The following is a 140,845-nucleotide window of genomic DNA, read 5'->3' on the forward strand; positions in this document are numbered from 1 at the left end:
ATTCCAGTCCAAGAAAGTCACCGGTGCACAACTCAGGAACAGAGTGACCATGGAAGTGGGGCCACCATAGGGAACTGCCATAGGGGCAGAGTCACCACCCCAGCAGGTGCCCTGGCAGGCCTGGAGGTCAGAGCCTCAAGTCAAAAAAGATTATTTTCCAGCCTTAAGGTTTTAGACTTGCTTGGGACTCATTACCCCTCTTTCCTATTTTTCCCTTTTGCAATGGGAATGTCTATCCTATGCCTGTCCCACCATTGTATTTTGGAAGCACATGTTTGATTTTACAGGCTCACAGCTGGATAGCAATTTGCCTCAGGAAGAATTGTACCTTGAGTCTCATCTATATGTGACTTAGGTGATATTTAGATAAAACTTTGGACTTACCTTGTTTTAGCATCAACTTTAAAATGTAAGACTTTTTGGGCTCGTGGAATGAAATGAATGTATTTTGCATGTGAGAAGGACATGAATTTTGGGGGGCCCAAGAGCAGAATATTATGGTCTGAATATTTGTGTACAATGTATGTTGAAATCCCAATCTCCAAGGTGATATTAGGAGATAGAGCCTTTAAGGGAGGTGATCCTGTCATGAGATGGAGCCCTCATGAATGGAATGAGTGCCCTTATAAAAGAAGCCCAAGAGAGCTGGCATGCCCTGTCCACCATGTGAGGACACACTGAAAAGGCACCATCTATGAAGCCCGAAACAGGCCCTCACCAGACAACAGATCTGCTGGTGCCTTGATCTTGGACTTCCTAGCCTCCAGAACCTTAAGAAATAAATTTGTTGTTTATAAGTTACCTAAGTCAACGGTATTCTGTCACAGCAGTGCAAACAGACTAAGACAGTCGCCCACAGGATTCCCTCTCTCTCCACTGGATACTGTGGAGGGCTCTGAGGCCCCCAGAGATGGCTGAGCCACAACAAGGAAGGACCCAGGCCCCAAATGACTACAGAGGACCCCCCACCACCAACTCACCCTGGACTGTGCCATGGATGAAGAACAAACCTTTGGGGGTCGTCTGAATCAGCTATCAGCCTACCATAACCAACAAACACTCTCCTCAGGGACACAGGCCAGTGGGTGGAAGGGAAGTGACAACATCACGGTGATCTCCTGATGGGGCAAGGACAGAACCAGAATTTTCCAACTACAGCCTTAGAAGGGGGGATGGGCAACCACAACCACACACCTGGGCAGCACCAATTCCCAAAAAACTTTATTGTTTCAAGTGGCAAAATGTCATTGGTCTCTGTGGAGCGTGTGGCAGGGCAGAGGGAGACCTGGGGTGGGGCTGGGGCAAGGCCCCACCCATTACAAAAATCAAAGGCTTTTATAAAAAATGCTATAAATCGGTATCAAAAGAAAACCCAAGGGAGGCTGGAGGAGGAAGCAGAGGGAGGAGGGAAGAGAGCAAGGCAGGAACCAAACCCTGCGACCACGAGTGAGGGAATCCAGGCCGGGAGGGAAGGCGTGGGGGAAAGTTGGTGACACAAAGTGCATAAATGTGCCTCCCCAGATGTTCCTCAGAGGTGGACGGAGGCAGAGGCTGCAGCCCGGGGCATGGTGGGCTCCAGCCGACTCCTCGCCCAAAGACCCCACAGGAACGGGCACTGCCTGAGACTGCCAGATGGGAAGGACCTGCAACGGGGAGACGGTGGAGACTTCAGCTTCCTCTCTGCCACACCCACCCTGGTTCCCCCAGCTGTACCCCATTGTGAGAAAGGTCCCTTATGGGACCTGGAGCCTGGTGAGTGCCCCCAGGGATCCCAGACCAGAAGAGCTGGCTGACCACACTCAGACCAGCTACAGGGCATGAAGGACTGTCCCTGAGCCCAAGAAGGCAGGCTGGACAGAAGCAGCCCTTCTCTTCCATCCCAGGCCAGACAACACCCTGCCCTGTGGACAAAATCTAGGGGGAGCCAAGTCTCTGGTGCTCGGCTCACCTGCCCCAGTCTAGCCTTGGACAGAAAGGGGGGTGGGGTGGGGAGCTCAGGGCTAGAAGGGGCCTCCCGAGTCCTCCAGGGACTGCTCACACCTGAAGCCCAGGCTGGATCCAAGCCTGGTAACCTGCCCTCACCTGTCATTTCTCAGACCTTCTTCTTCTTCAGCTTCAGGGCCTGCAGCCAGTTGGGCGATGATCCTTCTGACCTAGAATGCAGACAGCAAAGGTGCAGAAGGCAAACTTTAGGGAAACTGAACTAAATAAGGAAAAGTGATAGGGACAGAACCCACCCCTCACCCCCTCCAACCAGAAGAGGCAGCCTGGGGCCTGGCTGCAGGGCCCAGAACTCTACACCCAACTTAATATAGCTAATTTGGGGCATGTCAACATGATCTCTGAGCCTGTTTTCCTCTTCTGTAAAGTGGGATTTCCCTTTTCAGGCTAAAACGGTGAGGTCAGTGGATGCCCAGAGCTTAGGTCACCTACCCTGAGGACTTCTCTGGCTTGGGAGGTAACGTGACGGGCTTCCCTAGCCCTGGGACCTTGCAAGACTTGGAGCGCTGGACTGTGGACTCCTTCTGGCTGGACTTGCTATCCGCCGGCTCCCCCTCCTCAGCCGAGCGGTTCCGGGAGCGCAGCTTGGCCTGAGAGACAAGTCCAGACCCAGACACATGTAGGAGAGGCAGGCAGAAGGATTCACAGAGGGCTAGGCCTTCTCCCAAGAGCATGCAGGCCCCAGGATCCGGCACAGACCCTTCTGTGGTCCTTTTACTCCAAAAAATCACTTAAAGATGGGCTTCCCTCAGAGTTGAGCCATGCCTTGCACACAGTAGGTACTCAAAGAGATTCTGCTGGGCTGAATTCAAACACACTGGGCTGGACACAGCCAGTGGTGACCTCCTTCTGCCTGCAATGCCTCTGCACCACCCCAGCCCCCAAGCAAGCTCCTACGCCTGCCTCAAGGCTAAGATCAAAAGCCTACAAGAGGCCTGCCCCAATCCACCCTCCCACGCCCCACCACCTCCTGTTGGGAAATAACTCCTTCCTCCCTAAACAGGCCCAGCCCTGTGCCTCCCCAGTGACACCCAAACTGCTCCCTCCACTCAAGCTAATAACAGGCATGGCTCGTGCCCCCACTACCCCTGAGGTTCTGGGACAAGAACACGCCCTGTTCCTCCTTCTGTACCACCTGGCACACAGCACAGGGTCCAGCAGGGCACAAAGGGATGTTCTGGGGGCCCTCACTAGAGAGCAGAATAAGAGAAGAAATGGGAGAGGGGGGTCGGGGGAATGAATAGACGGATGGACATGAAAGGCCAGATATGTCTGCTGAAAGATCAGACGGTACCTTCAGGGCTGATGGGCTCAGGCCAGGGAAGAGGTTGACCTTCAGCCCCTTGGTGCCCAAGGACATCCGTGTCCGGCGGCTCTGAGGCTCCTCCAACACCTCCTCATCTGAAGATGGCACTCGAGAAGCCCGTGGCTCTGCAAAGGCCCAGGGAGGGGGCTCAGACGTGGCAGCACCCTCAGACCCCTCCAACCCTGCACAACTGGAGCTTTCCACCCCAGACACTGACAGAGACATCATCAAATGACGCATCAGTCCTACCCGTAGAGTCCTGGAACAGGCGTGCGTCTGAGTCTGCTGCCTCTGACAGGCCCAGGGTACCCCCAGGCCGAATGGCTGGGGCCCGGTGCCCACGCTTGCGCCCCAGGCTGGCACGGCTCCGATACATGGCACTGTCGAGGATCTCAGTGTCCTGCTCGGGACAATGGCAACACCACTGACATTGTCACCCCATGATCCTGCCTCATCCCACAGGAGCCCCTCGACAGCAGCTGGCCATGGGCTGATCCCTCCCACAGCCAGAATATCCCATTCACAGGTCGCACCCACAACCCACTTTCTGCCTCCCAGACTGAAGCTCCTCAGGCAAGCCCCAGGAGCGGGGCTCTGGCTCTGTTACTCACACCACCCACACCTGCTGTCCTGGGCTCAGCCTCCACTGACCTCGATGAAGGAGAAGTCTTGACTGGGGGAGCTGGAGGGCGGGATTTGGGAGGGCTGCTGAGAAGTCCAGGCTGGCCCCTGCTCATCCTGCCCAGGCCCAGCAGGGCCCCAGGTGCCATCCACCTCATCTGTCCGGCTGGCTTCACCATCAGGTTGTGGCCTCCAGGAGGGCAGAGGGTCCCTGCCAGGCTCCAGAGGCTCCCCTTGGTCAGCACCTGCTGGGGCTCCTTCCTCCTCCAACAGGCCCCTGAGGCCGGAGGCCGCTGACTCCCTACAGGCCACAGCCCTGGAGCTGCTGGCTGTCAGCATCTCCTCCAGGAGGTCCTGGGAGCCAGAGGGCGGCAAGCGGGCCAGGCACCCGCCAGGGCTGCAAAGGGGGTGGACCAGAGAGCAAGGTCACCCACAAGGCCCCATCTCCCTCCCCCAAAGCCCACTTCACAGGATTCTCTACCCCCATCCCCCCTTCCATGCTCGTCCCAGACTCCTTCAACAAGGACACGGTCAGGGCCTGCAGCAACACAGCACACAGCTGGGCCAGCCAGGCAGGTTCAAATACTTGATCTGCCACTCACTGCCTGAGACTTTGACTGAGTCCTTTCACCCATAAGCTCCTCAAGTTCTTCTAACTGTACAGAGTTGCTAGGGAATGAAACACGAATCTAAAGCACTCAGCACAGGGCCTGGCACTCAGTGTGGCCCTATAAACAAGAGCAGCTATTGCTGCCTCTGTGGCTGTTGTAGATGCCGTCAATGGGGTCCCTCCCAGCGGCACCTGCTTGGGTGGTCACACTCCTTGAAATGAGCCAGGTACTGGCCCATCGGCCTGTGCAGCCTCGTGTCCTCCACAGCCCCTACGTCATACCTCTTTACTCCCCAGTCTCACAGATCAGCCAGGGATGCCTAGAATACAGCCAGCCCTCTCACACTGCTGTCTCTGAACAAGCTGTTCCCTCGCCTAGAGAGCTCCCCCCACCCACCACTGTCCCCTCCCTCACTGTCCCCTCAGTTCAGTTTCTCTTCCGAAGCTGTCTCTCTCCCTCCACCATGGGCCGCCTCGGCCCCACAAGCCAGGGGCTCCAACCTGCCCCAGCCCCTGCTTCAGTTCTGCGATCCTTTGTCTCCAGTGCCTGTCTGAACTTCTCAAGGGCAAAGACAGGGTCCTTTTTGCCTTTGTGCCCCCAACACCTGGCCAGGAGCAGAACTAGGCAAATGTCTGCAGAGTGAACGAGAGGCTGGGGCACCTTGGACCTCAGCACAGCCAGGCACCTTCTGCCTGTTATCCCCTCAAAACCTGACACAGACTCAGAATCCACATCTCACCACACACCTCACACGATGTCCAGCTGCCACTCCCTAAAAGACACAGACACACTCACACACTCATCACACATATTTGGGCAGGGAGCGCACGCACCATTCATCTGTCCCTCCCTCCAGACACACACCTACCACCCAGCCCAGAGCCACACCCAGCACAGGAGCGGAGGTGTGGGAAAGGCTGGCAGGCAGTGCCCGGAAGCCAGGCTGTGGGCTCCTCACGGACTGCAAGGGGAGGAGAGTGAGGCAGGTGAGTCAATGCCAACAGGACGAGGGGGCAGAGAGGGAGAGGACTGTGTCAGTCTGTCCTTCCACCAGTGGCTGACATATGGAAATTAACGCAGGCTAGGGAGGGTGGAGGTGGTGGCAGCAGCACAGTAAGGCAGCAGAATCGGGAATTGGAGGCAGCGTTGGGTGGAGGCCAAAGCCAGGTCACCCTGACAGCTAGCTTAGGATCAGAGAGGTGCTAGAGGGAAGGGCGCCAGTACCCCACCCAGCCTGAAGAGGCCCTGCCCCAAGCCTCTCCCTGGGGTGGGGCCGGAGGAGGCTGAAGGCAGGCCCCACGAGCTCAGAGGATGTGAAACACCCAACGGGTGGATGGAAAGATCCACTTCCAGAGGGAAGCTGGCCTTCAGCCAGAGGACAGTGGCAGGAGCCCAGCAGGCGTGGGGGGTGGCCATGAGGAGTGGAAAGAGGGGACTGGGGAGAGCCCTGGAGAACGCAGTATGCATGGACCCCACCACCTTTCTAAACCCCACTCACCCCTCAACCCATCCCAGGAGAAGCTTTCCTGTCCGAGTGCCCAGAACACCTACAACTTGAGCCCCTCCTGGCAGGGAAGCAGGAGAGGGGGTGGTTAGGAACGGGGTGCTGAGCCCTGCCCCTGCAGCACAGATCTAGGCTCTATCCCCTGCTATGCCTGTGGCCTTGGCCACAGGTTACTTGCCCACTCTGACCCTCAGTTTCTTCATCTGTAAAATGAGAATATTAATAGTACCTAAACACTGCTGGGTTTGTTGGCAGAAATATGTGCCTAGCACATAGTTAGTTAGCATTTGATAAACGTAACAAATTATTAGGATATTCATCATCCTCCTCAACACAGGTGCCAGGCCTGCGAGTCCAGGTCTCATCTTATATGGTCTATACCCTTCACCAGATCTAGACTTCAGAGGATCCTGAAGACTCTGTCCAACCCCACCTCCACCCAAACTATGGTGCAAACTATGTGGGATGGGTCTGCAAGAAGTTAGCTTCCCAGTGGTCCAGGATCTGAGACCTGAAATGAGGGAGGGTCAGGGCTGGAGCTGGAACAATATTTCTAAAGGGCAGCAGCTGGCCTTGACAACAGAGAGACAGGGAGGGCACCCAGAGAGGACCGCAAGGCTGGGGCCTGAGGGAACAGGGAGGTAGCCTCCATCACAAGCTGTGGGAACTTGTGCAAGTCACACAGCCTCTCTGGGCCTCAGTTTCCCCACGCATGAGGAAGCTGGACTCAATGATCTCTGAGGGTCCTCGTGGATTCTATGAATACCCCAAAATGGCTCAGAGGCTTCTGCATTGCTAGGGTCCAGGGGGAGGGGCAGGAGATGACTAAGCAGCCAGAGAGAGGAAGGGACAGTACCCAGCTCCCAGGGAGACCCAGGAGCACCACTCCCACCAGGACTAGGTGGCCCTAGACCCACAGGAAGGGCCTGGGCTCTTCCCACATTTTCCCTATACCCCTCCAACCTCCATCCAATGATTACCATCAGGGATACCTTTGTCCAACATGTGGGCAATGACTAAAATGTTCCCAAGGGCCTCACTTTGTGGACATCTCATATCCAAATTTAAAAAACAGATACAAATACAAGTAACTAAAATTCTTTCAGTGACTACCATATGCCAGCAGGTGTATATTTATCACTTTCTGTGTATCAGCTTCTAACCCTCACAAAAACTTTCTTGAGTACCATGAGTAAATTACTCCCAATTTACAGATGAGAAAGTGGAGGCCTGGAGAAGAGAAGAAACTTGCCAACGGGCATAGAAGTGGTGAAAGAATCAGAACCCAAACCTGGCAGACAGTCCCAAAGCCAGACCCCTCTGAGCTCTTCTCAAGAGCCTCTTTTTACAAAGGGAACCTCCAAAATTTTCCTTAAAGAGAATCCTTCCACAGTGCAGAACTTCCCTACATCAGATGCTCAGAACACTAGCTCCTTGGACATTAGTCCAATATGTCTGGGAAACATTGCATTACTCGTGTTGAAGATTCAAATATATGCAAATATACACATTAAGCCTCCTCCACAGCCATGGAGTACACAGCACCTTCTGAATATATTTATGGCCCGGTATTCTTTAGGACACATTTTGGAAAAGGCTGCCCAAAAGCATGACGTTCAAACGAGCCCCTCCAAAGCAACTGTCTCCTTTCAGCGCTGGAGGAGACACCTTTTCTGTCACACACAATGAGCTTCACCACTATGGCATCACAGCTAAATCCTGAACTCGGTAACATCAACACTGACCAGACTGTTTCCATAAAAACATTTAAAGGCGCGATGGAGACCGAAGCTCAGAGAGCTGAGTGCTTCCCCGCTTCTCTGCCACTACACTCCTGTTCCCCTAACCCGGTCCCACGACAGTCGCTCCCCGCCCCAGCCTGCTGGCAGCCTCCTCCATCCGAAACAAAGGGAAAGATACTATCACTTTCCCCTTCTCAAGAGTCACCCAAGTTGTCCCAAGGAGAAGGGAAAGGTGGACAGCTGTGGGTCCCAATCCTTGATAGCCTAAGAGTCTCGAATGCGGTAGCCACACCTGAAAGCAGTTAATACAAACAAGTCGGAAACACCTATTGCTAACTCTGTGACCTTAACTGGGTTGCACCGCTTCCCAACCTGCCGACTGGGGAGGATAAAAATCCTTTCCTGATTCACAGGGCAGCTGTGAAGATACATGATGCAAGATGTGCAGCTCAGCACCAGCAAGAGAAATCGAGAGCAGAGCCCCCCCTCTCCCCTGCACCAGGAATGTGAAAGCTGGAACTCTGGGTTTCCCAAGTCTAACAAGTCTAACTGTTGGAAACTGAGGCTCCAACTCGTCCAGGAATTCATGCAAGTCAAAGGAACCTCCGACTTCCAGTCCTGTGTACCCACCCGCTCCCCTGCAGTCTTCACCCCTGTGCTCCCCCATCCCCCACTCAGCAGCCTGAGTCCCAGAGAGCCCCCCTCAACTCCCCTGAGCATATCTTCCCAGCCCCAGGCTCTGCCCACCTTCCTCTCTCCCGCCTTCTCTATCCCGAACGCCTCTCCCCACTCCCCCTCTACCATTCCCCAAACCCTGAGCAGCCTCTCTAGCCCTTTCTGGTCCCTCCTGCTCTGCTCCCACTACCATCAGCCCCCACCCACTACCACCTCCCCCTTCCCTGCCCCACATTCCCAATGAGATGCTCCCACTCCAGGGCTGGAAAAGGTAAAATGTTCTGCACACTAAAGAGATCAGATAAATCAATAAAGGCAAATCTCAGTGGATGGAAATGTTAACAATATAGGGGCCGACCCCATGGCGCACTCAGGAGAGTCCAGCGCTGGGAGCACAGCGGCGCTTCCGCCGCGGGTTTGGATCCTACATAGGAATGGCCGGTGCACTCACTGGCTGAGCGCGGTGCGGACGACACCAAGCCAAGGGTTGCGATCGCCTTACCGGTCACAAAAGAGACAAAAAAAAAAAAAATAGATGCAATGCCTTTTTAGCACCCTTTCCAATTGCAAAATCACCTCAGTTGGTTTTAGGACATCCAAGAGACAGGTTGTAGCTAGCTGACTTATAAAACTACCAGTCTGTTCCTTTGGAAAGTTCTCTTTCAGCAACTTTGCACGTGGAGGCCAAGGTTGTGGGGCCAGAGTCAGGTCCCAACAGCCTTCAGGTTCTTAAACTCTTGCTCCTCCGGGCTCTAGGACACGGCAAGCAAGAAGCACCAAGTTCCTAACTCCTTTAAGAACCAATGAGTGCCACCGTTCACTCCACTACTGGCTGTAGCAACCCAGGCCAAGACAACACGGAGTCCCCTTCCTACACCTGTGAAAGCATCTGTGGTCCCTAGCCCAAGAGCACCTGTGGCCTCACAAGAGTGGAACCCAGCAGAAACCATCCAAGATGGGACATGCACCGTTTCCACCTACAGTCACAATTCACAATCACCAAGAAAGCCCAAAACATGAGTTCCTGAAAAAGAGTAACACCTCAACATTACATTCATCCTTCAAAAAAGGAACTCACCTGCATGTCTGTCATATTACAATTTTTAAAAAAAGTAGAAAACTCACAGTCCAAAACGTCTCAATTTTCCAGACGCTAAAAGTCCTTGGAAAATGCTGCTTCTTCCCTCCCAAAAAAGGTTCTAGTTTTTCAGACAGCTGTCACACCTTCCCTCCCACACCAGGATGGGGCTCCCTTACCTGGCTCCAAGGTCTGGGACTTCTCCCGTCTCCATTCCAGGGTCTTCATGGGTCTCCAAGGAAGGCAAGGAGCAGTCTTCACCCTGGGTCTCTGGCCCACTTGTCTCGCCAACCCCCAGCTCCCTGGCGTCCAAGGGGTCTCTGGCCTCCAGGCCAGGGGACAGGCTGCCACTGTTCCTGAGGCCAGGCTCCAGGTGCTGGCCCACCTCTCCTACCCCACGCTCCCTAGCTTCACTTGGGGCCCCAGAGGGCTCCACGTTCCGGAGTCCCAAGTCCTGAGCCCAGTCCATCTGCCCCACACCACATCCCCGTGGCTCCCGAGAGCCTCCAGACTCAAGGTCACAGGACACCTCCAAATTCCTCAGACCCAGAGTGTTGCTCCAGTCCATCTGGCCCACCCCAAGCTCTCTGGGCTCTCCTGGGCTGCAGCCCGCCCCTGGGGCCATGTTTCTCAGCCCGAGATCAGGTGTCCAGTCAGCTTGTCCAACTCCACGCTCCCTTGATTTCAGGAACTCTCCGGCCTCCACACCTGACCAGTCAGTCTGCCCCACGCCTCTCTCTCTGGCCTGGCTGTAGCCTCCTACCTCCCCCACCCCAGTCAAATCTCTGCTCCTCACCCCAACATCAGAAGTCCAGTCCTTCTCCCCGACTGCGATCCCCCTGGGATCTTCAGACTCTCTACTTTCCAAACGGCTGGCCAGGTCCATGTCTCTCAGGCCTAGGTTGTCTGACCAGCCCATCTGTCCCACAGCATTCTCCCTGGCCTCACTTGAGCCCCCAGAACTCACACAGCCAGACACTTCCAAGTTCCTGAGACCCAGCTGGTCAGTCCAGTCCACAGGCCCAGCTGTGGTCTTCACAGGAGGCACAAAGTGACCTCCTCCCATCTTGCCGGAAGGGCTCAGGCCAGCACCACTCGTTCTGTCATTGCCAATGATGCCAAACTGATAGCTCCTCTCGCTGGCCTCGATGCAGAAGTCCCCACTCCAGTCTGGCTGCCCCAGGCTAAAGGCTGCCTCCGACTGGGGGGCAACACCAAGGCTAAAGTCACCAGCCCAGCCTCGCTTCCCCACCTCCCCATCTTGCACATCAGCATCGCCAGGGCTCTGACCCCCTTCCTGCTGTCTCTCCTGCAGCCCTCCAACCTCCTGGCTGGCCTCACTGCCTTGCCAGGTGCTCTGGTCTCTCTGCCCACGTGCCCCATCCTGCAACTGGGGGGTGCTGGGACGAAACAATCCCCCCGATTCTCTCTCTTCTGGCCGGCCTGCATCCCTGCTGGCCTCACCAAGGCTGTCTTCACCACTTGGAATCTTCTTCTCAAACTCCTTGTCCTGCTGCTGGGCTTCCTCGGGACTGAACCTGGAGCTCAGGGCTCTTGTTCCGAAGCTTCTGTCCTGCGTGCTGAGGGCCCTGGAGCTGCTACTGCTGCTGTAGTCCCTCATCCAAGCACTCCTCTCAAATTCCTGGTCCTGCTGATCTGCACCAAGGTTACAGTAGGTGCCAAGCAAAGAATCTCTCTTCTCAAACTCCCGATCCTGCTCATCGGCATCCTGGCTGCTGTACCTGCCAAGGTGGTCCTTCTTCCCTAATTCCTGGACCTGTTCATCAGCATCCTGGCTGGCATAGGCACCCAGAGAATCTCTCTTCCCAAATTCCCAGTCCTGAAAGCTTGCATCCCGACTGCTGTAAGTGCCCAGTGAATCTCTCTTGTTGAATTCCTGGTCCTGGAGTTCTGCATCCCGGCTGGAGTAAGTGCCCTGGGAATCCCGCTTTCTGAACTCCCAGTCCTGACTGTCTGCCTCCTGGCTCCACTGGGTGCTGAACTGGGCTGGCTTTCCAACCACCCGGTCCTGGGCAATGAGCCCCCCCAGGGCAGACACTTCACTCTGGGTTTGGCTGCTGCTGACCTCCATCTCCTCCTGGCCAATGCCACACCTGCTGGCCCACTCCCTGGTGCTCCCTTCTCCAGTTCCTTGCCCATACTTGCTGGTCCAGTCCCTCTCTCCAAGGCTTGGGTCTCCTCTAATGCTCGCACCCCCAAGGCCATAGTCCTGAGATGCACCTTGGGACCAGCTGGAAGGACTGAAATTGCTGGGATGTGGGTCTGCTGCAATCCCAAATTCACTTTGCAGGTCTTTTTGGGCCCAGCCAAGGAGTCCCTGGGAATCAGAAAAGAAAAAAAAAAAAAAAGACAAAGAAACAATGCTTAGAGTCGATTGGGGTGGGAGTCAATACTGAATGAGAATCAGTGCTACCTAGTATCTGAGAGCCCCACTTTGGCAACAGAAAGCCAGGATTTGGATGCCAGCTGTGTAACACTGAGAAAATCACTTAACTACTCTGGGCCTCAGGGCCCTCATCCTTAAATGGGGATAATTCCTACTGCATGGGGCTGATGTGAGAGGATTAAACAAGATCATTTAAACCGAGTATTCAGCACAGCTCCTGGCACACAATGGGCCCTCAATTGATGGTCCCATGGTCATGTTTACAACCCTTGGGCAACTCCTGGCTAACCACCAGGAGAAATCCTACCAGGAGAAATCCTACCAGGAGAAATCCTACCAGAAGAAATCCTACCAGGAGAAATCCAAGACCGGTCTTCACATGGGTGGGGGGAGTGCACTTTCAACTAAGCAAGGTCAAGACTCAAAGCCCCTCCACAACCCCCTTTGCAAGGCAAGATTCTAAGAGCAACCAGAGCCCTCTAGCTCCACAAGAGCACCCAGGCCCTGCTTCCCTAAGGAAAGCACCTTCTTCCTAGCACAACGGCCCGCCCAGGAAGATGGGAGGGGCAGCCTCTGAAGCAGGCAAAAATCCCAGCCAGGGCTCCCTGCACCCCCCACCCTCTCTCCCTGACTCACCCCTGCGGGCGGGTGGGCCCCAGGCCCAGGGCCTCGGAGCCGACCGGCCTCATCCCGAAGCGCCGCGTTGGCCAGCAGCCGCTCCAAGACAGACATGCTGGCCTCCCTGTCCCCAGGCTGGGCCATGGCCCCTGCCCCCACCCGCCGTGGAGCTGCTGGCTGCTACAGCCAGCAGCACAGGGCTGGGCCGCTCCCCGCGCCGGGACCTGTCCGACCACTCTGGCTCCCGCTGGCCCTGGCCGGGCTCCCTCCGGAGCAGCTGCAGCTCTGGCAGCCCCGCCCAGGAGACAGTTGAGTCACCCACATCCCAGGACAGACACACCTACTGCAGGAGTCAGCTTGGTCTTAACCTCTTCCTGCTCCTCCTCCTCCTCTGCCCCAGGGCCCCCTGGCTCCTCCTTCCCTCCAGCCCCGCCCCTACCAGCCCAGGCCAGGCTTGGAAAACAAATTTCAAAAGCCACCTGGACCCCAGCCCTTAAGTTCAGAGGCAGCCTGGTAGGAGAAAGAGCACTGAGCCGGAAACTGGCGCCCTGGCCCAGGCCCAGCCACCAACTCGCTGGGTAACTCCGCACAAGGCTCTGCCTCCCCTGGGCCTCAGGGGCCTATCTACAAAGCAGGTCTTGCACTCAATGGTAATAACGTGTCTAAAAGCCAACACTTGCTAAGCACTGATGACGAGCCAGCCACTATTCTTAGTACTTTACACACGCTATAACTCACTTTATCCTCACCATCACCCTCTAAGATAGAGCTCATCATTGTTATCTGCATTTTACAGATGCGGAAACTGAGGCAGAGGACAGAAAAGTCACTTGTTCAAGGTCACAGAGCAGAGGCAGGAGATGGACCCAGGCAGTCTGGTTCCAGAGCCCACGCTCCAAATGGCTATAGTGTTTCGCCTTGCACGACATCCCTTATAATAATGGACTCGACACTCAGTGCACACCACACATGGCACTGAGCAATAATACAACTCTAAGAGGCAACTGCCATTATTAGGAAAGGACTCTGAAGCTTAGACCAATTAATTTGCAAGACCAATCAACTAGTGAATGCTGGAGTCCGGACATGAACTCACATTAAACACTAAGCTCCATCCATACAGTGCTGCCAGTTTTGCTGGACAGTAGACCTGGGAGGTGCAGGTCTGTGGCTGCCTTGTTCACTACTGTATCCCAACTTCCTGACACATAAAATCCACAATGAAAGAATAAAGCCTACCCAAGCCCTGACCTCCATCCCCCAAACCCCCACCCTCCCTGAGCCCCTGTCCTCACCTCGGAGCAGGTACTTGGAGACTGTGAATCCTTCAGCTCAGATCCAGCTCCCCGCCTTGCACTGCCAGCGCTGGGCGGTGGCGAAGCCAAGAGGTCATCTAGCCAGCGAGAGCTGCTTTCAGGGCCCACAGGCTCAAGGGACACCCTACAGGAGTCTTGAGCCTCTGCCCTGGGTTCGGTGGTCTCGGCCCGGGCTAAGGTCACAGCCTCCTCCCTGGCAGGCAACGCCTGCCCAGGGTCAGGGGCATCAACAAAGAGGACACAGGGCTGATCAGGAGATGCTGGCTGCTGCTGCCCCAAGACTGGCTCCAGGATGGGCAGGGCTGCCTCCCTTGTGGCGAGAGGAAGGGAGGACTCCAGTCCAGCCAGGGGCTCCCGCTCTTCACACCTCTCCTCTGCCTGCAGTAAGGGTGATCCAGGTGGGCCCCCAGTTGTAGGCAGGGGATCAAGGGAAACAGCTGGGGACCGAGGCTGACTCTCCCCATCACCCTTTTGGGTTGAGGAGGTACCTGGATCATCCCCCTGCACCCAGGAACTAGGCTTTCCTGTACCCCCTGGAGCTGACCCAGCCACTTGTCCCTGCTGGGACACACCTTCCTCCCTGCTAGCCACAGCCCAGGTGCCAGCCTCAGCAGCCTCAGCGGCCTCACTGGCTTCAGTGATGGGGGAGGGGGGTGGGGAGTCCAGTCGCCACACGCCCAGGCCTGAGGGCCGCGTGGGAAAGGTCCATTCAAAGGACTGTGACAAGCTCCAGTTGGATTCTGTCCCACTTTCAAATGGATGATCCAGGGCCGACTGGGTCCCCTGGGTTTGGGGCAGGGCAGCCAGCGAGCCCCCTAGCTTCTCCTGGTCCTGGCCAGGTGGCTGGAGCACACCTTCAGAGAATCGGCGCTGAGCCAGGCTGATGGAACGGAGGTCTGCGTTACCCTTGGCCACTACTGCCACCTCCTCCTCCCCAGATGGAAATGTCTGAGTGAGATCCAGCAACTCACCCCCCTCAATCAGGGGCCGGGGCGAGGTGGCCGGGGGCTGCTCTGGGCTGTGGCACCTCAAGACCTCCTCAAGGGGAGGACTGCTGGCTCTGGGGGCCTCTGGGGCTCCCTCAGCAGGGAGCCCCAGGCTAGGAGGATAACAGGGGCCTTCATCAGGCAGGGTTGCACTTGGGGATGTTGGAGTCACAGGGAGGCAGGGAGAAGCCTCCGAAGCTGCAAGACTCTGGGCTTCTGGAAGCTGAGTGTGGTGGGGAGAGTGCTCTCCCGGTGAGTGAGGACAGGAAGACACAGGGACTGGGCCAGGGACATCAGCAGGGAGGCCTGGGCTGGCAGAGCCTCCATTCTCTGAGGTGGGGCCTGGACTTGAGGGGACCCAGGGCTTGAAAACCTGCAAGAGAAAGAGCAACAGCCATTACTCGCCTCTCAGCCGTGTGGGGGAGGCCCCTCCAGGTAAGGGGTTTGGCTCACAAGGGGACTCTAAGCCCAGTGCAGCTGCAGACCAATTCCCAGCAGTAGCTATGGGGAGGTGGGGGGTGCAGGGGGGCACTCCCCACCCCACTCTGTGTATCCACAGGTCCTAGCCTACCCAAGGAAGCACGAAGGCCGTGGGGTTCAGGCAAAGGACACTGGGGCCAGGTGAAAAGCACCTGGCCTGGAGACACCCCAGCTCTGCCTCTTAAAGGCTGTATGCCCGCCCTCCCTCCCCGGTGGTGGGCACTTGGTCTCTCTGAGCCTCAGCTTCCCCACTGTATGCTGGGTCTGATGACAACAATGTCCATCTCACAGTTAGGTAAGAGTTAAATACGATTTGTGCACTGGCCTCTAGGTACAGGACTTACAGGAGAATGGCTGCTGTGGGATGAGGCAGAGGAAAGAGGCAGGGGGGACACCAAGCCTCACCGCTCCACTCTGCCTCTCCCCAGACAATGAAGTGAGTCTGGCTCTATCTGACCTTGGCCCTCCCAGAGGTCACACTTCCCTTGTGGCCCTCCCCAACACCGCTGTGCTCCCACATCATCTCCTGCTAGGTCTGGGCCTTTTTATTCCCTCCATCCTCCCTCCTCTCTACGACATTCTACTTTCATGCCCTTAAACTATCCCAGCTACACCAGCCCCGTTACAAACCCCTCATTCCTGGAAAATTGTAGCTCTGGATCTCTGCAACCCTCTCCAGCACTACTGTGATGATCTGTGGTGATTTTGATAGCAGATCAACCCTTCCAGCCTCTTGGCTCCCTGTTCCTGAGTCTCCTCTTTCCCGATGTCATACCCTAGACCTCACCCTCACCAGTAACTGCAACCCCTGCCTAATCTCAGTTTCAAGTGTCCCACTCACCTGTCCCCACCTCCTATGTGTCCAGCCGCTCTATCTCCCCATCTCCCTCACTCTTCAACCCCTCTGGGAAGCACAGTCCATTAACCCTACTTTCTTCTCACAGTCCCCCATGCCCCTCCTACCCTCACTTCACTTTTTACCACCATTAAAGTCACTTCTTACACAACCTTCAAATCCCTGGTTCTCTTCATCCTGTTTAACCTGTTTAAATACAGCTCTCCACCAACCCTACCCCAGCACCTGCACAGCTGGATGAGGCTGGAGAAAAACACGCAACCATCCTGGCTGGTCTCCCTTCAGATTCACCACTGACCTCAAACTGGTCCTGGAGCTGCCCAGAATCCTACCACAATCCCCGCCTTCCATTCAGTCCCTGACTCTCCTCAAACCTCCGACACCTCCTCCCCATCCTCCCTCAGCTGATGGCCTTGCTTCCTGTCCCGAGAACACAGAAGTCACTAGCAGAGAACACCCACACCTGCACCCTCACGCCACCCGCTACCTGCATGAGCCCAAGCTCTCTGCCTCCCTCTACAATCCTCTGCTGTCCCTGCTTGTGGCTAAGGCCAACAGCCCACTCTCTCCTGCCTCATTGATTTTTTCCCTCTCTACTGGAACATTTCCATAAGCACACAAACTGCTCTATATTCCTTCTGTCTTAAAAACACAAACAAAATAAATTTTTTTTAAAAAAATCACTCTTGGGCCGGCCCGTGGCTCACTCGGTAGAGTGCGGTGCTGATAACACCAAGGCCACGGGTTCGGATCCTATATAGGGATGGCCGGTTTGCTCACTGGCTGAGCGTGGTGCTGACAACACCAAGCCAAGGGTTGAGATCCCCTTACCGGTCATCTTTTAAAAAAAAAAATAAAAAATAAAAAATAAAAAATAAAAAAATCACTCTTGAGCCCACATCTCTCTCTAGTTACCAGCTATTTTCTTAGAAGCACTGTATACATTCACTACCTACAGTTCCTCTCTTCCCATTCTCTCCTGAACCCACTCGACAGGATTCTTCCTTCACCTTGCCACCTACCTACTCGTTAAGGTCACCTTAACCACCTTAACTCGTTAAGGTCACATTTAGCCGCCCTGTAGCTAAATCCAGTTCTCGGAGCTCACCTTACTTGACCTGTCTGTGGGGTCTGACAGCTGCCGACGTCCTCCTCCAGGCCTGGAGGCTGTCTTCCTTTGGCCGGGCTCCTTTTTCCCTCCCGCACCTTCACCCACTCTCTCGGTGATCTCAGCCAGTCTTAACTACCATCTCCACACTGACAATTCCCCAAGTTCTCCTCTCTAACTCGCTCACTTCCCCCTGGAAGCCAGACTCAAATAGCCAACTGCCTGCTCAACGTTTCCACTTGGATGTCTAAAAGGCATCTCAAACTCAACAAATCCAGAAGCAAACTCCTCATGTCTTCCCTGATCCTGCCTTGCCCTCAGAAGCCCCCATCTCAGTAAATGGTAACCTCATCCTTCTGGTCGCTCAAGCCAAAAGCCCTCAAGTCATCCTTGGTCCTGCACTTTCTCCCCTCACATCAATCTATCCCCAAATCCTGTCCAGTTTGCCTTCAAATCCTACCCAAAATCAACCACTTCTCACCATCTCCAGCACTGGTTTGCTCCAGAGGCCAAGCCCTGAATTATCTCTCACCTGGATTGTCCCAATAGCCCCTATCTGGTCCCTGCTGCTGCTCTTACCTCTCTGCAACCAATTCTTAACCCAGCGGGCAAAGTGACTTTAGAACTAAGTCAACACAGGTCACTCTTCTCCTCCAAACTCCTCAATGGTTTCTTCCCCTCACTCAAGCCAAAGTCCTTAAAGTGGCCTGCGAGGCTCGGCACAATCCACCTCCATCACTGTGATCCAAACAGCCTGCCTTCCTCGCCAAGAAGGCACCAAGGCCTCTGTATTTACAGTGCCCTCTGCCAAGAATGCTGTTCCCCAAACATCCACACAGTTCACACCCCGACCTTCGCAGTGGGGGCTTCCTTAACTGCCCTTGTCCCGGTACCTCGACCTTTACAGCCCTCCCGGGCACTTGTCGGATACACTACATATCTGCTGGTTTACAGGATGTCAGTGTTTGTGTCTGCCTCCCCGCATTAGAAGGTGGGCGTCCTGAGAGCAGGGACGGTGTACGTTGTTCTCTGCTATTTTCCCAGCACCCAGCTCATAGGATGTGCTTAGTAAACAAGTACTGGACGGACAAATGAATGGAGCAAGGTCTCCATCACAGGGCAGATGGGTGAGCGTCTGGCTAGCAAGGGCTCTATGAGCAAAAAGGGGCACCCTTTAATACATGACTCAGGAAAGCAGGCTGACTGTCCCCCAAGCGCACTGTGGGAGAGAATAAGGGGTGTAACAGAAAATCTCCAAGAAAAGGACTCTTCCTTCTTCTGAACTCAGAGAAGGCAGCCCAGCCGGGCAGTGCTGGAGGCAGACACTTAACCTCTGTGAGCCCTGGTGTTCTCTCTCACGTGGGACTCACAGGGCCTACCAGCCAAAGTTATCACAAAGATTAAGTAAGTTAACATTCCTGGGACATGCCCAGCACAGAGTAGGGCAGGTGTTAATCAGTGGCAGGTGTTATAGATATTATAATTACCGTTTATAAAGAGCAGCCTCATGGGCTGAACCACACTTAGCCACCTTAGTGATCGAGAACACTGGCCTGGGAGTGAAGAAATCTGGGTCCTGGAGCCAGCCCTTGAGCAAGTCACTCCCTCCATGGGCCTCGGTTCCTCCATCTGGACTACAACGGGGGTGGAACAGGTAATCTCGGGGGACCCTTCCAGTTCTAAAATATTGTGATCCTGATTTGTAAGAGGAGGATAACTCACATCAATAGGTGGCTCAGAGCTGGCCGGCTGAGCCAGGTCCCCGTTGAAGGCCAAGTCGGAAGGGGGAATCCTGTGAGGGAGAAAGACAGGGAATGGAGGCAGAGCATGTGAAAGCCTATCACAGAATGGAGAAGGGCAGAGAATTTCCCTAAGCAACTTTAACAGTGCCCAAAGGTTACACACTCCCAAGCATTTACTCCTCAGCCCTGCCTGGAAGCTCAACAGAGAAAGTGCCCCCAGGAGATAGTGCCTATGCCCTACCTGCACATCAAGGGTTAAATTCCCCTAGTCACTTTAGGGAAAGCAACCTGTATGCCCGGACCCTTCAATGGTTCCCAAAAAGATAACTCCTCCTTCTGCTAGCCCATAAGGGGTTAAAGTTCTCCTCCAGCCAGGAAGAGTGCAGCTGGTCCAGTCTGTCCTGCCAATACTTCTTGAAGGGTTGCAGGGGGGAGGGGAAGGGGGAAGTGTGATTTTCCAAGGTTGAAGTTGTTCCTCTTAAGCTCTGCTTGGAGCAAGGGAGGAGAGGAGGATGGAGAGCAGAACCCAGCCTGGGCAGCAGCGTGACCTCACAGTGCCCTGGTCTGAGACATGCAGTGGGTTAACTCCGGGGCCAAGCCTTCAGGCACTTCCAGGTGAGAGAAAGGTAAGGCAGCAGGGCAAGGGCCTCCAGCTTCCACTGGGTCCAGACCACAGCAGCCCTTCCCTTCTTGGCAGGAGGAGGGGGAAGGAAGCCTCTGGGCCTGCAGAGCTCCCAGCCAAGGACTCAGGGGCAAGCCATGCCTCAAGCTGGCTCTCCCTGCCCTGAGGGTGGCCTCTGGGCAGCTGATGGCTCACCAGATCTCTCAGTCTCTTCCTCCAATGTCCTGTGCTCCCCACCCCAAGGAGAACCTCTGGCCAGTCTTCCTTTACACTAGTGCCAACTGTGAAAAAGTGGATGATATGCAAATGACTCCAACCAGCAGTAATCTCTGTGCAGACACTAGGTGGCCTGGCATCAAGATGTGTTCCTCCCCAGGCGGAGACTGCACCCTATTCATCCGACACACACACCCACCCCAGGGCCCAACACACTGCTCTGCCCGCAGTAAGAGCTAACAATTAAGAGCACAGGCTTTGGAATCAAAGAGACCTGAATTCAAATGCCATCTCTGTCTCTTACTTGTGAGGGACTATTGGAAGCTACTTTTCAACCTGTTTCCCCATCTCTAAAGTGGAACAAATATTCCCTTCACCAAACAGGAAGGCTACAGATTCAATGAGGCAAAGTTTGGTGCCCAGCTCTCCATATATAGAAACAAAAAATAAACTTCTATGCGGTACATTTGAACTCTGCTATAAACAGTCATCAGCTCCGTAAGGAGAACTACAACATTTAAAAGCATACAGTAACGATAACATCTGCTAGGTGAATGCTTTATGACTCAAACCGGGGTCTGCCCATGCTCACAGCACCCAACAAACCTAAAGGTGAAGGTCATAACCCCAGATGGGGCCACTCCCTTGGACCCCAGCCCCCAACTTCCAGGCTACAATGAAACACACAACCTCCCACCCCTCACCTCTCCTCACGGGTCTTGCTGTGCTCTTCCTGACACTCTGTGGGTGAGTGTGCTGGCCCCTCCTGAGACCATCCCCTGCAGAGGGTCCTGCCATCCTCATTCCTGGGACCAGTGGCCACGCCATAGGTCCTGGGGCCATATCGTGAGCTGCCATCATGGTTAAAGGTGAGGCGGGAGCCCCAGAGGCGGTCAGGGCTGGCAGGGACCTCCTTCCGTGGTTGCTCCATCTTGGCCAGGATCTCTTCCACTGTAGTGGCTGCAAAGCGCTCTGAGGCTGGGCGGAAGGGGGCAGGTGCCTTCCGCACACCCCCCGGAGCGGCACATCGGGCTGGGGGAGTCAAAGGGGGTAGCTCCTCTTTCCCAGCCTCTTTTCCAGTCTCTTGGGTAGTTTCTCCTCCAGCAGGGGTCTCAGCTGTAGGCCTTGGTGCAAAGGGAAGGGGACGCTTGCTGCCACCGTAGGGCTGGGGTCCTGCCAGCATGTTCATCTTCCGAGCAGAAGGCAGTTCAGCCAGGGGACCCCGGGGGGGCCGAGGCCCAACAGGCACCAGCAGGCTGGGCTTGGCAGGCAGGGCTGGCTTGGCAGGCAGGGCTCGAGGTTTGGGCTTGACGGGGGGTTTGGCCCGAGGGTCACCTACCAAAAGGAAAGGGTTGGAGGAGGAGGTGCTGTCAGAAGAACCAAGAAGCAGAACTTGTGTTTCCCACCTCATCTCCTACCCTCCAGTTTCAGGAGGTTCACATCCTTCTAAGCACAAGTCAAATGGTACCTCTTCCATGAAGCCCTCCTTGATTTTCTGCACACATCCCTGAAGCATCTTCTCCCTTCTCCAAACTTTCAAAATGTTTAGCCAATTCCCCTTTTAAGCTAAAGATATTTAAGGGCTCAACTGGCACCTTATTGCTCTTTGTACCCTATTTCACACCTAGCACAAGTTCTTACCAAACAAATGAATGAGCAAATGAGCCAATAAACGAATGCCTGCCTGCCCACATCAAACAGTCGGCCTGCCGTCTCTCCAATCTAGTCCTTCTCCCTCATGTCACACTTCACTATTTCATCCACAGCCACCTTTACACCCCAGCTCAGCTTCTCCACCCGGCCTCCCTGCTGCCCCCTCCCCCAACACACTCCCAGGCCACCTCCCCACTGGTGTGTGATCAGGAATGCAAACTTACTATTGACCTAAACCAAACAAAAGTAAATCTGCTACAGGGAAAAAAAAAAAAAAAATACTAGAAACCTACCTTCTACAGAAAGCATTCCAATGCCAAATAAAAGACCTTGGAATTACTCATGGCCACAACCCTTCTAATAGAATAATGTATCAGCCACTCATTCAACTAAGTATAAGAAAAGAATCTAGACAGGGAGCCAGGAGACCTGTAGGTGCACTCCATTTCTCTCCCTGGGCCTCAGTTTCCCCCTCTGCCACGCATGAGGCTCAATCCACATCATCTTGAAGTTTCTGTCTGTTTCAACGGTTCTGAAGGGTCTCAACAGGACCTGAGAACCTTCCAAACTCATCCTGCACTTCCTCAGTACCCCTCCCCTCCCTCACTCTCACCTCAACAGAATCATTGCTCAATCATCCCTCAAGACAGAATGGGGGTGCAGCCTCTGCCCTTCCCACCTCCTTTCAGCCCCTGCTCCACCCTGCACCCATCAGTACCTGGCTCAGAGCCAGCGGGTGCCAGCTCCTCCTCCATCTCCCGGGGTGGTGGGGAAGCCATGGCAGTGCTTTCCCTGAGAGTAGACACTTTCATCACATGCAGCAGACCCTGAGAATTGGGAAGCAAAGACGCATGAGCTGGGGTGGTTGAAGACCCAGGAAAAGAGAGAGAGGGAAATAGAGTTGGGCGTTGGCAGCAGGCTTAGGCTAGCCAAGAGAAGTCTCCTATTTCTAGCAGAGGCAGAGTGTGGGACAGGAAGAAGGAACTTCAGGAGAGGGGTAGGGGTCAGTCAAGGGAGGTCCCCAGCAGCCAGATCCTCAACTCTTCCCAGATCCTCTCCAACTCTTGTCTCCTAACCCAAAGTCCTCGAGCTTCAGGGAGCCACCCACTACTCCCTCCTCTGACCACCTCTCCAAGACACCCTACTCACGGTTCCTAAGGCGTCCCTTGGGTCAGGAGGCCCCACTGGAGGTGTCTACTCAGGGCAGAGCAAGAGGGCTGCAAAGTCTGAAGTCTCTCTGTGAATCACCTCATGGGAGACGGGAAAAACCCGCTCCTCCCCAACCTGGGGCTCCGCCCCACCGCCTGCCTTCCCTTCCCGATCACCCTCCTTCCCTCCTTTCCTCCTTCCCTCCCTCCCGAAGCTGGGAGTGGTTCCCTCTCCCCCCCTCTCCTCGTTCTCCTTCTACATCCCTGCCCCGCTCCCGCCTTCCTCAGAGCTGTCTCATCCAAACACGGAAAAATAAGGAATAAAAAGTAAACATCTGGAATACATTTTTTTCTTTAATTTCTCAATCGCTTTGGCTTCAGCTTGGAATTTGATGAGGTAAAGCCAGGGCCTAGTCCTGTTGCCATAGCAATGGCCTCCCACTGGATTTCCAGAGCCTCGCCAAGAGGTAGGAGGAGCTGGCCCAGGCCTGGGCTGGGAGAACGGGACAGGGCTTGAGAACATCCGGGGGGTGGGGTAACCTGGGGGAAAATTCCCTGGGGTTCCCCCTTCCAGGACAGTCAGAGTTGGTCAGCCACAGCCTACAAAGAGGGGATATGTGGGGATCACTCACCAGCCTAGGGTTGGTCTGAAGTTGTTTTGAGGGGGGCAGAAGAAGAAATTAAACCAAGTGACACAGCCCAATGGTAGAGAACAAAATGGGTATCCTCCTCTAAGCCTGTAGCAGGAGCTTCGGGGTCTGATATACCGAGATTCAAATGCTGGGTTGGGTCTACCACTTTCTATCTCAGTAACTTCTCTAAGCCTCAGTTTCCCTATCTGAAAAATGGGTTTTTTTTACTGAGACTCTTGAAAGGCTTAAGATAATATAAACTCACACTAACTGCTTAGGACGATGCCTACTGCATAATAAGTTTCCAATAAATTCCAGCCATTATTAGTGTGATTCCATTCAGTGTCACCAATGAGCTAAGACCCTGGTAACCACCTCCTCCTCTCTCCAGACCCCAGGCTGCCAGCATTCCCAGACTATTCTTTCACTCCCCCAGGCCCATCATGTCACCTGTTCGTCAGACACTCCACCACCTCCTCAGTTCCCATCCTGGCTCCTAAAGCATCCTGCCACCCACAAGACCACCCCAGGCTGAAGAGCCTGAGGGACAGAGCCCTAAGCCCCTTGTTCAAAAGCAAGAGGGATGTTTCCTATCACCTGATGTGCAAAGAGCCAGTGAGGACAACTCGACCCTCTCCAACCTGCAACGGGCATTGCCTCCCTTAAAGTCACCCACTCCAGCTGGTCTGGAAAGACTGTGCCAAATTCTAAGGGACCTCTGGTGCCCAACCTTTGCAAGACCCATACCCCCTTCCCTATCTTTGACCCTGCCCCAGCTTGATTCAAAGACAGGAGAGGGTATGAAGACAGTAGAGAAACCCAGTTCTGTCAACCCGTTGGTCAGCCAACTACCACGGAGGGCTGCCCCCTATAGGTGGACAAATAAATGTGCAGGGCCAGGCGGGGGGGGGGGGGGGGGGCGCATATAAAAGAAAAAACTAAATTAAAAAACACAAGATTGTTGCCTTGCCCTTGAACAGTATTACAAGGGACATGGTGGGGGTGGTTAGAATTGAAGACCAATTGGCCCAGGACCGAAAAATCCTTCCACCTGGGTGCCTGATGGGCACCTCTGTGGTGGGAATGGCTGCAGCAATAAAGGCAGGCTCAGAGTCTACTACTGGGGAGGTGGCCGCAGCAGCTCGGAGGCCCCGGCCAGAAGCCCTAAGTGACCAAGGCGGAAACCGGTAGCTAAAGAATCGCAGCGGCTCTTAGCACTCCCCACCCGCAGGAGTCTGGGGGAGACGAGCTGACCCCTAGGAGCAAAGGCCTCCAGAAGGGCTGAGGAGGGGCTGAGCAGCTTTAGACTGGGTCAGTGGCTCAAGCGGGATCGCCCCTATGGACCCTGGGATCTCTGGCCGGATCCGGGGCCAGACAGGTCGGCAGGGACAGCATGCAAACTGCTGGAAGAGGGAGGACCAACGGGAAGACGGAACAGCCTGGGGCAAGGGGCTGTCTGGTGGGGCCCAGTGGGGAGCTCTGGACACAGAAGGGACGGCGGCAGCAGAAGAGGAGGAGAAGAGGGTGGAGATGGAGGAGGCGGAGGAGGAGGCAGAAAGCGGAGGACCCGTGCGCGGGATGCGAAGCAGCCGGCGAACAGACGGCCGACTGGAGACGAGGACCGGGTGGGGGCAGACTGGGGTGGCTGGGGGCGTGCCGAGGGAGCCGGGGAGGGGGCAAGCGCAGGACCGCGGGAAAGGGAAGACAAGGGTCCCTCCAGCAGCTCTGCCCGCCCCCGGCCCCGCCCCAAGCCCTCGCCCCCTCCCCCCTTTCTTCTAGCTCTGCCAGCACCAGCTCCAGACCGTGCGCCCTCCGCCCCCGCACACGCGCGTCAGCTCCCTCGTGTCCCCCGCGTTCCCCGCACCCCCGGCCCCTGCAAACTTTCCCGGTGACCCCCACCCCCACCCCCTCACCCCGCGGTCCCGGCTGGAAAGCGCCCACTCCTTCCACGCCCCTCCCCCGCCCCAACCCCGGACCCCGCCCCCTCTTTCCCGCCCCCGCGCACTCACGCGCTCCCCCGGGATCGGCTCCGCTCGGTTTGGCGCCCCGACGACAGTCCTTGCCGCTGATGCCGTGGACGCCGCCGCCGCCGCCGCCGCCGTCACCGCGGGACCGAGCCGAAGCGAGCCCCGGCAGGGCCCCGCCCCTAGCCCCGCCCAGGCCCACGCCCCCGGAGCGCTTCATGAATATTCATGAGCCGGTGGAGCCCGGGAGTAGGAAGCCCGTGCAGCATTCGTCCCACCGTATGCAAACAGGCGCTGCCCCGTACTCAATTATTCATGAGTCTTGCAAATGACGAGCCCGCCCAAGGCTCGGACCTGGACGAAACTGACGCAATTCGGCAGCTAGGAGCGCCCCTGTAAAAGGGCCACCGAGACGACTGCCTAGAGAGGGGACAGGGCGGCCCTTCCTCAGGCCCAGCCGCCTGAACAGACTGCAGCACCATAGAGCCACGCCGGCAAGAAGGTAACCGTTGGCGGACTGGGGAGGCTTCCTGTTGCAACCACCTGAGTCCTCCTGAGGACGTCCGCAACGTGGCCACAGCACGTGTATACTCAGATTTACAGCCTCCGTGAGAGGTCTGGCAGCGCTGCTTTCCTCGTTAGTGCTCTTTATTTACCTCCTTTCAGGCCCCTTTCTCTGATACAGGTTTTTACCAACCCTAAAATTTGTTATCCTCCTTCCATAGGAAAAAAAGCTTCACACGTACTCCATACCTTTCCTGCACCCCCATGACCCAACACACACCCGGGAGAGTATATCACTCATCCTGCCCAACTCTCCAAGCTCAGGTTTCCACTTCCCCGGTTTCAGGGAGAATAGTCAATGCTGATTCCATTATCTGAAGCCTTGGAAGACCCTTGACTCGTAGGTGATTAAGAATGGAGCCAAGAGCTGCCTCCCCTTGGCTCGGCTAATGGAGCAGAACTGTGAGAGAGACTTCCTAATCAGATCAGCTCTCGTTTTAAGCTCTCAGGTGGCCCAGCCGGCAGAAGAGGGTGAAAACCGATGCTTGTCCAGTCGGGAACAGAACAGGATGTACCTGGAGACTTGCTTCCCAGCTGGCCAGGAGGGCCCTGCCCAGTCAGGAAGGAATGGTAAACACCTCCGGGAAAAGTAAGATCAATACAGTAGGGCTAAAAAGAAGGCATAAGACATGGTTTCCAAAGTCAGTTCCCTTTATTAAATGTTGATTTTTCACAGACCAGAAATACAAAATAAAGGTAGAAATAGGCCCCAGTTAGGAGCTACAAGCCTGACCTCACATGACCCCTGCTGCAGCAACTTGACCAAGACAAGAAGCAGCTATATCCCTAATGTCGGGAAAGTAGGATGAGGACTTGAATCCTACACTGCCCTGCCTCCCACCCAGTCTCTCCCCAAATAACAAAAGGCCATCCTTGTGAAGCTGCAGAGTTAAGATGCCTCCCCCACTGTCCCAGTGAAGTGCAAACCACCAGGACAGCTTGTTCAGATGGCACAGAATCCAAGGACTACAAGTCATATAAGGAGAAACTGGTACCAAAACATGGGCGGGAAGCCTAGGCGTGTGACAAGGCAAGCACAAGAAGAATCTTCCTCCTCTCTACTCATCAGATCCTGATGCCGAGTCCTCTGAGCTGGGGGGAGTACTGGCTAGTTCCTCTTCTTCAGAGTCCTGAAAGCCAAAGGTCTCTTAAGAGGAAAGGTGTAGAGTCCTGGTTGCCCTCCCAGCCACTTTTCAGTGGAGAAAGGCCCCCAATTCCCTACCACCCTTCCTACAACTCCACTCCAACTCGTTACTCTTATAGACCAACCACAACCCCTGGCCCAGGAACACAACCCCACAGACACACCCATCACCCTTCCCAGCCCCAAGCCCCCACATTCCTGCCGCACCTCACTCCGTCTCCTTTTCTTTTTGCTCTTGTTCTCTCCTGAAGAGCTCTCATCACTGGACACAAACTCCTTGCTCTTGAAGCTCTCACTTAGCTGCCTTGGTGACAACTTGGATGATGAGCTCCTAGAGGGCGTTGATTTCTTTTCCATCTTTACCTTTACTTTCTTCTTCTTCTTTGATTTGTCCCTGTATCAGCGAGAGGGGAAAGGAACTAGGCCTTCAGGTTCCCCACCTTCAGCACCGAAGCCCAACTTCTCCAAGCTTGAACAAGGCCTCTCCCAATCCCAGCCAAGCTGCCCATTTCCCTCTATAAATAAAGTCAGCAGTGTCAGTGCCTCAAGGGAAAGTATCCTAAGTGAATATGCCAGAAGAATCAGGGGCCACTGGCTAAAGCAACCCCATATGCAAAAAAACTTATTTGATATTTCTTGCTTAGCTTTAAAAATTCATGTGAATTTTATATTATGCTCCATAATAATCATTTTTTTTAATCACCCTATACCTTCAAATAAAATGGACCCTCCAGGAAAATGGGCCATGTTTATCCAGTGATCTGAATTCCCTATCACATCACCCATACTTGGGCAATGGCTTACCCAGATTTGAGAAGCACTGCTCTACTCAAAAAGCATATCTACTATCTTTAACACCCCAATTCCCAATTTTGACCTGCAAAAAAAAAAAAAAAAAAAAATCTACCAAAAAAGTAGTTATTGGGCCATACTGTTCCTAATACTCACCTCTTAGAAGACTCGCCTCGGCCCCCTTCATATTCTTTCATGGCTTTTTCATATTCCCTCCTGGCATCTTCAGCCTTGCGATCCCACTCCTGTCTCACACACAGAAAAAACAGAGCAAAGATTAAGACTTCTTCCCTGATGCAGGTGAAATCTACACAATAAAGTTCCACCAATGGCTCACCTTGCCCCTCTACCAGTAACAAGACTCCCCACCCCAACAAAGCCCCGCTCGCCAGCCTTGGACATTCACCACCCCTTCCTTCTGCTGCTCCTCACCTCTTTCTTCTCTTTGGACATTCCCTTCCAGATCTCGCCTGCCTTCTTGGAAAGATCCGTGATGCTGATGCCAGGATGATCTGACTTGATCTTCTCTCGGCTGGCATTAAGCCACAGCATGTATGCAGACATGGGTCTCTTGGGGGCATTGGGGTCTCTACCCTTCTTCACCTGCATAAAACAGAACCCAAATTCCTTCAGCCATCTATTCCCCACAGACCCCTCACATTCTCCCCAAGAAAATATTTGCATGACCTAATGAGGAAAAAATGGAAAAAGACTAAAAAGCATTAGACTAGACTGAGAACTCCTTAAGGGCAGAGATCCCCTCCTCAACCCATTGCCTAGCTCACTAGGGTTCCCCTTTCCTCTGGGCTCCTGGGACAGAAGAAGCCTGTCTCCTAATTCACACCTTCTATAAGCTAATTACCTCAGGACCAGAGAGAAAAACTTCCAAGAAAATACCTGCTGTGGGTTAAATTGTGTCCCCCAAAGTCCATGTATTAGAAACTTGACCCCCACTGTGACAGTATTAAGAGGGTGGGAAATCCTACTATGGCAACTGAAAGGTGGGGCCTTGAAGAGGTGATCAGATTGTGATGACTATGCCCTTAGTAAATAGATTAATAAACTGATGGCTTAAGGGTGTCATGGGCGTGGTTCTGCTGGCTTTAAAAGGAGAGTGCATGAGTCTCTCTGCTCTGCCATCCACCACGTGATACCAAGTCACTGAATAGAGTCACCAACAAAAACAAAGTCCCCACTAGAAATGTTCTCTGGACTTTGGACCTCCCAGCCTCTGAAACTAGAAGCAATGAATATGGTTTCTTTACAAATTACTCAGTTTCAGGTATTTTTGTTAATAGCAAGGGAAATGGACTAATACAATACTCCTCAAGGCCATAATCATGGGCTACCAAAAGCATCTCCAGGAAGACCAATCAACAGGTCCTACTGGGTGGTGGACAGGAGAAGGTAGTGAGAATGGATTCCTCCCCCACAACACCCACCCATCCAGGAGTCTGTACCTCCACAGGCTTCTTGCGGCTCTTGCGATCCTTGGCCATCCTGGCCTTTTTGAGCTGTTTCCGCTTCTTCTCATCACGGTCACTGTCACCCTCATTACTGGAGGAGCTGGCAGAGGCGTTGCTGTCAAACCTGCCAGAGAGTGGGGCTTAGACTCAGGGAGGAAGAACAGGACCCCATGGCCTCAGGACAGGAGGAAAACAAATCCAAAGATAACTTTGCACCCAGAAAGGGGCATGGAAGGAAGACTAAAGGACAGCCTCCACCACCAATCCCCCCTCCATACCCAGCCACAGCAATGAGTTATGTGTTGAATCAATCCACGAAAAACAAATGAACCAACGGGTTCGGCTGCTCTCCTTGGTCATGGCCAAACCCAGGTCCTGCTCCATCCCCATGCCCCCAAGGATAGAAACACTGTCTCATTCTTGCCCAGAACATGCCCCAGTCCACTTCACCACTTCCTCTGGGTCAATCACCCTACTCTACCCTATAGTCTTTTCTGATAGAGACAATTAGTTGCTATCAGAAGTGAGGAAACCTAATTTCTGTCCAACCTGGTGCACACCCATGTAATTGGCAGTCCTGTAGGATACACGTGAAGCTCCTCAAAGAGTGCAACTACCTCATGCTTGTACACTGTTGACCAGTTTTCAAGGCACTTTCACAAGCATTTGCTCACGAACCTTTATAAGCATGTGACAAGCAGAACTAGCGGCATCCGGTTGAGTGCTTCCGGTTTTTTGTTTTGATTTGCTGCTCAATATTCGTTCCCAATCCTTCTGGATTAAGAGAAACCCAATTTTCTGCTGGGAACAATCTTACTCCCACTCAGGAGGGACTCACCCCCACCTGCAGGCTGTAAAGGTGGGCACATGGCCTCATTCTGTCCCTGCATATCCTAATCACCCAGGCTCAGGAAAGGGCAGGTAACCACGCTGTTCACTGAAAAAAGAGGCACTTCTGGGTGTTAAATCAATAGGATTAAACCTGCCCCGAGTTTCTGAGGGTCATTTAGCACCGCATGGAGCAAACCTATCTAAAAATAAGGAAACCAGAAGCAAGAAATAGAATGATTCCACACAACTTTTGAGTACTTGGATCCAATAGTGAATGAAGCCAATTCTATCCCCAGACTCTCCAGTTACCAGAACTTACAAAATTCCCATTTATGCTAAAGTCAGTTTGAGTCACATTTCTGACACTGGCAATCAGGACTCTTAACCAACTCTGCAGGGGGTACCAATGCCATTTACAGGTGAGCAAACAGATTCAAGGACTTACCCAAGGACTCCCAGCAAGTGCGTGGGCAAGCACGGGCTCTCATTCCCCTTCTCTCCCCACTACACTTTTCTGGCTTCAAAACATGCCTCGCATTCATAAAGCCCCTGACAATTTTCATGTATCACCTCATTGGAGGGTCAAATCCCACCCTGGGACAGTGGCTAATGCTGGAACATGAGAAATGTCCAGAAATCATCTGGTCCCTTAAGCTAACAGGCTATCCTCATCCCCATGAGACACAACCAAAACTCACTCTTCTGCCACATCTTCCTCCTCTTCACCTGGGTTGAATGACTCATCTGAAAAAGGACACAGAATACATCAGCTTCTGCCCCTATGGAAATCCCAACCCCTTACCCACACACCGAGCTCTGACCCCCGGGTGAGTCCAGCCCAGGACTCAGGAAGGAAAGTCTGGCTGCCCTCGTGCCCAGCACTGAGGCTAGCCCACCAGTTTCTTCTCCTGAGTCATCACTGCTGTCGTTGGCATTCTCTTCCCGGATCTTGCCCTCCTCTTTCATCCTCTCCAAGTAGGCATCATGCTGATCTTCATCAGAGTCAACATAGTCATCGTAGCTTGGGTTCATGCCCTAGCCAGGGAAGAAACCAAACTGAGGGCCAAGTCGTCCTCAAGCCAGAATCCCTGCACTCAAAAGCACTCCCCCATGCCTGTAAATTCAGAGCAACAGCTCCCAGAAGACCCTGGGGCTGGACTGTCCACACACAGCCAATGTGCAGGGCCTATGCCCAGGTACTGCCAGCCAACTAGGTTAGTCCAAGCCCCTCCCTCTCCCGGCTCCACTCCTGAGGCACTGCATAGACTGAGCTAAGCTCATGCGGAGGAAACCTGCACCAGGAGGGGGAAAGGGTCACACGCACCTCTTTTTTCTATAAGGGTAAGAAGAGAAGAGAGTGAAAAAGAAGCTGGAAAAATCTCTGCCCCTTTCTCCCCATACAGAAAGAACAGGAGAGGCTCATTCTTCCCACACAGAGGTACCTCTTTCAATCCTCGGTTTTTGATGTTGAGCTTTTTTACGTTGACAAAATCAAACAGCTTCCCATACTCCTCCCTGTGAGGGGAGATGCACCATGTTACCAGACAGGTCGGGCCACTGCAGGGGTGGACTAAAGATGTTCTAATACCCATGGGCCAGGGTAGACTGTGGGGCTTAGAGCTCTTGACCACACTATCCAACCCAACAGCTCAGAGATCCCCAGAGGACAGCAATAAGGAAGAGTCAGGCATTAGTCTTGAAAAAGGAACCTGCACGGATCTGAAGAATTCTGGGGAAGAAAAGCCAGGGGGAATGGGTACCTCTTTACCAAGTATGCACAGACCAGGCTAAGAATGTTGGGGGAGGGAATGTTTTCACCCTCTTACTGGACTGTATTTCATACTTCACTGGGTTATTATGACAATTAAACATAAAGTCGTTTGTAAAAGGTTTTATGCCACAGTGAGCACTCAATAAACAACTGCTGTGCTCTTGGGCACAAAGCTCATTCCAAGAAAGAAAGAGACAGCATTTCCATTACAGGGAAACGAAGGAGAAAAATGGCTAGTACCAAACACACGCAGCTTTCATAATATGGAAAATAACCTTTTTTAAGAACTGAAAGAAAGTAATGGGGAGGCTTCCAATGTCTGACCATTCCCGGAAGAAGGATCAAATCCCAGTGAAGTGAAAGAAAAATTCTGCTCAAAGTTTGAAAAGTCAGAGTCACAGGCTTGGAGAGGGCCCCAGGCCATGCCAGGCTTCCTGGATGCTGGGTCAGAACAAGAAAGCCCAGGAAGTGACTAGTGGAAGCTTTTACCTCTCAATGCTGCTGAAGGTGTACTGAGTGCCCTGCTTGGTCTCAATTTCAAAGTCAAAGGAGCGAGTGGTGGTGGTGCCACGGGCAAAGTTGACAAAGGAGATCTCATCGAAGCGGATGTGCACGGGTGGCTTGTGAACATAGATGAAGCCCCGCTCCAGTGGGTACAGCAGTCCCGAGCTTGCCTTGTAGGAGCAGGTAATGCACTGGGCCCCCGAGTGCCTGACAGAGGGTACAGGGAGCCTGCTCAGTGCCAACCTCAGCAGAGCCAAAGGGCACATCTAACAGCAGCGACACATTTGTGCTCAGGCCTTCAACCAAGTAAAATCCACTAAGCTGCTCTGATGGAGGTACTGACACCCATCATGGCCCAAAGTCCCATCCAGGCCTCTAACAGGCTGCATTCCCCTCTCAAGAGGGGTTTACCAAAGAGTCACAACATATCACATCCAGACTGGCCCGGACCCCAGGCCTGTACTCTCACCCTTGGAAGTTGCCTGGGACTGTGATCTTGCGGTTCACCAGTGCTTTCATGACCCGGCTGACCATCTCATAGAGCGATCCTGACATGTTCTTGGTAAGCCGCCCCTCAAAGCGCTTCTCCACCTCTTCCCTACAAACAGAACAAGATGAGATCATAAGCCCCTGCATTCTAATGGCACACCTGTCTCCTGCCTGGATAGTGGCGGAAAACGAGTCCACGTAGATACTCACTCATTCATGTTGAGAGTCAAGGAGATGTCCTCGTCCTTGGAGAAGAGGAGGATCAGGAAGTGGTAACGGGTCTGGCCCTGCTTGATAGGGGGATCCAGGCTGATCTGGTAAGAAAGAGCAGACAAGGGTAAGCGCCAGTTGATGCTCCACAAGGACTTGTGATTAACCAGTCTAGAACTCTGAAAACCAGGATTATCCACCACCCCACATCTCACTCCCCCACCCCCGTGGTTTCTGCTTACCACAAAGAACATCTGGCGCTGATCCTTGTGGGGCAGCAAAAAGAGACGCAGTACCGTGGTGTAGGGGATCTTGTAGTCAAAGGTCTTGCCATGTAGATGCAGAAAGGTGGGGTAGATCCGAATGTCGTAACGACCGCGGGGAGTCAGACATTGCAGCTCCCGGAAGATGCAGATGGCATCTCCAGTAGCCTGGATTACATCCGCCTTTGACAGCACATTCTGGGCAAAGGCCTGCAAAAGCACACACTGGTAATCAGGCAGCAGGCCCCTGCTCCCAGGCCAGCCAAGGCCTGCTCAGCAACACTTGCTCCGAAGGCGACCAGGGGAGGCCTCACCTCAACTGGGTCCACACCATCCTCCTGGGTGGGAGGGACGTAGAAGCGCACCTCCATGAGAGAGACCTCTGCGTCATCATTCTGGTGGAATTCCAGTGTCACCTCATTTTTGCCTGTGGTGCACTGGGACACATTGCTGAGGGGTATTTCAAAGACCGGCTGGTCACCAATGTCAAAGGAAAGCAACTGCCCTGTGAGGAAAGAGCTTATCAAGCCACAGGCTCCTCCCCTGGAGTCTGCATAAACAATGTTTCTACCAAACTGTAAGTTCCATGAGGACAGTGTACTGGGTCTATTTTGTTCACATTGTACCCCCAATACCAGGAGTAGTGCCTGATACACTGTAGGTGGTCAATAAATACGTGATGAACATATGAACTAATAGGAAACCAGAGACAGTAGCAGAGGGAAGAGACCAAAACAAGTTAAAGGCTGAAACCCTTCATCCCACCTTGTCCCCCAAACCTTAATCTTCCCAAGAACTCACCACCGAACTTCACTGTCCCCCAGTTCCAGCCCTTCACACACAAGTCCTTCTCCATTAGTTCAAGTCGATAGTGAGTTTTGAAGAAATCAGAGAGTTTCTCAAACTCCTATAGGTGGGGGGAGAAAGCGCAATCCCAGTAAACCCTGGTGGCCTTAACACAGTCTTGAATGGACCGGGATTATCTATTTCTGAGACACTCTTTCTCAGAATCCATGCTGACTGAGCATCTCAACTCTAAAACCATTTAACAGATTGTTGAAAGAGGCTGCTTCTGAGAACTGGATCTCAGGCTAGGGAAGGAGTAAAGTAAGAAAAAATGTTGCTGGTTATAGTCCTGACAGTGCTATCTGACCTTATGTACTTTGTACAGGTACTGCTCTAACGAAAGTGGAAATTAATATCAAGTAAAGTCTTTCACTCGAATGGTTCAAAATGAAAAAACAAAACCCAAACTAAAGCACCAAGCTAAGAAGCTGAAGCTGGATAAAAGCAACAGGTCGAAACCGCCATCTAAACCAAGAGAGTAAAAATCTTCTGGAGTCAAGGCACAAAGAAACTCACGAGACTGACACTCAAAGCTGAACACTGACTGCTTAAGGGCCTCAATGGCCCTGCTCTAAGGAACCCGAACTGGCAATTACATGGTTGTTAGAGGAAAGAACCCCAACTCTTTCTAGAAGATAAAAAATAAGATGGTGCACTAAAAAGGGGGCTATGGCAACAGGAGTCTCACCGATTCTCGGAAGCCATCATACTTGTAGACATGGCCATTCTTCGTGAGCAGTTTAAGTCCATGGCCCAGAGCTACGCGGCGCCAGATGCCTTCTGTCAACTCCCCAGCCTGGATGTTGTCCACTTTGCCCGTCTTGCTATTCTTGAAGATGATGCCCTGGCGGCTCAACCTCAGCCGACCATCATTCTGTCAAAAAAGCAGGCCCAGATGCACGGGTACAGTACACAGTGTGTACTGGGTACGGTTCAACCCAGCACCCATTCTGGTTGTTAGTGGGCTGGGCAGATTATCAATGCAGAAGCAACAGATGAGGAGATGAGGGCCAGTAAGAAAAGACAAGTGGCCAAGAAGTCTGGATTCTAAACCCAGCTCTGGCATCCAGAACGTCTGCAGGTCCTCAGTTTCCTCATTTGGAACATAGGGATTTGGGTACTGAACAGGATATACGGTCCCTTCAAACTCTTGGGACTCTCTCGCAGTCCTGTACTGACTTTTGTTGGGGGAAACACCAGGCACACATTATACTGAACTTTCCCTTTCCAAAGTAGTAACATCATCAAAGTAAGCTCTTGTTAATGGGCAAAAACTCTACCCTCCTTCCCTCACTCCACCTGTACTAAAAGCCCAAGCCCTTCTCACCATGGAGCCTTTCACCTCCTGATACACGTCGTTGAACTCCAGTGTCTCTGCCATCTTGACCGGCCCGTGTTGGTCTAGGCACAGAGCCCTAGGCTGCACAAGGGAAACCGAATAAACTGGGAGCTGGGCCCCAACTCCTGGGTGGCTGTACAGATGTTCAGTAGGTTGGGAATCTGAATTCAAGAAGGAGTCAGATAAGCATGAAGACAACACCGCACTCTGCTCAGGATGGAGCTAGGTGGCAACCCCTGGCTGCTCCTGAGATGTCTCACGATCTCCTCTGCCTGGGAACGCACAAGCACGCTCTGCAGTGCTCCAGGGGACGGGCCCAGGCCCGGCTGGAGACCCGGGCCTGGCGTAGCGCTTACACCCTAACCAGACACCCGCTCTGGGAGCTGCACCAGGAGCCATGGCAACGACCAGCGGAGTCCCAGGGCCTGGCCGGAGCCCGCACCTCGCTCGACCCACGCCCCGACTCAGTTCAGAGTGCAGGGTTCCCCTCCAGCCCTCCCACCACGCCGCGGCCCCAGACCCACGGTTCTCCCCTCTCCCTACAATGGATTCGCCCGCTCCCCGCTGATTCGAACGCGGAACGGCCCATCTCGAAAGCTCAGCGGGGGAGCGGGACCCGTGTCCTCCTGGGGCTGGGGACGGCGACCACACACCTCCTCAAGCTGCAACCTCGCGACGGCCCGGGCGCGGGCGGTGGGCGCGTAGGGGGACGCGGGGGACGGGGCGGGGACGCGGGAGATGGGGGCACGCCGGGGAAGCTTTTCCCGCGTGCGCGGCCCCGCGGCCCGCCACCGGAAGCCTCACACAGACCGTAGAGAAGAGAAGCTGGCTAGAGAGACGCGTGCCCGGCCCACCGAGGAGACTGTCACATAGAGCGTCGGCCACTGTGGAGGACCTGAGGGACGGGCGGGTAGTAGCGGTCGAGTCCCTCCCGGACGGAGCCTGACTAGAAAATGGGAGTGTGCAAGGCCCTCTGGAAAGTCACAGACCCTTCTTCAGTGGAGACTCGATTCTCAAGGGAAATGGTGCAGTTTTATTTCATCGGACTTTCTACAGGGGTGTGTGTTGGTGTGCGTGGTAAGAATGCGTGTCCCCCTCTCCTGCAAAATAGTTTGTGGCGTGGGAAGGAGTCTGTGAGACAAGAAGAGAAATATTTAAAGAGTTGTGGAGAGAAATAACCCCTCCCACTGGCTGCAAGACAAAGCTGGTGTTTGGTGTCACTGACTGTACTGCTCTCTAGCTGTACCCTGCCAAGTGGGATTGGAGACTTTTTGAAATGGGTTCCCTGCCTACACCCAAAATCTTCACATCCATAACCGCAATTGATGGCTCCTTAGAAGAGGCTAGCAAATGGTACTATCGAGTTCGAGTGCTGGTGTCAGATTCACCTCGGAGCCAGAACTGATTTGAAACCACATGATCCCGGAATTGTGGAAGCCAAGCCCCTTCATATAGTGCCAGGGTGCGTCTTGCAAATTCAGAGTCCAGACCTGAAAGAGATGTTTGAATTTATCTGCTCCAACCTCCTTTTGCAGATGGGAAAACTGAGGCCCAAAGAGAAGTTGCCCAGGGTCTCAGTGAGTTGGCAGCAAAGCTGGAGACGAACCCTGATCTCCTTAACACCAGTCCCATTCTCTTCTGTTATGATCATAGTGACTCTGTGTTCAGAATGATGATTCATAAAATGTGTGCCGAATAAAGACATTAGAGCAGAAACTTTAAACTCAAGATTTTCCTGATAATCGTTACACCGGCTTGCTAACTCAATTCTGGGAAAGAGAGACAATAGAAATGCATTATTGCCCCCCTGAACTCATGTCTTTAACCTCCAAGTAGTGGCTATTCTGGTACTATGTAGCAATATAAATTTAATTGGATTTAATAAATATGTATTGAGGACCTATTATTAATCCAGTACACTTCTAGAATTTAAGGAAACTAGTGAACAAGATGAAAATAGCCCCAGACTTTCAGGAGGACATAATCTAACTAATAATTCATATAACTAAACTGACAATAAAAAAAAAAGTGATAACTGCTATGCTACAGGTAGAGCTTCAGCCAATGCCAACTGGAGTTAGAAATACGTAACTCTTTATTCACCCCCTCCCAGGAGACCTAGGGGGTCAAAGGACCCCCTCTCCCTGACCCACGCTATCGGAGGCAACTCAGGAAGGATTGCAGAGTTAGGCAGACACTCGGGAGTGAAGGGGGTAGTGAGCTCAGGCAGGCTATTAGGGACTGGGGGATGGGGCTTTGCAAGGGGCTTTAGAGAGAGCATGAAGCAGCTGGTGAGCTGGAACGAGGATGCAGCATAAAAGAATGAAACAGAACCGGTAACAGAGTGCAGATAAAACATGAGTCCCAGAGGGCCCTGGCCAGCTGCATCCCAGGCAATCAGGAGCCCAGGATTGGAGACCCCACCCCTGCTGTGACATCACAGGGGAGTAGGGTGGAGACGAATAAAAAGGGGGGTGCTCCCTCCCTGGCCCTGGACTCTTGGCAGCCAGAGTGTCAAGAGTAGAGAGAGCCTGGGCACTGCGCTAGGGTTGCCTGGCTTAAAGGAACAGGCTACCCATCCGTGCAGCCCCTCTAAGCTGCCCCCTTCAGGCTTTGAACTCTGTCTTCCTATCCTGAAGACCTCTCTCTCCTGAGGCTGCCATTAGGCCCCTTCTGAGTGGCACCTGAGCACTCTCTCAGCATGAACTGCATATCAGACTTCTTCACCTACGAGACCACCAAGTCGGTGGTTGTGAAGAGCTGGACCATTGGGATCATCAACCGAGTAGTTCAGCTTCTGATCATCTCCTACTTTGTGGGGTGAGTCTGTGGCCCTTCAGGTCCTAGGAAGGGAGGGCTGCCCCATGTCCTGTCATCCCCCTCCTCCCCTCAGTGCTATCCCCCAGCTTCCTGAGCTTCTCTTCCCTTGGGGGAAACACTGTCTTCTGTGAAGCCACATCTTAAGGACTGGCTTCTGCCACCCCCACCCAGGATCTAGCCCCCAGATGAAATCTTTTTCCCAGTAAATCCCCCGGAGTTGGAGAGTGGTTTCTAGACACACGCTCTGAGGAGTGGGGTCCTTGCCCTGGCACTGCCCTCTACCAGGAGAGGTCCCAGGTGATCCATCTCCACTCTCCCTTCTCCCATCCTACCCCGCTTTTTCCCATTCCCCTCAGTCAACTCCTCAGGGTCTCAAAAAGACAATGGAGTACAGGAAGGGGGAAGGGAGGGCACTGAAATAGGAGAGGTGGTGACAGGTCGATCAGGTTGATGCGGGGTGGGAAGGAGAGAACTGGATCTGCTTTAGAATGAGGAATTCCCTCCTGGCACGGCAAGATGGTTCAAGAGCTTGGAAAGGGATGAAGCCCTTGCTCTTGGAGGGTAGCCCAAAGGTGGGAAATGCCGCTTGAGGTGGGAGAAACATAGGCACAAATAATACACTAGGGAAGAGTTGCTGGGGAGAAAAGTAGCTTTTCTGGACATAGTGCAGAGTCCCTCCCCAAGAATCCAGAAACGCTCCCCTTTGTCAAAAAGCAGAAATCCCCTACCTCCACCTGACCATGTCATATAACCCATGCTGGGAGTTGCTTAAGAGCCAGCAAGGTCCAAACCCCTCCTGTCAGCCCCCACCTCTTGGAGGCACACACCTATACACGCACACACACACAAAGGACCATGGAGCAGAAAATGGCTGGGGGGAAATGCAGGTTCTGTCCTTCCTGGGGTCATTTCCACACACTGATGGGCACCAGGAAATACAGGCAGACGGCTTGAGGTTTCCTTTCCTGGTGCACGGGTCTCTAGTCTCAGGTGGTTCCTTGAGATGATGGGTTTGTGTGAGAGAGCAAGCCACTTACTGATCAACATGAGTTCATTCAAGCAAGTCAAAGGAGATGTCCTGTGTGCATGTGGGCTGGGGCTGCACAAGAGTAGGCCTGCTTGCCTGAAAGGTTGGAGCAGTGTGGGTGGGAGTTGGGTAGATGCAATCTTTAAGCCACTTTTTTGCTCTGCATGCTTGTCAAGAGCCAGTATGCAGATATGGTAACAAGGCTGTATATCCAGTGCTCTTTGTGGGGATATTAGAGAAGAGATTCAAGCTTTGGGGTATGACTAAATGGCCTTGAAGTTCCCTTCCAACATTGAGGCTTTGTGAGACATAATGTTTGCAAATGTCCTATGTCTGCATCTCCAGAGCTTGGCTCAAAGTTAGTTCCTAAATGTTGCATGTTCACATGTCTATTCAATGCTGTGATTGTTGATGGCCACAAAAATAGCATGTTGGTCGAGGTGAGTGCAAAAGCTGGCTCAGCACATTCCTGGCCTAGCCTGGCCTTGTTGGCTGAAGGTGGGAAATTAATGGAAGATAGAGATAGCCAGCTCCTGTACCAGCCCACCCAGCCCCCATTGTCCTTGTCTCTCCCTCATGATCAGATCAGATCCTCTAGTCCTCGAGGCTGGAGCCCAGTCTGCTGGAGCAAACATAAGAGGCTCTTTGGCGTCTTGATATCCAGTCCCATCCATCTACCAGCCTGACAGCTCCCCACGGAACAGCGCCTTCCAGTTACATCAGCGCACGCTACAGCCCAGCCCCCTGGCCTGGGCCCCATCTCTGTGTACACTAACCCATGTGCTATTGTGACTTCGTGAATCCATTGTCATTAATTTAGCAAAAATGTGTGGAGCATCTCTGCATGCCAGGCATTGTGCACTGAGGATAGAATGTCAGGCAAAAGCAGACAGGGTCCTCGCCTTTGTGGAGCTCACCGTATGAGTGAAGAGATGGACTTTAGTCCAATTGTCTCCACATGCAATTGTAAAATTTCAGCTGTGGCTCAGAGGGGCATGGTGCAAAGAGACCTGATACTCTGAAGGTGTTAGACCTGGTCAGGGAACCAAGGAAGGTTTTCTGGAGCCACATTCTGAAAGACAAGTAAGAGCAACCTAGGTGAAAGAAGGGTAGGCAGAGAAACCCGCCTCTGCAAAGGGAGAGAGCCTGGCAAATGGGCAGAGAAGAAGGTGGATGTGGCTGGAGGTAAGGCAGCGGAGGTGAGGCTGGTGCAAGATGGATGGGAACACAGACAGAGGCCAGACCTCAGACATCCTCAGCAAGCTTTCGATTTCACAGGAGAGGAATGAACGGGAATCGACTGAAACATTTTAACGTTTGTGTGTGTGTGTGTGTGTGTGTGTGTGTGTGTGTGTGTGTGTGTGTGTGTGTGTGTGATTCTGAGACTAGGAGAGACAGACATGATGAGATCCAAGTCAGGAAGGTCACCCTGGCTGATAAGCCAAGGGATTGGAGGGAGTAGGATCAGATGCAGGAAAACCTGTTACGAGGCGAGGCGTATGGTCACACAGAGAGAGATGACTGTGGCTTGGACTCAGTCGCATTTAAAAGGATTTTTAATGCTGTGGTGTTAACATTTAACTAACACCTGAATCTCTGCCCTATTATACCGGATAGACAGGATTCACAGCCTTATCCAGAACATGTGTATGGGGGGCAGTCATTTCTTATGCATTCACAGCCAGACACCCCTAATCTCTGCTCAGGCTTGTCTGTAGTTGGCACCACTCCAGCACCGATTTCCTTTACCCACCTCAAGTGCACAGAGAGGCCAGGATTTACCTGATTTTCTCACATCTTTTCTGGGCCAGGTGGTAATCCCCAGTCTTCTCTATGGGGTGGGACTTCCTAAGAGCCAATCCCCTTTCTGGACCCTACGGAGACCTGGGGAGGAAGTAGAAGGAAATCTCTGGGACCTGAATCCCTGCAAGCAAGCACTGGCTGGTGCTTGGCCTGAAGTGGACTTCTGGAGCCTTCCTCAGGAAGCTGTCTCCCTGCAAACCAGCGAGGAGTGTATTTCGCAGCCCTTCAATGCCCCATTTCTCAGAAGGGCTGCTGGTGGTTGAGGTGCGTCTGAGCCAGTCACAGGCTGGCTCCCCTTGCCCACTTCCTCCCCCATGCAAAGCCCAATCCACAAACTTACCACCTGCCCAGATGCCCCCTCTGGTTTATCACACTCAGCCTCATTTCAAACCTTATGCAGAAGTTCAATACGTAAAGCAGTTAGAAGGGAGGAGCTGCTCTGGTTTGAAGAGAAGGGCCTGGAACGCCACCTTCTTGGCCCCTCACCACATCCTATCAGCCCAGGGTAGCACCCTGAGATACCATGTCAGCACCCTAGGTGACAAAGATGGTGGGAAGACCTTTTGGGATCCCCCAGGTCCAGAGAGAGGAGTGACTGTCTCTTCTGCCTGCTTCTCCCCTCCCCAGCCCATGATGGGAGCTGTGGGATGTGGAGAACCTGGTTAGAAGCCTAGCCCTGACACCAGCTAGGAGTGGGGCCTTGGATGAGTTACTTTACATCTCTAAGTCTCCGTCCCTGTATTTGGAAGATGGGTTAAGGAATACCTCCTCCCAAGGAGCTATGGGGAGGGGGTAACGTATGTCAATTGCCTTGCCCGGGATGGTGACTCAGTAAGAGAAAGTAAATAGTATTTTTTCATAGACTCCCCATCATGCCTCCCCTTCCTTCTGCCTGCCTCACACCTTCCTAAGAGACCCCTCTCCTGCGACACACACAACACACGCTCTTCACACCCACTCCCTGGCTTCCTCCTTGACTCCCTGGGGGCAGATGGGAGGGTGCTGGGACGCTACTCTGGACTCCTTCCTGCACATTCCACCTGCCAAGGAGCTGCCACCCGCCTTCCGCTCTATAAATAATAAACTAGGAGTGCAAGAAAAAAAAATAAATCACAGCAGCAGAGTAAATGCCAAGAACTGAAGGCTCGGTCCTGCCCCATCTCCTAAGCTCTGGCCTCTAGTGACAGACTCACCCCTCTGTTCTGGAAATGAAGCATCCCCTTATTTCAAGCTGCCCTGATGACGTCTTCAGCCCCGCGGGGCCACTGAAATTCTTCTGCTTGTTATTTAACTCAGAGAGAAATTTCTAACGTGGCCTCTCCTCCCTGCCAGGTACAAGAAGGAGGCTTGAAGGCGGAGGAGAAGGAGGGAGATTGGTTAGTTGTTCCTCCGAGTCCTGGGCCCCTTGTCTAGAGACTTTCCTAAGCTAAGAGATGCTGTCCCTGGTGATGGAGTAGGGACCAGCAGGGCAAGCACCAAGGCCCAGTCCAGGGTCATCCAGCTATGCCCTGGACCTGAGCTGGGACACAGCTGGAGACACTATCGTGAGGTGGTCATGGGTGGTCTGGGGCAGACTACCTGATTTGGAACCCACATACCAGTTGTGTGACTTTGGGCAGGTTAGCACACAGTTTTGCTTTCCTCGTTTTCTCATTTGAGCCTCAGTTTCCTCGTTTATGACATGAAGGTAATAACAAAGCTGTCTCATGGGTAAGGATTCTTTGAAAATTCAACTTAGCATGCTATGTTGTTTATATGATAATAATAATCTGAACTCTGTTTCTCATCCACAAAAGTTCTTGGACTTTAAGAACAGGAGGAGGGGGCCTCAGAAGACCATTTTCTTAGATCAGCACTGAGAAATGTTTCTGTTCTGTGGCCAGGAACACTCGGGCTCCAGATGGGTGTGTTTAGATGGTGGCTTGCATTCTGGTGCATGGACAGCTGTGGCAATGGCCATCTTAGCTGGGAGCAGAGAGCCTGGGCCCGTGACCTCACTGCCTTCACTCTGGATGGCCCCAGGCCATGAGCCACCCGGTGCTTATTTGGATAACTTCACCGTTTCCTGTAACAGCAATACTCCTTTCGCTTCTGCTAGGACATAACATGGCAGATAAGATTCCTAGGCAAGGCATACTTCCTTGTGAGATCTTAATGAAACCCCTCCTCTCCCAGAAAAAGAAAAGTGCTAGCGGGTAAAGCAAACAGCACCACAGACTTTGCATAGGGGCATGGTGTTCCTAAGAGCGTTCTACAAGCATGCGGAGAACTCTTCACGGTGCTAATCAAGACGTAACCTGCTATAAGGCAGCAAGAATAAAACAAATAACAGATGTGGTGTCATTTGCCAGTGCTGTCTGTGACTCCACCCTTCCTCTCCCACTCAGGAAAGTTCAGAATTCAAGTGAGTGACACGGTAAAAAAATGATAAATATGTGAGGTGGTGGATATGTTCATTAGCTTGACATAAGCATTCCACAATGTATGCATATACTAAAACATTCACGTTGTATCCCATAAACATATGCAATTATTACTTGTCAGTTAAAAATAAAAATTAAAAAAAAAAAAAAAGAATTCAAGTGAGTGAGAGAAGCTCCGTTTTGGAGATAACTCCAAACCCTCTCACTGAAAGTTGAATGAGGAGCCACTTGTAAACATCAGCCTGTGTCTGCAGTAAACATCACTGTGGTTCCCAACCTACAAGTGACTGTGACTCCTGGCATGTTCTGGGAGCTGCTCTTTTTTGTATCTTCTAACAGTGGGGCACCCCAGAAGACATCCCATCCAAAGTCCCCCCAAGGAAGGAGTCTCCCCTCAGCAAACCTGGAAGGCGAGCATCAGGCTCTCCTGAGTCTTGCCAGGTGTGTGGCGCTCACCACCTCCCACAGCAGCAGCTCGTTCACAGACCACTTTCTGGTGGTTAGAAAGCTCCTGGGCTCAAAGTCCTCACCCGCCTCCTTATATACTGCTCGATCAGCCCACGTACTGCCTCTGCAGTTTCCCAGCCTGGGACTCCCACAGCTTTGTCTTCTCTGGGCTATACGGTCTCAAGTCCTTCCACTCACTTTCATCTGATGTGGTTTTCCACCCTTGGGCCACCCTGGTTAGATGCAGAACATAACCCTAACCCAGCATTTTCCACAAGTGCACTCCCTGATTCCTTGATATGTCACCAGTATTTCTCCAAACTGGCTTCCATGGTCAAGTAAGATTGGGAGACAGTGAGGTTAACAATATGTAACAGATGTATTTGTTTATTTGTTTGTTTATATTGCATATTTCTCTCCCGTGGAGAGATGGGTATGCTCGGCATTTTCCAAACATATTTGATGAGGTTTTCTCACCTATAGAATGGGGACAGTAACAGCTTCTACCTCCCAGTGTGCCACCAGGAGCAAATGGAAGGCTGGAAGGGTGGTATTATGTGAGGCCGGGAGTAGTGGCTTGAGCCTTGAGGGTTTCAAATGGAAAGGCAGCCACCTTAAAGGAATGCAGAAGAAAGAGTTGTCAGCAAGTGTTTGCAGGCCTTTCTTGCTGCTGGAGAAGATTGTGACAGTCTGCAGAGGCAGGTAGGGATGGACGAAGGGAAGTGGGGACTGCCTCACCCACGTGGTCCCATAATGGCTTAAAACTGCAGTGAAAGACTAGAACAGAGAAATGAACACTGGGTGGCAGCACAATGCAAGGAATAAGATGAGAGGCTTCTCTCCACACCCCACACCCCTGCCAACCTAATTCCAATTACCTGCCAGGTACAGGCTCAGGTGATGCCCCTCCCTTTCTCCTCTGTCCTTTTCATCTGACACTTGGACAGATGGAGACTGCCAAGCACTCAGCTCCCAAGGGCCTTCATTGATTTGTTTACTGAGCATCTACTGTGTGCCAGGCACTTGGGATACAGCCATGAGCAAAGATGGGATGCACAAGACCAGAGGACTGGAATCCTCTGCCCCTTCTCTCTCCTGGGTGCCTGCCAGAGAGGTGGCCTCCATCATCAGCAGGGAATGACTTTAAGCCATGCATTCTCAATGGGGCAATGTGGTCTCCAAGGGGATGAAAATTAGCTATTGGGGGTGGAGGGGTTAAAAAACCCACTCTTTTTAAGCACAAAGCACAAATAGGATTCTTGAGAGGGGATGGGGATAAAGGGGAAAAAGGTGGAAACAGTACTTCACCCTCTGGCACGGGCCTTCCCACTGCCAGGCACACCAGTGCCATCCCAATGTCGGCAGGAGGGAGACTTCTCACAGCCTCTATCTACTGGGCCTATGAACTCTCTCTCCATTCCTGCTCTCCTGCCCCAGGTGGGTTTTCTTGCACGAGAAGGCATACCAGGTGCGGGACACGGCCATTGAGTCCTCGGTGGTCACCAAGGTCAAGGGCTTTGGACGCTATGCCAACAGAGTCATGGACGTGTCTGATTACGTGACACCACCTCAGGTATGGTCCCCCTACCCCAGGATGGTGTGTGGGTGCCCAGACCTGGGCAAGTTGGAGGGGAGGGGGCAGGGCAAGGAGCATGGTTATGGAATTCCCAAACCAGAATCTGTGGTATCAATGATCCAGAGACCCTTTTCCCCAGCAGCTGACGGATGTGGGGGGAACTTGGGCCTTGTCCCCCGAGTACAGTGCTGGCCACCAGGAAAGCTAGTTCTCCAGGCTCTGCCACAACTTGCACTGCTACCAAGGGCAACACACAAAGGGAGCGAGAGAGTTGGAAAGATCTGGGTTGGGATCCCAGCTCTGCCCTTACTTTATTCACGCTGCAACCTTGGCCAAATCACTTAGCCTGAGCCTCCTCAGAACATCAGTGTCGGTCTGCAGAGCCTCACAGATTGGGACTGTTGCACTTTTTTCTCTCTCTCCTTGTCCTCTCAAGGGCACCTCTGTCTTCGTCATCATCACCAAGATGATCGTTACTGAAAACCAGATGCAAGGATCCTGTCCAGAGGTGAAAGGAGGGAGGGAGGCTGGATGGAGCAGGAGCAGGGTCGGGCCAGGGCAGGCATGGGTGAGAGCAGAGGCCCAAACTCTGGCCTTGGAGCTGTGACCCATCTCCTCCGCTCTCCAGAGCCTGCGGGCTGTGGGAAGCAGGGGTCCCTGGGCCAGCTCAGGGTCCTTCACCCCCCTGTGGACTTGTCTCCCCACAGAACGAGGAGAAGTACCGCTGTGTATCCGACAGCGAGTGTGGGCCTGAGCGCCTCCCTGGTGGGGGTGAGTTTCAGCCCCTTCCCCACCCCTCACAGCCCAGAGTGTTAGCACAACCCTGGGGGGCAGCAAATCTCTTAGAACAAGAGCCCACCCTAGGAGAGAGGGCAGAGGGAGCAGCGATCGGCCCACCCCGTGGACCTCTGCTGGCGTTTCTAGATGCGCACTGGGTGCCGGACCCAGTGGGGCTGCGAAGGTGCCCGGCCCCTGCCCTCAGAGGAGCTCCCAGTCTAGGGAGGGTGGTGACAGACAGAGGTGCATAGTGGCAAATGCCAATGAGGAGGAACCAAGGACTGTGGGGCCCAGGGGAAGGAGAGAGATGGGTTCTGGGTGGGTGGCCCCAAAAGGCTACCTTGAGCTGGCGACATTTGGGACAGGCCCTAAAGATTAAGATTTGGCAGGAGAGACAGGGCTGCCAAAGGGGTATTCCAGGCGGAAGGAAGAGCTGCAGCAGAGGCTCGGAGGCAAGGAAGGAAGAGCATGGAAAATGAGGGCTTCTCCGAATGGCTGGGCTTGGAGCATGTGATGGGAGGGCTGTCACCTCCCTTTGGCTTGGTCTGGGGCTCAGGAAGAGAGGAGGGAGAAAGTGCTACAGGACAAATGTGCCACAGGTCCACAGGTTGGCTCCCTTTGCTCTGCCTGTCCTTTCCCTCCACCTGCCAGGTCCCTGGGGGTGTGGGTGGGGGTTCTCCAAGAGGAGAAGGGGGAAGGGGAAGGGCAAAGGACAGGGGCTACCCAGCATTGTGGCTCCACCCTCCCAGGGATCCTCACTGGCCGCTGCGTGAACTACAGCTCTGCGCTCCGAACCTGCGAGATCCAGGGCTGGTGCCCCACCGAGGTGGACACGGTGGAAATGTAAGGACCTGAGCCCGACGGGAGGAGAGAGGACCCCAGCCCAGTTCCCCCTTGCCAGTGTGGGAGCTCTACATCTCTGAGTTTGGGGAGGGTCTCATGGCTCCTCCCAGCAGTGTCCCTTCCTGGAGTGGGGAAGTGGCCTCAGGATATCATCTTCCCCGGCCCATCTCACCTGACCCCTCCCCTCCCTCTGACCCTCACACCAAGAAGGGCCTCCCCCTGCCAGCTCTCAGAGGGCCCGTCATCTATAAGAGGTCTCCCTTTGGGAGATGTCCACCAGGAAAGGTGGCCCCTGGGTGAAGACCTGTTTCCCCCTCTTCTTCCTGAGAAGCTAAAGCCACCTGTTCTCACCCACAGGCCAGTCATGATGGAGGCTGAGAACTTCACCATTTTCATCAAGAACAGCATCCGCTTCCCCCTGTTCAACTTTGAGAAGTGAGTCCCTGCTTCCTCCCTAAAACCAAGATGCAGTGTCCCCAACCGCACCCTGCCACGTCTTTCACAGGAGACTGGAGGTGCCCCATTTCCATGTTCTCCCCACTTTCTCTCCATCCACCCATCTCCCTGGGACTCATATTCACAGCCTCCCAGTGGGCCTTGACCACTGAATAGCGGGTGGACTTTGGGGCCAATTTCTCTGCCATCTTCCTACCTCTGGGGCTCAGAGCCCAAATGAGAGTTTTGCTTAGGGCAGGAGAGGAACAACTTAAACCTGGCCCTGGGACTTAGATACCTCCAAAGGTTGGAGCCAGAGGGGCTCATCTATTTCTCTTTCCCCACATCAAGCCATGCGTGATACCCCTTTTCTCTTGGTCAGTTCAACCCCCCTTGATTGACTCATTCATTCACAGCTACTTGTTGGGCTTGGGCCATGTGCAAAGCTCGACGCCAGGCATTACGGAGGTGCACAGCTTAACAGGAGTGCCTCTGATTAGACAGGGACACACGTAACCCTAACGCAATACAGGGTGATGGGGGTTCCAGGGAAGATGCAGAGAAAGATGGGAGAGAGATGGAGGTTCCAGAGATAAGGGCTCAGATCCCCCTGCCTGGGCAAGGAGGGCCCCACGGCTCTGGAAGTTTGTGGGTGACCATCTTCACCTTAACCTGGGCCTTGCATCTCTCTTCTTCTCCTCCCTAGGGGAAACCTCCTTCCCAACCTGACGGCCAGGGACATGAAGACATGTCGCTTCCATCCTGATAAGGCCCCCTTCTGCCCCATCTTGCGGGTGGGTGACGTGGTCAAGTTTGCGGGGCAGGATTTTGCCAAACTGGCCAGAACGGTGAGGACCTAGCCATTCTTCTATGACCTTGAACCCAGACCTCAGGGCCCTTGGGCAGGTGGTTGGGACACTGGGAAGAAGGAACTGCCGTGACACAGCGCCACCTGGCGGAAGCATCCCAGGCCTGCAACTGGCCGTGTGCCTGAATCTCCTCTGTCCACCTCAGTCCTGGATGGTCTTGCCTCTCCCCCATGTTTCCTCCCAGCCTGAGTTTCCCATTCCTGACTTCACACTCCACCTCTGGGAGAGGACTTAGATCTCTGGAAAGGGCCACACAATAGGAAAGTGGATCCGTGGCCACTTTCTCTCTCCTGTGTTGTAGCTAAGGAACCCGAAGATTCCAAAAGTAGGGTTTAGAGGCTCAAAGGTTTTCATTCTACCTATAGAACTTCTTGACTGAGCAAGGTGTGACAAGTCACCTCTTTCCCCCTGCCTTTGTCTTCCACCCAAAGAATACACAAAAACAAAAAACCTTTTGTTACAAACCCCTCCTCACTCTCCCCCTGCTGAGTACAGGGGTTGGACAGCTGTGGGAGAGCTCACACCTGGCCCCTCTCTTCAGGGCGGAGTTCTGGGCATTAAGATCGGCTGGGTGTGCGACTTGGACAAGGCCTGGGACCAGTGCATCCCGAAATACTCCTTCACTCGGCTCGATAGCGTTTCTGAGAAGAGCAGTGTCTCCCCAGGCTACAACTTCAGGTAATCCGCCAGTCTCCTGCGACATCAGGAGAAGGCAAAGACTGTTCTAAAGAACCTCAGCTTCATTTGTTTGGGAAGAAAAGATCCCACACCTGCTCCCACCCCCTCCCACCCCCATCAGATTTCAGCTCAAAATCAGAAAGGACTCTCTTTTTGGTTTTTTGAGGTTTTTTTCTTTTTAAGTGATAGACTTTTTATAGCAGTTTTAGGTCTATAGAAAAGTTGAGCAAAACATACAGGCAGTTCACATACCCCCCCACCCCACCCCCCACACACACATATACACAGTTTCTCCTGTTATTAACATCTTACATTAATCGGATACATCTGTTACAATTATGAAACAATATTGATATATTATTATTAACTAAGTTTTACATTTGGGTTTCGTCTTTATGTTGTACTGTTCTGTGGATTTTGCACAATGTGTAATGTCATGTATTCACCAATATAGCATCACAGAAAAGTTTCACTGCCTTAAGTATCCTCTTTGTTCCACCTATTCGTCCCGCCCCTGAAACCCTGGCAACCACAGATCTTTTTTTAATTATTATTACCTCAAACATTTATCATTTTTTTGTGTTGGAAGCTTTCAAAATCCTCTCTTCTAGCTAACTGAAAGTACACAAAAAATTGATTATAGTTACTCCACAGTCCAATCGAGCACTAGATCTTATTCCTCCTTTCTAGCTGTCATTTTGTATCTCTTAACCAAGCTCTCCCTATCGCCTCTCCGTGCCACCCTTCTCAGCTCTGGTAACCACCATTCTATTCTCCACTTCTATGCAATCAAATTTCTTAGCTTCCACATATGAGTAAGAACATGCGGTATTTCTCTTTCTGTTCCTGGTTTACCTCACTTAACATAATGTCCTCCAAGTTCAACCATGTTGCCTTGAATGACAGGACTTTACTCTTTTTTATAGCTGAATAGTATTCCATTGCGTATTATGCCACATTTTCTTTATCCATTTATAGTTGATGGACACAGAGAAACTTCCACACTGTTTTCCATAATGGCTATACTAATTTACATTCCCACCAACAGTGTGTAAGAATTCCCCTTTCTTCACATCCTTGTCAGCATTTGTTATTTTCGTTTTGGTAAATATACACTTTGGTATTTTTAACCAGGGTGAGATGGTATCTCTCTGTGGTTTTGATTTGCATTTCCCTGACAGTTAATGATACTGAGCACTTTTTTCATATACCTCTTGGCCATTCGTATGTCTTCTTTTGAGAAAAGTCTATTCAGCTCATTTGCCCATTTTTTAATTGGATTTCATTTGTTTATTTGTTTGTTTGTTTGTTTATTGCTATTGAGTTGTTTACGTTTCTTATATATTCTGGATATTAATCCCTTGTCAGATGCACAGCGTGCAAATATTGTTTCCCATTCTGCAGGTTGCCTCTTTACTCTGTTGACTGGTGTTTGTTTCGTTTTGTTTTTGCCTATTTGCCTGTTTTGTTCATTTGTCTATTTTTGCTTTTGTTGCCCATGCTTTTAAAGTCTTATTCACGAAACCTTTGCCAAGACCAATGTCATGAACTGTTTCCGCTATGTCTTCTTTTAGTAGTTTTATAGTTTGGGGTCTTATAGTTATGTCTTTAATCCATTGTGAGTTGATTTTTGTACATGGTGAGAGATAGGGGTCTAGTTTACTTCTTCTACATATGGATATCTAGTTTTCCCAGCACCATTTATTGATGATTCTGTTCTTTCCCCAATGTATGTTCTTGGTCCCTTTGTTGACAATCAGATTGCTGTAAATATGTGGATGTATTTCTGGGTCTGCTATTCTGTTCCATTGGTCTATGTATTTGGTTTTATAGTAGCATCATGTTGTTTTGGTTCTATAACTTTGTAGTATATTTTGAAGTCAGGTAGTGTGATGCCTCTAGCTTTGTTTGTTTTGCTCATGATTGCTTTGGCTATTCAGGATCTTTTGTGGTTCCATATGAATTTTAGGGTTGTTTTTTCTATTTATGTAAAGAATGCCATTGGTATTTTGATAGGGATTGCACTGAATCTGTAATTGCTTTGGGTAGTGTGGACATTTTGACAATATTAATTCTTCCACTCCATGAATGTGGCATGCCTTTCAATTTTTGTGTGTCCTTTTAATTTTTTTCTTCAGGGTTCTGTAGTTTTCATTGTAGAGATCTTTCACTTCCTTGGTTAAATTTATTCCTAGGTATTTTATATATTTTGTAGCTATTGTAAATGGGATCACTTTCTTGAATTTTTTCAGCTTGCTTCTTCATTGGTTTATAGAAGTGCTACTGATTTTCATACGCTGATTTTTTATCTGCAACTTTATTAAGCTTATCAGTTCTAAGAGATTTTTGGTGGTGCTTTTAGGGTTTTCTCTATATAAGACAATGTCATCTGCAAACAGGGACAGTTTGACTTTCTCTTTTCCAATTTATATACCCTTTATTTCTTTCTCTTGCCTAATTGCTCTGGTTAGAATTTCCAGTACTATGTTGAATAAGACTGAAGAGAGTGGGCATCCTTGTTTTGTTCCAGTTCTTAGAGAAAAAGCTATCAGCTTTTCTTTGTTTAGTATGATATTAGCTGTGCATTTGTCATATATAGCCTTTATTATGTTGAGGTACATTCCTTCTATGCCTAATTTGTTTGGGATTTTTATTATGAAGCGATGTTGATTTTTATCAAATGCATCTTCTGCATCAATTACAATGATCATATGGGTTTTACCCTTTATTCTATTGATGAGATGTGTTTATTGATTTGCATATGTTGAATCATCATCCCTGCATACCTGGGATAAATCCCACTTGATCATGATGAATGATCTTTTTAATGTGCTGCTGGATTCAGTTTGCTAGTATTTTGTTAAGAATTTTTGCATCTAAGGTCATCAGGGATATTAGCCTCTAGTTTTCTTTTTTGTTGTGTCCTGTCTGGTTTTGGTATCAGGCTAATGCTGGCCTCATAGAATGAGTTTGGAAGAATTCCTTCCTGTTCAATTTTCTGGAAGAATTTGAGAAAAATAGCTATTAATTCTTCCTTAAATGTTTGGTAGATTTCATCAGGTTCTGCGCTTTTCTTCCTTTTTTTTTTTTTTTTTTTTGTTTTGTTTTGTTTTGTTTTGTTTTTTGTTTTTGTTCATTTGTTTGTTTTTGCAGCTGGCCAGTATGGGGATCCGAACCCATGACCTTGGTTTTATAAGGCTGCACCATAAACTGAGCTAAGTGGCCAGCCCTGGGCTTTTCTTTAACATGAAACTTGTTATTATTGATTCAATCTTGTATTCATAACTGGGCTGTTCAGATTTTCTATTTCTTTTTGGTTCAGTCTTGACAGATTGGATTTGTCCAGGAATTTATCCATTTCCTCTAGATTTTCCAATTTGTTGGCATACAGTTATTCATAATAATCTCTAATGATCATTGTATTTCTGTGGTATCATTTGTAATGTTTCCTTTTTCTTTTCTGATTTTATTTGAATCCTCTCTCTCTCCCTCTCCCTCTCTTTCTCTTTATGTTTAGTCTAGCTGATGGTTCGTCAGTTTCGTTTATCTTTTTAAAAGCCAAAATTTCATGTTGTTGGTCTCAAAAGATTCAAAAGGTCTCAAAGTAGGTTTTTTTAGTCTCCATTTTATTTATTTATGTTCCGATCTTTATTATTTCTTCCCTTCTATTAACTTGGGGGTTGGCTTGTTCTTTCTTTTCCAGTCCCTTGATATGCATCATTAGGTTGTTTATGTGAAATCTTTCTACTTTTTCGATGTAGGCATTTACTGCTATAAAATTCCATCTTAGTACTACTTTGGCTGTGTATTAGTCCATTTCTCTCACTTGTAACTGAATACCTGAAACTGGATAATATATAAAGAAATGAAATTTCTTTCAGTTTCAGAGGCTGGGAAGTTCAAAGTCCAAGGAACACATCTGGCGAGGGCCTTCTTCTGGGGGGGAACTCTCTACAGGGTCCCGTGGCAACCAGGATTATCACATGGCAAGAATGGGCTGAGCAACAGAAAGAGTGAACCTTCTCACTTGCTCTTCTTTTAAAGCCACCAGAACCACACCCATTACTCCATAAATGGATCAATCCGTTCACTGGGGCATGGTCCTCAGATCCAATTATCTCTCCAAGGCCCCACCTTTCAAATACCATAATTGGATTTCCCACCCTCCTAACACTGTTGCAATGGAGGTCAAGTTTCCAACATATGAACTTTTGGGGGACACATTTAGCCTACAGCAGGGTATCCCATAGGTTTTGGTATGTTGCATTTCTGTTTTCATTTGTTTTGAGAAATTCTTTAATTTTCTTAGTTTCTTCATTGACCCATTGGTCATTCAGAAGCATGTTGGTTTTGGATTGTTTATTGGTTTGTGTCTTTTGTTTACTAAGTCCAACTGAACAGAAGAAGCATGTTATTTAATCTCCATGTATTTATACCATTTTGAAAGTCCCTCTCAGTATTGATTTTTAGTTTTATTCCATTGTGGTCACAGACGATATTTGATATCATTTCAGTTTTGTTTTGTTTTTTTAATTTGTTGAGGCTTATTTTGTGGCCTAATATGTGACCAATCCTGGAGAATGTTCCATGTGCTGATGAGAAGAATGTATATTCTGCAGCTGTTGGATAAAAGGTACTATAAATGTCTCTTAGGCCCATTTTGTTTATACTGCATTTAAGTCCAGTGTTTCTTTGCTGATTTTCTGTCTAGATGATCTGTCAATGCTGAGAGTGGGGTGTTGAATTTCCCAACTATTATAGTCTTGGAGTCTATCTTTCCCTTTACATCTAATAATATTTGCTTTATATACCTGGGTGCTCCAATGTTGGGTGCATGTATCTTTACGATTGTTATATATTATTGTTGATTGAGCCCTTTATCATTATTTAATGTCCTTCTTTGTCTATTACAGCTCTATTACTTAAAGTCTGTTTTATCTGATATATGTGTGTGTGTGTGTGTGTGTGTGTGTGTGTGTGTATGTGTGTGTGTGTAGCTATTCCCACTTGCTTTTGGTTTTCATTTGCATGGAATATGTTTTTCCATCCCTTCACTCTCAGTCTATGTGTGTCTTTATAGGCAAAATGAGTTGCTTGTAGGCAGCATATAGTTGGGTCTTGGTTTTTATCTATTCAGCTAGTCTATAACTTTTAATCAGAGAATTTAGTTCATTTACATTTAAGGTTATTATTGATAAGTGAGGACTTACTCCTGTCATTTTGTTGGTTGTTTTCTGGTTGTTTTGTTTATCCTTTGTTTCTTTCTTCCTCTCTTATTATTTATCATTGCAGCTTGGTGGTTTTCTGTAGTGATAAGGTTTGATTCCTTTTTCTTTCCCATTTGTGTATCTTCTTTACCATTGAGTTTTGTACTTTTGTGTGTTTTTATGATGGTGGTTATCATCCTTTTGCTTGCAGATATAGGACTCCCTTGAGCATATTTTGTAAGACCAGTTTAGTGGTGATGAATTCCCTCAGTTTTTGTTTTTCTGGAAAAGACTTTATTTATCCTTAATTCCTGAAGGATAGCTTTGCTGGATATAGTATTCTCAGGTGGGAGTTTTTTTCTTTTAGCACTTTGAATATATCATCCCATTCTTTCCTGGCCCACAAGGTTTCTGCCAAGAAATCTGCTATTAGTCTAATGGGGATTTTCTTATATGTGACCTGATGCTTTTCTCTTGTTTTTAGAATTCTCTTTGTCTTTGACTTTTGACAATTTGACAATAATGTGCCTCAGAGAAGACATTTTTGGGTTGAATCTATTTGGGATCTTTGAAATTCCTGGACTTGTATATCCATATCTCTCCCAAGACTTGGGAAGCTTTCAGCTATTATTTCATTATTATTTCTATACCTTTTTCCAACTCTTCCCTTTCTGGCATTCCCATAATGCAAATATTTGTTCACTTAATGGGTGTCTCATAATTCTTGTAGTTATTCTTCACTCTTTTTTATTCTTTCCCACCCCCCACTCCCAAGCTGGATAATTTCAAATGACCTATTTTCAAGTTCAGAGATTCTTCTGCTTGCTCTAGTCTGCTGTTGAAGCTCTCTGTTTTGTATTTCATTCTCTAAATTCTTCAGCTGCAGAATTTCTGTTTGGGGGATTTTTTGTTTGTTTTACTATATCTATCTCTGTTAAATTTCTCATTTGTGTCATGAATTGTTGTCCTGGTTTCATTGAATTGTTTAGCTATATTCTCATGTATCTCATTGAGTTTTCTTAAGATCATTATTTTGAATTTTTTTCTCAACAGTCTGTAGATTTTTTTCTTCGGTATCTGTCACTAGAGTGTTATTGTGTTCTTTTGGTGGTATATTTCCTTGTTTTTTCATGTTTCTTGGGTCTCTGTGTTGATGTCTATGCATCTGGTAAAACAATCACCTCTCCCAAACTTTACAGAGTGGCTATTATAGAAAGAGTCTTTCACATGCAGATGGGTCTTAGTGTGTTGGAAGGGTATAGTGATTCTGGTTCCATGTAGATGCAGAGGCATAGTCGCTGATCAGCTTCTTCAGCTGCAATCAACATCACTGATAACTGTGGGTGCCTCAGTGACCTAGACCATAGAAGTTGTAGGTTGTTAAGGTCTTCAATGGCAAGGGCTATTTTCATCTATCCCACAATGAGAAGACTTTGATGAGGGGATCCCTTGTGATATCAGGTCTGACATGATCTACAAGCAACTACAGCAGCACTGGGTTCAAGGTAGAGGTGCTCAGAGTGGCTGTAGAGCCAGGGATCTAGGCTCAAGGTCTTGTGAACCTATGGTAGCAAGTAAGTCTTAGGGTGCAGGTTCACTCTCTGCAACAGGGTAGAGGTAGATTGCCCACAGAGCCAGGGTCTGTGTCTCTGAGGTACTCCCAGGCAGCTCAGGCCCACTGGGCCAGGTTGTAGCTTTGACTGTAACCCTAGGGGGCAGGGAACAGCACTGGCCTGACTCTGGGGGAGAATGGGGTGCTCTGGAGGTTTAGGTTCAGAGAGCAGGGTACAGCTGCCATTTGGGAACCAGAGATATTGGGGTTCAGTGGTCACTCAGGTCCCAGAGTGTTAGGCATTGTGTAGTGGCAACTCTAGACCCTGGAACAGTGGGACTTGGCACTATCCCAGTCTGTGAAGCCAGGTGCAGTGGCAGCAAGCACCCAGGATGGTGGGGCACAACTGTCACTTGGGCCTTGGGTGACTTGGAGCAGCACAGGGCTGACTGTACTCCCCAGGGAAAGGGGTGTCTCAACAGCTCAGTCTCTAGGGGGCTAGTTCAGCTTCGGGAAAGCAGTCTACTAGAGTTGGTTTGGTGTGTAGGACAGGGTGTCTCAGCTCAGCCATGCTGTTTCCCTAGGTTGCAGGATACTACATCAGCTCAACCCTCAGATGAGGAGTTGCTCAGTATGGTCAAACAGCTTCTTGACCAAGGCACCAATTTTCCAGGGGGCAATGCTCTGCTTCAGCTAAGGCCTGAGAGGGTAAAGCACAGCAATGACTGGGAGGGGTAGTTGGAGATTCCCCCAGAGGGAGTGCACAGCTTCAGCTCAAGCCAGAGGGGGAGGGGCATAGCTGCAAATGGGAGGGGTGGTTGGAGTGGTTCCCTCAGGATAAGGTGTAACAGCTGCTTGCAAGTTGGCTAGGGGATGTCAGGCCACTAGGCAGAGGTGGTTCAAAAATGGCTCAGTGCCTGAGATGAGAGGGTGTTACTCACCTCCAGGGCAAGACAGACTCCAGAAGTAGTTCCAATTCCAAGATGATGTAGCTGAGTAGCTGTTTAGCCAACAGAGGGCAGGGCACAGTGTTGGCTCATGCGGGGTGAGCACACATGTGAGGACTGCAGGCAGCTCTCTCAGCTGGGTTTAGTGCCTGCTGAGAACTGCAGGGGTCCCTAGGGTTGAGGACTGTAGGTGTCCAAGGTGTTGATGGGGGCTTCTGGGGTCCTCTCACTTACCTTTTCCCCCCAGGGGGAAGTTCCTCCTGGTTCTCTGCTGAGCCTGGTTGGGGGACGGGGTTCAGGAAGGACTTTCTAACAGTAAGTCACTTGGTGACAAATGGGCTGTCCTGTGATTTAATGGGCTCCCATCACTGGAAGAGGGATCATGTCAAAGATTCTTGTACCAGGTTGGTAGTTACACCAGACAGGCAAGGTCTCCTGAAAATGGGATTCTGTGATTCTTTGCCTGTTCTTAGGTCTGGCCCTGAAACTATAACATGCCTAAGTAACTCCCAGATAACCCCACTTCCTGTCTGTGACTGAATTTTCTAAGGTTTCTCTTTCCACAAAGTAAGGTTGATAACTGGTATCATTTTACAAGATGGCAATTTCATAGTACTGTCTATAACCAGGAACTTTCATGAGTCACAAACAATTACAATTGTTACTAGTTCTTCCTCAATGCCCTTCCAAACAAGAACTCAAGCCAGTCTTTAAATATCACTTATATTCTCAATGGCCTTGAGACTTACAGGATCTTTTGTTTGTTCTTTCATTTTGAAGTAAGGGGAAGAGAGGAACCAGAGGATAAACTATTCAGAACTAGCTGAAAGCCCATGAACAAGCCGGAGACCTTCTCTTATTCCAATTTCCCCACCTATAAAATAATGATAGTATCATTTTTATCTTGAGGATACTGTTAGCCAATCCATGAAAAGCTTCAGTTCTCTGTTTTACCTTAATCTTTTTCTTTGTCATTCATGTCATTCGGTTATTGATTCATCCACTAAACATTTACTGATTTTCTACTATGTGCTCGGGACCCTACTATATTACCCCAAGTCAGCAGTTCTCAAAGTGTGGTCCACAAGATCAACGCTACTTTCTTTTTTTAAGTTTTATTTTATTTTATTTTATTTTTATTTATTTATTTTTTTCAAAGATGACCGGTAAGGGGATCTGAACCCTTGACTTGGTGTTGTCAGCACCACGTTCTCCCAAGTGAGCTAACCGGCCATCCCTATATGGGATCCGAACCCATGGCCTTGGTGTTATCAGCACCACACTCTCCCAAATGAGCCATGGGCCAGCCCTTTATTTTATTTTTCATTGACAAATAATAACTGTACATATTTATGGGGCACAATGTGATGTTTCAATACATGTATACATTGTGGATTACTCTTAATTTTTGAAGATCCCAAAGTCTCTGGCAGGGCCCTGACTAAGTACATAGTGTTATACAGTAAACAGGATAAATAGACTAAATAGGCAGTGATCAGGAAACAAATATACATAAGAATATATTTCAGTTATATATTCAAATAATTGTGACTCAAATTTCCTTTGATGTAGTGTTATTCTCCAATATAATGACATATACAAGCCAAAACAAAACATTTCACCTTTTTTTCACCTTAATTTGTAACTTTAGAAAAAAAAAATCACCCACACCATTAAGCTTTATATTTAATAGTTTAAAATATATATGTATATACTCTGGAAAGAATTTTTAAAAATTGAAAGTGCTTTCATAATCAACTCCAAACTTTAAAAAACCATAGGAAACAACACATATTTTAAAGTAGGTTAAAAATACTGTTTGGCTCACTGGCAGAAATTGGCATATTTATTCAGTCAGTACATCACACTGAAATCAATACAAAGGATATTTGTATGCTGGCTTTAAATAGTAACATATTAATAAAATTCTCATGATCTAAAATGCAAGTTTTCATCTTCCTATCTTCTCTCTGGCCATTGGGAATTCTTCAATCCTCCAAACACCTCATTTGGCAGGAAAGCTTATGAAGAATAAAACTGTTATGAAGACCCCAGCTCCTGGGGTCGTACAATTTTAGAAAAGCATCTTTCAATTAAAGAATTGGTTTGGAGCTCTTTATCTCCAGTTTATTGTGCCATGGGTCCCATCCCTTTCTCCCTCCCTGCCCGCCTACACACTGCAGGACGCAAGATAGACCTAGTCTGAAATAATCTTGTGTTATATTTGGGGAGACAGGACAAAGGACCTCTAAGGACCCTGCCAGCATAACTCTCAGGGGCCTAAGGGAAGCCGTCTGTGAGGTGTGGGTCTTCTTAGGAACCCAGGTAACTGACTCCCTCACCGAAGCCCTCCAGGCAAGAGTACAAAGGGGACGAATTGGCTCAATTTGACCCTTGTGATTTAAAAAGATTTCCAGAGGGCCCAAGGAATATCACTGATATAGGAGAATATCTGCTATCCATGGCAGGCAGAGAGCTCTGCCCATGCCCCCTCAAACACCTCCACCTGGGTGCCCACCCACCACCCACATGCTGCCTTCAAGCTAGCACCCATAGACACCCAAGACTAAGCTAAGAGCCTATGTGTGGGAGGCTACAAGGCCACCTTTCTGAAAGCCAGGTTCAGCACAGGACTCTGCAACAGTGCAGTTTTTACAATACAGTAAAGTTTGTGCAGCTCTTTAGAATCTCACAAAGCAACTTAGTTGTAGGAAGAATACTAGTTACCCCATGTGCAAAGTGTTTTGTGCACTGTGGTTCATTGTTCCTCAGGCACCCTATAGGGTAGGTGCTACAGTCCCCCCACTTTACACATTAGAAAACAGAGGCTCAAAGAGTTAAAAAGTTTTCCAAGGTCACAGAGCAAGTAAACGAGGAAACCTGGACACAAACATTTTCTTGGATGATCTCCATCCCAGCCAGGAAGGCTAGGGACATTCGTACTTGTTAATCCTCAGAAAAACATGCCTATGTGGTTGATACTTTTGTCCCCACTTAAAAACAAAGAATCTGAGTTCCAGGGAGGCTAAAAGACTAGCAGACACTAGAGGCACAATTCATACCCTGGTCTTTTGTCTCTCAAACAAATTAATTTGCCTCTTCCTTCATCAGAGGCCAGATTTTTCAATGTTCTGCTGTTGCCATTTGCTCTAGAGGGAATGGAATTATTCAGCCAAGATTCTGCCTTGTTTCAATCTGCAAATTCAGACATCCAGAGGCAGCTAGAGACTTGCATTTCCATCACTAATTGCTTCTGCAGCTCCTTTCCAAATGCCACCCTCTGCCCCGTCCCCCTACTTTTTGCATCTCTTTGCCTGCAGACTCAGAGATTTCAAGAATTTATAGCTGCTGTAGACCCCTTGGAGACACTCGGACTGAGGTGGTCATTTTGCAGACCAGGAAGCAGAAGTGCTAAAAGGGAAGTGACTTGCCCAAGGTCACAGGTGTATCTTAGAGTAGCCTTAGAGGTCATTTGATCCCAACTCCTAATCAATCTCTCTGAGACACAGCCCTAGAAAATGGGCTTCTTCACAAGGTGGCCTGTCCATTATCAGGTGGCTCCAGTCGTTGGAAAGGTGACCTCAAATTGAGCCAAAATGTGGCTCCCTTCAACACCTACCCTGTGTACTTGGTGCTGTTCACCTAAGTTCATCTTTATTTTTTTAATCTCTGAGGTTTTCTGATCTTTTCCTACAGGAAATTTGGTGGAAAGATTTTATTTTTACTCCTGGGTCTATTCCACATGGCTAAAGACTCCAGGGGGCGCTTTAACTTAGTATTTTTATGAAGCATCTTTCTAAGCACATTGAGAGTAGTTTGTGGGGTCATCCGGATTCGCAGTGGACAAAGTGCAACATTTCTAAAAATAAGAACTGGCAAAAGTCGCCAATTTAATGGCGCACAGGTGAAAGTCACCCCCAGTGGCAGTGGGTGGCGCCCTGTAGCTTAGACAAGGAGCTCTTTGCCATGGGCCGGGTTCCTGCAGCCCACATGGGCCCTTGATTCACTGGGGCAGGATTTTAAGCAGAGCACTACATTCCCCAAAGTGCTGGGAGCAGGCGGTGTTGCGTGAGAGAGTGCACGTGCGTGAGTGTGCATGCACATGTTGGTTTGTGAGAGAGTGGGTGCGCATATTAGTGGGTGAATGTGTGAGGCTGAGAGTGTCAGTATGTGAATGTGTGTGTGCCTATGAGTGCATGTGTGAGTGAATGTGTGTGTGAGCGCATAGACACTGACGGTGCAATGACAGATTAAAAATACTGTATCTGCCAGGGTCCCAGCAGGAAACAGATGGCACATTCAAATTGGGTAATTTGAGGAGAGTTTAATAAAGGGACTGTTTTGAAGGTGTGGGCAAAGTATGGGGAAATTACAAAGGGTAGCGCAGTGCCTGGGGTCAGTTAACAGGTCACTCACTGGTAACCACCCAGGTCTGAAGGGGCCAGGGGAGAAAACAGTTGCTGGAACCTGGAGGCAGGCAGAGCTGGAAGGATTGGGCAGCCTGGCAGGAGGTGACTGCTGCGTCCCACCAGAAGCCAGAGCTGAGCCAAAGAGACCCAATGAGGCAGCCCAGGGAAGGGCGGAAGGGAGGAGCATGGTCAGAGGGGCATCTGCTGAGATGTCTAGCACAGGTCCTGACAACTTTCATTTGTGAAATCACACAGCCCTCCATTAACTGTATGCCCCTGATGAAAACAAAGAAAAATGCACGAATTCACAGACATGAGCAATTTTCCAGGCAAATTCTTTTTTTTTTTTTAAGGACTCTTTATTTCTGTAAATAAGATATAAATGTACTATCAGAGTAATAAATCCAAGCAATACCAATCTATACAGAGTAATGACACGGGAACTCCCCTTCACTGCTCCAGTTCTGCTCCTCTTGCAGGAAGTTAACATCCTTGACAGTGTGGTGAGTTTCCTTCTAGTCCTTTTTCTATGCATTTGTTTACGTAGCATAAAATTCCAGGACTTTGAGGACTTCTAAAAGCATATTCCTGGACCTCAGATCACAAGCTCCTACAGTTAAGCTTGTAAACCCATTTTACACCTATTTTTGACAGAATTCACAGCTTACCACACCATCCCACCCCATCAAGGCAGGCTCAGATTTTGAGACTTGCCTAAGACTGCACAAACTAATTAAGAGGCTCATGAGGACTCAAACCCAGAGACCTGATCTATATCCATTGCTTCTAGCACAGCTTCTACCATCACATGGCTTGCAAAATAATAATAATAATAATAATAATAGTAATGATAGCTGTAAGAGATATACCTGGTGGTGATTGCTGGAGTGATGGGAGAAAAGCTAAATGGTGCATTTAGCAATGACTGATTCCTTGTTTCTCCTCTGAGAGTTCCTAAGACAGCTTTGCTACTAAAAAGCAACGCAGTTTTGGATTTCCTCTCTTGGTGTCTGGGACAAAAAAACACTTGTTCAGCTGTTAGATGTTCCTCGTGCAGTAGGTGTTTCTAGTGATCGTTCCGTGTTGGAAATGTACCCACAGCAGCTTTCATGAAGCTCTGAGATTTGGCGCCTGTTCCGCTTTCCTGCCAAAACGTGCAGATCAGCAAGATCTTAGGCCAATTGACAGAGACGGAATCGAAGCGCACCCTTGGCTTCGATCACTCTCTCTACAATCTGGATTTGTCTCCTTCCAAAAGCTATAGGATATGTGTTAAAAGCAGCTATCACCATCACTTCCACAGAAACACTTGTAGGCCCTCTTCAGTGATGCATATTTGCTTGAATTCTTCAGAATCCATTTTCTTCTTCAGGTTTCAGTGGGAGATGAGACAATTAGAACAACCCTGGATTTATATAGCCCTTTATGAAGTCCATGTCTATCCTGTCCTCACAGCCACCAGTACTATTGGTAGGAAATACTAACTAACACTCATCAAGCACTTGCCAGTGAGCCAGAGACTTAAGAGCCCCGTGTGGATTATCTCACGGACATTGAAGAGAGAGCATTTTACAGCTGGAAACCCGAGGCTCAGAGGTTTTATCTACCTGCCCCAGTCCACACAGCTCATACTGCTGACGCCGGAATTCAAAATCCGAGCAGCCTGGCTCCAGAGCCTGTGCTTGCAATCACAAGTATCCTGGTAGGACCAGTATGGTTACCCCCATTTTACAGATGAGGAAACTGAGGCCTCCCAGGAGCAGACAACTAGGAACCCAGCTGTCGGGGATATCTTCTGTCTTGACATCCATTGATTTTTCCTCGCCTCATTAATTAAAGATAAATTAACAGTAACATGTTTTATAAAATGATCAACAACAAACCACTTTTTAAAGTCTGCCTCTGTGGTTGATGAGTGAACAGCTTCCGGCTGCTCTCTGTGGGGAGGAGTTCTAGCCAGCTCTGCGGATATTGCTCCACCCACCCTCGATGCAATGAGCCTGCCAGGAGATATTTTCCTATCAGTACAAAATCAACTGTAAAAGTGTATTTCAGCTGGCAAAAGTACTTCCCACCAGGCAAAGCTTTGTTGAGAACACCACCTTTTTCACTTAGAAACCCAAATTCCAGGCCCAAGTTTTCCCTTGCAAGTCAAACCCAGATCCCGCAAGTTTGTTGCTGTTTTCCCTGCTGCTGTAACAGTTACGTGTCCCTGCTTTAGGAAGGAATTTCCACCACTCTATGGGAGGATAGATTGTTTCTAAACAGATGTCTGGGAGCTTCCAGGGGATTTGTACATCGTGATAAAAACCCTTCTCCATTCAGCAAACGTTTATTGACTGCTGACGGCTGCAAATGTCAGCTCAGCATGGAGAAGCACTTCTATCAGTTGGAGCTCTCCAAAGCTAGAATTGGGCTGCTCCTACAGGTAGTGAGTTTCCTTGCACTGGAAGTAGTCAGACACCAGCAGGAAAATCCCTTGTGGGTAATGTGGGGAAGACTTTGAAGGTCTGTTTCAACTTCCAGATTATATCATGTGCTGGGCTTTGCGGCTGATACAGAGATAAACAAGACCAATTTCTATGTTCAAGGGAGCTTTAACCTAGCGGGAATGATAAATCTGAACCCAAGTAAGAAAAATGTTCCTACAAACAATATTTTGTTCTGGGACAAGCCGAGAATAATCAAGATGAAGCAATGTTAAGCAGAGAGAGGCCAGGCTGTGGGTCAGGAAATCTGTAGGCTACGATTCAGGCCTTGTCACAAACGCTCTATGTGATTTTCAGCAAGTGTCATCCCCTCCATGGACCTCAATTTCCTCCTCTGTAAAATGGGCTGGTTAAAGGTCTTTGAGGCCCTTTCAAGCTCTAAAAGTCTGAATCAACACGTGTGGGTGTCTGGGGAAGGGTTTTAGAAGCTTGCACTGCTGATGCATGCACTATTATTTATAGACCTATCACATTGGGATGGAGCTGCAACCCTGCCCTGCAGAAGCACATCTGAAAATGATTTATTATGGTAATTGACATTTATACTTACTCATTCTTTATCTATTGCTGCTAATGGCACAAGGGAGCACGCATGTGCAGATACACATGCGTGCGCGCGCAGACACACACACACACACACACACACACACACACACCCCAAACGTCTCATCAGGCCTCAGAATTGTTCGATTTGGTCCTGTGTCGGGAGTGTCCTGTCTAATCACAGAAACTTACATAACAGGAAACAATATGGAAGCCAAAGCATTCAGAGACAAAGTAGGGTCTAGATCTTCAGCCACAGCAGGAGGAATGAGAGGCTGGTATTGAGTTGGGGTCCCTGGCAGGAGCAGCAGTCACAGAGCAACACAGACACAAGTAAAACCAGGGCCAGGTAGGGAAGCAGTGAGCAGAATAGATACCCCCACCTCTCCCCTGCTATCCCGCTGATCCCCTGTTGGTGCCTTCTACTGACCAAACTTCCCAGAAACCAGAAGGGAAGGGAGCCAGGGATTGCAGCCTATAGAGGTCAGCCTGCAGGGCTCCAAGACCAGAGCCTGGGTCTAGGGGCAAATGGACAGAAGTCAGCAGTGGCCCCAAGTATCATCCCCACTTTCCTGCAAGTATCTGGGCTCAGGTGGCGCTTCCAGCTGGGCCCATCAGAGAGGCCTCCTGACCTTGAAAAATCCAGCCTGCCTGAGCCTTTAGGGCTTCTCTCCCCTTCCCCAGCTCAGTGCTGGCAGGTGTCTGGGCTCTGTTCTCTGCTCTGATATTTTTCACATCACATAGTCACAGCCATGCTGTGCTTTCCTCCACAGCCGAGGTGTTTTCCCAGGCACCAGCTTAACAAGCACCCTACCCACGGAGGCTGCAAGGAGCTCTCCTTTTTGGCTCCTCTCTTAGGGAAGCAGCAGGGGTAGGGAAGGGCTTTAGATTCAAGCAGCCCGAGTCCAGATCCCAGCTGTGTCCCTCGCAGGCCAAGCAGCCTGAGAAGAGTAGCTGTGCTTTTCTCCAGCCTGTAAAATCGGGACAGTGTTGCCTGATGATCAATAGATAGTACTAATTGAAAGCTGTGTGCCAGGTACTGTCCTCAGCTTTCACACCCAGTAGCTCATTTAGTCCTCTCAACAACCCTACAGCTATGTCTATTATCTCCATTTTACAGATGGGAAAACTGAGGTTCAGAGAGATAAAGTGATTTGCCCAGGTCATATAAACTAATTCAACTGGCAAAGCCAGGATTCAGGCCCAGGACTGTCTCATTTCAAAGTCCCTAAGCCACCATCTACCATACTGAGCTGTTGTTGTGATGCCTAAATGAAATAATAGGTGTGGAAGCCTCTAGCCTAATGCTTAGCAGGAGTATATTATGTCCCTAGTCTTTTCTCCATTTCCCCTCCATAGGGGCTGGTTCCTACCAAGAGCGCCTACTTCCCACCTTGCCAGCTGCCAGATCTAAATGGTTTCTGATTGGGAGAGAAACAGCCTGTGGTTACCACCTTCTACTAGCTCCATGTGCAGAATCAGGAGAATTTGGAGAAGCCCGAGTCAGCAGGAGAAAACCCTGAAGCCAACATCACTAAACTCAGCCTTTGAGATGTCAGGAATCTCAGAAATTCATTTGTTCTTCCAGCAAACATTTACCCAACCTTTTACTGTGGGCACTAGGCCCTTAGGCAAACAGAGACAGTGAGATATGGCTCATCGTTCAAAGTCCAAATTATCAACCACAATTTAGTACATCAGATATACCTACCTAGACGGCAGAGGCCTGTATCCTGGTGGAGATAGGAAAGGCAGCCCAGAGGGATTTCATATCCTCAGCTCTACACCAGCTCTCTGGAGGAAAAGAAACAAAACTCTGATTTGTAGTGTTTGCTGATTTTCATGGTGTAAATTCTCCACCATGGTCAATTTCAAGCTACACGTCTGAAGTCCCTAAAAGTGGAATTGGGAAGGGGTGAGAGCACAATTGGCCCTGCCAGACAGGCAAGGCAGACACAGCCACTGCCACTTCCATCCCTCCCCACTCTCCAGCCCACCAGCGATTTTCCAGCTCCTTCAAAAACATCATGTCCTTTCCCAGGAGAGGGTTTGTGGTTCCCTCAGCCAGGAAAGCCGCCCCCACCTCTGGCATTCTTCCCTTTTAACTCCCCAACCTTTAGTGTCACTTTCACATGAAGCCATGCCTCACCCCCAGCCTAGGTCAAATGTCTTTGCTAACTGTGCTCTTAGAATGGTGCTCCTCTCCTTCCCAGCCCTTCCTTACATCCAATTTTAGCTATTTATGGGGATTGTGTGATTGACTGGTATTTCTCTCCCTCTCATGAGAACAGAGCTTGCCAATATTTCAGCAGTGCCTAGCCTAGTGCCTGGCATGGAGTAGGTGTGCTCTAAATATTTGCTGAGTATTGAAAGGAGGAGAGGCCACCTGAGCTGGGCTCTACTGGATGAATAGGAGTTCGCAATGTGGAAAAGCGGAGAAGCAGGGAACAGCATGCGCAAATGCTTAGAAGCCAGTGTCCATGGAGTATGTTCAGGAAATACAAGAAGGCAGGTAGTGTGCACAGGCTGGAACTGGAGGTGCACGGTGGGGAGTGGAACCTGCAGACAGAGCGAGGAAGGGGGACTAGGCTTGATTGAGAGGGGCCAATGTGTTGAATCATGATGTCATTCTGACCAACCCCGTTTCCCAGCCAAGAAAACCAAAGCTAGAGAGGCAAGAATTCCAAGATTTGGGAGAAATCAACAGCTGGCATGGTGTAGCTTGGCCCTTCCTTTTTTCAGACAAGGAAGGCGGGGTTCTTTCTTCCCACACCCCACAGCTCTCCTGTGCTTCCTGTTCTTCTCCCAGCCTGTGACTCTGGATACTGAGACCCACCTAGCAAATCCAAAAGGGCCCCCAGCTAGAGAACTGAAAGAAATTAGTCAGGACCTAATAGAAATCAGGCAACAAAAAGAACAGTCTAGAATGCTGGCTAAGAGTGCGGCCCCTGCAGCTGCACTGCCCGGGTTTGAAACCCAGCTCCACTCGCTAACTCTTGGTTTGTGACCTTAGACCAGTTCCTTAACCTCTCTGATCCTGATCCCTCAGCTGTAAAACGGGAATAGCAATAGGATTTAATTTCACGGTGGTTGTAGGTATTCAATGAGTTAATAAGTAAAGCACTTAGCACAGTGTCGGGCACATGGTATGCACTCAATATATCTTGGCCGTTATTACTGCTAATATAAGGGTACTTTGAAAAGTTCATGCAAAGATTCATGGTATCTTTTAATTCTATTTTTCCACAAATTTTTTGAAGTACCTTATATTGTTATCCCCAGGAATCAGAAGAGTATAATGGTTAAGGTAAATGTGATATTATTTCATTTTATCCTGCTTCTAGGATAAGGAAGAAAAGGGAATGTGTTAAGCACTTCCTATGTATGGGCACTCTCTCATTTCATCTCCTTACAGCTCTTTGTCCTCCCATTTTTCAGTTGAGATAAAAAGTTCAGAGAGGTTGAGTGACTTCTCCAGGGTCAAGAAGCTACTTAGTAGGGCTGGCTGGTTAGCTCAGTTGGTTAGAGCACAGCGTTATAATATCCAAGATCGAGGGTTCAGATCCCCATACCAGCCACCAAGAAAAAGTGAAGCTAGTTAATGATAGCCATAGCACCACGTTCGGATCTCTTGGGAACCTCTTGGAGGGTTTATTCCTGGACTGTGCATCATGGGAACTTTCCCTCCTTCTGTCTAATCCTAAATAACTCCCCAAATTGAACTCAGTCTTTGTCCTTTGGCAAATTACTTTTTCGTGAGCCTCAGTCTTCTCAGCTATCAAATCATGGGAGTTTGTAACAGTCAGGTATTGCTAGTTGCTGTAGCAAACAGTCGTATCCCCTCAATGGCTTCACACAAAGGTTTATTTCTTGCTCATGGCACAATACACTATGGCTTGGTGGGAGTGGAGAGCTTCATGCAGTCATTTGGGGATCTCGGCTCCTGCTATCTTGACTCAGTTTCCCCTAGGGCCTCCGCATGCTCCCCTGACTCCTGAGCAGCTGGCCATCAAGTGAAGAAAGGGAAGATGTAGAAGTTACACTGCTCTGAACCACCTCGGCCCTGAGGTAACAAACCGCCCTTTCATTCACATTCCATTGATAAGGACAGGGGTCCCCAGCTAGAGGCAAAGGACTGGGAAATGTGGTCCAACTGTGTGCCCAGCGAGAAGATAACCCACACCCTGGTGACCACTGAGCTGTCTCTGCCATGGGGGTGGACCAGATTCTATGATCCCCGCCAGCCACACTGGAGTGCAGAAGTCAGGACTCCTGGGTCCTTCCTCTGTCTGCAGACCAGGCCCTTTCTCCCTGTACTCTCTTCCTCCTCCCTGCCCCCTGGGAAGGGAACCAGTCCCTGCCAAGTCTCCTCTGAGGGTGGGTGGTTGATGAGATAATGATTTTACCATGCTTATTGCCTCTTGGAAAGCAGGTGCTGGAGAAAAACCAAGTCCACTTTGATTTTTCTCCCTGTTCCCTTCACATTCCTTCCCAGGATAAATTTAGCCAGCTTTTGCTTTGAAAGGCAGTGCCCAGTGACTTTTTGTTCTCCGTGTCGATGTTAGAGCATTTTTCACGGTTGCAGTCTTGGGCCAGGAATGAAGACTTCATGACTACAGTCCCAACCTCTGCCCTGCCCCAAACATCTGTGACCCACCCTCTCACCCCTGCCCAGCCCACATGATCATCAGCTGCCACATCTTTGAGACGAAGACCTTGAATTCTCCAGTGATGTGAGCCAGAACACAGAATTTAGAAGGGTTTTGTGATCTTGCACAAAGGCTGCCTGTATCCTTAACAGCCACCTAGATCTCAGAGGCAGAACGCTTCAGGGGTTGTGAGCACAGGCTTTGGAGTCATGGTATGGATTAGAATCCCAGCTCAGGCAATAATAACCTTCTTATTTGTCTCCACATCCATAAAAAGGTTCAACAACTGTGTGCTCTTCATGAGATTAACTGAGATGCTTGTACTACAGGATTTGCATAATTGCTGGTGCTCTGTAAATGGTGGGTGTGGAGATGGTGATAGTCTATACTTACCCTCAGGCCAACTTGAGAGCCACAGGGAGGACTTCCTGGAGCCTTCTACCCTTTCCAGATATTTCTTTTCCAGACTTTAAAATCTCCTGAAAGGTCTCCTTGAAGAAGTAGGCTCTTGGACCACCTCATCTTTATAGAAATGATGTCCTTTCTGGTGTCTACCTTATTCTCCTGCTGCTGCCACTTGAATTCATTCTCTTTTGCCTTGGTGTGTGAAACTCTCTTCCACCACCATCTAGGCCATAACTTACTATAGTTTTAAAGATGGTTTAGCCCCTCTCCTCTTTCCCTGACCCCCAAGCCTTTTCTTCTTGAGGCTAAGTGTTACACTTCCTTTGGCCTCCTTTTGGGGGCCACTCTCATTTTTACTTTGGAGACGATCCTTTTGCCTTCCCTGCATCTCTTGTCAGCTCCAAAGCCCATGGGGAAATGTCTTCCCAGGTCAGGCTCCCCCGGGAACTTCTTCTCACTGGACAGTTTCTGACCTTACTCAGGCAGGCAACAGGTACATCACTCAGACACACAAGCTCTGGTCATGCCCATGCACAGGCAGAGACAGGAAATGTGCCACCTGTACTGCATTCACTCCTGACCCAGATAAAGCTCTCTAGACCTGAGTTTCCTCTGTAGAATTGGGGTGGTAAGGGCAGGTGTCCTGGAAGGAAACGGTGGGTGATCTCAAAAGGGGTAATTGAATAAAGGGACTGTTCACAAAGGTCCACGTGGGGAAAAGGGGACCAACAAAGCTGGTGAAGGACCCCAGGGGGCTGGCAACTCAGGGAAGCTGCTACTACCCAGGTTGGTGGAGGCAAGGGGAAGGAGCAGCTCCCAAAACCTGGAGAATGCCAAGGCTACAGGACAGGGTGCCCTAAGGCTCTTGGCTTAGGTGGGGAACTAAGCCACTGTTAGAGGCCCAGCAGACCAAACACCCTGACCTTTCTATCTTTCCACCCTCTGATCTTCTGTTGGTCCTTTCCATTGGAACCCACCTGGAGACAGAGGGCAGGGAGCTTGGTGGAAACCATTTCAGCAGACTGGGCTCCCAGAGCTCAGAGCTGAGCAGAGAAGGGGCAGAGATGAGTGTGGAGGGACAGACAGAATCTCTAAATCAGGGATTGCAATCGTGCCCAACTCAAAGGGTCTCAGCAAGTGTTTACTCACTCTCCCCAACAGACCTGGGAAGGGGGCATGAGCACACCCATATTTACAGACATGGAAACTGACACCCTGAGGGCTGAGTCACATAGAAGACCACACTGCTGGCAAGTGGTGGAGGCAGGATTTAGACTCCAGAGTTCCCCACTGCCAGATGGCAGCCAGAGCAGAAAGTGGCCAGCATTTTATGATTTAAGGTGACCCTTCCCCATCACAGATTATCTTCCTCCATGCTTGTAATCCCTCCGTTATTGATTCACTGGTGCTGAGCACTTCCTTCTTGCTGCTGTGCAGTTTCAAATGCAGATGTCCCTGGGAGGGGTTTCACGTCAATCACTGAGGCTTTCATACTGGGAGAGGCCTGGGAATCTGTGGGGGTTGGAAACACTGCCAGGAAGTCTCCAGGCTGAATGAGAGCAATGTGGACCCCACACAGCTACGAGGTTTCTGTGCCTTTTGACCCTCATCATCTCAGTGACTCCTCACCACTTTCCAAGGATACTGGCACCAGGAACCCATTTTACAGCTGTGGGGCAGTAGCCCAAAGAACTATACTTGCTAATGTTAAAGTTTTGCCCATGATGGGCAGAGTCCTACAGGGAAATTGCACTGGCTTTAGAAACCAAAAGATGGATGCAATTCAAATCCCAAGTCCAGAATTAACTGACTGCAAAACTACAGGCAAATCCCTTCTTCACCAGGGGTATGAACACCCACCTCTGTGTTGAACACCACCTCTGTTTGTGGTAAGAATTAACTGTGAGCATCCTATCAAGTCCCTCTGCAGCACTGTTCCTGGCACACAGCAGCCAAGGCAGAGAAGGTGTCAAGGACAAAATCTTGGGCAAATCTGGCATTGAGTGTCACCAGTTGGGTAACCCAGGACAAGACGCCTAACTCCCTTGGAGCCTCATTTGAAAACTAGAGCGGTCACATTCCTATCCCTTAGGTTTGTTGCAAGGGCGAAATGAGACGAGGTGTCTGAGAGCAATTTTTTAAACTGTTCTATACATGCGAACATATTTCTTCAGCAATGACAGCCAACATCAGCAAATATTTTCCGAGTTCTTACTATGTTCCAGGCATTGTTCTAAACCCTTGATGCATGTGGTTTCACTCAATTCTCATGGCAACCCTGTGAAGCAGGACTTTTGTATTATTCCCACTCGTGAATGAGGGAATTGAGTCTCAAAGAGGTTAAGTAACTAGCCCAAAGCTGCACAGCCAGTAAGTGGCAGGGCCAGGCTTTGGGCCCAGGAAGGCTGAGAAGCCTGTGGGGAGTGGAGCAGCTGCCGCGAGCCAGGCCCTGGGACACCTGGTAAAACAGGTAAAACGGAAGAAGCCCGGAGTCCAGCAGTGGCTCAAGCTTTCCTACACATCAGAATCATTCAGGGGAATCATGTAAAAAGCAGAGTCTTAGGCCCCAGCCACGGAGATGCTGCTTCTACGGGCCAGGGTGGGACCCCAGATGCGTTTTTAACAAGCCCTGTACAGGGGTCCGCTAAGCACACAGGTGTCTCACCAGACCACTGGTGAGGGCTGATCGGCAAGTGAGAGCTGTAGAGCCCCAGCAGACCCTGCAGGGCCAGGCAGGAGTGACAGGAGCCCACAGCAGGACCCGCCTTTGCTTCTGGCCTCCAGGTTTGCCAAGTACTACAAAATGGAGAACGGCAGCGAGTACCGCACGCTCCTGAAGGTTTTCGGCATCCGCTTCGACGTGCTGGTGTATGGGAACGTGAGTCCTCAGACCGGGCCCATGGGGCGGACACGGGGAGGTGGCCCAGACCAGCCCTTGCGCCCTGAAGAGGCTCCTCTGGGGGACAGTGTTCTGCCGCTAACCAGCTTTGAAGCCCTCGGCTGCTCACCTGGACCATGAAGGGGTGGGACCTGCTGACCCACCAAGAACCCTGTGGCTCCACTGGCTGGAAGTCCAAGTTCAGCCTCGGGCCTCATCTCCACCCTGCGGGGCCCTCTGCCCACTCGCCTTGGTCTTTGTGCCCACAGGCCGGCAAGTTCAACATCATCCCCACCATCATCAGCTCCGTGGCGGCCTTTACTTCCGTGGGAGTGGTGAGTTCAGCCCCTCCAGGCTCTGACAGGAGGCCAGTCGGGGGTGGGGGGCCAGGCCAGCACGGGGGGACAGGGGGGCGACCGAGGTAAGCCCCGCTTCTGAACGTAAAGCCTCCCTCCACCACCTCCTGCCAACTCGGCCTGCCTTGAACATTTCCAATGATGGAGAGCTCACTCCGCCCAGAAGCAGCCTTCCCATTTCTAGAAGGCTCCCCCATTACACAGTTCCTGTCTCTCACCATGAAGGTGGGGAAAGAGACTCTAGGGTTTCTAAAGACCTGAGAAGCCTTAAAGAGAAACAGCCCACCTGGCAAGGCAGGGCCACAGCCCCGCTCCCAGGGACTGCTACCCCTCAGTCCCCTGACTTCTCCCACCAGGTCCTTCTGAGTAGTTGTGGGATTGCCCCCAGGAGTTTGGAAGGCAGGCCATGAAGACCCCTGGTCATTTCTCTAGGAGGACACATCAGACAGATGTCTCTGGAGGACAGGCCCCCCACCCCTGGCCTGCTGTCTGCCCAAGGGCTTCCTGCCCACTGCCTGGGTAGCTCTGGGGCGCCCAAGCCCACTGCTTCCTGCCACCCTGCTCCTGCCCACCCTGGGGCAGCCCCTCTGAGCCTGCCTGCCTCTCCTCCTCCAGGGAACTGTTCTCTGCGACATCATCCTGCTCAACTTCCTCAAGGGGGCCGACCAGTACAAAGCCAAGAAGTTTGAGGAGGTGAGTGGGGGAGGGAGCGTGACAGGTTGACGGGGCAGGGCAAGGAGGGGCACTGGGTCCTGGGGACTCCTAGTGACTCACCTCTCAGGGTCTTCTGAAAGGGGGTTTATTGGGCTCCAATGAATATTTGGGGTCCAGACAAGAGAGAGTTTGACCAAGAGTGGGCTCTGCAGAGACTCTCAGGTGTTCTGTAGGGCATCATCGTCACTGTCCCACCCACTCGCTGTTCCCTCCCAGTCTTGCTATGGGATGCTCAGTCTTCTGTTTGTGCTTGGGGTATGTGGAAAGAGTCTTGGAGCTACCCAGGCTTGCTCTAGCTCCCCTAGTGACTAGGCCGTGGGTCCCCACTCTGAGTCTGACCAATGGGGTCACAGAGGAGGAACTTGGCCAGAGTGAACACAACAATGCCAGCCCTTCTGCCTGCAGGTGAATGAGACAACACTGAAGGTCGCTGCCTTGGCCAACCCAGCATACCCCAGGGACCAGACCACAGAGGAGAAGCAGTCCACAGACTCGGGGGCCTACTCCATCGGCCACTAGGGCCTCTCCCCAGGGCCCCGTACTCACCCTTGGGCTCCGGGCCTCCCAACAGGCCCCGCCTGGGCAAGGGAGAGAAGAGGGGCTCTTATTTCTGCTGCTCACCCCATGAGGCCACAGTCGGGACAGTTGTCTGGACCTCCCATTGCTCGGGCAGACAGACAGTGTTGCTCCCTGCTAAGACCCCCGTCTCACCCTCCCCCCTTGCCTCACCCCATCTGTTTCCCAGGACCCCGGGGCAGAGCACCTGCATCACCCCCCTTCCAACGAATAGCAATGATAATCGTGCTGACAGTGGCCACGAGGGCCTACCAAGTGCCAGGCACTGCGCACTCACAACCTCATTTAATCCGTAGACTCATCCTACAAGGTAGATATTAGTTTCCCTGTCTTGAAGATAAACTGAGGCTCAGAGAGACTGAGTCACTTGCCCCAGGCTGCACAGCCAGGAGTGAGAGAGCTGGTGTTGGAGCCCAGGGCTGACTGGCCCCACCGCCCACGCCCCCGGGAGAAGAGGGAGCCCCCAGGGGCCTGTCTGCCGCTTCAGCCGCCTCCACCCTGACCAGGATGAGGCTCAGAAAGAGGAAGCCCCCGCTGTCCCCAGGAACTCCATCCCCACTTTAGGGGAGACCAGTTAGACGGTGCTATGGGGTCTCATCTCTGGTTTGGTGGGTCCCAAATTCAGAAGGAAACAGGAGGTGTGACTGTCAGTGAATTTTTCCTCACCTCACCCACAGCTGTCCCCAACCCAGGGAAGGGGCCATTCTTGGTCTCCCTCTGGGACCCCACACACACCCATGCACATCTGGGCCCCCTCACTCCAGGAGCAGATTAGGCCACCCCCCAAGGTCAAAGGTGATTCCTGGGCCTGGGATCCTGTCTTCATAGGCTGAGCCCTGTTCCAGGAGGTCAGCAGTCCACGTTAGAACACTGGTGAAAAGGCTCCAGTGAGACCCAATGCCCTGTGCACTGGTCAGCCAGGTCGGCCTACAGTCTTCATAAGGTGGCCGGACTTCTAAGGTCAGAAGCTGAGGGGCCTTAGAAACTGTCTTGTCCAAACTTCTTGCTTACAGATAAGCAAACTAAGACCAGAAAGGGAAAATGACTTGTTCAGTGCCACATAGTGACCAACAGAAAACCCAGGTGTCCTGCCGCTCAGGGAAGGAAGCTGGAAAGGCTGCTGAGATACTGTCAAGTCCACCCCTGCCTCCACTGGCCCAGACGTCCACCGTCCCCTTTCTTGTCTCTCCTACAGTGAGAGGCCCAGAAAACACACAGGACAGAATTCAGGGGTAGACCCAAGTTTAAGTTTCATTAGGTTCATGGTAAATCCACCTCTGGAAAAGTTGGAGTGTTGGCATGATCATAAGGTAACCATATCTGGAGGGCTGGTCCCTCGACAGAAGGTGCAGGGAAGTGGGGAAGGGACGTTTTGGGAGTAGTTTGGGAGGCTCAAATGGTGAGGACTTACTTGCAAAGGCCCGACCCCAATGATCCCCCACCCCAGGGGGAGAAGGGGTAAGACTCCCCCACACGATGCTCGTCACCCCTTCCCTCACTCTTCCCCCACCCACAGAATCAACCTCAGGAATTGGGCAGTGTCTGGAGATCTGATCAGACTTCATTTCTCCAGCAAAGACATCAGCAAAGGCAGCATCATGTTCTCCAACCGGGAGTCCCACAGGCATCCCTGGTGAATCCAGCTCTTGGGAGGCTGGGCTGGGGCTGGGATCTTAGGGACTCTCTCTAATGAGGAGATGGAGGCAGCTCCTCCCTTTCCCCCAAGCTGGGGTGGTCTTCCTGTGGGTGCTTCAGTCTTTCCTGAGCCTGCCAGCAAGTGTGTGTGAGCCTCATGTCATCCTCCCCATATCTCAACTAAGTTACTGCTTCTGTGTGCTATGCGTAGAGCTAATATCAGTAGTAATAGCAGTTAACTTGTCTCTGTCGCGTCGTGGTTTACACAACACGATCACAAGTATAATCACACAGACCCTCACACCAATCCTGGAGAGGTTGCTCTGATTTGTTATTAATCACTCAGCATAAAACCTTTAATGATTAGTCACCACTGGCAAGCAATGGGCTAAACGGGTGACAGGCACAGTCTAATTCAGCCCTCATTTTGCAGAAGAAACGGAGCCTTACCAAAATGAAGAAACTGAAATGGGAGAGCTGGGACTTGAACTCAGAACTTTATGACTCTGGAGTCTGGGATCTTGACTTCTGTGCTTTATTTATCTGGGAAAAATCAGGAAATTTGTTGGCACCTTCTTTTCTACATGTGTGAGTTAGGCTAAATCAGCTTTGGGGGCAGTAACAAGTCTCGAGGTTTAATATAACAATTTAAGTCAGACAGCCCCCTCCATCTGATAGCTATGTCATCTGAGACACTCCCAGATCACTGTGGCAAAGAAAGTGAGAACTAGAGGATCATAGGGGGTAATTTAACAACCAGGCTGGAAGTAGCTTACTTTACGTCTAACCACATCCCATCAGCCAGATTCCATAGCATGCTGCAAAGCCTAACTTTACTGCAGAGGAATACTGGGAAATATAGTCTTGAATCTCCAGGAAGAGAAAATGGTAAACACAGCACTGTCTCTGTTCACTATTTCCTTTTTAATAGCTTCTCTTTTCCCCCTCCCACCCCACCCCGACCATACCCACTGACAATTCCACACATCCTGCCCTTCTGTGTTCCTTCTCATAAGACCTCGTTCTCAGCAAGTTGCCAATCAGCCTCTCAGGAGTATTAATAGATAACATTCTGGGGAATTTCATCTCTCCAGAGTATTTGCTCTTTAATCAATGGGTGTTCAAGACTGGAAGACCTTAAATAGCCAAAGGAATGAATATATAAGGGTTGGAGTTGAGTCCCAATAGCAGATAGTGCTGGAGATTTGAGGGACATCTTATCTACCCTGGCCTTCCTCAAGTAAGCTTCAGTCTGAGGGGTCTTAACCCCCCTCCCTACCTCTACCCCTGGTTTTGGCTGGCAGGATGTTGGGCTACTGGTTTTGGCTAGAGTCTGTTCCCATCAGGGAGATAAGTGGAGAATGATAAAAGGGGGCCTGGCATTCAGCAGGAACACAAGTCTCAGAGCTACCTGTGCAGAGATTCCCTTCCTGCAAATCCTTCGCACTCCCCACAGCCAGATTCTACTGATTTTTAGAAGCATAGCATCAAGAATTGACTTACTGCAGTGTGCAGTGCAGGGACCTGTGCGGGGGCCCTACTCCCATGCAGCTCCCCTCCCATGCCCTTGGGGAGAATGGCTGTGATTAGGAACTCCCTGACCCAGTCTCCATCCAAGGCAGATGGACAGACCCCTCTGCTGAGGACAGGCCTTTTCACCTACAGACAGGTCCCAGGTCCCAACATTGCTGAGGTTCATGACAATGCCAGAGCACATTTGCAAGAGGCCTGCCCATGCTCAAGGACTCATCCCTGCTCTTTCTCCACCACCCACTTTCTCCAGGGCTCTCTGACCCTGTCCTGTTCCCTCAGCTCCAACACCCTTAGAAACACAGCATATCTGGGAAAACTGTTCTTTTTGCTCCTGTAACCACATCCCATCAGATGCCTGTACAGATGCACACGTACACACACAAACACAGACCTGTACGCAGGTATGCTTACACACACATATACACACCAACACACATACTGGTCAAAGACACAGAGGTACACATACATGCATATACCCAAGGATTCAGGCACATAAGGGGCAAAACTACACAGACATACACATTCACAGATGCACACAGACATACAAGCAGATCCATAAATACACAGATGTATAAATGTGTGCACATTCAAACAACACACAAGTACACACAGACTCACACAGATTTAGGCATTTACATATATAGATTCACACATATACAGGTGTACACATGTATACAAATATTGGCTCATATATATACCAGGATACATCTATCTTTCTGTGTGTGCACACACATGTATGTGTATTTATAGTCTCCATGTAGAAATATACCCCAGTAAGTCTCTCTCTGTCTCTCCCCCACAATCCAAGGCTCTCTGTCCTCTTAATTCCCAGCCTCAGGTGTGAGCTTCCTGCTTAATCAATTCAAAATCCTTCCTGGATTCCCGCATCCTGCCTGGGACAAAGTTAAGAGAAGCAACAGTGTTCTCAGTGTCCACAGGGTCTGAGAAAGTGGGAGGGAGAGGAGCAGAGGCGTGGCTGTAGAACTGGGAATGGGAGCCAGGCTGCCACCAGACACTCTGACTTTGGCCCCAAGGCCCTCCTGATGGGAGGCAGCTCCCTCCGAAGAATGTCACCCCTCTACAGAGGTAGGCTGGGATGGAGGAAGGGGACGAAGGCCGCCCTCCTGGGGATGGACTGGGGAACACACCCGAGGAGAGGCTGGAGGCTTTGAACCCACAGAGGTGGCTGGGAGAATGGGAAATGGGGGCCATTATCGGAGGACAAAAAAAGGACTAGGGATGGAGAAGCAGGCTGCCCCAAGACAAGACCATTTTCTCCCCGCCTCCTCGTGGTGTACCCCGGCTGGGGTCTCAGTATTCAACGCCAACTCTTGAATCAGCCCCATCGCCTCCACTTTGGAAAGCCGCCTCGCCCCGCACCCCATACTGAATCCAAACACCGCAGGAGGACCTGTCCGCCACCCCCGCCAAATCCACCTTCCCCTGCCCGGGTGGGGCGGGGCGTCCGAGCAGGGCGGAGAGGGGCCTTCGGGACAGCTGCGCCTGGTCCCCGCGCTGCCTCCAGATGGCGCTGCAGCGAAGAGCGCGGCCCCCCACCCCAACCCCCAACCCCCGCCCCAGCAGCCCGCCGCCCTCCTCTGCCGTGTGGGACTTTCCTGCAGGAGTGAGCGCTACCAGGACTTTCCCAACTTCGGGGAGTCCCCCCAAAGTGAGCAAGGAAGAAACAAGAGTCAGGAAATGCTGTGGGAAATCTGGATTTGTGACCAGGAGAGGCTGGGATACAGAGCCCAGTGTCGAGGGTGGGACGGGGGCAGCGAGAGGTGTAAAGAGAGGAAGCTCCAGCGCAGGGTCTCCGTGCCCCTCCCTGGCTTAGAAGGAGCAGACGAAGGGCAGATGCGTTTTGCACCGAACTCGTCGCCAATGGCCTCCTAGCGGTAGAGAGCACAGTGATGTCAGCTGCCTATCTGGGTCTGGCCCATACCACCTCCCCCTTGTCTCCTCAGGCACCTTCTGTGCCCCCTTCGACAGCCATCATCATTATCTGCTAGTCTTGTTTCCCATACGTCCCTCCTAGCTAACATCTATGGAGGCCCTACCGCAACCTAGGCAGAGTGCGAATTACTTTATGCCGACTGTCATTGAATCCTCACCATGACTTGCAAGCTCCAAGAGGATGCTTCCATCATCCCCATTTCACAGATGAGGAAGCAGAGGCTTAATGGAGATAACCTGTATCTCAGCTGGCAAGTGGCAGAGCTGGGATGAGATGCTCCAGCACATATGGTCTTAGCCACTATACCACACTCCCTCACCTTGGGCATCCATGCGGTTGCCACATCTGCTGTGTGAAGTTGGGGTCTTCTTTCTCAGCCATCTCTAATTCCCACATTTTTTCTTCTCTCCCATCCACACCTTATATTCACATCTGCTACTCTCATTTGTCACATCAGTCACTCGAATTTGTTGCCCTCCTATCAGAGGTAAAGAACCCCCCCCCACACACACACACACACACACACCTGCCACCCAAAGAGGGCACCTGTCATTAGGTTTTGCTTTGATGAATCCTCATGTCTCAGCCCCCTCACAGACAGGGCTTTGGTGCTTCGTTTAGGGGAGTGTGTGAGTTTGGGGAGATGTGTCCAGTCAGCTCAAAGGGATGTTATGTAAGAGTCCACTTGGCTACCCCGTCTCCTTGCCTTGGTGCCCAGTCCCCCTTACCTCTGGTACACATTGCCACACAGCAGCCACTCCCACTCCTAGGCTGCCCCGAGGCCCAGTATGCAAAATTCCAGCAGCTCCCATCAGTCCAGCAAAATTTCCTCCACAGGAACTAGAGAAGTGATCGGCTGGGTCAGAGGGCAGAGGTCCAGGAAGACAGGAAGATCTGGGGGCCTCAGAGCACACCCACTGCTGCCTCTTCTCACTACCCACTGGCCAGGAGCCAGGTACGTAAAGACCCATCCCTGAGGGTTTGCAGGCAATGATGAAGGAAGAGCAACCATCTCTCCCAGCCATCACACAGAGTAGGCTTCTCAGACTTTACTGTGCATATCCATCTCCTGGAGATCTTGCTGAAAGGTAGGTCTTGATTCAGGAGGTCTGGGATGGGGCCCAAGATTCTGTATTTTGTAACAGTTACCAGGTGATGCTGATACTGCTGGTCCGTAGGCCACACTTTGAGTCCCAAATATAATGGTACTTATTCATCCCCAATCCCAGAGCCACCCTGAGAGGAGAATTTCCCCATTTTGTTTTGTTTTTTGGCAGCTGGCTGGTACAGGGATTGAACCCTGGACCTTGGTATTATTAGCACCATGTTCTAACCAACTGGATTCTGTCTCCTTACTCTAGTAGTGTGCTGGTAAATGTTTAAAACCCAGCTCTAGGGAGGGTGAGAAGATGGAGAGTCAGAAGGAGCCCCGATTTGTAGCAGTTGACAATTTCCTTGGTGTAAATACTCCCACCATGGCTGACTTCAAGTCACAAGCATGTGGTCACTGCACATGGAGTTGGGAAGAGATGTGCACCATCAGTTCTCCCAAGCCAGGGCAAGCCAGCTCCAGCGAGTCATTGCCTGCCACTCTCAGGACACCTTAGCTGCTGGGACAAGGCTTGGCACCAGCAGGTGCTCTCTTAAGACAATCAAAGAATTTCCTGTACCTGGGAGTTAGCCCCTGACTTACCCAGCCCTTGAGGAGGCCACCAATCCAGACCTGAGCCTGGTTGAGTCTACTGATGCTGCTCTGAATGAGAGAGTTGAAATGGTAGTTGTGGATGGAGACGAGGTTGCCTTGGTAGCATCTTCTGCAGACGTTCTGCAGAGAGAAGAGGTGGAGTAGAGAATGCACTCTTGTTTTGCTCAAATTCCAGAGTCTCCAGGCAAGATCCCCACATCATTTTGGGGGTTAGAAATAAGGTACCTACTTATCTCCCTTAATCTTATATTTTGCTCCTTAATCAGTTGTCAGGATATTCTTGCAGGAAATAATGATACTCATAATAATCATAGGCACCATTTATTGAGAGTTTACTATGACCCAGGAACTCTTCCAAATGCTTGCCATGTATTGTCATTTAATCTTCACCACAACTCTAAATGGTTGGTACCTTCATTTTCCAAAAGTTGAAGTGACTTGCCCAGGCAACACCGCCGCTGAGAGGCAGAGTCAGGATTTAATGCAGCTATGTCTAATACCAAAGCTTTTTGTCGAAATCAGTGGTTCTCAAAGTGCAGTTCCCAGACCAACAATATCATCATCACTTGGGAATTTGTTATAAATGTAAATTCTCAGACCCCACCTCAGACCTCCGAAATCCGAAATCCGAAATTGTGGGGGTGGGTCTCAGAAATCTGTTTTAACAAGACCTCCAGGTGATTCTGAGAGTAGGCTTTGAGAACCACTCATCTAAATGAATAGGGAACAGAAGATTAAATTCACTCTCTTCTCTCTGGGGTCTTCCACAGTTGCCTCCCTGCCACTTACCTGAGCTTTGCTAAACGTCATGGGGGTCTGCACCAACAGGTAGCGACAGGTCTTGCACTCAGGACTTCCATGCAGTTGAACTCTGTCTTCTTTCCTGGGGCACTGCAAATCCTTGTCTAAGGCAGCTGGGTCTGGCTCCGTGGCCTCCTCATCCTCAAATGTGTTTTGACATGCAGAAGCCTCGACCTCCTCTCCCTTTGACTGAATCACCTCCTCAGTCAGAGCCAACTCTACCTTCTGCTCCCCTGAACCATCCAGATCCTGGCCCAGGTCTGCCTCTGTCTCTAGGCTCTCCAGATGGGGGGCATCGTTCTCTGGGAAGAAGAAGTAACCTGCCTTCAGATCAAGTTCTCCCTTCTTCCAGGACCATGGACAGATCCAATGCCCCCACTCAAGCATTCCCAGGGATGCCCTCTGAAGGAAGTCAAGACTGAAGGATCTCCTGGGTGTTGACTGAGAAGAGATCTCTTGGGTTACACCTGCATATGGATGAGAGCCTGACTTCTGGCTGACACCACCGGTCTGTATTTTTAGGGTGGGAGGAAACATGTGCGAGAAGTCTGGAGCGGTCACCAGCCCTTCATCTTAACAGCTGGGTGCCGTTTACTTATTAAGGAGCCCTGACAGAAAGTTCAGGTCACAGTTCCGAGTCCAGGAGAAATCTTACAAGATGGGCTGAGTCAACTGAAGAGGGGAGATTATGGCCCCTGATCTCAAAATAGCAAAAAAGAAGAAAAAAGTAGGAAAAAGGAGAAAAGACAAAGATGGGTGAGAAGGGAAGGGGAGGGCTTACCTAGATAAAGAGCAGAAACTGTCCCCAGCAGAAGAAGGGGCAGGAGCAGAAGGCATTTCATGTCTACTCAGCCTTGTGGTGAGGACACAACCTCACTGTCCTCCTTGGGGTCGTCCTTGTGTGTCTAGCACAGCTCCTGGCACATAGTGAAGATGTAGCACTTGTTTAGTTCATTGATTAAAGGGCAAATTAGAGAGCTTCCTCCCTCTTCAGTGAACAGACCATGAGCTGAAGAGTCTGGAAAAGAATGGGGTACAAAAGTACAAAAGTCCCTTTTTCCTGAAATCTTCATTGCTGCCCCCTGGGACGACACTCAGCCCAGACTTTGCAGGAGCAGATCTGCTCAAGGTCAGGGCTGATTTCACTCATGCTGAGGAAGGACAAGGAGGAAGACAGTGGCCATCCTGATCATAAGGACAGGCCTCCTATGTGTTTGCCCCGTAAGGTGCTTCTTCCTCCCAAGCCCGGGACCCCTTCTCCCCTGGAAGCTGAGAGGGAACTTACCTCCTGAGAGTCTGAGGCCTTCACTCTCAGTACCTCTGGCTGCTGGGCCCTAGAAGCAGCTTTTATTCTAGGTTTTAGGGGAAGTAGGAAGAAGCCAGGATGATTGCCCCAGGCTGGGGGGGGGGGGTTCATGGAGGAGAGGCAGTGGAGCTGATAAGAAAGCTTGCTCAGTGTTCTCACCCTGGGCCCTGTTCTCTGCTGGGACCGCAGGGTCCTGCCTCCTAGGGCCTGCTACCATATACGAGTGTCCAGGCACTTTGGTTTGCTCGAGAGGGTCCTACATGTTACACCTATTGTCCAGGCATAATTATTAGTGCCCCTACAGTGTCTCAGTGTGAACAAAGCCCCCTAACCCCAGGAGCAGCCTCCCACTGGTCAATATCCCAGGAAGTGAACTGGAGATCCCAGGGAGCAGGTGGGAGACCATGAAAGGAGGAGGTAGGAGGCAGAGGGAGCCTCAGCCCCTCCAGCTCTTATCTACATTAGGTGATTTATATACATCACATCCTTGATCCTCACCTTCACTTAGTCCCATCAGGAATGTATGATCATCTCTACTTCACGGATGTGAAAAATGAGATTCAAAGACAGAAAACAGCTTTCCAAGGTTACATGGGAAGTGGAGAAACTGGAATTTCTATCTTTCGGCTCCAAAACATTTTCTCTCTCTTCCAGCCTTCCTTCCTTCCTTCCTTCCTTCCTTCCTTCCTTCCTTCCTTCCTTCCTTCCTTCCTTTCTTCCTCTCTGTCCCTCTCCTCTCTCTGCCTCTCTTTCTCATCTTTAATGTGTGAAAAATCTATGCTCCTTCTTCTGTGCTATGCATCTAGATCAAGGTTTTTCAACCTTCTCACTATTAAATATTTGGGGTCAAATAACTCTTTGCTATGGGGGGCTGTCCTGTGCCTTGTAGAAACCTAAAAGGCATTCCTGGTCTCTTCCCACTAAGTATCAGTTGCATCTCCCCCCCAGTTAGGACAATTAAAAATGTCTTTACACATTTCCAAATGTCCCATGGAGAGCAAAATTGCCCCAGCTAAGGGTCATTGATCAACCTCAAGGCACATATCTTCAGTGCTGGAAAAGAGGAAGCAGCTGAAATGGAAAGCTTCATGCAAAGTCTTTCAGACAGTCTGTAGACCACCCTCTCCACCCCACATTTACTTGTCATCTCCCACCAGCTTCTGTCACCACCGGTGTCAGGACTAGGATCAGGCAAGTAAAGCATTCATCTCAGGAGTAAAATTTAAGGAGGCCCTAAAAAATTCATTATTCAATATAAATAATATTTTAATGCAATCTTTCTTAAAAATCTGAATTAATGCAAAACATCCATGATGAACAAAATATCAAAATTTTAACCAATCAAGCTCCAGCCAAATTCACTGCAGTCCAAAGAGAGGCCAGCAAGTGCTGAGCCAGGACTTTGATGGATCTGCCAAGAGCTGGTGGACTTGTCAGGGTGGGAGATGTCCTATTGGGCAGTGCACCTTTGTTCCCATATTCCAGCCCAGCCCTCCAGGACAGCAGGAACAGGTAGCCCAGAGGTGAGAAGGCCTGGATTTCTTCCCCTCCTCTGCTCTCCCAAGGGACCTACAAATGGAGAAGTAACTGAGACATCACTTCTGCACCTGGTCCTTATCTCCCCTGCCCAACAGACCAGACCTTCTGTTTATCTACCTAACTGTGCAAGGATTGGCTAATTCCAGAGCCCAGAACCCTGGTCTCCAGATTGCAAGATCGAGACCTCCCTAATGAGGGAGGGGTGGAGGTCTAGACTCCCCTTCCCATTATTCTCCCTCATCCTGGGGCCCAGGCCAGGGGCACTATTTCACTTGGTTGTTGAGATGACCGATAAGGTCGGCTACTCTCCTGAGCCAGCACCCCATGAGCTTTACCCACATTGTTTCATTTTATAGATGAGGAAATGGCATTTCAGAGAGTTTACATGAGTTGCCCAAGATCACACAGCAAGTCAGAGACCTGCCTAAACCAGCCTAACCCTCTCATCAACCTCCCTCCTTGACGGCCCGTTCCCTCCCTCACATTGGCCCTGTTTCCTTTGCACACAAATGCTGGACAAAGACACCCCAATGACTCCAATGACCTCGTATGTGACCACAGTGATGCCTGTCCAACCAGACACTATGCTTTGTTAAGATTTTTACATCAATTATCCTACTTACTTAATCCTTAAGAATCATCCTATAAATTGGGTATTGCCATCTCCAGTCTGCATATTTACTGCAAAAGCTCAGAGGAGTTAAGTGACTTGTCCAAATTTACACAACTAGTAACAAGTGGTACAATGGACACTAGTCTGTCCTACTCCCAGATCCTTGCTTTCTTTGATATGACCAAATGTGCTACCTGCCCCCCCACACATACAATCTAACGAGTGGTGTCAATGCTTTCCACATCCCTGGAACGCCAAGTCTCTAGCTTACTGTTTGCATTTATGTTCAGAAGGGCTTCAAACTCTGCCTCTTTTCCCAAGAGTCGGCCCAGCCCCACATCATGCAGAGGATGGGTCTCACAGTCCTGAGAGGCAGTGCAATAGGATATATGAGGAAATCACATCTGTGTCTCACTTTTCTCATCTCTCAACTGAGGACAATGAAAGGACCTGCGTCTGATGAGATCAGCTTAGGTAAAGCTTTCAGAACAGTTCTGGGCACATGAGTTGGGGATGGTCCTTGTCAGGAAACCAGAACTAGAATGTGGCCCTTAACCACAAATAAGCAATGAGTATACTGTTGATTGTGCTTCTACTCTGTGCTCTGCACTGTGTAAGGAATTCCAGAGATGCAAGTATAAAGACATGATTTAGTTTCACAGAGCTTAGTTAGTATCTTATGGGAGAGGAAAAATGCACACACAAACCCATATTTTGGGCCGTAGGGCCAGTCCCCTTATTTCGTGATTTTTATTTTTTTTAAAAAAAGACTTTTTTTTATGGCCTTGTAACATGCATCCTGTAAAATACACTGTAGAGTGGACCACTGAGGGAATTTTTACAGTGACTGCACCAACGTAACCACACCCAGATCAAGATTCAGAACTTGACCAGGAGCCCTAAAGCCTCCTTTCTGCCCTCTTTTTGACATTTCTTCCCCACTTCCCCAAAGAGGATCTCCATGGACCAGAATCACACTTCTGTCACAACACACACCGCCAATAGGAGAGATTTATGGAACAAAGTAAAGTTTACCTGCCACTTAGCACAGAGCCTGGCACCTAGTAAATGCTTAGTAAATAGGATATTTTAATACTCTTTATTATTAGTATTGGAATAAAGGGAAGCAATGCCTTCCTGCACCAGAGAGTAAAGTCCGTGAGGGAAGAAGTGAAAGTCCTATGTCAGCTGCACTGTCATGGTCACCCACCAGAGGCTGCACCTATAGGAGGTGTTCAGAATTCCACCATCTTTGGAATCAGCAGACTCTCATGGAACAATGGTTTTTGCAATACGCCTACCTTTGATTTCTGTCTCTTTCTCAACTTACTATGTGACCTTGGGCAAGTAGCTCTGAGCCACACCCCCAAAAATTAAAGTTCTTGTTTTGACTCTATCTAAGACACTGGTCTCATATGAAGTTCAAGGAATTGGAGGAGTCCTGGAAGGAAAGAGCTTCAGGGCATTGGCCACCTTTTTCCCGCTCCCCTCCCTAGTGGAAAAGGGTTTAGAATGCCTTCTTTTCTCACCTCTGATTGGGCTCCCTCACTTCCAGCTGGGCTGCAGTTATATGCCCCAGGATGAACCCAAGAATGAGGGGACCCATCTTGCCTCTCCATGGTGCCCCATCCCTATATGATCACATCCTGGAGGGGAGAGCAGCCAACATTCCCAGCCATGGAAGCATGATGGTTAAGGGAACATGCTTTGGAGCACCTAGAATCAAATCCCAGCTTTGGTCACATAGATGTTAAGTCTTGGGCAAGCCTTTTAACATCTCCGAGCCTCGTTCTATAAAATGGGTGTAATAATTATTGATCACATGAGGTCATCTATGTAAGATGTCTGTCACAGCAGGTACCTGTCAAGAGGGTACCTCGTGGATCCTCAGTAAGTGGTAATAATTGGTAGATGTTATTGTGCTTATCGTATAAAGAATTATATGTCCCCGAATAGTAGGGAACTGTGTTTTGTTGTATTCCCAGGCCTTATTAGAGTCTGCCACATAGCAAATTGTCTTATATTTGGTTTTCCACAAGCAGATCCTGAGACAAGGATTTGAGTGCAAGTAGTTTATTTGGGAGGTGCAGATACACTAATAAGGGAGCAGAGAATTCAAAGGAGGACAGCCAATAAAATGTATGTTGTAATGTCACCTATCTCACAGCTAACTGGAGTTTAATCCCACTGGGAAATCCTGGGAAATGATGCCCAATATGTGCCTTAGATTTGTTCCACTTGAGAATCAAGGGACTGGGTACTTATATACCCACTCCAGGGACATGTCAAACCAACCACAGTTCTGGGGTGGAGGAGAGAGAAAAAAGGCCCTTAGGCATGGAGATGCAAATACAGGCCACTTAGAGTTCACCTGAAACCTTGAAAGGTCCGAGAGATTATGGGTTGGGTCCTGGCAACACCTGCTACACAGGTGCCCAGTAATTTTTCTCTATAAAGAGAACTACCTGAGCCCATTCCTCTATTTCCAAAAGGCCCCAGAGACCCCACCCCACCTTCCATCCTCCTCTAGGAGTGGTAGCTTCTGACTCCTTCCATGAAAAGCGTGGTGTGGAGAGGGATGATAAGGCAGAAAGTTCAAGGGTGGGGCTAGGCATAGTGGACCAGTGATCAGAGGAGAGAAGACATCCTTTTCAGTGAAGCGATTTTATTGCCATGAGGTGGAGGGAGGGGCAGCAGGCAGGGGAGAAGGGGCAGCAGCCCAGGAAGGGGGCAGTTCTGCACTTCTAGCTGGGACCTTCTCAGGAGGAGCAGACAAAGGAGAGGTTCCTGCTGCAGTGAGCTCGGCGCCAGTGGCCCCCTGCAGAGGCAGAACAGGAAGGGACCTTCAGCCTCTGGTCCACCCCCACTCAGCCCCCAGGAGGATCTCCTCCCCCACACACCAGCCCCATATCTCAGCGGAGATGGAGTCTAAAGACCCAGTAGGCCCCTCCCTCAGAGGACCAGGCTCTCTTCCTCACGCCTCCTCCATGGGGCACTTCTCACCTCCCAGGCCCTCCCATCCTTCACTCCCAGCCCCTCCTCACCTTGGGTACACAGAGTCACGCAATGGCCCGTGTTGGTCTGAGGCTGGCCGGCAGCCCAGTACGCATAATTCCAGGAGCTGCCGTCAACCCAACAAAAGCGTCTGTAGCGACCCTAGGGAATGTAGGTGGGGGGAGGGGATTGGGGATGGGCGAAGAGAAGGCAGAGAGGCTGAGCTGGCACTGTCCCTGCCACTACTCCTGCTGCCCACTGACCCTTGCCTACTGGACCATGATGGACTCTGTCCTGGTCAATGAAATGCTGATCCTCAGTGATCACCACCATCACTTCTGTGCATCCCAGAGATGTGCCCATCTCTAGGGAGAGTTGGCAGGGGTGGCCACCCCGCTCTAGAGATGAGCAGATAAGCCCACAGTCTTGCCCAAGTCATATGGATAGTCAGGCTGAGAGGACTTGGACCCAGATCTCCTCATTCTAAATCCTTGGCTCTTCTCAGTGCCTAGGCAGCCCCCTTGGTGTCCATCTATCCCCAATTATTCAGGAGGTCACAGAGCAGAAGCACAGCCAAGTCTGCAGCAGATAGAGCACTGACTGGGGTCAGGAGGTGCTCCGCATTTGGAGCTGGCACCCCTCTTACCGAGCCTATGACCTGGAGTCCGATCCAGATTTGACCCTGGTTGAGCCCACGGACTGCGCGTTGGATCCGGTAATTAAAGGCGGAGTTGTGGATGGAGACAAGGTTGCCCCGGTAGCACCTCTGGCAAGTCCACTACAGGGCAAGATAAAAGAGGGAGAATGGAGTGTCCTTCATACAGGAATTCACATGACCATCAATTATGTTGAGTCTCTGAGTCTCCATATTTCATGCCTTCCCTCCCCCACCACAGCAATTTGAAGGCTGGAGAGCAAAGTGCAAATTCTGTTCTTCATGGTCCCCTCTTGCCCTAGCACCTCTGCCTTGCCCTAGCACCTCTGCCTTTCCCTAGCAGCCTCTGCTGACACCCCCAGGACCCTTACTAGGGGAAGGAACCAGTGACGCAGAGGCTGGAGGCACGTCCCCTGCCCCCTTCTCAGTCTCAGCCACAGGCTACCCACCTGAGCTTGATCAAACGTCCTGGGGCTCCTCACCAGGATGTAGCCACGGCGGGTCTTGAATCCAGGGCTGCCCACCAGTTTTACTGTGTCCTCTTCCTTAGGGCATTGAAGGCCCTTGTCCTCCACATCCAGGACTGAGACCAATTCAACAGCCCCCTCTTCCTCAGGGGCACCATCGCTTCCAGAGCCTCCCTCCTCCTCTTCCTCCAGCGACATCAGCTCCCCAGGTGGGGCCTCCTCAGCTTCTGGTTCTGGTATCTCCCTACCCTCAGGAAGGGTCTTATCTCCCAAAGAGCTCTCAAAGTTGTAAGTTTCAGTCCCTGGCAAAGGAGAAAGACCAATTCTCTTTCCTTCACATCTTTTCCTGTTCCTCTCAAGAACCACGGACAGCTCCTGCCTTGCCCTAGGCATCAAGAATGCTCAACCCTGCCTGGGAAGAGAGGAACCTGGAACCCAGCCTCCCCCATAAGGTCAAGGTGGTTGAGAGCAAGGGCTTAGAATCAGACAGTTGTGTTCTGGTTCCATCATCTACTATACAATACAACCTACCTCATGGGGATGCTAGGAGGATTAAAAGAGGTAAAGCATAGAAAATCCTTAGCACAGTGCACTCAGTAAGCTCAAAGGAAAAGGAAGCTATAATTATTTTGATTATCATTAGCACTACATAGAAAAGACAAATTGGGAATGTCACAGTAGAACCGAGACTGCTGACATAACAGATGCCCTGAGGAGTCCCTTCAGCTCCTGGCTATAGAGTCCCTGCTCCTTCAAGAGCACAGAGATTCTGACACAGGGATGATCAGAGGAGGCAGTGAGTATGTGCCTCTGACCCCATCTATTATAGAAAGGAACAAAATAGAGAGAAAAAAAAAGCACTGAAGGCAAAGACTTACTCAGATGAAGAGCAGAAACTGTGCCAAATAGAAGAGCCAGAAGCAGAAGGAGTTTCATGTTGGCCTGTCCTGCAATGGAGAACACAGTTTGTTATCAACACACACACACATCACAGCCACACCTTCCAGGGACCTTGGTAGTGAGGTGGAGAAAAAGAAGGCATGAATAGAAATAAGGATGGGCTCCAAAAGCTAATGCTTTCTCTAAAGCACTCACCAGCCCAGATGCCTTCCTGGGTTTTTAGGAATTCCCAAAGCTCAGATCCTCCTCTGCTCCCTCTCACAGTGACATTCTATATAGGGGCTTTGGAGGAAGTTCCCCTGGGGAAAGTGTGTTTGCCTCAGCCAGAGAGAGATGGGAGGGCTGATAAAGGCCATTTCTTCACTTCTGCAGGGAGTCCATTTATTCAGTGCTGGATTATCTCCTGACACCTCAGGAACCTGGGGCCATTCTAGAACTGCTCTGAGCTTATGGTTCTTATCTTGGGCTGCCCTTCACAATCCCCAGGGAGCTTTTCCAAAATACACATCTCTCCTTCTTGGTGGGTGGGGATGTGAATTGCCTTATACATTTTGGGAACAAATCTTTCAATATCTATTAGAATTTAAAATGCACATTTGATCATTTAATCAATTTCATTCTTTGGAGACTATCCTTTAGACATAAAAGCACATGTAAGAAAATTTTGTAAAAGTTATGTATTGCTTGACTGTTTGTAGGCATGAAAACAACCTGGATATCCATCAATAGGACAGTGAATAAAAATGTGTCCCATCTATTCTACAGAATGTTACGTGGCTATTAAAAGAAAAGCTGTGCTTATGCTTTGTACACCTGAAGAGATGTGAATGTTACATTACAAAGTGTGAAAAGCGAGATATAGAGAAAAACGTTTAGTATGAGAATAGCTTTTTGGGTTTTTTTAAACCCTTGTAAGTGCTTATCTGTGAGTTTTCTTTACATGACCATTGATAGAGCTGGAATGCTAAAAAGGACTCACACCAGACTGTTGAACTTGGTGGCCACCGGGAGCAGGGGAGGAGAGGGAAGAAAGTGGGGAGGGAGACTGTTTTCCTTCCATTCATAACTTTGCATTTCTTCAACGGTTATGATAAATGTGGGCTAAATCTGTAATTTTGGAAGATGCCTTATTGAATATTTTAAAAATACACAGACCCCACCCTGGGAAATTCTGATTGACTAGTAAGTCTAGAGTACAGGGCAGATGTCTGCATTTTTTTAAAGTTTCCAAGCTGACTCTGATGGAAAACGGATCTGGGAGTCACTGTCCTGAGGGTCTCCAAGCACAGGAAATGCTCACATATGCCCAACCACTTTCCCTCAGAACTTAACCACTCCTGCCAGCCTTCCTTATGACCATCCTACCAGCCTTCATTATGGCAACATTTACTGCACATTTTTAAATGCTGTGCATGGCAAGTATTGTCTCATTTAATCCTTAAAAAAGTAAAAATAAAAATAAATAACTAGAGAGCTAGGGGAGTGATATCTCCATTTTTCAGGTGAGGGAACTAAGGCTCAGTGTGGCTCCTAACCCATCCCCCACTCACTTCCCCCACTGGATCAGCTCCTGCTGTATATTGCAGGTAATCGGTTCACTTTTTTATTTTTTTATTTATTTGAGATTATCTGGTAAGGGGTTAACATCTATCTACCCCACTAGGTGATAACCTGCATGATGACAGAGGCCACATCTCTTTACTCACTACCATATCTTTGGTGCCGAGCACATAGTAGGGCCTCAATAAATATTGGTTGAATGAATGAACAGTTAAGTAAATTGCTCAGGTAAATAGCAGGCTTAGGATTCAAATCCAGTTCTCTCTGACACCAAACTTCTCTTCCCTTAAACATGTGTCTGCTCTGTGTCGAAAACGATGCTGTCTCAGTGAAGACAGAAGCAGAGAGAGGCATAGTCCTTGCCCTCAACTTGCTGAGGAGAGCTGAGGAGGACAACTTACCTCACTGGTGAGAGGAGGAAAATCCAAGTAAAACAAGGGGAGGAGGTTAATACCCAAGCTGGGAAGCACTCTGCCCAGTTAGAAGGAAGTGCATCCATCACAGAAGAGAGCAGAAAAGGCTAGGTGAAAACAAGAGCTGGCTCCTGTGCAGGTGGAAAGGTGGCGAGCAGAGGGAAGGAAATGGAGGCATTCCAGGGGGAAGGAACAGGATGAGCACAGATGTGCAGGCAGGATGACCCTGGCATGTGCGCAGGATGGTGTTATTTCCTTCATAACTAAAGTTGACAGTATGCACATTGGGAAGAGGTGGGGAAAACCAGGAAGAACGTATCCCGTCTTGAGCCAAGGAATGGAGACATCCTTCCCCTGTCCTCATTGATTCAAAAAGACAGAAGCAGGAATCAAGGGAATACCCAAGAGCCTAGACAGAGCTTTGAGCTGGGCTCTGCTCTCTCCCATCCCCAGGCCCTCCATGCAGGGCCACTTTGCATGTTGGACAGACTTAGGATGGTCAGAAAGGGATGAGATGGGGCCGATTCTTGGAAGCCACTTGGCTACTCAGGCCCCCCACCCCTGAGGCAAGTCTCTCTTTTAGGTCACACAATCCAGGGTCTGAAATCCACAGCTTAGTGGGCCTGGAAATTCCACTTCATCAACATCCAGTGGAGCTATAGAGCTAGTGGCCAAGTGTGGACTCCAGAGTCAGACAGTCCAAGTCAATCGATCCATGGTCCAAGCATGTCCAGGGTCACACTAAATAGCTGTGTGACCCTGGACAAGTTCCTTAACCTCTCTGTACCTCATTATTATCATATGTAAAATACCTACCTCACTGAGTGGTTAGAAGGAACTAATGAGCTAATGCATGTGTAGTACACATGCTGTGAGCTGCTCAGCCACCTCACTCTTCCCTGTGGTTTCTGGGATTTCTCTTATGGATCATGGTGGTGGGCGGACCTCTCATTATGGAAGACAAAAGTACCAAATAGATTCCCAGCCTCCTTTGCAGCTAAGGCATATGACTAGGCTCTAGCAAATAGAAGCATCCATTCAAGACTTTGAACCCAGAGCTAGTGACAAAAGACAAAACAAAATGTGCACCAAGAAGACCACTTTGTGGTGGTGGTGATCAATTTCCTGGGGCTGCAGTGCCCACAGTGCTAAAGGATGGATCCAGGGTCCAAGCCCTATGACTTCCTGCTGCCAGCCACCAGATCTGGATCTCAGCAGCAGCAGTGGGATCCTCCCCAGACCAGGTTTTGACCCCAAGTCTGGTTCTTTAGACCTTCCTGCAGTTTTATGAGCTACCCCAGTTTTTTTCAATAAATTCATTTATCTATGCAGACCAGCCAAGGAGAGTTTCTGCCAGTAAGACCTCTGACTTATGCAGCACATAGCACAGGAAATGGCATTTAGTTATTGCTCAATAAATGAGCAATTATTATTATTAGGCCCAGAAGTGATCAGGGTCTTTGAGGCTGACCCACATTAATCAAACTCTCAGGAGTCCAATGTCTACATCTGATGCCAATGACATAATTTATGTCAACCTTTATCCACAAGAGGCCTACTTGTCTGGGCCCTCTGATCAGCACATTCTCTCCCTGCATCACAAGCTACAGTGTGCTCAGTAGACCTGGATCTTGAATGAGAACAAAGAACTGGAAGTCTTGGAGTCCATTGCTTTTGAACAAGGGGGCCTGATGCCCATTGTCTTGACTTCAGCCTCAGGCCTGCCTCCTTCCCCAAGAAGTGTTGGATCAACACTGCAGTATCCTGAATCTTAGGAATCCCCGTTTCTGACCCCAAACTTGCTATAGAGCTTGAATGTCCCTAAACAGACTCAGTCATCCATCTCAATATTGCTGCCATGGAGGATCCTGACAGATCACCTCTACTTGTAATTTTTCCTAATCTCATCCTCAGAGGCTCATCCCAACCTTAGGCTTATGAGAGAGCTTGCTGTAGCCTCTGGTCCAGCCTGTCCAGGGGCAGACCTGGCACTGAGGGGGTGTGCCCTGCAACAAGGGAGATGTACTGCACGACGTGTACAACATGCTTGTACCAAGCACTGACCAGAGACCACCCTGGAGATGATGTCCAGTACCAAGGAACTCTGTTTTATGTCCCTCCTGTACCCATCCCCAACACACAGCAGCTTGAAGGTAGAAAACTCTGCAGCTCCAGATACCCGACACTCGCTATTCAGCCCTCACTTCCATCTGCATCCCTCCCCCCACTCTGCAGGGTTCCTCAACCTGGAATCTATAAGTAGGCTTCAAGGGGCATGAACTCTGCAATCACAGACAACATACGGTATGATGTTCCTAAAGTGAGGGTCCAAACCTTCCATGAGATTCTTTTATAACCTCCCAAAAAGCAAAAGAACCTCTAATTTTACTGTACGATTTGTTCCTGAAGAGCCAGGAATTACCTCCCACTCTTCTTCACCCATAAAGCCCTGCTTGGCCCTTGTGATAGGCAGAATAAGACATCCTCCAAGATCCCCATTGGTGTACACACACTGCACAATCCCTGGGACTGTAAATAGGGTGAATTTTACTCCTGTGGTTGTGTTATGTTATATGTCACAGTTGACTTTAATGAAGGGAGAATATCCAGGGTGAGTCTGACCTAATCAATTGAGCCCTTAAATAATACCAGACTCTTCTTGAAGTCAGAGATTCCACACGTGAGGGGTTTCCAACCCAAGGGAAATGGTCCATTGCTGGCTTTGAGAATGAAGGAGACCACGTGGCAAGGAATGTGAGCAACCTCAAGGATGTAAGAGCCACCCCCATCTGATAGCCAGCAAAGAAACAGGGACCTCAGTCCTACAACCACAAAGAACAGGATTCTGCCACAACCGTATGAGCTTGGAAGGGGATCCTGAACTCTAGATGATAAAACAGCCCAGCCAGCACCTTGTGAGAGACCCTGAGCAGAAAACCGAACCATGCTGTGCCCATACTTTTGACCTATAGAACTGTGAGCTAATCGATGTGTATTTGAAGTTGCTAAATTTGTGGCAATTTATTATACAGCATAGAATATTAATATAGTCCTCAAGGCCCATCTCCCTCCCAGGATGAATTTTGTAGTTTGTGAAGTTGGTGGAGGATTGGCAGAGAAGGGTCCCAAAGGAATGAGCTTGAGGACCTGCCAGAAAAGAACCCAGAGACAGCAGAGCAGGTAAGATGTACAGAAAGAAAGAGAGGTTTGATTCAGACCAGAGGTTCCACCACCTTTCCCCTCAGACTGTAAAACGTCAGGAAGCCCCTTCTGGTTCCAAGTTCTACTCAGAGGGACTCTTTCTGCCCCCCAAAGAAGTGATGAACTTCAGGAGTCTGACCTCCAGGGCTGATCAACTGCCCAATAGCTGTGCTTGGTCAACATCCCCATGGGACAGATAAGAGGTGGTAAAAGGGCTAACGCCATCCCAGGGGGCCCAGGAGATAGGGACCTGGGCCGTTGCTCTGTGAAATCAGCCTTGAAAACAGCTCCTGTGACACTTCCCCATTTGGATGCTCCAACAATTGAGATAGACCAAGACAACTGATGTGCTAGAGCTAGAAAGGCCCTTACAGGTGATCTAGTACAGCCTCCATGTCTCAGATGTGGGAAGATGCCCTGGACTGTACCCAGGTATTCTGATTCCCAATTCAATGTTCTTCCTGCTCCCTCAGTGAGGTTACTCTTCTTTCCCTCCAAGCAACTCTCCCAGAAACTGAGCTCTCAGCAAGGTTAGAAGGAATATGTCTTTGCAGTCAGTGCTTACCCCGGCTCCACCATCCACCTTTGATATATCCCCAGTCCATCCATTTCTCCTTATCTCTGCTGCCACCATGTTGGACAGCATATGTCAGAACCCATTGTCCCCATGCACTAGCAATTGACCCACTCATTACCACAAATTGCAAGGCTCTCATGACTGGGCTCTTGTCTACTGGCACAACCTCACTGGTATGAGTGACTCTCATACTGGTTCTAGCTCCACTGGCCAAGCTAAAGCCTCTGTCCTGTCAGGTCTCAGCTTAAAGGTCACTTCCTCAGAGTAGTCTTCTCTGAGAACTACTTCTAAAGAAGCCACCCACTCCATTCTCATATCTAGTTACTCTGTTTCACATTGTCTCATTTATTTCCAACAGAGCATTAACCAAAATGATCTGATCTTGCTTATTTACTGGTTTCCTGTTTATTTTTAGTCTCCTTCAGTGGGTAGTAAACTTCATGACAACAGGGACTTTATCTTGTTCACTGCCTAGAACTCTGCCCAGGTCATAAAAGCAAGTTGTCAATCATATGTCAAATTAATTAATCAATTAACTAATTAACTTGAACTTTACCCCCTGGAGAAAGTACATCTGAGTTTAGGTCAGAGGGTAAATCCATTCATTTCAATTCTACTGGTATTTTCTGAGCCTCACCCACCATGCACACGATCCTCAGCCAGGCTCTATGCTCTGGATCACTCAGTCATTCATTCATTCAACAAATACTCAAACGTAGTCTTTATTTTCAGGGAGGTTTAATATAGCTGGTAAAGCAAGACAAACAAAATGAACCTCTTAGTAAAAGAAGACACTGTATTGAGTGGAGACTTAGAAGTGTGGAACTTATACAAACTGGTAGACAGACTTTCAGTGCCACTGGAGTCAAATAAAGGGCAAGGGCAAGCAGAGAGGGCTTCCTGGAGGAGGTAACACTTAGACTGGGCTCTGAAGGACTGACAGACAAGATAGGACAGGCAGAGGAGAAGTGGAAGGGCACTTCTAGGGGCCATCCATGGATGGTAGCTCTGGAATCTGAGCCAGGATATGGATGATTTAGTGTTTCCTGGAGAGGAAGTCAAAGAATAAGGTAGTTTCTCTGTTTCACACCAAAGCCAAGGTCCTCCAGCAAGCTGCATAGACTTGCTGGCGTGTCCCTCAACCCCCTCTTACTCCTTACACCATAATAATCTGGTTTCTTCCCTCCCTATTGCTCCACTGAAACTGCTCTTGCCAAGATCCCCACTGACCACCCAACTGCCAAACCCAACAGACGCTCTTCAGTTCTTATCATACTTGACCTTGTAGTACGTGATATCTTCTTCACTTCCTCCTTCTTAAAAACTGTTTCCTTTCTTAGCAACCTTTGCAGCCATTCCCAGTTTCTGCTGGTGGGATCCTCTCCTTCTTCTGGAAAGTTAAATATTGGTGATCACCTTGTTTCTTGGTGTCTTTCTCTCCTAGCTCTACACACTCTTCATGAGTTATCTCATCTACTCTCATGGCCCAAGTTCCCAAATATATATACTGATCACTCCCAAATCTTCATCTCCAGCCCCAAGCCTGTGCCTGAGCTACAGATTCATATATATGGTCACCCAATAAGCTTCTCCACTTGTGTGTGAATTCAACACATCTCAGACTGAACTCAACACACACATCCCTACACAAGCCTGCTCCTCTTCTTGTGGTCACTTTCTCAGGAGAAGTCATCACCTTCCACCCAGGCCCTCAAGTAGGACTCTGGGACTGTCCCTTACCCCTCTGCTTCCATCACTCACACATCCATGGTCATCATGCTCTTTCTTCACAGTCACATCTACTAATCCATCTCCATTTCCTCAGCCACTCTCCTAGTCAACTGCTGACCATCTTTCACCTGGACCTTTTAAGTGGCTCCCAAATTACTCTCCCTTTCTCCAGTCTTACCACCTCCCCCACCTCTGATTCATTGTCCACATGTTGCCAGAAGGAGCTGTCTAAAACCCAGAGCTAATCACACCAACACTTTTCAACTACTCCTTCTTGCTCTTGAGCAAGTAGTCTCTTTATGTTCTGGCTGTAGTCTACTTACCTCAACCTTGGCACTGTTGACATTTTGGACTGGATACATCTTTGTTGTGGGAGGCTGTCCTGTGTATTGTTGAATGTTTAGCAGCTTCCCTACCTCCACCAAAAAGATGATAGTAGTACTTTCTCCCCTAGGTTGTGATCATCAGAAATGTCTCCAGACATTGCCAAATGTCCAATCAGGGTCAAAATCATGCCCAGTCGAGAGTCACTGCTTTATAACCTCAACTACACACATATACACACAATGCTCCAATCATACTGAACACCTTGCTATTTCCCTATCATGCCACGATCTCTCAGGCCTCCATCCTTTTGCACACACCATTTATCTGTCCAGAATGCTCTTTCCTCCCTAACCACTGTGCTTTTCTCTTCTCTCTCTTGAAGGCTCAGCCAAGGATCACCACTTCTTCGAAGCCTGCCTTTACCCTCCCAGAGAGAGGTAGAAAGGAGCCTTCGCCAGCCCCACTCCCACCTCATTGCAGCTTTCTTCTTGCTGTTCCCCAGTAGAGCCTGGGCCTTGCCTTATTCACCCAAGTGTCTCTGGTGCCTGCACAGTCCTGTGAACATGATAGGGTCTCAATTCATGTTTGCTGAGTGAGTTAATAAATGAAGAAAAGTAATTCTTAAGTTTGCCACAGATTGAGCTGGGCATATACTCCTTGAAATGAGATCTTAGGCAGGAATTTTGATAATTATAACTACAGAAGCAACTAATATTTTGAAAAGACTTTCTATGTGCTAAGTGTTTTAAGTGCTCCATGCCATTTAATCCTCTAAGCAACTCTATGAGGCAAGTGCCATCACTATCCCTAAATCACAGACAAAAGGCTCAGGACAGTTAAATTATCTGACAGGTAAGTGTCAGAGCCAGCATCTGAATCTAGAGCCTGTGATGATGAATGACTAGTGCAAAGCACTCACGTTCTTTCTCTAATGTGAGGGGCACGCATGGCAATCCTGTAAGTTACCTGGGACAGGGGGATGACCTGGAAAGCACGAAGAAAGTGTCCCTTGAATTTAAAAAGACCTTGGCTCCATTCCTGGCTGTGCTACTGGACCACCCAGCTGCCTTTTGCCCATCTGTGAGTTAAGGATGATCACCTCACAGGGCTGGGGGAGGACTAGCTGAGAAGATAGTAGTGCAATAATCTGCTAAGTGCCCAAAACATGCTAGACCCTCAACAAAAAAACAACTAGCCTGAATACTATCCCCATGTTAGGAATAGAGATAGTGAGGCTTGGAATGCTTAAGTGATGGTCCAAATTTCACATATTAGCAAATGGTGGAGCTTGGAAAAGAACACTAACTCATCCGTCATCCATGAGGAGAGATTTTCTGAGCATCTTCTGCATATATGCTCATCATCGCATGGGCCAAGTCCCAGTTTCCACCATTGAGGAGTAAGTCATGAGCACCTAGAATTATAACTCTGTTCTCCACAGCTGGAAGCTCAAAACTGTAATTGGAGGTTGGGTCAATCTCTCTCTCTCTCTCTCTCTCTCTCTCTCTCTCTCTCTCTCTCTCTCTCTCTCTCCATCCCCCACCCCACTCCACCCACACTGGAGATATGGCAGTATAACATATAGTTACTGCCTGCATGGAGTTCCCAGCCTAATGGAAGACACACATTAATATTTTTTTAATCGTATGATTATACATCAAACTGCAACTGTGATGAGCTCTATGCCCCAGAGGTGCCTTGTGCTATGAAGACCTGTACTAGGTAACAGGCAGGAAAGGAAGGAAGAGATATCCAAGCTGAGAGTTGAAGGAACTGTAGGAGTCACCTATGGGCTGGGTGGGCCGCATTCCAAGCAAGGAAAACAAAACCATTTCACTTTAAACAGTAGATTTGGCCCTTACCATGATTTTCCATATATAATAAAAAATCGCTGCCATTAATTAAGAACCTACTATATGCTGGGTCCAAATGCTTTGCATAGGGAGCATCATTTATCTTCCTCACTCTGAGGCAGGCATTATCACCCCCATTTTCAGGTGAGGAACCAAAGGCACTGAGAGTCTACAGGACTCATCCAAGGACACCCAGATGGAGAACATGAGAATGAGACACAGAGCTGGCTCTCTGCACTCTACTACCAGCTGTCTCTAGGCCCAAACCCAGCACTCTGGAAGGAGTATACAGCCCTGCCACTGGTTTGACATTTGTGTGCACTTGGATTTTCTGCATTGACTGCTGGGGAAACAAAAGTAGCACAAAAATTGGATGTGAGATTGATATATTTTATTGACTTTGGCTTAGAATTTGGGGTAATTAGAAAGTCTTTTTTTTTTTTTTTTTTTTTTTGCCTTTGAAGTTTTCCCACTCCAGACAATAAAGGAGAACCTGTGTTGCTTTGTTAGGCAGAAATGAGCTTCGGTGGTTTTTCATCCTGAAAGATAGTAGTGGCATTCCAGACTCCACCAGGAGTAAAATGTGGATGCAGCTCTTTCTGCTCTCCCCCAACCCCCACCAAGGGCATCACAAATATTACTAATAACATACCTGCTGCAAGCCAGGTGGTTTATATTGATCACTCACTGTGTGCCAAGTCCTGTTTGAAGTGCTTGACATTCACTGAGTCACATACTCCTTACAATTCCATAATAGATTCCTATTGTTACCCCATTTTACACACAAAAAAATGGAGACTCCATGAATTTACATCTCAGAGCTTGTGTGGGTAAGAGCTGGAAGTTGATCTTGGACAGTTCAACCTCAGAACTCAAGCCGTTTCTACCTTTTATTCCCAAAGTTCCCCTCTAGTACTTGCATCAAAAGCCTGTGCTACTTATTATCTTCATTACAAGTGAAGAAACTGAGGTTCAGGTTGCATAAGGGCTTCTTGAAGGTGTCACACTGGTCAGAGTCTGCAAAGCCCAGAGCCTTTCCCATGCACTCGAGTGCTCTAGCCTACCTTCAAGCCTGGGAGGTAACATTGAACCCAGGAAACAAAATGCTGAGGGGCCTATGAGCAGATGTTTGGGGTTAGGAAATAAAAAATCAAAACCCCTGGAGCAGGGGCTGGTACAGACATGTCCTGGGTTTAATCACCCTGGTGGGAGTCAGCCCCACTGTGGACAGCAACGCAGGCTGCAGTGTGCTCAGGAGCAGTCAGATATGTCCCATCTGTGAACTCCTAACTGCCAAATGAAAGACCAACACCTGTGCCTTGAAACCTGGATGGGAAAAGTCCTTCCAAAGAATGTCAGGGGAAGGATTCACTGATATGCCCCAGAGTCACACCCTATGCATTTGGGAATTATCTGTCCCCTGCGGGGCTGGCAAGAAAAGAGGCTGAAGACATAACCACTGGAGTCATTGCTCCAAGCTCGGAATTTGGGGAGAAGGGTCAGCAGCTCTGGGGCAGTTCGCAGCCAGCACCGTCAGCCAAAGAGCAGCACCAGATTATGGACCGTGATCAAGCTCACTTGACATCTCACTGCCCTGAGTTTATTATTATTCATACTCTCTGGTGTGCTGACCTAGGCTCCCCCATGGTTCACCATCATGTGGGACCCCTGAGCAGGCAGCAGAAGGGAACAGAGAAGGAGAGGGGTCACAACATCCCAAGATGTGTGTGTGTACAGGGGAGACCCCACAATGGGGTGGATGGGGACGAATAAGGTGTGGCATAGCCATAAGATGGGGTTGTGAGCAGCCGTTTTCTGTTTTTGTTCTTTTTCTTTTGGCAGCTGGCTAGTATGGGAATCCAAACCCTCAATCTTGGTGTTATAACACCTTGCTCTAATCAACTGAGCCAACTGGCCAGCCTGCTGCTGTTTAAAATCATATTTTTGGTGACTATCTGATGACACAAAAGAAAGTTTTTGAGGAAATTTTAATTATCACACACACCCAGTTGAATGACTGGAGAAGACATACGAACGAGTTAAGCACACTTCTCTCTGAGTGATACGATTCTCAGCGATGCTTCTTTTTCACACAGTTCTTTATTTTCTGATTTGTTTTACAAGAAACATACGTTTCTTACATAAGAATGAGTATAAAGTAAAGGTAATATCTAAGTGAACGTAACCTTGAGAGTCAGATAGACTTGGTGTAAATGCCAGCTCCACAGTGCACTAGTTGGTGAGCCCAAATTTCCTATCTGCAGAATGGGGCTGGTTGCACACACTTCCCTGGGTTAGAGAGGCTTAAAGGAGATCAGCATACAAAGCTGCAATGTCACACTGTTGGCTGTTTTTTCTGTGGTAGGTGCTCTCTCCAGCCTGGCAATCTGGGGCGTTGTGGGGTCAGATTCATCTCTGGTCCAGTCCCTCTCTGCTGAGGCTGATGGCAGGCAGAAGAGTTGCATCAGAAGAAAGCTTGTTCATTGCTGAGTAAAATCAAAACTTGTGAAATTCCTTGGTGGCTTGCTTCCTCATTTGAAGGGCGGTTGATCATTTGAGAAAGAAGTTGCAGGAAGTGACTTTCGAGGCAGATGGCCAGCGTGCGGAACTGAAACATTGACCTTGACCTTGGTGTTACAAGACTGCGCTCTAACCAGCTGAGCTAACTGTCTAGCCCCTGAGTCTCTATGAAAGTGTTCTTTGCACTTCTTGGGGAATCTAGCATTTTTTTTTTTTTTTTTTAAATAACAGCGTCATTAAGATATAATTCACATACCATACAATTCATCCTAAGTGTAAAAATTCAATGGTTTTTAGTACATGTCAGGCTAGGGCTCAGAGACCCTTCAAACCCCTTGTAGGCTGGGTCACCAGACCCCTCACGTGCAGGTCATGAGCTGGGTAATTGGAAAGATCCCAGGACCGTTGGCAGATGACACGAGCTCAGTCCTCAGCTTCTTCAGCAGCAGCAGCTTATAGCGGCCTCCAGCAGCAGCAGAAGCAGCGGAGGTGGTGGAGGCGATGGAGGCAGTGGCAGCCTCCTGGAGCATCCCGGGGACCCTGGCAGCAATAGCTTGCAGCAACAGCCTCTGGCAGCAGTAGCGGCCTCCCCATGGGCTCCTGGGGATGTCCTGGGGGTGGGGGCCCCTGTGGATCAGAGCCTTTCATCCTTTATACTTGTCGGATAACCCAGGGACACCTGGGTGCTCACGCATATCTACATCAGACAATAACCAAGGAAAATCTGCGTGCACATGCATAGTTATCATATTTACATCAAACGCTCTGCAAGATTCCGAACCCCCGAGGGACCCTGACCATCTATATTTCATTTTCCATACAGTACATATATGCAGAGTTGTACAACCATCACCACTATCAATTTTAGAAAATTTCCATCACCCCCTAAAGAAACCCCTTACCCATTAGCAATCAGGAACTATTCCTTCCTCATCCAGGCTAGCCGATCGCTAGTCTGCTTTCTGCCTATATGGATTTGCCTATTCCGGACATTTCACATAAAAATGCAATCATACTATACTATATGTGGTCTCTCGTGACTAGCTTCTTTGACTTAGCATAATGTTTTCAAGGTTTATCCATGTTGTAGTACTTCATTTTTTACTGCCAATAATATTCCATTGTATAGGTACATTTTATTTATCCACTCACCGGTTGATGGACCTTAGGCATCCTTTTTAGCTCTAATGTATCATCTGTAATGCTAGCTGTACCTACCATGTACCAGGCACTTGGCCTAATTTCTAACCCTTACAACAGCCCAGGGAGGCAGGTCTACTTCTCCCATCACACTGATAAAGAAACTGAGATGTAGAGGTGAAGTGGCCCATCCAATAGCACATGAGTAAGTGACAGAGCTTAGATTAAAAAAGGGTTCTTCTCACTGCACCACACTGCCCCCTCCTCCCACCCCACCCCCCATGTGCTCTTCTGTCTCCTTTCAATCAGCTCTGAGGCCAGACCAAGAAACAATCCACTTATTCAGTGATCATCCGCTCAACGAGCCTTACCTGGCGCCATGTGGATGGCAGCACGCATTAGTTACCAGGTGAGACCCAGACCCCGCCTCCTGGAATTTGCTGCCTAGTCGAGGAAAGGTCGTCATGTGAGCAGACAGATGCCAGCCACCAGGAAAGGTATAAACAAGTGCTGGGAGCTCAGAGCTGCTGGAGAGCCTGAGGAAAGAGTTCTAGAGGAGATGGTATCTTGAGCAGGATCCCAGCAGACCAGGTGGGGTTCCTAAGCAGAGACGGGTGGAGCTGCCCACACAGAACAACTGGTGTGCACTCAAACCCAGAGGCCAGGAACCTTGGTCCACAGGAATGGGTTATATCTCCCCAGCGGTGGGTGGTGACAAGGGTGGGGGTCAGTTTGGGATCACATTGCTGAGAGCCTTATTGCCAGGCTGGAGTCTTGGTTATGTCGTGTGGGCAGCAGGAGCCACTACAGGGTTTTGAGCAGGGTAACAAGATCAAAGCCTTCCATTAGAACTCTGGAAACTTCCTAGGCCCCTGGAAATTATCCTTTGGCAATCCACAGAAAGGAGGAGTTGTGCTTCAGACCCTTGCACATCTCCATATCCCTGGCACCTAGGACAGTGCCTGACAGATTGTAGGTGCTCAGTAAACATTTGTTGAGTAACTGAGTAGATAAACAAATAAATGAATGCATGCATGTGCCTGCCAGACCCCTTCCTTCCACCCCCTCCCCTCTGTCTCTTCCTAGTCCCCCCACCCCCCACCCCAGCTAGTTGGAATAACTCCTGGTGTGTTCCGGATTCTCCCATCTCACCCACCTACCACCTCTCTCCTCCTGTCCCTCACCTTCTCCCCCTCAACACCTTTCTCCTCACTGGTCATGAGTAAATAAAGGAGCAAACTCTCCTGTGCTTGCCCCCACCATGTGCTAGGCAGGAGCAATTGCTTTACATTCTCACACTCGTCCTCAGGATAGAAATGATTAACTGCACCTTTCAGGTGAGGAAATTGTGACTCAGTGGTTAAGGGACTTGCCCAACTACAGAGGGGCAGAATTAAGACTTAAATTGGGGCCTTCTGATTCCATTTGGTGTTTCTAGCTGGGGGTGAGTGTGGGAGGGAGAGGGAGAAGAGAGGGGGGTTCTGTTGAGGGTTAAAGACATGGGGAAGATGAGGAGGCAAAGGAAGGGATCCTGGGGGATAGGAGGATTCTCTGACCCCACATCCCAGTACCAGGGGGGTGGGTCTTAGTCTGAGTGTTCCTGCCCCACCTCTGGGTCCTGCTGCCACATGAAGACGAACAGCCAGATTCCTCCACCTCCACTCCTGCATTCACTACACTGGGGTGGGGCTCCTCAGGACCACGCACATAAACACACACACACACACACACACACACACACAGGCACACACACACATACTCACACATACACTCACAAATACACTCGCTTACACTCTCACACACTCACACACACACTAACCCCAGCCCCAAAGCCTAAAGAGGTGGAAACAGTAATTGCCTTGGACACAGAAGCTTTATTTTTCTATAAACCTATTCACCAGGGAAATTTTTTTTATAAAATACCTGTATTAGTCCATTTTGTGTTGCTTATAACAAAATACACAGAACTGAGTAATTATAAAGAAAAATTACATTTATTGCTTACAATTTCTGAGGCTGGGAAGTCCAAAGTCCACCTGGTTATGGCGACAGTGACCCAGGGATCTCACATTGCAAGATGATGGAAGCAGAGAGAGCAGAGAGAGCAAGACAGACTCTCCTCTTTTAAAGCCCTCAGAACCACGGCCCTTGACCACCACTTTTAATCCATTCACTACTGCGTGGTCCTACAATCCAATCACCTCTTCAAGGCTCCACCTTTCAATTACCATAATAGGATTTCCCACCCTCTTAACAGTCACACTGGGGGCTTTTTCTAATACATAAAACTTGGGGGACACAATTCAAGCTTCAGGGAGTTTTGGGGGGACATAATTCAATCCACTACAATACCCAAAGTGAAAAACTATCTCCCTACTTGAAGCGAAAAACATCCCCAAGAGGGTTCATTTGAAATCCCTTGGTCAAGTAGGTCAGCTGGCTCCCGAGGACCTTGGGGTGGCCTGACCTTCTGTCACTGTTCTTAAAAGCTTCTAGGACATTAACTCCAGAAAGAACCTCCAACTCCAAAGCTCTCTCACTTTACAGATGGAAAAGTAATGCTCAGACCTGAGAAGCGGGAGCCCAAGTTTACCAGCATCAGTGGCAGAGCCAGGACTCGGCCTGGGGACCCCCGTCTGCTCCTCTTTCCCCCAAAGTTCGTTGTGAGTTCTCTAACCAAGGCTTTGCTTTTGGGGGAGAGCTGGTGCTGCTGCTGGTACCACCTCTAAATGCCAGGTAGAATAGCTGAGGCCATAATGACCTCACTCTTCACCTGGAAATCTACCCGGCCGTGGAAGTTCCAGGCACATGCAGGCTTCAGGGCCAAACAGGCCTAAAGTGGTAGGTGACTCACTTCCTCCTCCACATCCCTGGGGTCACGGCCATGTGCAGGGAGACACTTTCTGCTTTGAGACAAAGGAGAACTTCCACAGGCCTTTGCCCTGGGCCTGTATGATGTCAATCCACTTGCCAAATGAGATTCTGTTCTTGCTGGTCACTAGTCCTGGCTGGCAGTTAAATATGTCTTCTTCGTCTTTTTTCTTTAATACAAAATAATGGCTACATAATACAAGCAGCCTGGGCAGGTAAAGTCTTTCTGAACACGGGGTCTTCAAAGGTGGGTAACAATTAGCAAACATCCTCAGGGCTGCACAGCGAGGGCTTCTGAACTATGCGATTGCAGAGGGGCTTTCTTTCCGAGGCTGGCACTCCCGGTACACCAGGAAGGGATGGACTAAAGTCAGAAGAGTAGCAAGCACTAGCATCACATTCACCTGGAGGGGAAAGAAGGGGTGAGGGGGAGTCCAGAACTCAGCAACACCCATGACCAATGAAGGGACCAGAATTCTACCTCATTTACATTCTACTTTCCACCCAGACACAGTGGTGCCCTGCAGAAAGGACTCCCGGTATTTTTCATTCTGCCCTATGGGGTTGCTGGGGAAGGAAGACTGTGCCCATTTCACAGGTGAGGAAACAGACCTAGAGAGCATTCAGCGACCTGCTCAAGGGGTCACTGGGAAGCTGGTGGCGGCACCTACTAGAATGCACATCTGAACAGCAGGTTAGGTCACCTGGTACCACAATTAAGTAATTCTCTTCTGTTTTTAAGTTTAGGCTTTCCTTCTCCAAGTGATAGATTTTAACTCCTGTTCTATGCTTTGCTGATTTTTTTTTAAACCAGGCAGAGCTGTGCAATGGTCAGAATGCTGAGTTCATAGCGGAAAGACTTCTGCTCCTTAGCTCTGTGCCCTGAATACATGTGCTCTCTGAGCCTCACTTTCTGCAAAAAGCTGGACAGTCATACCCACCTCCTAGGGCCAGTCCTACGAGCATCCCCCCAGGCGTGGGAACACAGGGGGAAAGTACAGAGCTCCTGTACTTGGCTCCCTCGGGCCAACTGTGGAAACCAGTGCCTGTTGTAGCCTTAGCGGAGTGCCCAGTGTGGGCCTGGCACAGTAGGCAGGCAATATCTTTGCAGGCTTAGGTTCTTGCTTGAAATTTTGTGAGGACTTTGCATCCTACTCCAGAATATGTCTATTTGTTTTCACACACACACAGGGTATTTTCGTGACTGGCCAGTAAGCTCAGTTGGTTAGAGAGGGTGTTACAACACCAAGGCCAAGGGTTCAGCTCCCTGTAGTGGCCAGCCACCCAAAAGAAAGAAAGAAAACATTTTCTCCCCAAATCTCTGAATAACATGGACTCTCTGTGAAGCTGTGCTGTGCTAAACCTGTGGCTTCACGTACCCCCTGCATAAGCTGGGGTACTCCCACTGACCCTAGTTTGAGAAGTAAGACCAAGGATGCCTCTGCCTCTCCCATCATGTGCAGAACTGTTGCTGCAGGAACCACACCAAGGCCACCTCAGCCAGCCTGTGGCACCCCCTGCCGGGCCCCACTGAGTTGCCCCAGCCTGCATGTCCATGGCCCTAATGGGCAGACCAGGACCACGCCCCTCTCCACAGTACTCACATAGAGTGGGTCATTCTGGAGGGGGCCTTTGATGAGGGTGAAGATGGGGAACTGGAGCAGGGACACAATGGCCGACAAGGCCATCATTAACCCAAGGAGCTTTCCAAAGTGTTCTGGAGGGAAACTGGGGAGAGAAACGGGGTTCCAGTGAGCTTCAGGACCTTCCCCCCATGCAAGGCTCTGGCCTCAGTCAACCTTTGTCAGCCACTTGTCCCCAACTTCCCTGTCCTAGGCCTGTCCTCCAGCCCCCCACACCCGCACAGCCCTTCCTGCTTCCCAGCTGTTCAGGCATCCAAACCGCAGAACACAGAGAAGACTCTGTGCTGAGCCTGGGAAAACAGCAGCCACCCAGACACGCTATGCCCAGGAAGGTCTCAAAGAAAAGACACACAAGCAGATTATTATATGCAAGAGGATGCATGCACTATCAAAGAAAGCAAGACTGGAGTGCCAAGGGCACAAAGAAGGGGACAGAAGTGGGCCCTGAAGGGTGAATAGTTCACAGGGCAGATAACAGAGGCACAGTGCATAGCAGATGCACAGGGTCAAGTACATGAATCTCCATCTCTCCCACCAGCCTCCACCTCCAGCCATCACCCCCTATACCTGCTCTCCCATCATGGAACACACCCCAAGGCCACTTACGCAAGGGTCAGGAAGGCAGCATTACCCCCGTAGAGGAAGGAGCGGCAGATCACCTGCAGGATGAAGGTGGCATACTGGAGGGGGAGGACGGGGATGGAGGCACAGAGGGCAAAGCCCAGGCACAGCAGAGACGTCAGGGCCAGCGAAGGCACTGCTGAGAAGAGGGCCGCCGCCAACGTGGAGGAACCTGGTCCAAAAGGGGGTAGGGGGAGAAGACACCTGGCGGTGAACCCAGCAGAGGGCAGGGAAGGCCAAGAAAGATGGGAAAGGGTTTTCAAGATGGCGGCGGCTGCGGCGGCTGGCGCGGAGTAGCTGAGGTGGAAAAGGTGGCCACTGGGCCTCAGGCAGCCGGGAAACTTGTGGACCTTCCTCTGGCCATCTCTTAAGGGAGGACTGCTGCTGCTGGCCGGTCGTGGGGGCTCAACGCCACTTTGCCCCCGGCAGGAGAGGCTGCCTCATTTACAGGCAACAGCTTTGAAGTGTGGAGCAGGAAAAGAACTGATTCTTAGCTGCAAGAGTGAGTCTTGAAACGGGGAACACGGCGCCAGGGTTGCTGTGGATGCAGCCAGGATCCCGGAGGCTGGGGCCGCGCTGAGGGCGGCCAGCTGCCCTGTTCGGGATTCGAGGTTTCATGCCGGCATTGGAGAGGATTCCTGGGAGCGCCTGAGCGGCGCCGCGATTGAACAGCCCGAGGCGGCAGCGCTGAGAGCGCGGAAGGCAACAAACCAGAGACGGAGCGAGCGCCCGACCTGGCACAGCACTGTGAGTGATCCCTGGCAAAGCTCTGTTCGGGGGGTGAATGCCCACGCGGCTTCCGCCTGCACCACCAGGCCACTCACTGCCCCGGTGCTGCCTCCATTTTCCCAGGTGCGGGCAGCTCCGCCCTGCTCGGCCATCACTGGGCCCATTTGCTTGGCCTGGCGCGGGGCTTTCCGGACCCTGCGGGCCGACCTCCTCTCCCACTCCCTCCGCGGTTCTCTGGCAGGACTGGGGGTGTGGGGCGTCCCGACCAGTTTTGGGAGGGCTAGGAAGTACGGGCGGGCCGACTGTCACTCCACCACACCCTGGACTCCGGCCCCGGTAAACTTCCTGTTACTGGGAGGCAGATACCATCTCTGCGACCACCAGTTTGGAAAAAAGCCTAACGAATTTCTGGTTGGGAATAGTGCGGTAGGAGAGTTCCCAGGTCCGCTTGAACCTGCTGGAGAGCAGGCTGCAGGCGGGCACTAGACTCGGTTTATACCGGGGGGATACAAAGGTGAACAAGACCCGAGAAAGATCTACACAGTGCTACAAAGGCACCCAGAGAGACCGGTCGTCTGTGCCTAGCAGAAACCTGGTAGACTTCCTGGGCGAGGCGGTGCTGAGCAGGGTCTTGAAGGCCCAGCTGATAGACGAGGGGTGCAGAAGACACGCCCCAGCCCAGCACAGTGTGCACAGAGGGGGCAGACGTGCGGCCAGGGAGGCGGAGTCTCGACAGAAACCACACACCCGGTGAGGTCGCCACTGCACGATCTAACAGCCTGGGCCAGAGCACACGGAACAGGGAGAAGTCCTGCACAGGAAGTGAAAGCTCAACAGAGATCACACACCCTGTGGTACGTGATCCACCAGCCCAGCAGAGTACAAGCTGACCAGAAAGGTGGATCCCCGGAGAAGCCCAAGACCCGAGGCAACCACACACACAAGACACTAGAGGCCAACTGAGCAGTCACGGCGGGAGCCATACCAAATTGGCAACCACAGCAACATCCTAGTTAGTCATTAGTCTTAAACCGGTGGACTGTGAAACCCCCTGCAACAATGAATAAACACCAAAAAAAAGACACCAGAAATACAAAAAATCAAGAAAGTACACCACCAAAAGTTAATAAATCTCATACTCTAGATCCTATAGAACAAGAAGCCCTTGAAATAACTGACAAGGAATTTCGAGTGATAATTCTAAGGAAACTGAATGAGATACAAGAAAACTCAGCTAGACATCATGATGAAATGAGGAAAAGTATACAGGATCTGAAAGAGGAAATATACAAGGAAATCAATGTCCTGAAAAAAAATGTAGCAGAACTTGCTGAACTGAAGAAGTTATTCAGCGAAATAAAAAACACAACGGAGAGTTTAACCAGCAGGCTTGTCGAAGTTGAAGAGAGAACCTCTGAACTTGAAGATGGGCTGTTTGAAATAACACAAGCAGACAAAAAAGAAAGAAAAAAGAATCAAGGACATGGAAGAAAATCTGAGAGAGATATCAGACAACCTCAAGCGCTCAAATATCCGAGTCATGGGTATTCCAGAAGGGGAGGAAAATGGAGAGTCCATTGAAAACATATTCAAAAAAATAGTGGCAGAAAACTTCCCAGGTATAGGAAAAATCACAGATCTTCAGATCCAGGAAGCTCAACGATCTCCAAACGTATTCAACCCAAAAAGGCCTTCTCCAAGACATGTCATAGTCAAATTGGCAAAACTCAGAGACAAAGAGAGAATCTTAAAAGCTGCAAGAGAGAAGCGTCAAATCACCTATAAGGGAGCCCCAATCAGGTTAACATCAGACTTTTCATCACAAACCCTAAAAGCTAGAAAGGAATGGGATGATATTTTCAAAATACTAAAAGACAAAGATTGCCAGCCAAGAATACTCTACCCTGCAAGGCTATCCTTCAGAAATGAGGGGCAAATAGTATATTTCTCAGACAAACAAAAACTGCGGGAGTTCACTACCACAAGACCACCCTTACAAGAAATCCTCAAGGGAGTACTGGGTTTGGTTCCTGAAAAATAACTACCACTGCCATAAAAACCCAAGAAAAATCTAAACCCGCTAGTACAATAAAAATGGCATTCATGAAGAGAAAACAAGCTAACAAAAACACTATCTACAACCTAAGGAACCAACAAACAAAGAAACCAAACAGTAAATCAGAAAGCAAGGAACAAAAGACACCTAAGACAACCAAACAACCAATAAAATGCTAGGAATAAATCAACACCTTTCAATAACAACTCTTAATGTTAAAGGCTTAAATTCCCCAATTAAAAGACACAGACTGGCTGACTGGATCAAAAAACAGGACCCAACTATATGCTGCCTACAAGAGACCCACCTCACCCATAAAGATTCACACAGACTAAGAGTGAAAGGATGGAAAAAGATTTACCATGCAAACAGAAAAGAAAAACGAGCTGGAGTGGCTATTCTTGTATCTGACAAAATAGACTTTAAACTAAAAACCATAAAAAGAGACAATGAGGGACACTACTTAATGATAAAAGGACTGATCCATCAAGAAGACATAACAATCATAAATATGTACGCACCCAATGTTGGAGCAGCCAGATTTATAAAACAAACTCTATTAGACCTAAAGAAGGAAATAGACACTAATACCATAATAGCAGGGGACCTGAACACTCCACTGTCAATATTAGACAGATCATCTAGGCAAAGAATCAGTAGAGAAACACAAGATCTAAACAAGACTCTAGACCAATTGGAATTGGCAGATATCTACAGAACATTCCACCCAACAACCTCAGAATATTCATTCTTCTCATCAGCACATGGATCATTCTCCAGGATAGATCACATATTAGGTCACAAATCAAGTCTCAGTAAATTCAAAAAAATTGGAATTATCCCATGTATCTTCTCAGACCACAATGGATTAAAACTAGAAATTAATAACAAACAAAACTCTGGAAACTATACAAACACATGGAAATTAAACAGCATTCTACTTAATGACATATGGGTCCAAGAAGAAATCAAGCAGGAAATCAAAAAGTTTATTGAAACTAATGAAAACAATGATACATCATACCAAAACCTGTGGGATACTGCAAAAGCAGTATTGAGGGGAAAATTTATTGCATTAAATGCTCACTTCAGAAGAATGGAAAGATGGCAAGTGAACAACCTAACACTTCACCTTAAAGAACTAGAAAAACAAGAACAATCCAATCCTAAAGTTAGCAGACGGAAAGAAATCATTAAGATCAGAGCAGAACTGAATGAAATTGAAAACCAAAAAACAATTCAAAAGATCAACGAATCAAAAAGTTGGTTTTTTGAAAAGATAAATAAAATTGACAAACCATTAGCATGGCTAACAAAAAAAAGAAGAGAGAAGACTCAAATAACAAAAATTAGAAATGAAAAAGGCGATATTACAACTGATTCATCTGAAATACAAGGAATCATTCGAGACTACTATAAACAACTGTACGCCAACAAATTTGAAAATCTGGAGGAAATGGATAAATTTCTGGACACACACAAGCTCCCAAAACTGAACCGTGAAGACGTAGAAAATCTGAACAGACCAATAACAATAAAGGAGATTGAAGCTGTTATCAGAAGGCTCCCAACAAAGAAAAGCCCAGGACCAGATGGATTCACAGCAGAATTTTACCAAACATTCAAAGAGGAATTGACACCGATTCTTTACAAACTATTCCAAAAGATTGAAACGGACGCAAATCTCCCAAACTCATTCTATGAAGCAAACATCATCCTGATACCAAAACCAGGTAAAGATATAACCAAAAAAGAAAACTACAGGCCGATATCCTTGATGAATATAGATGCAAAAATCCTCACTAAAATACTAGCAAACAGAATACAGCAACACATACGAAAAATTATTCATCACGATCAAGTGGGATTCATCCCAGGGATGCAAGGTTGGTTCAACATACGCAAATCAATAAATGTGATACACCATATTAATAAACTCAAACACAAGGACCATATGATCATCTCTATAGATGCTGAAAAAGCATTTGATAAAGTTCAGCACTCATTCATGACAAAGACCCTCTATAAGTTAGGTATAGAGGGAAAGTATCTCAACATAATTAAAGCCATATATGCCAAACCCACTGCCAATATCATCCTGAATGGGGAGAAGCTGAAAGCTTTTCCTTTAAGAACAGGCACTAGACAAGGATGCCCACTCTCACCACTCCTATTCAACATAGTGTTGGAAGTACTAGCCAGAGCAATCAGAGAAGAGAAGGAAATAAAGGGCATCCAGATTGGAAAAGATGAAGTCAAACTGTCCCTGTTTGCAGATGACATGATCCTATATATCGAACAGCCTAAAACCTCTACAAAAAAACTGTTGGAATTGATAAATGATTTCAGCACAGTAGCAGGATACAAAATCAACACACAAAAATCAGTAGCATTTCTTTTCTCCAATAGTGAACATGCAGAAGGAGAAATCAAGAAAGCCTGCCCATTTACAATAGCCACCAAAAAAATAAAATACTTAGGAATTGAGTTAACCAAGGAGGTGAAAAATCTCTATAATGAGAACTACAAACCACTGCTGAGAGAAATTAGAGAGGATACAAGAAGATGGAAAGATATTCCATGCTCTTGGATTGGAAGAATCAACATAGTGAAAATGTCCATACTACCCAAAGTGATATACAAATTCAATGCAATCCCCATCAAAATTCCAAAGACATTTTTCTCAGAAATGGAAAAAACTATTCAGACATTTATATGGAACAATAAAAGACCACGAATAGCCAAAGCAATGCTCAGCAAGAAAAATAAAGCTGGAGGCATAACACTACCTGACTTTAAGCTATACTACAAAGCTATAATAACCAAAACAGTATGGTACTGGCATAAAAACAGACACACTGACCAATGGAATAGAATAGAGAATCCAGAAATCAACCCACACACTTACTGCCATCTGATCTTTGACAAAGGCACCAAACCTATTCACTGGGGAAGGGACTGCCTCTTCAGCAAGTGGTGCTGGGATAACTGGATATCGATATGCAGGAGAATGAAACTAGATCCATACCTCTCACCGTATACTAAAATCAACTCAAAATGGATTAAGGATTTAAATATACACCCTGAGACAATAAAACTTCTTAAAGAAAACATAGGGGAAACACTTCAGGAAATAGGACTGGGCACAGACTTCATGAATACGACCCCAAAAGCACGGGCAACCAAAGGAAAAATAAACAAATGGGATTATATCAAACTAAAAAGCTTCTGCACAGCAAAAGAAACAATTAAAAGAGTTAAAAGACAACCAACAGAGTGGGAGAAAATATTTGCAAAATATACATCTGACAAAGGATTAATATCCAGAATATATAAGGAACTCAAACAACTTTACAAGAAGAAAACAAGCAACCCAATTAAAAAATGGGCAAAAGAGCTAAGTAGGCATTTCTCTAAGGAAGATATCCAAATGGCCAACAGACATATGAAAAAATGCTCAACATCACTCAGCATCCGGGAAATGCAAATCAAAACCACATTGAGATACCATCTAACCCCAGTTAGGATGGCTAAAATCCAAAAGACTATGAACGATAAATGCTGGCGAGGCTGCGGAGAAAAAGGAACTCTCATACATTGTTGGTGGGACTGCAAAATGGTGCAGCCTCTATGGAAAATGGTATGGAGGTTCCTTAAACAATTGCAAATAGATCTACCATACGACCCAGCCATCCCACTGTTGGGAATATACCCAGAGGAATGGAAATCATCAAGTCGAAGGTATACCTGTTCCCCAATGTTCATCGCAGCACTCTTTACAATAGCCAAGAGTTGGAACCAGCCCAAATGCCCATCATCAGATGAGTGGATACGGAAAATGTGGTACATCTACACAATGGAATACTACTCAGCTATAAAAACGAATGAAATACTGCCATTTGCAACAACATGGATGGACCTTGAGAGAATTATATTAAGTGAAACAAGTCAGGCACAGAAAGAGAAATACCACATGTTCTCACTTATTGGAGGGAGCTAAACATTAATATATAAATTCACACACACACATACACACACACACACACAAATCGGGGGGGGAGGGAAGAAGATATAACAACCACAATTATTTGAAGTTGATACAACAAACAAACAGAAAGGACATTGTTGGGGGGAGGGGGGGGGAGGGAGAAGGGAGGGAGGTTTTGGTGATGGGGAGCAATAATCAGCTACAATGTATATCGACAAAATAAAATTTAAAAAAAAAATAAATAAATAAATAAAATAAAATAAAATAAAATAAAAAAATAAATAAATTATATATTTTGCAGCTCAAAAAAAAAAAAAAAAAAAAAAAAAAAAAAAAAGAAAGATGGGAAAGAGGGAGGAAACACCATCCGCCCACTGTCCCAGCAGAAACCCGGTGTCACCTTTGCACGTCTTTGTCCCACATGCCCATCTCCAATTCATCAACAGTGTTCATAATTCACCTCCCAAATATCATTCAAATGTGTCTGCTCCTCTCCATGCCCACCTGCTCTCCCTAGTTTTAAACACCATTAGCTCACTCACAGATGATGGCAGTGGTCCCCTAACAGGCTTCACATCACTCTTGCCCCCCTCTAACCAGCAGCCAGACAGTCCTCATAGCACTACTGGTAATAGCAAAAGACGGGAAACAATCCAAACAGCATCAACAGGGGCCTGTGCATTGACTATGCTGCAGCCATGTCATGGAGAACCAGGCAGTGGTTACAGGAGTGAGGCGAGGTCCCCAGGACAGAGTTACATAAGAAAGAAAACTGTGTAACAGTTGGTACAGCATGCTACCTCCTATCTAAGAAATAGGGAAATAAATGTACATGCAATGTTTGTACTAAAAAAACAATAAAAGTGGTTACCCAAGAAAGAGGAAGAAAAAGGGTACGAGGAACCAAAAGACTAAACTTCTTTCCACATATCTTGTTTTGTTGTTTTGGCTCCCAGAAAATATAAGTGTTTGATATGTACATGTTTAAAAAATAAAATAAAATGAAAATAAGCAAATAAGCAAAACAACAGAAGCAAAATAAAATGAAACCACCTAACATAACTCTATATCAAGCTGGTGACTCTTAAAACAGTTATTTAATTGTATATCTCTTGTGGAATATATCCTAAGGATGAGAAAGAAGGAAATAAAGAAGGAAGGAATGAAGGAGAGAAGGGGAAACAGCATTTTGCAATTGTATTATTATTAGTAATATTGATATTGCTAAAACCAGTAATTATATTTAAAATACTACATATATGCATGTATATATACATATGTATATGTGTGCATGTGTGTGTATATATGTATATAGTATTGTTAGCGACCAAGATTTTCAGAGGAAGAGAAAGAGCTACAAATGTAAAATCAAGGAAATAAACATTTGAATGAAAATATCAGTATTAAGTATTTTTTTCTTACTAAAAATTATATATATCAACTCTATCCAAGCCCAAAAGCAATGACAACCCAGGAGCAATTAGAAACCCCAGCATCCAGATTCCAGTCTCTAAATACCATTTCCCTTAAAAGGACCCAGGGCTAGTTGGAGAAATGGCTGATTTCAGGTCTGGGGCAGGAATCATACCCAGTGAAATGGTCTGGAACATCTCATTGTGCTAGAAAGTAAGGACACTATCTAAAACTAGTGGAATTGTGTCTAAAGGACATAGATGCTGGATTGGTAAAGTTCCCAGTGGCCAAAGATGGAATAATTTGAGCATCAAGAAGAATCATGACAAAATGGATTGAAACATGTCAAATATGTTTAAAATAAGACCTTAAAAAAAAAAAAAACAACTAGTAGTCATCCCTGGAGGCCACTAGGGCACCAGCTCATCTGAAACTGGTAAGTAGAAGGGAAAACCAAGTGTTTATTTCAGGGTAATGAAATAGTAAGGGAAAGGTTTTTGCTTTTTAGAGGAATTCTAGCTATTAAAAGCAGAAGGGAAGAAAGAAATAGAAAATGATCCTTTTTCACTCTCATCCACTGTTGGTGGGGCTGCAAAATGGTGCAGCCTTTATGGAAAATGGTATGGAGGTTCCTCAAACAATTACAGATAGATCTACCAAATGACACAGTGATTCCACTGCTGGGAATATACCCAGAGGAATGGAAATCATCACGCCAAAGGGATACCTGTTCCCCAATGTTCATCGCAGCACTCTTTACAATAGCTAAGAGCTGGAACCAACGCAAATGTCCATCATCTGATGAGTGGATACAGAAACTGTGGTATATCTGCACAATGGAATACTACTCTGCTATAAAAAAGAATGAAATACTGCCATTCACAACAACATGGATGGACTTAGAGAAAATTATATTAAGTGAAACAAGTCAGGCACAGAAAGAGAAATACCACGTTCTCACTCATTCGTGGGAGCTAAAACTTAATAAATAAATAAACACAAACAAATAAAAGGTGGGGGGAAGAAGACAAAATAACTACAAAAATTTCTTGAACTATTCAAGTCAAGTGCACAGATATGATGTGGGGGGGGATGGAGAGGAACAGGTAAAGGGGCATGAAAATCAAATACAATGTATTTTGAGAAGTAAAATTAAATGAAATTAAATTTTTGAAAAAGATATGCATGGAAAAGAAAGAAAAACAAGGATTGTTTGGGGAAAAAAAAGAAAATGATCCTTTTTCAACTCTAATAAAATAATGGGTCTAGGCATTGATCATCTCAGGCTGCTAAAATCATTAGGTGTATGGTTGATGGGAAACATTACAATGGATGGATCAGACTGACAGTGTCTGAACCAGTTGATCAATTTTAACATCATAATAAGAGAGAGAACAGATACCAGGGGCCTGCTGAAGGGAGACCATAAGAAGCCACAGCTCCACCTCTGAATTATTCTTGCCAAAAAATTAAGTTAAATCTTCTCCAAGCCCATAATCTGCCTGTTTACAGAAAATGCCCAATCAAAGGAGCACTTTTAAATGACACCAAACAGATGCTAAATCCAAAACGGGGAAATTCAACAGGACAAATCACCCAGTTTCTCCAACAAATGACAAGGAAGAAAAGGAGGGGGGTGTCACTGTTACAGATTTAAAAAGACGTAAAAGGCACATCGACCAAGTACACTGTGTGGATCATGCATCAATTCTAGTTTGAACAAACCAACTGTAAAAAGATGTATTTGAGACAATTAGGGAAATTTGAACAGTGACTGCATATTAGAGAATATTGAGAAATTATTGTTATTTATTTTAGGGGTGCTAACGATATTACGGTGATGTTTAAGTAAAAGAGGCCTTATTTGTTCGAGAAACATACTGAAGTGTTTACAGGGGAGAAGACATGCGGCCTGAGGTTTGCTTTGAAATACTCCAGCAAGGGCAGAGAAGCGGTGCCGGGAGTGGGGGAGGTTTCAGTGAAGCAAATGCAGGAAATATTACTCTCTCTTTTTGTCCCTCCCACTCCTGACTCCGGCAGGGTAAAATACCTCAGCACCCCTCTGTTCCTCCAGTCACGTCCAAGGATCATGCCCGATCTCCTTGGTGTGGCAAGGAGCCTGGCCCCTTCTCACCTCTCTCTATCCAGCCTCTACCCTATGACCCCGATTGTCCTCTACCCTGGCCAGTCTGAGTCACTTGCTGAGACTCCTCAGTATTTCACTCTCTCCCTCACCACCTTGACCCCACAGGAATCCCGGGCCACTCTTTCAGGTCCCTCTCTTCATCCTGTCACTTCTTACCCATCCTTCAGGTCTTGGCTTAGATGCCACTTCCTCCAGGAAGCTTTCCCTGACTTCAACCCCATCCTCAGCCCGAACAGGTTCTATGCCCTTCTTTATGGCCCCCTGCAGGTTTACTTCATGAATTATAGTTGCCTCATTACCTGCCTTTCTCTGCCCTCTAGATTAAGAACAGCTTGAGAACAGGGACCTATCTGTCTTGTCCACTGCTGAATCCCCAGTGTCTGGCACTATGGTGGGCACATAATTGTCACACTGACTAGCAGTTCAACAAATGAATGAGTGAGTGCAAGTAGAAAGGGGAAAGAACAAAAGAGAAGATGGGCATGGAGGTAAATGAAGACCTGTCCCCTCCTGGCTCCCTGGTCTCTTCTCACCTGTCTTTTGTGCTTCCTTCTGGTACTTCTCTTTAAGCTTGTCCATGAGCAGCCCATTCCAGGGAGCACACAGCACTCCGAAGAACTGGGTGATGGCAAAGGCATTTGTGTAGGTGCTTACTGCAGAAGGCAGAGACGGGTTGGGGGATAAGAAATGTCCTTACAGGAGAGGACTCTCCCATCCTGCCCTTGCCCTGCCTGTCCCTCATCCTCCCCATATCCTCCGACCCTATTCCAGAACACATGGCCCCGCACTGGACTTAGCGCCCATCCCCCAGACCCCTCAAGGCTCTAAGTCTCCAGCCGGGACATGTAGATGGGCTGCCTCCCAGCCTCGCCACATACCTAGCACCCTGTCCCCACGGGCCAAGTTGCTCAGCAGAGAGTTGAAGGTGCCAATGAAGAGGTAATGACACAGCTGTATCACAGACAGCCACACCAGGTGCCAGGCAAAGCGCCGAGAGAAAGCGCAGCTCCAGAAAGACCGTGGTTTCTGCTGCTGGCCTGGTCCTGGGATCTCTGAGGGGGAAAGGAGGATCCAGGTATAAATTACAAGACACGTGGATGGGCAGAGTGGCCAGTCCACATGCGACAGTCTTGGATTTGAGCCTACCGTCTGCACCTTCTATCCTCGTCCCCCGGACCTCATCCAGCATGCTCTGTGAGCTGCCCATGACTCGTACAAATCCACCTCCCTGCTTGGTCATCCTGGCTCTACCACCTCAAATGACCCTCCTGATGTTTCTGTCTATAGAAATCCAATCTGTCTCTCTCAGCCTGGTCAATGGCACTTCCCTGCTGTAACACTTTCCTGATCTTTCTCAGCCAGAACGTTGAAAAGGAAGACAAGCGTGAAAGACAAGATGAGGAGGAGTGGCAGGCGGCTGTTCTGACCTGCTCCACGTCCCCTCCCTTTCCTTTAGTTCCAGCATCCTGAGTTTCCTTTGGAAATCCTCCCCTGCCCCGTTCTTCATGGCCCAGATGGAACTGTGAATTAAGTTTTCTGCTCCTCACCCAAGTTTGACTGATTAGATCTTTCTCCCTAAATAAGCAGACTGGCTATGATTTAGATTGGGATGCCCAGAGCTATCCTGATTCTGCTCCTCCTGGGGCCTGGCAAGCTCAATTTTCCCCTTGGTTTTGTAAGAGTCCCAGAATTCTATCCTTATGTCTTTTTTTTTGTTTAAAGAAATTTTATTGTGGATATTTAAGGTCTGCAACATGATATCATAGGATACATATAGATTGTAAAATGGTTACTATAGTAAAGCAATTAACATATCCATCATCTCACATCGTTACCCGTTTTTGTGTGGCAAGAGCGGTTAAAATCTACTCATTTAGCAAAAATCCCAAATACAACATAATTCTATTAACTATAGTCCTCCTATTGTGCATAGACCCCTACCCTTGTTCATCCTATGTATCTGCTACTTTGTATCCTTTGACCTACATCTCCCCATTTCCTCACCCCTCTGCCCCCCATTCTCATTTCCACTTTAATCAGCAGGGATTTGTGATGTTTGTAACCAAAGACCCAAAACAGAGAGAGGAGGGAAAGGAGGCAACAGTGGAGATGGGACGATGAGCAAGGGCAGACCCAGGAGACCTGCACAAATGGGGACAAAGAAGCCAGACTCAGTGCAATGGCATCCGTGACGTTAGGATGTATACATATATTGGTTTTCATCCACGGTTCCTGGCTCCCCAAGGCAGGACTCTAATCTTCCCCTATCTTTCTATCTTGCAGCCAGCCACAGAGAAATTCTCTGAACTACCCAGTCTGACTGTAGGTCATAAGACCCCTAGTTCAGGAGGGGTCCTACTCTATACCCAAGAGGCAGGAATGCTGTGGAAAGGGCAAGAAGAATCTGAACAGTCAAGCCTTGCTGGGTTTCCCTACTCAATCTATGAGTATTAGATCTTACACTTTTTGTCCAATCACATAATCTACACAGTTGTCTATGCTTCAATTACGCCTATATAATGACGTTTCCATAAAAGCCAGAGAGCACAGGCTTCTGGGAGCTTTCGGATAGTTGAACAGGTGGAGGTTTCTGGATAGTGGTGCATCCAGAAAGGACGTGGAAGCTCTGTAACCCTTCTCCCATATCTCATCCTATGCATGTCTTCATCGGTGTCCTTTGTAATATGCTCTATAATAGACGGGTAAATGTAAGAAAGTGTGTCCCTGAGTTCTGTAAGCCTCTCTAGCAAATTAATCAAATTCAAGGATGCACTCATGTGAACACAGATTTATAGCTGGTCAGAAGCACAGGTAAAACAATCTGGGGCTTGCAATTGGCACCTGAAGTGGGGGTGTGCAGTCTTGAGGACTGAGCCCTCAACTTGCGGGATCTGAAGCTACCTCCAGGTAGATATTGTCAGAAATTAACTGAATTAGAGGACACCCAGCTGGTGTCCACCAGCAAACTGTTTGCTTGCATAATGTGTAGGGAGAAATCCCCACACATCTGGTGTCATAAGCATGCAGAGAGAGTACAGTGGGAGAAACAGAGTGTGTTTTTTCCACTCAGCATCACAGGAGAGGGCAGGACTGAGGAGTGGGGGTAAGGAAAGGCAAATCATGGAGGCAGACTTCAGGGGGTGAGGGTATGATGAGACAAGAAGAAGAGAAGAGGGCTAGAAAAGAGAATAGGAGAGAGACAGAAGCCCTGCCCCTCTCTGGACCCTCTACACAGTGAGGGGGTTGTGAAGATCAAGGCCCTTTCTCTGTCTGACCTTTCCCGATTCTGAGTCCCTGGGGGAGGGCTCCAGGTGAGGAGCCAGAGGAGTGACCAGGTTCTGAAGGGGAGATGGGTTAACCGACAGAGCTCACCTTCCTTTGGTGAAAGGAACTCCTTCGACTGCAGCTCCACATTTTCATGCTCAGCTGTTTTCTTCCCTTCCTTTATGGTGCTATTCCCAAAGCACAGGCTGTGAAAACAGAAGCCCCAGCAGCCCAGGCCAAGGACTGTGAGCTGAGCCTGAGATTCAACTGGAGGGAGCAGGGCAGTGCATCCTGATTTCGCTGCGCATTGGAATCACCTTTTAACAACCCAACGCCCAGGTCACAGCCCAGACCAGTTAGATCAGAATGTATGGGGGTGACAGCCAGGATTACATTTAAAAAAAAGAAAAGAAAAGGTTTCCAAGTGATTCTAATATGCAGCACAGTTTTGGAACCCCTGGATGCATGGGACAGGCCTAGGTGCAAATCCCAGCGCAGACTCTTCCTGGCAGTGGAAAAATGGCTCAGACTTAACCCTTTCCAGCCTCGTTTGTCTCATTTGGAAAATGGAGATAAAAAGGATATCGACCTGAGAGGATCGTTGTGAGGATGAAATCAGAGAACACATGAAGTCTGACAAAAAGCAAGTAAGAGGCAAATGAATGCCCTCCCTCTACTCTTTGTGTTACATGACTACAAAAATGCTCACATTTCTTCACTTCCTCTGCATTTCCACCCTTTGTGATGGGACTTACCAGCTCTATTTCCTATCCCAAATTTGTGCTGGCCTTGTGAACTGCTTCAGCCAAGAGAATGCTGCAGAAGTGATGTTCCAATTCCAAGCATAAGCCTCAAGAAACCATGTGCATTTCTGTACTCTCTCTCGGAACCCTGAAACTATCATGTGCACAAGCCCAAACTAGCCTGCTCGAGGATGAGAGCCATGTGACCCAGACATCCCTGTCACTCCAAAGCCCACGTTAGTGAAGCCATCCTAGGCCAGCAAGCCCCCAGCTCACCCACCAGATGATCAGAGGTATGAGCCAACCCTGTCAAGATCATCCATACCTGGCCCAGATCAGTAGAACTAACCAGCTACTAACAGACTTGTACAAAATAATAAATGCATAATTGGGCTTGGGCATATTTTGCTATGCAGCGATAGCTAACTGATACATCCCCGTACCAGTCCTCTCCTGTCACAGGTTTGCCTCTGCCCTGTGTGTCCCACCTGCTTCCTACACTAGGTCAGATGAGGGGCTTTGGCCCCAAATCACCAGATCACCATCCTTACCCATAGCTGTAGTTGGGGGGCAGTGGGTAGGGGATGTGCCCCCGGGGCATCAGGAGGAAAGTACGCCCAACATGCCAGACACTACAGACAGAGAGGAAGATGAAGGAGGCCCTGAGGCTGATGTCTTGTTCATAAAGAAGCTGCAGAAAAAGGAAAAAAAAAGTCAGTGTAACACCCATGCTCATAGCAGCATTAGTCACTATAGCCAAAAGATGGAAGTAACCCAAGAGTCCATCAATGGATGAATGGATAAACAAAATGTGGTACATCCACACAATGGAATACTATTCGCCTCAAGAAAAGAAGGAAATTCTGACACACGCTACAACATGAATGAACCTTGAGAACACTATGCTAAGTGAAATAAGCCAGTCAAAAAACAACAAATTCTGTACGATTCCACTTACATGAGGCTCCTAGAGTAGTCAAATTCATAAAGACAGAAAATAGAATGGTGACTGCCAGGGGCTGGGGGACAGGAGGGATGGAGAGTTAGTGCTTAATGGGTAGAGATTTCCAATTTTTAAGATGAGAAGGGTTCTGGAAACAGATGGTGGCAATGGTTGCACAACAGTGTGAATGTAATTAATGCCACTGAACTGTACACTTCAAAATGGTTAAGATGGTAAATTTTATGTTATGCATATTTTATCACACACAAAAAAGCCAGTGTAAGAGGCAGGGGCTGGAACTCCAGCTTGCAAGAAGGAGTCTTAATACAGGCTCTTGCATCCCATTCTGTAAGCTGTTAAGCATCTGAAACACATGCCCTCACCCACCAGCAGCAGGGCAGGCATCATGTCCCCTGTCCCATAGCCTGTGGAGCCTCCTAGCATTGCTCCTCAAAGATCGTCTAGCACAATGCTTTTCCTTTTTCCCCCCAATAGCAGTATCCTTTTGTTCAAACAAAATTTTACATAAAAATTCAAGTCACAGAACACATCAGTGAGGGGCCACCCAGTCATCCTCCCCTGCATTCTCCTTGGTGACTGGCATAACATGAAAGGGAACTCCTAAGTTCCTCAATGCCCAGTTTGAAAACCACTATCTACTTCAATCTTCCCATTTTACATGGAGGTCCAGAGAGGCACCATGAATTGCACAAGGTCAGAGTAAGCAGGGCAAAGTCAGATTAAACTAAATTCCTGCTCCTGCTCCAGCACTCTTTTTCCTTCCAACTCTGAAGAGAGGAGTGAAAGGCAGGCCCACCCTGGGGTAGGAGGAGAGCCTGGAAAGTGGCCTTTCACCAGGAGTAGAAAGGCTGGAGTAAGTGCACCAGGGGCTCAGGCTCCGGGTGACCCTCCAAGCCTTGGTGCTTATGGGACTAAACTAGGCTCTTGTCTGGGTAGTGACTGCCGGAGATCTTCTCTTCCCCGCGGCCTGCAGGCAGTACCAGCTGCCTCTGGCCTAACACAAAGCTCAGAGTGAAATCGCAGATTGAGCAGCTTGGGATCCACAGTCTTTCATTCCTTTCACTCAGCCATCTTTAGTGTGCTGGCTTTTGTCCTCTGGCTTGTTGCCTTATAATCAAAATATAGTTGTCACAAGTCCAGCTGTCACATCCTCTCACCGCTGCATTCAAAGAGGAAGGTAAGAAGGGGGACCCAGGAGGAAGGCTTTCATTTTGTTCTGCTCTCACCTTCCATCAGGGAGGAGATGTCCCCTAAAGTCCTCCACTATACACCCCCTTTATCTCATAAACAAGACGGGATCACATGCTCACCTCTACCCATCACTGATGAAAGAGCTTGCCATGGTTGGCATAGGTCAATCAGGACGCATCCCCTAGGCTGGACAAGCCACTGCCCAGATGAAACCATCAGCAATGAAGAAGGCAAAAGGGCTGCAGATGGGCCACTAACAGCACTGGCACCCATTCACCCCAATACACAGTGTCAGCCTGCAGGAGAGCTGAACAGGCCTTTGCATGCACCCCTGCTGTCCCTACTAGCCACTTCCCAACTCCTTGTCCAAACTAGAAGTTCACAGCAACAAACACCCCATTCTAATGGGCTCCCAGTCTCTGCCCAACACTGGCCCAAGCACATCATGACCACACCTTCCAAACACCTCTTCCCAAAAACCCTGGGTAAATGTGAAGAAGGGGCTTAGTGGTTACAAACTCAGGCTCTAGAACAATACAGGCCTGGTTCAAGTTCAAGCATCACAGTTACTAGCTCCAGAACGCTCAGGAAGCATCTTAACCTCTCCGAGACACAAATGCTTCATCTGTAAAATGGAGATTCAAAAATACCTACCTCAGAGGGCTGATGGGGAGAAATCATGCAAGGTTCACAAGACAAGTGTCTGCCATATATAAGTGCTCAGCAAATGTTGGCTATTGCTATTTTTACCTTAATGATGAGGAAGACTGCTGAGGAAGAGTCAAATGCTCCATTGTACAGGGTAATGATGGTCAAACGGTGTTTGCCAAACAGGTTCCCAATCTGGAGAGGAAATGACCAGCCTGAATCACTTCTTTATTCATGAAGCAAGTAGTTCCTGAGCACCCAGCATGAGGCAGGCATTCATTATACCCAAAACCACGCTCCCTCCCTGGCCTAGACCAACACCAGCTGAGGCAGCCAGCTGTAGAAAAGTGCCTCTCCTTCCCTCCACCTTCCCCTTCATTGCCCCAACCTCCTGCCCAGTGCCTGGGACTGGGGCAGGCTCCAACCTGCAGGTTAGTGATGAGAAACAGGATTCCCCCGACGGTGAGCATGGGCATGGCCAGGAAGAGCAGCAGGGCTGTGTCTGAAGATCAAAGTCAGAGGTGGGTGGCAGCACAGTGCAACCGAAACATGGAGCCCCCAATGCTGGCACACAGTCCCCTTTCCTCCAGGAAGCCGACCTCCCCACCTGCTCCATATTCCCAACAACCCTGGGGTCTGGGCTCCTATTCCAGCCAGGCTTCTAGAGTCTTTCGAGGATCTTAAGTTACTGGTACTGGCCAAGGCTCCCTCAAATGTCCCTGCGGAGGTATCCAAAGGCACCATCTTCCCCACCAAAGGTGGTCCTGGTCCTGTCTGTGGCAGGCCTGCGTGTCTACAGGTAGAGGCAGGACTTGAAGTAAAGGCACTGTTCCCTTCTCTCACTAAACCACAAGCAGCCCCTCCTATTTATACTTGACACTGTTGGGGAAGAGGATCTTGGACTCAGCCCCCAAGACCAGCCTCTAATTCATTGCATGACCTTGAGCTGGTTTCTAAATCTGTGCCTTGGTCACCTCATCTATTATTTTATTATATGGGAACAACAGTCCCTGCTCTTTCTGTCTTATCAGGGTGCTGAGATCTGAGTGAGAAAATGCCATGGTCTTTCCTTTATTAAAATTTGCATGCTTCCATCATGCGGGGCATTGTGCTTGGCTTTGAAAATGCAGGATAGGTAAAACATACTCCTTGCCCTCGAAAATACTGACAGGCAAACAAATTGTTACCAGGTCTGGTAAGTGTTGGATACAGCAGAACAGCTCAAGGGTCAGGGGTGGGGGCACCCTTGGTAAATCAGTCTTCCCCATACCATTGACTTCTGCCCACCTTCATGATTTTGGCCATTACCCATGCCTATCCTACTATTCATTAAAATGTTTTCTTTCAGCTGACTCACTTTTATCCAAAAGAGACCTAATTTTAAAGGACACTTTATATACCACTAAATAAAAACAGTTGCATTGCTTGTCATGAATAGAAAGTAACTGTAAAAATAAATACAATGAAAAGAAAACTATGTTATTAAGTTGTAGCTGGATGCAGTTGCCCCCAGAATATTCAAAGTGTGAGTCCTACTCTTGCCGTCAATGTTAGAGTCATTCTAGCCCCACATCCGAGACTTTCATGAAATCAGAAGGACTGGAAGAGAAATAAAAAGGGGATAACTTTTCTACCATGTGATGGAATGATTGTTAATGTAGTGTGTGCGCCCTTGATATCCTCTTAAGTAAATGTTGTAGTATACCTCGAGAAACCCTGTGAAGAGCTAATTTTAGGGTATTCACACTATTTACCATTCAATTTCTGTCTTTATAAAATGTTCATCTCTCCTAACATACTAAATTCCTTTCACAATAGAGTCATCATGGCCTCAACACTTTTTCCAAAAACAAAAAGCCCTATGTCAAGGGGGACGGGGGGTCATACGATTCACAAATGTGAATCCAAAATCCATCGTTACCCAGCCACGACCTCCACATTCAGCCACTTGAGAATCATTTACAGGCTCTTAGAGTAGATGAAGCCAGTTTGATGAGGAGAGTGGTTTGAAATAATTGGTTTGAGGTGCCAGGCTATCTGACGAGATCTGTTTGGACAAAGACGCTCAGCCTCCGTGTTTGCCCAGCACGAGTAGAGACAACCTCAAGACGCTGCCTGGCTCAGCACAGCCACTACAGACACTAGAGTTATGTATTTTCACTTTCTAACCCAAAACTTGAGCCACGTAATCTACACTGGGGAGAAATGTTGGGAGGCATCTCACGGCCAGCACAACCAAGGCACTAGGAAAGAACACAGCCGGGGCTCAGGAGGCCTGGTCCCACGCCCACGTCCCACTGATTTTCTCTGTCGCCTTGGGCAAGTCTTTGCCAAAGTCCCTCTTCAGCCTCAGTTTTCTCTATATAATGAAGGGAAGGATGAAATAAACCAAACTGGAATTCCCAGACTTTCATACACGGGTGAAATTTGTGGGGTTATTTTGGCAGCTGGCCGGTTTGGGGATCCAAACCATGACCTTGGCTGTGCTCTAACCAACTGAGCTAACCAGCCAGCCCTAGACTAGTAAAATCTGGGAAAAAAAAGCTTTTGAGTACAATACGGTTGTCCACTTTCACACTGCTAAGTAAGAACATTTTCAAAATGGTCATTCATATTATCATTTTAATAAGAAAAGAGAAAACATTTTAACACGTGCTAGGAGGATGTAATCTTGAATAAATTAGCAATCCCTCTCCATTGTCCTTCCTTTACACATATTCTCAGTAGACTAAACTATTTTTTCTTTTTTTTACAGACCAGCAATAACTCAATATCCCTCGAGGATTCTTTCAAGCTGTGGATCTCTGCCATGGAGTCCATTTGTCCTTCCCATGCCCTTCTGCACCTGCCCTATCTACCAGGTGCCCCTGAGCTTGTGTTCCTCCCACCCAACTGCTGGCACTCACCTACAGAGGTGAAGGCTATGGTAAGTGTGGCACTGGTATAGAAAAATCTGAAATACAGAACAGGAGGAGAACATTGTCAAGAAACGAGACACCTGGGAGACAAAACAGGATTCTGCTCACCCAACCTCCAAATTTAGGATTTGACTCCATTCTCAGCCTTGGAGTTCAATGGGCACTGATGCCTCTTGAGCCTGAGGCTCAGAAGCAGGGGCGAGAAGCCCCAGAGTGATTGAGATATGGTCCTGACCTCACAGACAGTACAATTTGCTCATCGGAAGTCCAAGGCAAGACTGAGAAGTCATGGACAATGAAGCTCAGCTGAGGACATGATTGGCTCAGGACCTAGCAGGGGCAGAGCAGGCAGAGCCAAGGCCCTCCCACCTGGATGTCCCAAGGCTAACCCCTTGGAGAAAGGGATTAGTGCCTGGTCTGAAAATCAAAACCATGAGTTCTAATTTCTCTTTGCTGAGTGACTTTGGGCAAGGCACTGCCCTTCTGTGGGCCTCAGTTGCCTTTTCTGTAAAAGGAAATGGCTGGACTGATCTAGACTTCAAGCTTAAAGCTTTATAATGCTATGATTTCAGGACCACACTCCCAAAATTATAGGGATCCCTTAGCAGTTGGGGGTCTTGTAAGGCATGGTATAATAGAAATGGTGTCCTAAGGCTGGAGAAGAGGGAGGGGGGAAAAGGAGGGAAGAGGAGGAAACTGGCGACCAAAGACCAAGAAAGACTGAGGTATAGTCATTATGCACCCAAAGGCTTAAAGTGTAAGGGACTTGCTTTACTCTCTGGCTATTTCCTGGCCCTGGCCCAGGCCTGGCTGGTTCTCTGACAGCAGATCTCACACATGCCTCCCTGGGGGTGCCTCTCTGGGTTGTATCAGCCCCAGCAGGCAACTGCTTATTGCTGAACCTGGTCACAGAGCACTGAGGGCAGGATGCAGTAGCACACTGTGTGCGTGTGTGAGTGAAATCAAGTCCCTGACCCTCTCTGACTCAGCTGCATGGGAGACCCCACAGTCTCCCCTCCAGTCTGAGGGGGCCTGAAATTCCACCACGGGAGTTGCCCAGAAAACCTTATTAGCTAAGCCCTCGAGGAGCGATGGGGATCGGGGGCTGGTGAGGAGGATGATTAACCCCACACCAGGCCAGTCCTCACAGGAAGTCAGCCTGGACTCCTGCTCAACTCAGCACATGACAGGAAGACACACTCACAAGGAGCAGGGAAGGAGGTGAGGGAAGGGAAGCAGGCTTGTGGGAGGAGGTGGCGGGTCTACAGACACAGCCTGTTAGGGCCGCTCCTAACAGAGCAGCTGGGAGCCAGCTGCTGACGCGGGGTCTGGGCTTCCCTCCAAGCCGGGCTGCTGTCTGAAGAATTCCTTTTGCCCACCTCTGCCCAGGCTGGGTCCTTGGGGCTTACATGGCTATGAGGCGGGCCACAGTGGTCTTGAAACGGTCAAAGATGTAGCCGGTGGGGAATGTCATGAAGTTGATCATGAAGGACGCCAAGGTGAAGATGAGTGAGAACCTCTCATCCTGGGCTTTGCACTCTGGAGGGGAGAAAGGCTCTCAGAAGCCCAGGGTGGCTGGGTCAACTTCCCATCCATCCCAGCCTTCCTGCCAAGTGAACACCCTCCATCTTAGCTTGCCCAGGAAAGCTCTCCCTTAAGCCAAGTTGAAACATGACTGTCACCAATTACCCCTCCCGAGCTGGTATTTCTCTCCCTAGGCCCCTCCTAGACCATGTGGTTGGGGGCAGTGCTGCCTCTCCCTCTCAGCGTTGAAAGGCTATCAGGGTGGACAGGGGGTAAAGTCCTTCCTGCCCCTTCCCACCACTTGGGAACCAGACTCAACTTTCTTAGAAAATTCATCACTGCCCTTACCAGCCTGCCCTGTGCCGTTGCCCATCAGCCCAGCATCCGGTTCACACAGTTCCTCAAAGTAATGCTCTGTTTTGAAGACAAACACCAGCGAAGCCCAGCCAAAGATGACTCCCGCAAAGCCAAGGCATTCCAGCAGCCCTGTCAGCAGGGTGGCCAGGTGAAGGGGCAGGCCCTGGCTAGCCATGGCCCAAAGTGGAGCAGATCCTCAGGTCCCACTTTATCCTCCTGGACAGACCACAGGAGCCGCAAATCCTGGTGTTTGAGCGCTTGGAAAATTCCTTTGGCACACCCTTCCTCCCCTTCAAGTTGCTCTCTGATTCTGACTGTTTCAGACTTGAGCAATAACCATCACTGGGTGATTCTCAGGATTCTGTAAAAGAAGGCAGAGGCTGCCTGCAACAGGAGGTTTGCAAGGAAGGTAGAGGTCGACAAAGGGGTCTTTGTGGGATGGATGAAGGGGTAGGATGATCATGGCCACTGGTAGCAAATTTGGGGAGTAAATACATTCATACATCATCTCATACGTTGCATTTGAATAATAGTAGGTAAGACAGGTCTTAATGCAAGCTCAGACGAGATTAATGACTTACCCAAAGATGCCCCAGCAGCAGGTGGAGAAGCAGGAACTCCTGGGCTCAAATTCTGAATACCATCCAGTAAAACAATAATAGCAACTCTGAATCAGGTGCACGGGCCGGGGGACTTCACACACAAATTCTCACCACAACCCCGCCAAAGTTGGTCTTTCCTTATCTTCCATCTACTGGCAAGGAATCAAAAGCTCCAGGGGATTTCGGGAACTTGCCCAAGATCACACGGCTAGGTAGTCACAACGCAGGCTAGCCTAATGCCAAAAATGTCCCAACTCGCGACGCGACGCGATGGACAGTCGGACACCTCCAGGGCCCTCAGCAAGGACTCTCGTCCCGGCCCCTCACACCGACTTCTACCAGGACAGCGCGGAGAGGCCGCTCCTCCCCCCGACTCCCGCAGAGGCGCCCCGAGGCTCAGCCGGGCTCGCCCCGCACCGCCCCGCACCGCCCCGCACGCGGGAACCCGCCGCCCTCGGCCCCGGCCCTGCCCGCGTCCCACCCGGGCGCTCCACGCCGCGGTTCTCGGGGCTCTTACCGCGCAGGTTGCGCTGCGGATTCGCGCCTCTCGCCGCCCCTCCCGGTCCCCTGCTGGCTGCTGCCCACGCCCGACAGGGCTGGGGCGGGCCTCTCCCCTCCCGCCCCCTCCGTCCCTGTCCCTGTCCCCGTCCACGTCCCCTCCCAGCGCTTTCTCCTCCCCCTCCCTGGCTCACCACCTCTCCACCCCTTTTGACCTCTCCCTCGGGTCTTCTTTTTCTCCCTCTATAACCCCAGCAGCGTGGCCGCCCGGCTCCCCTGCCTCTCTGTCCCCTAACCAAGTTAGTTTTAATACTGTCACACGCACAGGCCCACCCACGGATCACAGGTTCACAGCACACGGAGGAAACACACAGCTGCGTGCAGACACGCGTGCGCACGCACACTATTCCCTGCGCTTTGCCTTGACCCCTTGGGAAGGCATTGTCCTGTTAGGGCCATTGTCGTAATCCTGCCAGTGTAGCCAACTGTACTGCTAAGTGACTACGCCAATGGCATGGCTGGGCAGTTCATAACTAAAGCCAGACTGTTTCGTTATTTTAGCTACACTAGGTTTTCCATTTGTATTGTCAGGGCTAGGGGTTAGGACCCACAGATCCTTCAAACCCGTTGCACAGACTGGATCACAGACCCCTCACGTGCCCGGCTCGGTCACCAGACCCCTCACATAAGGTCCACGAGCTAGATAATTGGGAAAGATCCCAGGAGCTGTTGGCAGATGACACAGAGCTCAGTCCTCAGCTTCCTCAGTGGCTTCCAGCAACGGCCTCCCTGTGGCCCCCCCAGGGCATCCTGGGGGCAGGGGCACTGTGGATCATAGCCACTTGTCCTTTACACTTAAGTCTGATAACCCAGGAACACCTGGGTGCACATGCACAATTAGACAATAACCAAGGAACACCTAGGCACACATGCATATTTACATCAAATGCTCGGCAAGATTCTGAACATCTGAGGAGCCCTGACCACTTTTCCTATAATTTCCCTACGGGCATGGACCGTATTTTTCTCCATTTTCCCACCAGCTCAACCCTCTCTCCTGGTCTCATGCTCCCAGAGCTGCCAGAAAACCCCAACCACAGAATCAGGGAGCCAAGAACCAGGACTGAAGGGCATTTCAGAAGCCATGCCCTGGAGGGCTGCCTGCCTCTTCACCTCCAAGGACCCCTTAGTTACTCCCTGCCTTACCCCCAGCCCAGGTTCTGAGGCAGCATTCCTACCAGACTGCACTGATTAACTATTCATTCATTGCCCCATTTTTTATTAATCAAAGACATACATAATTGCCCATCGGAGCTTGTGATCAGCATGAGATAGCCAGCCTAACCAACTGCCCTGCTATCATTCCAGCCCAGAGCAAGAGAGCTGACGTCTTCTTTGGCCTGTATGGCCATTTCCTCCTCAAAAGCTCAATTTGGGGGAGAGCATCTTGCATATTAGATGCACTCTGCAGGCCCCTATGTCCGACTTCCTGGATGCACACCAGGAAGGAACTCAAGCTATTCCAAGCCCAACCCTCTTTTTATTTATTTTTTTGCTTGTTTGCTTTTTTAAATTAATTTATTTATTAATATTATTACTTCTTTACATTCTAAGATGTTGCACTGCAGTTGGGGGGAAAGGGGAGAAGGAAAGGACTAGTGAAATAGGGCGAGAGTAGGAGGAAGGAGGTGGGGCATGGTGGAGGTCAGTGGCACCCCCTTCATTTCCGTAGGGGAAACCAGGGAGCTTCCAGCAGCAGCTCAGTCATTGCTAGGCTGGATGCAGGTGTCAGGGGTGTGTGGCTGAAGCCCTTAGCCCCCCATCACCCCACCTTGGGAGCCCAGGGTGTTTCCAGTAGTGGCTCAGTGGTCATCACTGGCTGTTTGTGGATGTCAGGGGGTAGTGAGCAAGGCCCTGGGCACCCCAGCACCCCAGCTTGGGAGCCTGGGGTGCTTTCTGCAGCATCTTGGTGGTCATCACTGGGCTGGTTGCCCACCTCACTTTTTAAAGAGGAAGAAATAGAGGTTAGGACCATGGAAGGCCAGAACCAGGGAATGTTTTCCAGATTGCTACCAAAACACCAAGGATAAAGAAAATCTGTGACCACCCAAGTGACTTGATGCCTGGGGGAAGGGCGGCTGTGGTCCTGCACCCCAGGCACTCCCTAGTTATACAGCTTGATACAAGTTCTTTTGCTGCCCCACCTGTACTTAACTACAGGAATTGTCATAAAAGAGAGATGAGATGGGTTTATGAGGTCCCTGCATGAAGCACGTACAGTAGGCAAACTGTAGGGTAGTGGGTTTTCCAGTTTGCAGTTATGTAGACCCAGTCAGTAGAAACAGGTTTGGGAAGAGACTTCAAAGGAACTTACCCAAGGTCACTCTACAATGTGGCAGTGCCTGCCTGGCTCCCAAACCTGTGCTCCTAACACACCCAGTCTTAACAATGGATCATATTTGGACATTAGAGAAAACAAGTCTCTTCTTAAAAAAACTGATTAATGGGGGGGAACATAAATACTGTACATAGCATCCCAGGGCAAAAAGGACTTAAGATGGAAGATTTTCTATTTTACCACAAGACACAAAGATACTGAAATTAATGCAAGCCCTATCTCCTGCTCTGGCTTACATTTTGATCTCCTAGGGACCTGGGGGATCAGTAAGTGTATAAGTAGCAAGGAGGAACAGAAAAAGTCAAAGCAAGGAGAGAGAAATTTTAGCATGTAAATCTGTAGGAGTCCTCAGAAAGGCCTGGCTCACTGGCTATCTGTGCATCCAGGACTGGAGCTGGAGACTCAGAACAGGCCATCCGACTCTGACCACCTTACCTTTCTACCTCTATTTTGGCTCTCAGTTTCCCCACCCCCACACCTCCATCAGTGTCTACAGAAGGCACTGCCTCCAGTAACATGACAGTCTTGCTGAAACTATTGGTACAGAATATTAGAATAGTCCTTGGATCATTCTTATCTTATTTGGTTCAAGTTCTAGCAGCTGGCAGAGGCAGAGGCTATTCTGATCACTCTCATGCCTCGCTCTGATGAGGATTAAGGAGTAGTATCAGAGAGAGAAGTGATTATATTAAGGTCTGACGGTGCACCTGATATCTTCATCCCTTCTCTCTTCACTTCCTTCCCCTCCACCCTGCATATTTTTATTTAAATTTATTGATTGGCTCAAGAAATATATTTGCAGCACCAGGCTCTGTGCCAGGTGCTGGGATTCAGAGAGAAGAGATGCGGCAGCTCCCCTCAAGGAGTTCATTCTCTAGTGGGGGAGAGGGACAAAGAAACCCAAGATCTCTGGAGTAAGGGAATGGTCTTCCAGGCAGAGGCCAACACAGCACGATCACAGGCATGGAGCCTCCACAGAGCAAGAACATTCAGGAACCAGCTAGAGCCGAGACTGGAAAGAGGCGTGGCAAGACCTGAGGCCAGCGTGACCACTGAAGTGAAAGCATTTGGATTTCAGCCCGTATCAATCAATCATATCCTATTGATTCCACCCCTTAATATCTCTCCTATCCATCCTTGGCCACTGCCCTATTCAGACACTCATCATCTCGCACGCGGACATTACCTGCTTCCAAGCCATCGCCCTTGTGCTGCAAGAGTTTATTTCCATGGTTCCCATTTGATGACACTACTTATCTGCTCAAAACCTCTCAGAGGCCAGAAGTCCAACCAACTGATAAGGGCCAGTCCAGGTTCTAAGGCTACCAGCGTGGGACACTGCACTGGCGGGGAAGAGGGAGTGTAGAACTGGGTCTCTTGCATCCTACCTGAGTACTGCTGCTGGGGGGCTGTCCTGGCCCATAACCAGCGTGTCTGTTTATCCAGGCTCCTCCCTACGGATGTGTTTATAGCAAGGGTGGGGAGGGACCCACCCTTCTTTTAGGTCAGAGAAGAATGGTTTGCCAAACGGTGAGGTATGAATGAGCTGCACCAAATCCACTCCACCCCGCCCCCACCGCACCATCATGGGTGGTCCCCAAGTGCCCAGTTAGGGCCACCTTCCAATGCAGGCTCCTCCAAACAACCTCAGCCAAGACCTGCCCCCCCACCACCACCACTCCCTGTTGCTACTCTCCAGGTATGGTCTGCATACTCTTTTCTGTCCTCTCCCCACCCCCTCTCTCCAAATTTTTATATGCAGGTAAACTGTGAGCCATTCACATAATGGACTTGGATTTCTGACATGCCAAGCACACAAACAAAACAAAATGTAAACTTCCCTTTCAAAATCCGGGCTTACGCAAATCAAAATGTTTGGTTTTTCCACCTGTGGTCCTGAAAGAGGTTTCAAGAGCCTGTTTTGGAAAGCAAAAGGCCAAAGGTAATGCAAACATTTTCTCTTTCATCTCAACAGGGGAGAAAAATTCCAAACCTTGAGGCAATGCCATAACAACAACAACAACAACAAAAAGCACATTGATTTGGGGCCAATTACTGATCCATCTGAGCTTCTGTCACCTCATCTATAGAACTGGAATCAGGTTGTACGGATTAAAGATAATGTGTGAAAACTGCCCCATTAGTACAATAGCTGGTTAGAAAATAGTGGCTATTGTTGTTAACAAAAATGAGTTAAATTACTGAAGACAAAGAGGAAATCAGATCAAAAAGAGGAAGTCATATTTGAAGAGGATTACATTGTTCTCCTAACTTAGAAGAGACCGCAATAAAAGGAAGAAAAAAGGAAGAGGTCCTCTCTCTCCACAGAGCACGCTCCAGAGTCAACAGAAGACGCATCTGATTTATGATAACAGGGGAGGACTTGGTCACACCTGGCTCGGTACTGGACGGATCATCTCGGTAGCAAACCAACAGAGGAACAGTTCATCTGCCAGATGAAGAGAACAAATCTATGGTTATTAGATGGGGGAGGGGAAGAGGGGAAGGGGAGGGGGAGGGGAGGAAGATTGGGTAAGGGGCATAAAGAATGAGTAGGATTTGTAACAATGAATATGCTAATAAAAAATTAATTAAAAATAAATAAACAAACAAAGACAAAGTGCTCCTAACTTTAAAAAACAAATGAGAAAAAAAAAATTGCTGTATAATGGGTGACCTGAGTCTTCTACTTAAGAAGCCCCACCCTAGAGACCTGATCTCTAGGTAACACCAAAATGCACATCAGTATAACCCAGGGTGACCTCCCTCCCATGACATTCTTGGCTTTCTAAAGCAGGGGCTTGGTTGATTGCAGTGTGACCTGTGGGAAGGAAAGTCTGTCCATGAACCAGAGTGAACAGAAGGGAAGGGAGCCTTAGAGCCGGACTCCTCAGGGTGTCTCCTAGTGTGTTCAAAGTGGTTCTGACAGTGGTGGTGACCTACTGCGTAGTCCTGAGTGAAGATGAGGCCTCCTTCCTCTGAGAAGACCTTTCTCTCTTTTTTTTTTTTTTTCTCCTTCCTTTCTAACCACTCAGACCTTTCTCTTTAACCTAGGGTGAATCTGAAGGACACCCAAAGAGGCACTGGAGGCAGTGGGCCACTCTGGCCAGTCAGGTCAGCCAGCTGAGCCCTGGTGGGTGCCAGAGGCAGCAAGTGTTGCAAATGGATCAGCCTCCCTTCCCCCATGCAGGGAACAGGGCTCTCTGACCAGCTCCTATGATAAAAATGGGAACCCCGGGCCCCACCACACTCAGCCCTATGAGTTTCTTGCTGTCTGCCCTCCATCCCCCATGCTCTACATCCAGGTTTATTAAGCAACCATTTATTGGTAACTTGACATCCTGGTAGACTTTTCTAGAACAGGATGCCCTGGGTGCACGGACAACATCCAAACTGCAACTCTAGGGACCAGGCTGGGGAACACTGTGTCAACATCAGGCACACCCCACCCCTGAGAAGTAGAATCACAAGTATCAGTAATACCTACTCCTCCTTGAGGGATTAAGCAACTTTCCCAGGATCACACAAGTAATAAGTGGCAGGGCTGAGATATAAACCCAGATGCTCTGACTGCAGCTGACATTCTTAACCTGTACCCCACCCAGCTGCCCTGAGGGGGGGGGGGGCCTGAAGCACTGGACAGAGCATGAGGTCTGGAATTGGGTTGATAGGGGTATCGATTATTAGTAATAGGAATGTGGATGAGTCTTCCTTTCAGAAGGCATCATTGATTAAAACAAGAGAGAAGCATTGTTTCTCTATGCAGCCAAGGGTACCTGTCTCCCAGACACCCGCATCCACCCACATGCACTGTCATGAAAAGGGGAAATGATCCAGGAGAAGGAGGAGTGTAAACAACAGGATTTTTCACCTGACCAGCACTCCCCCCGCCCCCACACCATGAAATAAAAAGATTAGGAAAGAGCTGGGGCCAGTGGAACATTCCCCTTTTGTTATGGGGAAAGGCAAAGGGAAGCAGGAAGAGACTGGAATGGTTTCTATGCTTCTGAAGGAGTTTGTGGATGGGGGTCAGGGATTAACTGGGCAGAGGAGGAGGAACTGGGAAGAAGGGGACACTCCACTTGCCAGAAGAGCACATGTAGGATGGAAACCCTCTGAAGGTCCTCTAGGCATACCAGCCGCCTGCCAGTCCCTCTGTATCCTTCCTCCCTGCATTGCCCATCAGACCAGAAGCAAGTTTGTGGCAAAACTAGGGAAGGCCCCATTGTGGGGATCTATGGAAAGAGCACTGGACACAGAAGCAGGAGACCTGAGGTCCAGTCCAGCTCTGGCACACCCTGGCTGGGCCATCGTGAGCATCCTTCCCTCTGGGGCTTCGATTCCCTCCTCTGTGAAGCGAGTGCTGAACAGCTTTGACTTGCTGAAATGCTGGGACTCCCTGCGGAGGGTGAAGTTGAGTGGAGATGTGTTGTGGGGTGTGGCGAGCTGCCTCCGGATTCTGCCCTCCTTGTCCCTGCACAGGAGAGGGCAGAAAAGGCCTATATGGTGAGTCCGCCCTGGAAGCTTCTGCTTGTAAACTGAAATGGCCTGAGAGTGATTCAGAAACCACGGAAGTTCCCGAGGCTGATAGGTTCTTACAGATTGCACATGCAGCTCTCCTCATGGGCTGCAAAACCACAGGATGGGCTGTGCTCACTCTCAAGGAAAGAGCCCTGTACTGCAAACAGCATTCTACCCTCCAAGTCTTAAAGCAAACACAGACTCAGCTCCCACTCTGAGGCATCAGAGATACAGCAGGCCTCCAATGTCTCCTCTTCTAGAATTCTCCTCAATGAAAACACGATTCTGGGTATTTAAATAATGGTAACAGTAATGACACCATTCACGGAGTGTCACTTGTGGGCCAGGCATTGTGCTAAGAGTCAAATACAATATGTATAATTATTTGATGCTCACAGATACCCCATAAGGTGGGTACTATCATTATGCCCACTTTAAAGATGAGGAACCTGAGGCCTAGAAAGATGAGGTAACTTGGCCAAGTCATTCAGGCAGTAAGTGGCAGGAGACAGACTTTCAACCCAGACAGGCAGGCTCCAGAGCCTATGTTTTAGTGGTTATGCTGAAGTACCTATCTTTCTTTTCTTCTTTTTTTTTTTTTTTTTTGAGTGCATAACTTTCAATTTAATTTTAAAATAAAATTGTTTACATTACTTTAAATATATCTAGCACAGGATCAAAATATCACTGTATTTGAAATCCATCATCCTTGTTTATTTATTTATTTATTTTTTACAATCTTCCTTCCCTTCAATGTTTATTTATTTACTTATTTATTTATTTATTTTTAAATTTTATTTTGTCGATATACATTGTGGTTGATTATTGTTGCCCCTTACCAAAACCTCCCTCCCTCCGTCCTCCCCTCCCTCCCCCCCAACAATGTCCTTTCTGTTTGCTTGTCGTATCAACTTCAAGTAATTGTGGTTGTTATATCTTCTTCCCTCCCCCCCCGGTTTTTTTTGTGTGTGTGTGTGTGTGAATTTATATATTAATTTTTAGCTCCCACCAATAAGTGAGAACATGTGGTATTTCTCTTTCTGTGCCTGACTCGTTTCACTTAATATAATTCTCTCAAGGTCCATCCATGTTGTTGCAAATGGCAGTATTTCATTCGTTTTTATAACTGAGTAGTATTCCATTGTGTAGATGTACCACATTTTCCGTAACCACTCATCCAATGATGGACACTTGGGCTGGTTCCAACTCTTGGCTATTGTAAAGAGTGCTGCAATGGACATTGGGAAACAGGTACACCTTCGACTTGATGATTTCCATTCTTCTGGGTATATTTCCAGCAGTGGGATAGCTGGGTCATATGGTAGATCTATCTGCAATTGTCTAAGGAACCTCCATACCATTTTCCATAGAGGCTGCACCATTTTGCAGTCCCACCAACAATGTATGAGAGTTCCTTTTTCTCCGCAACCTCGCCAGCATTTATCGTTCAGAGTCTTTTGGATTTTAGCCATCCTAACTGGGGTGAGATGGTATCTCAGTGTGGTTTTGATTTGCATTTCCCGGATGCTGAGTGATGTTGAGCATTTTTCATATGTCTGTTGGCCATTTGTATATCTTCCTTAGAGAAATGCCTACTTAGCTCTTTTGCCCATTTTTTAATTGGGTTGCTTGTTTTCTTCTTGTAAAGTTGTTTGAGTTCCTTATATATTCTGGATATTAATCCTTTGTCAGCTGTATATTTTGCAAATATTTTCTCCCACTCTGTTGGTTGTCTTTTAACTTTGTTAATTGTTTCTTTTGCTGTGCAGAAGCTTTTTACTTTGAAATAATCCCACTTGTTTATTTTTCCTTTGGTTGCCTGTGCTTTTGGGGTCGTATTCATGAAGTCTATGTCCAGTCCTATTTCCTGAAGTGTTTCTCTTATGTTTTCTTTAAGAAGTTTTATTGTTTCAGGGTGTATATTTAAATCCTTAATCCATTTTGAGTTGATTTTAGTATATGGTGAGAGGTATGGGTCTAGTTTCATTCTCCTGCATATGGATATCCAGTTATCCCAGCACCATTTGCTGAAGAGGCAGTCCCTTCCCCAGTGAATAGGCTTGGTGCCTTTGTCAAAGATCAGATGGCAGTAAGTGTGTGGGTTGATTTCTGGATTCTCTATTCTATTCCATTGATCGGTGTGTCTTTTTTTTATGCCAGTACCATACTGTTTTGGTTATTGTAGCTTTGTAGTATAGCTTAAAGTCAGGTAGTGTTATGCCTCCAGCTTTATTTTTTTTTTTTTTTTTTTTTGCTCAGCATTGCTTTGGCTACACATGGTCTTTTATTATTCCATATAAATGTCTGGATAGTTCTTTCCATTTCTGAGAAAAATGTCTTTGGAATTTTGATGGGGATTGCATTGAATTTGTATATCACTTTCGGCAGTATGGACATT

At 49.0% G+C, this 140,845-nt stretch overlaps 6 protein-coding genes across 9 annotated transcripts; 1 reads left to right on the top strand and 5 right to left on the bottom strand.

The window, feature by feature from the left end:
- Positions 1–1,204: 1,204 nt before the first annotated feature.
- On the bottom strand, positions 1,205–25,398 carry TNKS1BP1 (tankyrase 1 binding protein 1). Of its 2 annotated transcripts, none has more exons than XM_063094697.1 (12): positions 25,332–25,398; positions 22,261–22,369; positions 20,594–21,224; positions 19,032–19,101; positions 13,859–15,238; positions 9,718–11,876; positions 3,959–4,325; positions 3,557–3,707; positions 3,296–3,432; positions 2,434–2,591; positions 2,083–2,153; positions 1,205–1,643 (listed from the first exon to the last, which is right to left on the bottom strand). In XM_063094697.1, the coding sequence occupies exons 2-11, from the start codon at positions 22,352–22,354 to the stop codon at positions 2,093–2,095; spliced, it is 5,208 nt and encodes a 1,735-aa protein (XP_062950767.1). In that variant the 5' UTR covers positions 22,355–22,369; positions 25,332–25,398; the 3' UTR covers positions 1,205–1,643; positions 2,083–2,092. The 2 variants fall into 2 exon arrangements, with proteins under 2 accessions (XP_062950767.1, XP_062950766.1); XM_063094696.1 differs by lacking the exon at positions 25,332–25,398 and adding an exon at positions 22,692–22,772.
- A 1,085-nt stretch (positions 25,399–26,483) lies between these two features.
- SSRP1 (structure specific recognition protein 1) lies at positions 26,484–36,299 on the bottom strand. 3 transcript variants are annotated; one of them, XM_063093120.1, is made up of 17 exons: positions 36,159–36,299; positions 35,494–35,586; positions 34,855–35,040; positions 34,122–34,227; positions 33,635–33,825; positions 33,300–33,530; positions 33,058–33,161; positions 32,828–32,956; positions 32,344–32,565; positions 31,526–31,598; positions 30,905–31,118; positions 30,782–30,827; positions 29,247–29,376; positions 28,219–28,389; positions 27,943–28,031; positions 27,202–27,388; positions 26,484–26,980 (listed from the first exon to the last, which is right to left on the bottom strand). In XM_063093120.1, exons 2-17 carry the CDS (start codon positions 35,545–35,547, stop codon positions 26,909–26,911), a joined length of 2,205 nt encoding a protein of 734 aa, XP_062949190.1. In that variant the 5' UTR covers positions 35,548–35,586; positions 36,159–36,299; the 3' UTR covers positions 26,484–26,908. The 3 variants fall into 3 exon arrangements, with proteins under 3 accessions (XP_062949190.1, XP_062949191.1, XP_062949189.1); XM_063093121.1 differs by having other exon boundaries at positions 30,980–31,118; positions 35,494–35,666; XM_063093119.1 differs by having other exon boundaries at positions 35,494–35,666.
- A 1,907-nt stretch (positions 36,300–38,206) lies between these two features.
- P2RX3 (purinergic receptor P2X 3) lies at positions 38,207–73,871 on the top strand. Its single transcript, XM_063095512.1, has 12 exons — positions 38,207–38,325; positions 45,463–45,598; positions 46,038–46,109; positions 46,309–46,372; positions 47,128–47,221; positions 47,579–47,656; positions 48,363–48,504; positions 49,067–49,203; positions 72,189–72,282; positions 72,552–72,617; positions 73,254–73,331; positions 73,758–73,871. Exons 1-12 carry the CDS (start codon positions 38,207–38,209, stop codon positions 73,869–73,871), a joined length of 1,194 nt encoding a protein of 397 aa, XP_062951582.1.
- Positions 73,872–78,926: 5,055 nt separating this feature from the next.
- Positions 78,927–82,398, bottom strand: PRG3 (proteoglycan 3, pro eosinophil major basic protein 2). Its single transcript, XM_063095839.1, has 5 exons — positions 82,338–82,398; positions 81,545–81,858; positions 80,744–80,875; positions 79,779–79,890; positions 78,927–78,985 (listed from the first exon to the last, which is right to left on the bottom strand). The coding sequence occupies exons 1-5, from the start codon at positions 82,396–82,398 to the stop codon at positions 78,927–78,929; spliced, it is 678 nt and encodes a 225-aa protein (XP_062951909.1).
- Positions 82,399–87,773: 5,375 nt separating this feature from the next.
- Positions 87,774–90,066, bottom strand: PRG2 (proteoglycan 2, pro eosinophil major basic protein). Its single transcript, XM_063095092.1, has 5 exons — positions 90,009–90,066; positions 89,113–89,432; positions 88,655–88,786; positions 88,059–88,170; positions 87,774–87,832 (listed from the first exon to the last, which is right to left on the bottom strand). Exons 1-5 carry the CDS (start codon positions 90,064–90,066, stop codon positions 87,774–87,776), a joined length of 681 nt encoding a protein of 226 aa, XP_062951162.1.
- Positions 90,067–106,522: 16,456 nt separating this feature from the next.
- On the bottom strand, positions 106,523–130,603 carry SLC43A3 (solute carrier family 43 member 3). Its single transcript, XM_063095565.1, has 12 exons — positions 130,420–130,603; positions 129,957–130,086; positions 128,536–128,582; positions 126,055–126,131; positions 125,732–125,824; positions 123,378–123,517; positions 122,192–122,289; positions 119,698–119,871; positions 119,353–119,472; positions 108,473–108,659; positions 107,828–107,951; positions 106,523–106,627 (listed from the first exon to the last, which is right to left on the bottom strand). Exons 1-12 carry the CDS (start codon positions 130,601–130,603, stop codon positions 106,523–106,525), a joined length of 1,479 nt encoding a protein of 492 aa, XP_062951635.1.
- Between the last annotated feature and the right edge of the window lie 10,242 nt (positions 130,604–140,845).

The sequence above is a fragment of the Cynocephalus volans genome, chromosome 4 (assembly GCF_027409185.1).
Source record: "Cynocephalus volans isolate mCynVol1 chromosome 4, mCynVol1.pri, whole genome shotgun sequence".
Taxonomy (NCBI): domain Eukaryota; kingdom Metazoa; phylum Chordata; class Mammalia; order Dermoptera; family Cynocephalidae; genus Cynocephalus; species Cynocephalus volans.

Bases quoted from the DNA above. Each gene is read 5' to 3' on its own strand.
- SLC43A3 (XM_063095565.1), bottom strand. From the start codon at position 130,603: ATGGCTAGCCAGGGCCTGCCCCTTCACCTGGCCACCCTGCTGACAGGG. The intron at 122,290-123,377 runs GTAAGGATGGTG...CTGTTTTCACAG, and splicing joins CCCCCCAACTACAGCTATGG to CCTGTGCTTTGGGAATAGCA. The intron at 119,473-119,697 runs GTATGTGGCGAG...TGCCTTCTGCAG, and splicing joins CCGTGGGGACAGGGTGCTAG to TAAGCACCTACACAAATGCC.
- SSRP1 (XM_063093120.1), bottom strand. From the start codon at position 35,547: ATGGCAGAGACACTGGAGTTCAACGACGTGTATCAGGAGGTGAAAGGC. The intron at 35,041-35,493 runs GTGAGAAGGGCT...CTTTTTTGACAG, and splicing joins AGGAGGTGAAAGGCTCCATG to AATGATGGTCGGCTGAGGTT. The intron at 33,162-33,299 runs GTAAGCAGAAAC...CTTTCTTACCAG, and splicing joins AGCGCCAGATGTTCTTTGTG to ATCAGCCTGGATCCCCCTAT.
- PRG2 (XM_063095092.1), bottom strand. From the start codon at position 90,066: ATGAAACTCCTTCTGCTTCTGGCTCTTCTATTTGGCACAGTTTCTGCT. The intron at 88,171-88,654 runs GTAAGAGGGGTG...TACATTCCCTAG, and splicing joins GACTCCAGGTCATAGGCTCG to GGTCGCTACAGACGCTTTTG. The intron at 87,833-88,058 runs GTGAGGAGGGGC...CTGCCTCTGCAG, and splicing joins CGTGACTCTGTGTACCCAAG to GGGGCCACTGGCGCCGAGCT.
- PRG3 (XM_063095839.1), bottom strand. From the start codon at position 82,398: ATGAAATGCCTTCTGCTCCTGCCCCTTCTTCTGCTGGGGACAGTTTCT. The intron at 79,891-80,743 runs GTAAGTCAGGGG...TCACTTCTCTAG, and splicing joins GTGGCCTCCTCAAGGGCTGG to TTCCTGTGGAGGAAATTTTG. The intron at 78,986-79,778 runs GTAAGGGGGACT...CTCTACCGCTAG, and splicing joins TGTGGCAATGTGTACCAGAG to GAGGCCATTGGCGACGAGTT.
- P2RX3 (XM_063095512.1), top strand. From the start codon at position 38,207: ATGAACTGCATATCAGACTTCTTCACCTACGAGACCACCAAGTCGGTG. The intron at 48,505-49,066 runs GTGAGGACCTAG...CCCTCTCTTCAG, and splicing joins TTGCCAAACTGGCCAGAACG to GGCGGAGTTCTGGGCATTAA. The intron at 72,618-73,253 runs GTGAGTTCAGCC...CTCCTCCTCCAG, and splicing joins CCTTTACTTCCGTGGGAGTG to GGAACTGTTCTCTGCGACAT.
- TNKS1BP1 (XM_063094697.1), bottom strand. From the start codon at position 22,354: ATGAAAGTGTCTACTCTCAGGGAAAGCACTGCCATGGCTTCCCCACCA. The intron at 4,326-9,717 runs GTAAGGGAGCCC...CCCCCTTTGCAG, and splicing joins GTCCCAGACCTTGGAGCCAG to CCCTGGCGGGTGCCTGGCCC. The intron at 3,708-3,958 runs GTCAGTGGAGGC...TGTCCCGAGCAG, and splicing joins AAGACTTCTCCTTCATCGAG to GACACTGAGATCCTCGACAG.